The 144179-nt window shown below is 45.7% G+C and overlaps 1 protein-coding gene across 1 annotated transcript; it reads right to left on the bottom strand.

Annotated features, from left to right (window-relative positions):
* Positions 1–63279: 63279 nt before the first annotated feature.
* On the bottom strand, positions 63280–111514 carry mycn (MYCN proto-oncogene, bHLH transcription factor). Its single transcript, XM_078541402.1, has 5 exons — positions 111340–111514; positions 105547–105602; positions 97585–97829; positions 67608–68596; positions 63280–64606 (listed from the first exon to the last, which is right to left on the bottom strand). The coding sequence occupies exons 1-5, from the start codon at positions 111512–111514 to the stop codon at positions 63966–63968; spliced, it is 2106 nt and encodes a 701-aa protein (XP_078397528.1). The 3' UTR covers positions 63280–63965.
* Between the last annotated feature and the right edge of the window lie 32665 nt (positions 111515–144179).

A 144179-nucleotide genomic window follows, 5' to 3' on the forward strand; every position in this document is an offset into this window, starting at 1 on the left:
ACTCACAAACCCATCACACATCCACAGGGATCTCACACCTCAAGGGACAACACCACTAACTCCCACACACACCCTCACATCTTCCTCAGGCTCATATCCCCTGGAGTTTGCGCCCTCATCCTGTCCATGGCTCCGCTCACCACACAAACATTCCATGCAGTACCTTGTGTCCTGCTCACACCCTCTCCATCTGTTTTCATGCAGGAGAAACTGGCTCACATCAGCAGAGAGAGGTCCCAGACCGGGGGTGGAGTGGCCTAAATTAGGCCCTCATTCACTATGAGGAATGTGCCATCGCGCTAACTGCTTAGGATGTGGACCATGCTTGCAGTGACGGTGAGGTCGGTGGTGAACACCCTCGTGAAGATCCTGCACCATATTATCCCTCTCAAATGTGAGTGTTCTCTCTCCTGCTTTTGACTCTGCTGCCATGCACTAATTATCTCTACTTTAGTTCAAAGGGAGCTCTGCCAAGCGACCGACACCCTCAACCAGCCAGTCCCTCAGCTCCATCCATGTCCTCACCTCCAGCCAAGAGGACACCTCCTCCATTGAAGAGCTGGGAATAAGCAGCCTGGAAGACCCGTCACAGCGCTTACCCACACCCTCCACCAACGCAGAGACACACACCTTGGTGGGACATAGATCTAGAGCAGGCTCAGGTTCACAATCTGGCAGCCACTGCATGGACATGTATCCGCAGCAGAAGGAGGCAGGTTCAGCCGAGCTCCCCGGCACTTGGAGGGCTACTGGGGAAGAGGTATCTGTGAGGCCTGAGTCAGATGATGAGCCTCTGGATTTGGCCTTCCAACTCATCCTGAAGAATCAGCAAATGGCAGGAGGAGCCAGGCAGAGCTGTTGGAAGCCCTCAACAGACTGGCATGTAAGTCGGAGGCATGCATCCTCCTGTTCTCTGCTGAAGTGGTGCCCACATGTGCGCACATGGAGGTCTCCATGGGAAGGATGGCGGACGCCACAGAGCCCCTGGTCCAGTAGAACGTGGGGACGTGTGCAGACCTCACTCCATTGTGGCAACCATGGGTGAGTTCCTGCAGTAGCAATGCGAGAGGGAGATGGGACACCTCGACGTCACACCAGGTGCTCCATCCCCTCAAGGAGTCTGGCCAGGGCCCTTGGGCACCTTAAGGGAGGAGGAGCAGCAGCTGGACACCACTCAGTCATCTGGTCAGGAATCTCAGAGGCTGTCTGCTCCCTCTGAGTCCCCTTTGCCTGTGACCCCCTCAACCTCGTCCTCTGTCACCACAGAGGGAGCAGCTGGCCCACAGGAGGGCAGCCAAAGCAAACCGGGGCCCCCAAAGTCTCGGCTCTCCAGAGGACCCATGCCGAATTCATCAGAGGCAAGAGGGCCAACCATTGCACAGGCTGTCTCCACCCCTGCTGTGGATGTCGGGGCAGCACCTAGAAGTCTAAGGCGTTCAAAAGTTAAGAAGTTCTGATCACAGGCGAACACTTTACAATCTGGAAATAAATTCACTTTCACTGAATAATGTGTAATGTTGTCTTTCAGCTTCATTTACGGGCTTCGTGAGTCCTCCCACTGCAACCCCCCAACCCTCATTCACAGTTCAGCTGCACACAGCCGGCCCACGAATGATTCTGGAGGGAGAAGTGTGTGTGTGGCTGGGCCTTTCAGAACCTTGTGCAAGCACTCTCCCATGTAGGCAGATCCTTCCCATATCACACTCATCTCAATGTCCTGAGCATTTTCAGTGCTGCTTGCTGGGGTTCGCTTTCAGTTGTCCATCTGACCTGACCTGCATCTCCACCCACCCACTGATCACACTCCCATGCAGCACTTGATCTCGCCCACCATGGCTCTCGTTTCACTTCGATTTAGCCAGCATGGTAGTAATACAGTTTTCCTTTCACTCCCCCATCCTCTCCCCCACCCTAGTCACCCATTTCCTTTCCCCCATCAATGTCGACCTCCGCCGCCATCACCTTCCACATCCCCTCTGTGACCTACCAGCCACAGCCCTTTCCTTTCAGGGATGTCCAGGTGAACGTGCACATTCCCTTCCTTCCACAAGATCCCACCCCCAACCACAATAACCAGCTCCTCCTTCCCACCCCCAGGGTCCATATCTGCTTCTGAGCCCCCACCAACCACCCTCATCCTCCTGCCCTGCTGCCTCACTCTGCTCTTGGTCATTCTCACTATTCCCTCGTTCCACACCCACCCTCAGTTCACTCCCATGGACTCAACAGAGCTCTCCCTTGCACGTTGACCTGGACATCCCCCCCACCCCCAGACTCCTTCCCCACTTGGAACTCCTTCCTTCCCCCCCTCCACCTGTATTCCCCCCACTTAGTCCTTCCTCCTTCTTAACTCCTTCAGGCACCCTTACTGCTTCCTTACTCCCTTACTCCCTCCCCTCTCTGCTCTCCTCCCTCCTCCTGGACTCCCTCCACTCTCTGTACTCCTTCCTCCCCCCGACTCCTCCTCCCCCCCCCAGACTCCTTCCCCTTTCGGCATTCCATCCCCCCTTCTGATTCTTTCCCTTACACCTTTCACCCCCCCTTACCCCTCCCTCCTCATAGTCATCTTCTCGCCCGTTAGCCCCTCCTCTCCCTGTAGTCCCTCCACCCACTTCCAACCTTCCCCCCAACACCTTTGTTTGCCCCCTTCCCAGCCTCACCCCCAGACACCTCTTCCTCTCCCAGTCGATCCTAGGCTTTCCTGTCCCCCCACCCTGGTATATCTTCCTCTCCCAAACACAGCTGGACCTTTCTCTTGACCATCATCCATTGTGAGCAGACCCTCAACGGTGACTTTCTAACTTCTGTGAGCTGTTTCGTGACGGAGTCATGCCCATGAGAATCCACCTGGCATGCCAGGGGCATTATTCCAGGGTACTGTTCTTGTCGGGCTCTATCATCTTCTATTTCTCGGATATGAGCAAAGCCCCAATGGTAAGTCCCGACTTCTGCATGTCACACTTGTCAAGACGTGTTCTGCATTGGCGTGTTTTCTCCCTCAGACATGGGCAGACGATCCAGCATGGGGGGGATGATTTTGGCGGGTTGTCCTTATAATGACATGCGGATGTATTACAATGAGGTTCCTGACGTCTGACAGTGGGAAACATGGCCCACCATTGACGAGATGATTGCAAACTGGTTTCATAATGTCGTGAAACCGATTTTTGGCCTTCTAGCCATATTGTCCATTCACACCACCAAGCACAGCCGACCCCAGCGGGCATGGAAAATTCCGCCCACTGTGTTTGACCTCACCTGGAGTATTGTGTTCAGTTCTGAGCACCACACTTTAGGAAGAATGTGAAGGCATTAGAGAGAGTGCAGAAATGATTCATACAAATGGTTCCAGGGGTGAGGAACTTCAGTTACATAGGTAGTTTGAAGAAATTAGGACTGTTTTCCTTGGGGAAGGTTTAGAGGAGATTTGATAGAAATATTCAAAATTGTGAGTGGTCTGACCAGGTTAGGTAGGGGAAAACAGTTCCCATTTGTGGAAGGATCAAAAATAAGAGGGCACCGATTTAAGGTAATTGGTAAAATAAGCAATGCCGACATGAGGAAAAATTGTTCAGGCAGCAAGTGGTTAGGATGTGGAAAGCATTGCCTGTGAGTGTGGAGGAAGCAGATTCAATCAATGTATTCAAGAGGGGATTGGGTTATTATCTGAAAAGGAAGTATGTGCAGGGCTACGGGGAGGAGATGGGGGAATGACTCCAAGAGAGCCAGCACAGACATGACAGGCTGGATGGCTTCCTTCTGTGCTGATCTTTATCCTAAGGGACTGACTAATCTAACGAGAAAACTGTTTTGTATAATTTTTAAAGTAATTTTTAAGGTAATTTTCAGTACTTGAAAATTGGGTGATATATTGACGAATATGCTTGTTTTTTTTGTGATTAACCAATGTTCAGCTGTATTAATCAAACTTAACAAAGTTACCACACTTAAATATGTCAGGAAATTTTTTTAAGCAATTTTTTTTAAAAATTACATTTTAAAAGACTGTTACATTGATTCATGGAAGGTTTTGCATTCAATGATATGCAAATGCAGTTGAGCAGAAACTTGGAGAAGAAAAACACTTTGCAAAGCAGGCACAATTTTGGACACAACTTTCATTGGAATTGTCATTTGGGTATAAAAGACAGTTTTATGGCTATAAACGTTAATTTTCATATCATCAACAACATAAAGAGGAACTTAAAGATTGAAGGTGACATACACTCCACCCTTTCCTGGGTCCCACTTGTTTATACTCATTTTCATTTAAAAAAAAATTTCTAGCGTCTGCTCGTACGGATTCTCACGAAATTCGGGTGTAAGTCCCCGTCAGCGAGATCTCCACGGAAACCGGTGTAAATTTTGGAACAGCTTCCGTCTAAGAATGATCCAGGAAGTTCCAGGTCAATTCATCTAACAGTTGAGGTATATTTCATCTTGAAGACAATCAAGTTCTGAACATCAATTTTCAGCTTTGACAAATGCAATAGATTTTTTTTTCAAATATTATACTCAGATTGGCAAAACTCTTGTCATGCTGCCATTCCCTAAACCACCAGAACCACCACATTAAAGTCCCAGTTTTATCAAAGCTGCAAAATGGAGCGCTCATCTGCTAATCGAGCACAGCCTTGAACAGTCCAGGCTGTTGCCAGTGGCAACAGCATTCTTTTAGCATCACCCAGAGCAATCGTCTTTCTTTGATGTTTGGCTTATTGACATATGCACAAGACAAGGTGCTGTCACTGTCACTAGGCAAAGATGCTGTCACACCACCAAGTTTGTACACTGAAATTATTTGAAGTATATTTATTGATAGTGTTTTACTGGAATGATCTTGTTTACTAACTCTGGTCATAGTATAGCGTTATTACAAGCAGCATCCATAGCTAAATTCGTAAAGATTTAATCTCCCTGCTAATTTGGTTAATTAGATGCTGCGCAGCGTTGGTAATCCCAGGTGGACAAGGATTCCCGCCTTCAACTGGTAAATCCTAGGCTCGCTGCACTGAAATGCACAGGAAAATTCAGAATTTTAGTTCCATCTGTAACCGCTAATGAAATCTTTTTTACTTACTGGATGGTCACACATGCAATGTATGTGGCAGTTGTGTTTTATCAAATCATTCATCGGATTTGTGAAAATACTCACAGGTTTTTTTTTCATTTTTTCCAGTTTTCATTAGTAGCATTATTGAGTAATAGAAGAACATTGTTTACACATTACAGCTGATGGTGTTAAACCATTAATAAGCTGTATTTGTCCTTCCAATTCAGGAATGAGGATGCATACCACCGTAATCAATAAGTGTCCCCACGGACCCTTCATTCTCATTCCCAGTTGCTAGCCCACATTCTTTCGCTCTACCGACCATTTACCCAAAACACTCCCTGTCTCTTTCACAAAGACTTTCTCTAAGGGTTTTTCTCCCCCTTAAACAAAGCGAGCTACTTCAATGACTATTCAGCGCCTCTAGACTTAGACCTCTCCACGCTGCCTCGGTGAAAGCTGTGTGTGTATAAAGGCTGTTTAAGGGAAAGCCTATCCGCAGCTTCTGGAGCGGCACACACATCGCATGACCCTGCCATCTGTATGCAAATCTCTGCAGACTAAGTAAACTTTGATAAAATGTGCCGACCTCCTCTCTCTCTGTTTAGCAATCATTAGAGCACATTGGCTCTTTGTGCTATTTTATTACACTTTGTGCAAAGTTTAGATCCTCTGACACCTGCAATAGTTTGCAGCAGATGGCAAAACTTGGCTGCAGCATCCAACACTTTCCTTTTCCAAATTGCTCCTGCAATACAGCAAACTCTGATCTGCTTTCTTTTATTTCTTAATCTGTATATAGCACAGAAGAGATTATCACTAGATTATCGGTGGCTCGCCAAGAGAGACAAAAGCAATCTGCTGCTTGTTTACAAGAGCAGTGTTTGGTGACTATCTCAAACAGTTCACCCTGTTTATGAGCAGGAAATGAACTCTTACTAACACTGACTTTTTTTTTTAAATTATTACTTTCAGTTTTCTATTTTTGAAGTGAACTTTGAAACTGACAAATTCAGTTTGTGTTTGAATGGTTTGCTTTTACTTGGAAGCCTGTGCATATTTCAAAAATCTGTCATAAGCATTTGGCCATGGATGGCACTGCATATAAACTGTGCCACAAAATGTTAGGACAAAGGGGCTCTGTGCTAATGGTACCCTACCTGAACTGTTCCTACTTCCAAATCTCAGTCAAAAAAGAAAGACTTGCATTTATATGGCTTCTTTCATGATCATAGGGCATCTTAAAATCCTGTCAAACCAATGAAGTACTTTTGAAGTGTAGTCACTGTTGTAAAGTGGGGAACACAGCATTCAAAAAGCAAGATCCCACAAGCAACAAAGTGATAATCTATTTTTGTGATGTTGATTCTCGGGGATAGATATTGGCTAGATATTGAAATAAGCCCCTTGCTTCTTTTTCCAAAATGGGGTCTTTTACATCCTATTATAAAAGGAGCAGACAGGGCCTTGGCTTAATAAATACTTCATTCAAAAAATGGCATCTCCGACAGTGCAGTTCTTGCTCAGGACTGCACTGGAACGTTAGCTTTGATTATTTTGCTCAACTCCTGGGCCTGAATTATTCCCTTGGCAGGCGCGCATGCAATCGGCGAGCCCAAGACCAGCCGGGAAACAGACCCCCCAACCACGATCGGCCCACGACCGCGATTTCACACTGGCTGGCCAATTAAGGCCTGCCCAGTGTGAAACACGTCTTCCCAATGGTCGGGAAGGGCCGGGCGGGGCCTGTCAGATGCCGGGTCCAATGGCAACCCAGCAGGCAGCTTAAAAACGGCAGAGGCAATTCCCAGAGGGCTGCCAGGAGAGAATCATATTCTGCGGCCTGGAGACTGGAGCAATGGCCTCAACAGCGGCTGGAGACATCAAGCGGGAGGGCAGGTCGGGTGGGCACTTTAGAGCTGGAGAGACACCACCCACCTCGTTCAGAAAGGCAAGTGTTTCTGACAAAGGTAAGAGTGCAGTTCACAGAGGCGAGAGTTTTGCAAACAATCTTGTGTAGTCTCTTCATTGATGGGAGCCTCAAAACTGGATCCCCGATTGATCATTGAAAAACGATGGCACCACGATGCAGATCTCCATTGTGTCACCAGGGTGCCAGGCATGCACAGTGACAGTGTGAAAACTCAAACTAATGACATGTTATTGTTCTCCCTTACATTCACCAGCAGGCACTTGTTTGCAGGACTGGCCCAGAGCCACCCTTGATGCCAGAGGACCACCGGGCTTCAGATGCACCTGCGTCCCACCCGGTCTCTGAACCAGGCGCCAGCACAGATGCCAGCACCTCAGTGGGCATTAGATCGGTAGCCAGAATGTTGGTACACAGTGGTGAGGGCACTTCGCACTCGCTTGAAGAGCAAGCAGAGGCAGAGAATGCCCAGGGCGCCAGCAGTCAGAGGACAATGCTGAGTCAAAGGCAGGTGATGAGCCCCTGTAGTCATCCATTAGACGGCAGATGCTGGATGTCCAGCGGGATGTGTGGGAGGATCTGACAACGATCCATGAAGGTATGCATGCCAAGGTCTCTGTTGTCCATTCGGAGCATAAGCACAGCGTTGACCCTCACGGCTGAGTGCACTGTCCCCTCCGTTGAGAGAGTGGCGTCTTTCATGGAGAGGCAGCTCTAGGAACAGAATCAGGGGTTCCTGGCATTGCACTCTTTTATTTCTTGAGTCTATGAGTTCACTAGTCGAATAAACTTGAATTGCATGCCTTCATGTACACTTGTTAGTTGATGTTCACTATCAATAATGGAGAGAGACTGACATAAGAACAAACTGTGATTGTTTATTGCAACAGAGGGTAGAGCACTGAACCCTTGCGTGCTCCCACAACCATCTCCAGCTCTAGACTTACCGTTAACCAGTAGCCTGTGCTGTACAGTGATTTCTCAGTACTGTCATATGGTTAGTCCACTAATCCTCTTAAAGGTCCATGGTACTCCACTTTACCACATGCTCGGACCTGCAAGCCCTCACACAGGCAATGACCTCAGATGGTCAGTGCCAGTGTGGGAGATGGATGAGGCACCCAGTATCACAGCTAGGTGCCCGTCCATCAATGGCGAGCAGGGAGGTCCAAAGCGACCTCACATTGATGCACGACCTGCTTGTTGTCTCTGTGTTGGCATTAACACCAGATATGGTAATGTTCATTTGTTTTGAGCGTCAAAATTATATCAATTTTGCTTTTGTCTTAATGGCCTGAGTATGCATCACCTTTTTTGGTGCAGGGTATGCTAGTATCTAATGCTGGATGTGAGTGGCTTGGAACCTTTTGTACAGGCACTGAGTGGACTTTGGGTTCAAAGGAAAGGGTAATTTCAGACATGAGAGATGGAGGCGGCAGCCCTGGCATGAGGTGCAAGGAAATCTTTGGCAGCCTAGCTGAAGGAATGTTGGAAGGCATCCCTGGTGTCGCTGCCTCCATGAAGGACCCAGAGGTCTGCCTCCATGCCCTCACAGCATTCTCCTCACCGTGCTCCTCCTCTGACTCATTACTGGATTCATCCTCTGTGGCCTGTGGAGCTGCCTCAAGATCCTCTTCCTCCAGTGGGTCCCCCCCTTGCCAGTGCCAGATTGTGGAGAGCGCAGCATGCAAACACTATCAGTGACACCCGCTCTGGGGGGATTGTAGTGCTCCCCCTGAATGGTCCAGGCATCGGAAGCACATCTTCAGAAGACCTATGGTCTTCTCTACTTGTGGAGGCATGACGCCTATTGTTTCACTTCTCTGCCTCTGTTCTTGGGTGGCGGAGAGGCGCCATGAGCCACCTTTTCAATGGATAGCCCTTGTCACTCAGCAGCCATCCATCTAGTCGAGCTGGAGCACTGAAGAGCCCCAGCACCTGAGATCATCTGAGGATATAAGCGTCATGGGAGCTGCCAGGGTACCTTGCACAGACTTACAGAATCTGTGTCCTGTAGTCACACACTATCTGCACGTTCATCAAGTGGAATCCCTTCCTGTTGGCAAAGGCACCCGCTCACCCGCTCACCCGCTCACCTGCTCACCCGCTGGCACCTTGATGGCCACATGTGTGCAGTCAATTGTACCCTGGACGTGGGGGAACCCAGCAATCGCTGCAAAGCCTCTGGCTCGCTCTGCCTGACTGGCCTCATCCATACAGAAATAAATAAATGTCAATACCGCCCCCCAAACAGCTTCTGTCACCAGCTTGATGCGACTGTGGACAGCTATTTGGGACACTCCACACAGATTCCCCAATGACCCCTGGAAAGAGCCGGAGGCATTGAAGTTGAGGGCCACTGTGACCTTCATGGACACTGGCATGGATTGTCCACCCACACAGTTGAAGGTGATCTCAGGCCCAATCATATGACAAATGGAGGTCACAGTCACCCTGGAGAGGCAGAGTCTCCTTTGGCATTGGACCTCTGACATATTGAGGTAGCTGCATCACTGCCTGTAAACCCTGGCAGCAGGATAGTGGCATCTTCTGTGGTCCCTTACGCCTTGGACTACCTGCTGGCCCTGTGCCCCTTGTGCCTGCGCCCCTCCTCCCACAGGTCCCTCCCCTGGAACCTGCACTGGGACACCTGGCCTTCTCTCCCTTCTGCCCCTCTCTTCCTCCTCAGAGGAGGTGCCACCAGCGGAGATCACAATCCCCATTACCATGGTAACAGAAGGCTGTCTGATACCTGGAAGGGTCCACACGGTCTGAATCCTCCAGGGGACTTGGAGACGCTAATGAGTCCTGAAATGAAGAAATGCTAAGAATGAAGCCCAGAGCAGAAATGAATCGAGCTATCGAGCTGGCTGAAGAGGACATGGACCATGCACACAATCACAGGGAGAGGTCTCAGCTCCACATCAGATGTGGCAACACATCAGATGAGGAACCAGAGAAGACCACCATAGAAAACTGGTCACAGCACTCACCCACATCCTCTACCAGCGCAGAGACTCATACCTCGGTGGTACCTAGTTCTCGATCAGCCTTGAGGTCACAATCTGATGAGCACAGCACACAATCTGGTCCACAGCAGGTGGAGGCAGGGAGATCCGGGTGGACTGTTGGGGGCCAGGAATCTGAGGAGCTCCAGTCAGATGATGAGCATCCGGAATCAGCCCTCAGTCAGTTGGAGCTGCAGCGACAATCATGGGAACATCAGGAGGTGATCTCTGCTGCATTCCTCAAATTGCAACGGACAATGGAGGAGTCAGTCCGTGTTCAGTCTGTGTTGATATCACCAGCATGCCAACATATCAAGGCCAACACTGGTGGGATGGCAGTTGCCATGGACACCTTTGGCCCACGACATTGGTCCTGCACTAATGCAGGAGCATTGTCCATGGCAACTGCCATCCTACCAGTGTTGGCCTTGATATGTTGGCATGCTGGCGCTATCAACACAGACTGAACACGGATGGACTCCTCCATTGTCCGTTGCAATTTGAGGAATGCAGCAGAGATCCCTTCCTGATGTTCCCGTGATTGTCGCTGCAGCTCCAACTGACTGAGGGCTGATTCCGGATGCTCATCATCTGACTTGAGCTCCTCAGATTCCTGGCCTCCAACAGTCCATCCGGATCTCCCTGCCTCCACCTGCTGTGGACCAGATTGTGCGCTGTGCTCATCAGATTGTGACCCCGAGGCTGATCGAGAACTAGGTACCACCAAGGTATGAGTCTCTGCGCAGGCAGAGGATGTGGGTGAGTGCTGTGACCGGTTTTCTATGGTGCTTTCCTCTGGTTCCCTATTTGAGGTGTTGCCACAGCTGGAGCTGAGGCCTCTCCCTTCAATTGTGTGCATGGTCCATGTCCTCTTCAGCCAGCTCGATAGCTCGATCCATTTCTGCTCAATCACTGTAGCCATTGGTGTCATCAGTCAGTGGCTATGCGAGAGGGTCTGGGCACCTAGGTCTCACTCCAGCTGCCCCTTTTCCTCAAGGAGTCAGCCAGGGGCCCTCAGGCATCTATAGGGAAGAGGGGCAGCAGCTGGACACCCTGGGGCCATCCGCCCTGGTGACGCCGATCGCAATCCCCTCTTCCTGTGCCCCCTTCACCTCCAGCTCCATAGGCTGAGGAGGGTGCACCTGCCCCACAGCAGGACACTCAAAGAATGCCGGGGGCCTCCAGGTCTCAGCCCTCCACAGGACACCTGACAAAGTCATCACAGGGCGTTGCAGTCAGCGGGCTGACTCCACCTCTGCTGTGGGTGTCGAGGAAGCGCCAAGAAATGGCAGTAGGGTTAGGAAAGTTAAAAAGACTTAAGAGCACAATGGTGACACGGATGTTCAGAAGTCATAGAGTCATAGAGGTCTACAGCACAGAAAAAGGCCCTTTGGCCAATCGAGTCTGTGCTGGTCAAACAAGTACCTAACTATTTTAATCCCATTTTCCAGCACTAGGCCCATAGCCTGGTATGCCATGGCATCGCAAGTGCACATCCAAATACTTCTTAAATGTTATGAGGGTTTCTGCCTCTACCACCCTTTCAGGCAGTGAGTTCCAGATTCCCACCACCCTCTGGGTGAAAAAACTCTTCCTCACATTCCCTCTAAACCTCCTGCCCCTTACCTTAAATCTATGCCCCCTGGTTATTGATCCCCCCACCAAGGGGAAAAGTTCCTTCCTGTCTACCCTATCTATGCCCCTCATAATTTTATACACCGCAATCATGTCCCCCCTCAATCTCCTCTGCTCCAAGGAAAATAACCCCAGTCTATCCAATCTCTCCTCATAACTAAAACTCTCCAGCACATCTGGTACATCTCCTCTGCACTCTCTATAGTGCAATCACATCCTTCCTATAATGCAGATTCCAGAACTTCACACAATACTCTAGCTGTGGCCTAACCAGTGTTTTATACAGTTCCAGCATAACCTCCCTGCTCTTATATTCTATGCCTCGGCTAATAAAGGCAAGTGTCCTATATGCCTTCTTAACCACCTGATCTAACTGTCCCACTACCTTAAGGGACCAGTGGACATGCATACCAAGGTCCCTCTGATCCTTGGTACTTCCCAGGGTCCTACAATTCATCGTGTATTTCTGTGCCTTGTTTGTCCTGCCAAAGCGCATCACCTCACACTTATCCGGATTAAATTCCATTTGCCACTGATCAGTCCATCTATATCCCCCTGTAATCTAAGGCTATCCTCCTCACTATTTACCACCCCACCAATTTTCATGTCATCCACGAACTTACTGATGAACCCTCCTACATTTAAGCCTAAATCATTTATATATCGAATTCAAATTCCACCATCTGCCATAGTGGGATTCAAACCCAGGTCCCCAGAGCATTATCCTGGTTCTCTGGATTACTAGTCCAGAGTCAATACCACAACGCCATCACCTCCCCTTAAAGGGACGCAGTTGGCAGGATATTCAAAGCTCTGCGGGGAAACCTCAATAAATTTCATGCCCATCACCTTAACCACTCAGCCATGGCTACGTGACCCTTTATAAATTTTCACCTCCCTGGCGGGAATTGAACCCCGGTCTCCCGCATGACAGGCAGGGATACTAGCCACTATATTACCAAGGAATAGGCACTAATGTATATAATGTTCACAGATGTAAATAGAATCACACCCATTTCACATCCCCTCTTGTGTCTGCCTCCTTTTTATGATGAGCTGTGTTGCTGTCAATCAGGTGTGATATCATGGTCCTTCCCCCAACTTATCACAGATGTCGTTATCATGGGTCTCTTGTCTATGTAGTGTGCTTCCATATCAACACTGTTTGTGGCCCTTTTCCAGATCGTTCTCGACATGCCTCAACCTTAATGTTAAGTGTGCTTGTGGAATGAACCTTGTTCACATGCTTTGCAGGGTCATGTCATGTTTATTCTTGGCTGTGTAAAATTGAGGCAGAGGTGTTCCCCTGTCTTGTCTGCATTCTTAAAAGGTGAAGGTGTAGTGTACAAGGAGAGATGTGTTAACACACAGGGAAGGGTCATATATTGTGCAACTCCATGTGCTCTGTGTCTTCTGGTGGGTTTTCATGCAATGAGCTCATACTCAGAGCTCATGTGCGCTCCTGTCTGCCAACCGTGTTTCCAACTTTGAGTGTACATCTGCTAAGCTGAACAATAAGTGGGAGGACCTTACCACCTCAAGGTGCCGAAGCTCTGCCCCTCTCAGCCACGTCATTGCCCTGGCGCTCGAACCTACAACATTGAGCGTTTCTTAACCAGTAATTGTATTGTGGCCAAAGGCTCTTGTCACAATGTTGGGATGCAGCGCTCTGCATCCCATCACCTAAACACTTGCCAAGACGAGAGATGCAAATTGCAAATGGTGATATTTGATCAATAGAGCCTTTGAGCATGCTCTGGAAGCGTACACCGTAGCTTTAGACTATGTAGAGGGGTGCAATGGGATAGGAGTGAGGATGTATTGAAGCTGAAGTTTGCTCTTAATTCGCAATAACTTGTCACCTTGAGGGCTTCATGGTGTTTGAGAATTTTGGAGTTTACAAGGGCCAGGGCTGGCCATGAGGGTGTCATGTGTGTCTTAAAGAGGAGGCATTTTAATGTCTGGCATGCAAGTGATTGAACATTGTCATTCTCAGGTGGTCCACAAGCATAGTAAAGTGAGGATGAAAGCAGACCAGCATCTCTAACTGAGAGTGACGGATGTTAATGTGATAGAGAAGGAGGTGACACGGAGGATTGAGTCATCTCAGAATAGATACACACCTACAGAATGCCCTCGGCTGCCTTGGCCCAAATGTCACCTATCAATTTCACCATCCAGGTTACACAGAATGTGTTGTCCAGTTGCTGGAGATGGATCTCCTTAAGCAGCTTTGTCAGACTGAAGGCATACATCTACAAGCTCACTGAGGACATGAAAGAGCTAAAATAAGAGTAGACACTCTTATGACTGGAATGCTCGAGATCTGCTTGAAGAGGCAGCACCCTCTGACGTCTGATGCTGGGACTCCCTCCTCCAGTTAGCGCCTCTTCCCCTGCAGCCTTGGCATCCTTGAACTCAATGCCCTCATCCCCTTCGATGTCCTCCTCATTGGAGGAGATGTGCAGATCCTCCATGTCAGCGTCTGGCAAGTCCTCCCCATTTTGCAGCACCAGGTTGAACAGCTGGCAGCAAGCCACAATGATCCGTGAGACCCTCTGGGGAGTGTATTGGAGTGCTCTGCCAGATCTGTCCAGGCATTGGAATCATATCTTTAAGATGCCTATGATGTGCTCCGCCAATGTTCGGCTAGCGGCATGAGCCTCGTTGTACCTTCTCTCCGCAGGAGTCTGAAGCCGCTGCATGGGCATTATCAGCCACGTCCTTTGCAGGTAACCCTTTGCCACTGAGGAGCCAACCCTGGTTCCTGTGTGGTCCCTCGAAGATGTGCAGATTCTGCAATCTACTCAAGATATATGAGTCATGGATGCTTCCAGGGTATCTGGCACTAATCTGCAAGATAAGTTTGTTACAGTTGCAGACCAGCTGTACATTGAGCAAGTGGTAGCCTTTCCTGTTTATGTATCAGAGTGTCTGTTGCCAGGGAGCTTTTATAGCCACATGAGTGCAGTCAATGGCATCCTGCACCTGTGGGAATCCAAAAATCTCAGCAAAACGCAGTGCTCTGGCACTCTGGCTTGCTTGATCTCTGTTGACGTTGATGCAATTGTGGGCCTTGGCAAAACGGATATCTGTCACCTCATGTATGCGTTTGTGCGTGGACGCTTCAGAGATCCCACAGAAGTACCCACTGGAGCCCTGGAAGGAGCTACTGACGTTGAAGTTGAGTGTGGCCGTGACTTTCTGAGCCACTGGCAATGGATGCCCTCCCATAGTGCCAATTCCTGGTAAATGTGGCAAATCTAAGTCACCAGATCCCTGGATATGCGGCGGCATCAGCGACACTGGTTCTCACTCGTCTGCAGATAAGACATGCAAGTTCTGTACGCCCTGGGTCTAGCGAGCTGCCTACACACACTGTTTCTGTGAGCATCATCCTCTGCATTCAGAGGGGGCCTGTGCTGGCCCTTGGTCATGAGCAATTTGCTCCTCCCTTTGGCAAGCCAGACGCCTCCGTCGCAATCTTCTTCTTCTTCTCTCCTGCCTGTGTGAGATTGTGCAGCAGCAATGAATCCAGGCTCCATCTTCCTGATAGTCTCCTCTCTGCTGCATCAATGAGAATCATTAGCCTCCAAAGGTCCTCTTTTTGTCAATGACTCATCAGTGAATGTGGGTTCAAGGGCTTTGTTCCTGTGTTGGCAACCAGTCACCCCTGAAATGGTGGCCAGTGTGGGCTGCCTTTCAAAGTGCTACCCCCTCCCCTGATGAGCGACTGCTATGATATTGCTTTCACCAGGCACTTGGATGTGCTGCTTTCAGCCCAGACACTGGGACCCTCATTCACTGCACTCTAATACTACACTCTTTTGAATAAACATGAAGGCAATTATTTAGTCAGGAAATGAGATTATCGAGGGGTGCCTGAGGCTTCTCTTCTGTGAACTGTCTAACGTCACAATTCTAACAAGCTTCTGAAGCTTGTCCGGTTGCCCAATTGCTCTTGAGTGTGTTATTGCTCTGGTAATTTCCACGCGGCGAACAAGGGGTTAATGCAAGAAGATCGATTAGTGCCACTTTGCAGGATTAGACTGTCATGGACGCGCATCATTGCTTCACTTCCCTGATTCCCTGCGTTGTCATTTAAAGGTTCCAAACATGTCTCAGCTGTGCCTCTCTCCTCATTTGAGAATGCACAGTTCAGTTGGGTGCCCCTTTCAATGACCCCTCCCCCCACCACCCCCTCAGTGCATGCAGCTGCCTTCCAATCCACCCTCAGAGCCCTCACCAGCAGAGAATCTCCTTCATTTTAATTTTATACTGCGCCATTGCTGCAGGTTGGAAGATGGTGGTGCTGAGCTCTCACTGACAGACCAGCTTGCACCCTCCCTGTGTGAGTATGGAAACCCCTCCCATTGTCCCAGAGGAGCTTCATGTTCCCTCCTTCCCCTCCCAATCCTCCCTCTGTGTTCCTTGATGCCATTGTGATTGTGGTGAATACCCGTTTGTTAGCTCCTGAACATTTTGAGGTGGACGTGCCTATGCCCCGTGTGGACCTCACCCCTCCCCATCTTGAAGCCGCTTGCACAGTTAAACATATATCTCCGCTACACACCCCCGGATAACCCCACAATTCCTTTCCCCTATCTGTAGGCTGCAGGTGCCTCCCTTGACTGATGTGCCATCTGTGGCCCAGTATGAAGCCAGATACCCCACAGACCGAGGTGCGTGATGTTACGACAGCGCCCTGTGCACATGCTGGGCACAACTGAGACTGGGCTGACATGCCCTCCTCTTCCCTGGACTGGGACAAGGACAGCCTTTGCAAGCTCAACAATGTAAACTGAAGTGCTTCTTCACTCACGATCCTCCCATTCTGGCCCTAAGTGGTTTATGTCATTCTGTAACATAATCTCTCCCCATCCTGGAGGGGAGGATGCTAACCCCACCTCACCCTTCCCCCAGTCATGTGTCCGAGTGCAACCTTCCCCACTCGTACTCCCCCAGTACAGCCCTAGCCCTGCAGCCCCTTTCCATGCCTGAGGCTAGCTTTCCCCATTCACCAGTGCAGCCATTGCCCTGCAGCCCCTTCCCATGCCTCGGACCAGTTTCCCCCTTCCCCAGTACAGCCCTAGCCCTGCAGCCCCTTCTCAGGCCTCAGGCCAATTTCCCCACTCCCCCAGTGCAACCCTAACTCTGTCTATGAAAAACCACCCCCGCCTTACTGCTGGTCTGGTAGGTAGAGGCTTGTCTCTGACACCACCCTGAAAGTGATGTGGTGCTGCCTGCGAAGCCTGACACTGATTACAGCGCTGCACGATGCAAGGTAGGCGAATGAACCTCAAAGTAACAAGCAAAGTGCAGGTTGCCGGGCGCACATCACTTATATACCGTTGTGAAACACGTCGTTTTAATTGCACGCCGGAAATGCCCTGGTGATCCAGCGTGGGGGGGGAGGGCATTGATTCCGGCAAGGAGTCCTTATAATGAGATGCAAATATATTGAAATTACATTCCCAACGTGTTGCAGTGGGAAACGCAGCCCGCCATTGAAAGCTGTAGCGCAAAATCGTGAACTGGTTTTACGATGACGGGAAACTGATTTTTGGCCATCTCATGATATTTTGATAAAAACAAAAAACTACTGCGGATGCTGGAAATCCAAAACAAAAACAGAATTACCTGGAAAAACTCAGCAGGTCTGGCAGCATCGGCGGAGAAGAAAAGAGTTTCGAGTCCTCATGACCCTTCGAAGGTCAAAACGTCAACTCTTTTCTTCTCCGCCGATGCTGCCAGACCTGCTGAGTTTTTCCAGGTAATTCTGTTTTTGTTCATGATATTTTGCGTTGCCGTCCGCCATGACAGCCCATCGCAAGCGGAATGCCCTGCCTTAAACCCAGAACCTTCCGACAAAAAGACAAGACTGTTGCCAACTATGTCACAGCTGACCCAGATATCAAGCAGTGCACTGACACACTGAGGACAAGGACAAGTTCGAGCCACAATGGGTACTTCAGCATTTTTCGCAGTAGTCAGTTTAAGAGCGGAATTGATAATAACTCTGTAATACTTATCAGGTAACCTATTCATCTCAGAACCTACGAATGGGTTCAGCACACAGAGACTTGCAGAGAGCTGGGAAAATAAAATATAATGAAAAATAGGGGCACAAAAATAGATAACACATTGCTTCATAGCAATAATTTAACACTGAATTCTTCAAGCTGTAAATTGAGTGAACAAATTTACATTTCAGTAATTTAGTGACAGATTTAGTCAATGAAGGTCCTCTTGAACTTTAAGTAATTAAACATAAATATTTACATAAGAGCCTATTGTTTTCTAGACAGAACATATCACAGGGTGATGCCACTTATAAATGAGCTGTGGACCTTAGCAACGGGATGCATTAGTGACAAAATCATGAGTGTGTTATGTCCAGTCAAGTGACTTTCTTTGCATACAGAAACTTAGTTTTGAGGAAGGAATTAGCTTCTTTTGAAGAAAATTGTCCAATAAAGGAAATTTAAATGCATGCCACTTAATGGAAAGCTATCAGTTCTCTGCTGTTCTTAGGTAATTTATTGAAATTTATGTCTTTAGGGTAATAGGCAGCAGATTTGAAGAATGTGATGCTTAAAAGGAGATTTTTATAATGAACGTTGTTGTTTGAAAAAGACTTTTGAACACACATCTTTTTCTGGTTCCTCTTTAGCCAGGGCTTCACAAACTGTGGATTACAAAATGAGATTTTAGGGTCCCGGGCTCCGAGGGAGTTATAGCTGCCATGGAGTTCAGACCAACAGCTGCAAAGCCCCTTTAAATCCTCTTTTTCTTTTGTTGGTGAATGTGGCCTAATGGACTGCTCTCTCAGGCCTGATTGCTGTTGCAAAAAAACCCTGTAAAAAGGTAGGTGTTCTTTTCCTTCTGTAGAAAGCCTATTTCATCAGTAATCATAATGCATTAATAACCATGGATTCTATTACATTAATAATCAGAATCCTATTGCACCAATAATGAGGATGCTATTACATCAATGCTTAGAATTATTACATTAATACTCAGGTACCTATTACATCATAATCAGAGTCCTCTTACCTTAAGATTCAGAATACTACTATGTTAATCAGGATACAATTAAATTAATGTTATTATGCCTGTTACATCAACAATCAGGATTTTACTGCATAAATAATCACCAAATAATCACCAAATAATCATACCCCACAAATTTTCACTCTGGGGCACACCAAATTTGAGGCGTTAAAATGGGGTCACACCAGGAAAAGGTTGGGAAGGACTGCCTTAAGACCCCTCTGAGCTTGTCTTGCCCATGAGACCTATCTCCTGCTCTTTCACAAAACTGCTAACAATCTAACTTCCTTTCTAGTTCCTCCCAAGTGAGCCGACATTGTAATCAATTCCCTCTCTTTAGGTACTGCCGCATGTCCTTTAAAAACTGCCCTCTTCACCCCACTCCTCAAAAACTGCTCGACAGCTTTGTTCTTGCGTCTCCAACTTTCCTTTGCTTTGCTCTCAAAAGCCTGTGAACATGTTGTTGCCTCCCAAATCCCAAACCGTCCTTCGCACCACTTCATATTTGAATCTCTCCAATCACATATTCACCTCTGCACAGCACTGAAATGGCCCTAATCAAATTTACAAGTTACACTATCTGTCACTGTGACCATGGCATATCCCATCCTTGTCCTTTTCAAACTCTCTGCAGCCTTTAACATGGTGAATCGCACCATCCTCGTCTAATGGCTCTTCTCTATTGTCCAGCTGAGTGGGACTGCCCTTGCCTGATCCCATTCTTATCTAACCAATCACAGCTAAACAATCTCCAGCAATTGATTATTTTTACCACCCCTACATCTTTAACTCTGGAGTCTCCCAAGAGGTTTTACTTTGTCCTTCAACAACACATCCATAGATGTAATGGTAGGTTTGACACATAGGCCCATAACCTCCAACCCACGAGACGTCATACCAGGTTTGGGGGTAGGGGGGTGCGTGGGGTGTGTTGAGGGGGGTACCCCAAAGATGTGCTTGGGGAACCCTGACCCCTCCTCCTCCCCCTCCTCCTCCCCCTGCCCCACCTCACCCCCCGAAGTCCCCACGTAAGGTTTGCACAGCAATTGGCTGGGACATTCAAACTTCCGTTGGACAATTGCCCTGCAATGGGAACCATCTGAAACTCAGATTTAAATTGTAAACCTCTGAATGTGTCACATCAATAGTTAACCAGAAAAAGTTAGAAGAATTAAAACCACTTCTAGTTCCTGGGTAACTATAGTACTGACCCACCTTGACCCCATGGGACTCCCTGATTACCACATACCCCTCACTGACTACCCCACAACAACTCACAGGGCCTCCCCCTCCCAACTACTCTCTCCAACCACTCCACTGACCACCTGACCCCCCCCACGTCACAACCTCTCCTGACCATCTGACACCCCCCCACCCCCACTGACCAACCCCCCCCTCACTGACCACTCCCCCATTGACCACCTCACTGACCACCTGGCCCCTCCAACACTGACCACCCACTGACCACCCGACCCCTCCTACTGACCACCCCCTCATGACCAAGCCCATTGACCACCCGACCCCGCCCCCCGCCACTGACCATCACCCCACTGTCCCAACCCACTGACCATCCGATCCTCCACTGACCACCCTACCCTCTGACACCCCTGACCCACTCTATCACCTCCCATCCTACCCACTTCCCTTACACACTTACCTCTCCCTGGCTTCTCAAAGTGGCTGGACCTTTAAACTTACCTGCTATACAGCTGGTGATGCCGTAAAAAAAGGGGGCATGGCCTCCTTGCCTCAGTCTCAAATGCACTCGACACAAGACCTCAGGAACCCGCTTTCTCACCCAGCTTGCGTCGAAAGGTCGGGCAAGAAAGGCGCGGCTGCATTTCAGGGTAAGTAACTAGGAGCAGAGTGACAATACGACTGTGATTGCCACTCCATGGAAATTACAGCCCATAGCCAATGATGCCCAGCTCTACTTCTCCACTAGCTCACCTGACCCCTCCACTGCCTCTGTGATGTCAGTTTGCTTGTATTAACTTCCAGTCCCGGACGAGCTTCAATTTCCTCCAGTTCAACATTGCAAAGCCATTGGGCCTGCTTTTAAACCAATTCTGACCCATTCATTTGCACAGTTAAAATCAGGCCCAAAGTCTTTGCCTCCCTCAAACCCACCACTAATTCTGTTCCTTCAACAATAGTTGATTATAGGCTCAGCCTGAACCTCAGCGTTCTATTTGACCTTGATCTGAGCTTCTGACCCCACACACTCTCTTTACACTTACTATTACTTTCCTACCCATAGCTTTCCTGTCTCAACCATCTGCTGCTGAAATCCTCATCCATGCTTTTGCACGCACTTTCACAATCTGACCACATCGAATGAACAAAGGAGATTTTCCCACACATTGGATTTTTTTTTAAATCTGCCTGACAGTTTTTATTCTGACTCCTTTATCCCACCTGAGCAATATAAGATATTTTGATCAAACAGCTGAAATTTCCTTTTAGATTGAACATCTATTTTGTGGTTTCAGATGTTTGTGGATGTCATTGTACCTTTATACCTGTCCGAGGAATGTAGAACTTTGTTGGTGTAAGTACCACAATTAAATCAAACAATGCGGCATTCAGGCCAGACAATGAATGAACAGGTGCACATTTATCATAGGTTTTAGCACACTGGGGACCATTTTGGCACAAGGTAAAGCCGACTGTTAAAATAAAGGCTAAAGAGCCAAAATCCAGTTGAATACTTACCTTTGAGTTAATGATTACCATTAGATTGTGTACTTATTGTTGACTTGGATTAATAGATAGTATGTTTAGTATGTTTTGTGTGTTCTGATTGGCTGGCTAACAGGCAGCAGGTGCCAGACTTTAGTATGGTTTCATTTTCTAAGATGCAGATTCAATTTGAAATGCTTACTTCCTTATGTTCTCTATCTACTAATAGCTGCAGTTCAGTCTCCAGCAGTTTCTATTCTACAATGAGGAAAGAGCCAATTAAAGTACTTGGCTTTCGGCATGTGCTTTGATCAGCTCTGTGCCCTGTGTTCCAGCAGAGAACTTGCTGGAGAGAACACTACAACTTCATTAATATTCCTCCAATTCTGTTCTGTTAACCAGCTGTGAGTCTCTGACTTTATAAGCACCAACTCTTAGCACAACAGTGAAGGGTTTAAGAGGCAGAACAGCACCATAAACCTTTTGTGTGTCTTACCACTATTCTCAAAAACCTGACAAAACCTGTACTTAGATCCTCAGTATAAATCAGGTCAACAATCTAGTTTCAATTTTCTCTACTCCACTCCTGTACGCCCCCTACTTCTCTCTCTTCCTTACAGATGTTCTTTAAAACCCACCTCTTTGACCAAGCTTTTGGTCATCTGTCCTAATATCTATTCATGCACTTAGCGTTACATTTTGTCTTATGAGAGAACATAAGAAATAGGAGCAGGGGAGGACCAAACAGCCCATCGAGCCTGCTCCGCCATTCAATATGATCATGGCCGATCTTGCGCTTCAATTCCACTTTGCTGTCCGCTACCCATATCCCTTAATTCCCTGAGAAAAGAAAATAAGAAATCGGAGCAGGAGTAGATCATTTGGCCCCTTGAGCCTGCCCCGCCATTCAATAAAATCATGGCTGATTTTCTGCCTCAATGCCACTTTCCTGTCTGTTCCCTATATTCCATAGTTCCCTGAGAGATCAAAAATCTATTGATCTCAGTCTTGAACATAAGCAATGGTAGAACATCCATAACCCTCTTGGGTAGACAATTCCATAGATGTACAACCCTCTGAGTGAAGACATTTCTTCTCACCTTGGACCTAAATGATTGACCCCTTATTCTGAGATGGTACTCCCATATCCTAGATTCCCCAGCCAGGGGAAATAACATCTCAATGTCTACCCTGTCAAGCCTCTTCAGAATTGTGTATCTTTCAATAAGATCAGCTTTTATTCTTCCAAACTACAGAGTTCAGGCCCAGTTTACTCAGCCTATCATCATACAACCAGCCTCCCATCCTAGGAACCAATCTAGTGAACCTTTGCAGTAATATCACCATGGCATGTTTACCCTTGCTTAGATATGGAGATCAAACTTCACGCAGTACTCTGACCTTGGTTTCACCAAAGACCTATACAATTGTCGAAAGGCTTCCTCATTCTTGTATTCTAATCCCTTTGCAATAAAGGTCAACATGCTATTTGCCTTCCTAATTGCTTGCTATATAAAACTCTTTGGTCATCAACATGCAAAAGTTTCACGTCTTTGAAAAAAATATTCAGTTTTTCTCTTCTTACAATCAAAGTGAATAACCTCACATTGTCCCACATTATATGCCACCTGCTGCCTTGTTGCCCATTCAATAACCTATCTACACCTCTTTGCAGCCTCTTTGTGTCCTCCTCAAGCTTACATTCTCATCTAGCTTTGGATCATCAGCAAACTAAGATAATTTACTCTTGGCCTCTTCATCTGAGTAATTAATATAACACTTCTGTGAAGTGCCTTTTGAGGATGTTTTACGATGTTAAAGTCGCTTTATAAATGCAAGTTGTTGTTGCTGGAGTATAGTTCTTCAAGCACCAGCAGTCCTCTGATACTACACCCAAGTAATCATTCTTCCTATGTGTTAGCTAGACAATCAGCAGGCTTCCAATGGAATGTTTTCCTACATTAAAGGCACTGTATAAATGCAAGATGTTGTGGTGTTGTTCTTGTCACTATTGTTACTTTTGTCAATAATCATGGAGAGCATTGCAAGCAAGTCTGCTCCTTGAAGATGATTCCTTGGAATAGCACTCCTGCTCCTTCTGGCTACACCAGAAGATGTCTTTAAACAATTGGATCATTGCAGGGAAAAAATAGTTTGTGTAATATTATTATTATTATTGTCAGATTGCAGCTGTACTGGAATTGTGGCAGAGGAAGAGAACATTCGGCCCATTAGGCCTGTGCAGGTTCTAGCTCATCAACTGGACCTATCTATTCTAATCCTATTCCCCTGACCTTTCCTATATTTTTTTATGTTCTTCCTTTTCAATTTCTTATCCAATTCCATTTTACATAATCTTATCATGTTGGCTCAATAGTATCCAACAGTGCATCCCATATTCCAGCCACTTTTGTGAATATTTTTCTTTTAACTTCCCTTTATTCTTCTGGTGATAACTGAATTTATGCCCCATTGTTACCAATTTCCCAAACAGTGGAAATAAGTCTTCGCTATCTACCTTCTCAAAATCTTACATCGTTTTGAAAACCTGTATTCGATACCCCTTTGACATTCCGTCTTCCAGCTTTCATTTATAACTATAGCTCTAATTCATGGTATCATTCTATTAAATGCTCCAATCAGCCATAAGCCTCCATATATTCTGAGCCATGCAACTGTTAAAAACTGATGTAAAAAAGCAACTGGAAGTTATTCGACAAAGATTTTTCTTACATCAGAATGATCCTTCTATTTTTGATCATTAATTACAAAATTACTTTGTATGATGCTTGGACAGATCTGCTAGCAGACCATGAATATTAATCAAGAAATTGGAATAACAATAACTCCCATAAACATGCCTCCATTGACCGTTCCATATCTATGGTTATTCTGCAGCCATGAGAGCATGGACCATGCAGGATTAATTGCAGTTAAATGTTTACTGAGATGTAGGTGCATCCATGTAAGTGATAATGAGATGAGGAATGGTATTACTCTGAGGGAAAAGAAAAGATTCATGCATTCAGTTTTTGACAAGGCTACACTTTTACAATTCTATAATTTGTAACGCTGACAAGTTACTTTGCATCACTTCTAAATGTTGCTGGGTATATATGAACTCATGATCCTGAAAATAACATTTAAATAAAAAACATGACCCATCAAAGGGAACAAAACTTGGTTTAACGATGTTTTTAAACCATTAAACAGGCAGAAATGATCCTCGGACATCATAAGATAAAATAGATAAGGGAAGAGATAAAAGCAACTCATTAAAGCATCTTTAGAAAAAGTGATACAAGAAGGCAATGGAAGAGCTTCTCGATGGTAAATGGTATTCCGAGATCTGGGCCTTTGGATTGAGATGTAAAGGAGCCCAGGGCATGTTTCTGATCATTGACCAGTAACTTGCAATAGACATAAAGGTGCTTATAATTAGAGACAAAAGATGCAGAAAGCAGATTTAAAGCAAGAATAACATGCAAGGGACCAGAAGGTCCTAAGAGATGGCTGAAGGTCTGTAACTCTTTGCTATGGGCATGTGAAGCAGTGGTGTACTGTTGACAGCTGAGTCAGTGAGAGACAGTGCAAGGAAGACAACTTGAATGCATGTGGTGATCCAGAGGAGAGGAACATCAGAAGGTGAGTTCAAAACCCTGGTGGTGAACCCTTATGGAAAGCATTTGAGAGAAAGCTTCAGTTTGGGAGAAGAATCCAAAGTGAGTTCTTGGAGAGTGGAGATTGGAAACCCTTGTGCCAAAGAGAGAATTTGGTGAGATCAGTTGGCTCATGGTGTGACAAGCGTCTGGGGGAAGTTGATGAGCGATCCATAGCATCTGATTGAGGTGGCATCTGTCACTTGGTTTCAAAGTGTGGTTTGTCTGACCACAGGGTACATATTGGTACATATTGGTTTAGATGGACTGTGCATTTATTGTGAACATTAGGGCATAAGATAATTTTTGTAACTTGCATTATCCTTACAAACATGTTATATCTGTGAAAGGTATAGTTGTGGGTGAAGTGGATTGTAATATAGTTCATGTTTTCTTGTTAAATAAATGTTTTATTCTTTTGTTAAAAGTTCATCAACTTCATCAAATTCAGTGACTCTGTTCAGTAACCACTCTCCATATATCTAAACAAACAAATTAAAAGTTAGATCTATCAAGCTGGGTTCCACTCTGGGATCAGACTTGTCCAAGGGTAAACTCAGTTGGGATCATAATAAACTTCATAACTGATTTTTACATCAAATATTGTGATATCCTCTCCTTTTTGAAATATGTTTGCTTTCCAAAGGGTGCCATATTGATTTGAACCGTGGTTCGATATAGGATGTCCAACTACATGTATTTAGTTTGACCTTCAGTTTTTCTGGTACTTTGTTTTCGGTCCTCGCTCCAAACTCTGTTCCCTAGCTACTGACTCAATTCCTCTCCTTGCCAACTGTCTGAAACTAAACCAGACTGTTTGCAACCTTGCTGGCATATTTGACTGCGAGTTGAACTTCTGACATAATTGCGCCATCACTAAGACCACCTATCTTAACCTCCCTAACATTACTTGATTTTGCCCCTGTCTCTACTTATCCATTGCTGAAACCCTTATCCATGCCTTTGTTGCCTTTTGAATTGACTACTCCAATGCACACCTGGCTGCTCTCCTTCATCCTACTCTCCATAAACTTGAGGTCATCCAAAGCTCTGCGGCCCCTGTTCTAACTTGCAGCAAGCCCTGTTCACCTATCCCTGATGTGCTTACTGGCGTACAATGGCACCTGGTCAAGCAACACCTTGATTGTAAAATTCTCAACCTAGTTTTCAAATCCCTCCATGGCCTCACCCCTCCCTGTCTCTGGAATCTCCTCCAGCCCAGACCCCTCTGAGATACCACCTAGAAGTCAGAAGGCCCTTTTAATCTTGTTTGAGCAGATTGCTGTTTATTGTTGACAGCAAAAGGATCTTCAAGCTTATAAGTACATCTTTAGATGGGCTTACTCATTACTTCTCAATATTGGCTGGAATTTGCCAGATTCTGCTTCCAAATTGGTGAAGATCTTGAAGTGGCTGTGTTCATTACTACTTTTCTGCAGTTCACCAATCACATGGAGTCAGCATGGCATCTACAGAGCAACAGAAATTGACTATGTGACTGTTAATAGGGTAGCTCACCCTTTGCTGTCTGGAAAATTGCATTGTTTGTCATTAATGGGAACCTTGCAGTACTGCCTGATTCCTTTCTTCATTATCTGTCTTGAGCAGGATACTGGCCCCAAAACAGAGGATGACTGCCAAGTCAGAGATGCTGACAGCTTTTGTGATGTTAACGATCGCACCAAGACACTCTGACCATAAAGCCTGGGACAGGGTCTGTAATGACTGCCAACAGAACGCTCTCCAGAGCAGATAATAGAACCAAATGATTTCCTTGCCTGAGTAGCTGAGCAGTAATAAACAAACTGAAGCTAGAGAATGTGTTGGCCTTTCATCCACAAAGCAACAACCTTTTGAGGTGACTACAAGAAGGAAGAAGTGCTGTTAGACAAAATCAGAGGCTTTTAAAATGGTATTTGGAGCATGTAGCATGTTGTGAGGATAAGGATTATTAGAGAGGTGGAACAGGATCAGTGGATTGTTTCTATCCATAAGTGTGTACAATTACACAAAAACATGCTTTTTCTACTGATGAGGTTTGTTGTTGATCACAGTCAAAAGGGCTGTAGGCTAATGCCAATGATGATCAAGTCTGTCACTTTCTAGCAGACCCCAAGGTGATCTCCAGAGACAACATTATACTTATCCTTTATCCTAAAAGGCTGTAATAATATCCAAGCTGAATAGAGAGATAAGCCAATGGGATCTGCTTCATCGGCTGAAGGCTCTCATGAACTATCACAATGAAATAATATTTATTTCCCAGCTTTCATCTCCGTAGGTCTGATTTTCTGGTCCCAAAGTGGGGGTCAAAACATGTTGGATAGGCAAAAAAAGAGGCTGAGGGCCTCTCTCCTGGAATTCCCACACCCACTTCTGATGCTAGCCATTTTCGCCGACACATGAAATGATATGGGTCACGACCTAACACATTTTTATTATTCATTTACTGGACGTTGGCGTCGCTGGCTGGGCCAGTATTTACTGCCCATCTTAATTGCCCTTCAGAAGGTGGTGGTGAGCTGCCTTCTTGACCCGCTGCAGTCCATATGGCGTATGTAGACCCTCAGTGCTGTTAGGAAGGGAGTTCCTGGATTTTGACCCAGCTACAGTGAAGGAACGGCGATATATTTCCAAGTCAGGATGGTGAGTGGCTTGGAGGAGAACTTGCAGGGTTGGTGTTCCCATGTATCTGCTGCATTTGTCCTTCTTGATGGTAGCGGTGACAAGTTTGGAAGGTGCTTTCAAAGGAGCCTTGGTGAATTCCTGCAGTACATCTTGTAGATGGTACACACTGCTGCCACTGTTCATCAGTGGTGAAGGGAGTGAATGTTTGTGGAAGGGGTGCCAATCCATACAGCGAGGGATGTTGGGCACGACATATTAAAAACTGTTGAAGCAGTCATTTAGAAATTTTTATGGAGTGTGAACTTTGCATATCAATTTGGAGCCAGCAAATCAGGCCCATGGTTACTAGGAGACCAAGGCTGGGAAATAAATATTCTTTCATTGCGCTAGTTCATGAGGGCCTTCAGATCCCACTGGCTTATCTCTCCACGCAGCTTGGCCATTACTACTGCCTCTTAGGACAAAGGATGACTCAGTATAATGTTTTCTTTGGACCTTGAGTACCCCTTGGGGTCTGCTAGAAACCATGTCCAGCTCAGAACAGCCAGGAACACTGTGGGAGGAACCTCAGAAATACAGAAAAGCTTTGAAAACTTCACAAGTAAGAATACTTTTGCATAACAGAGAAGCCTTAGGGAAGGTCCTGAATCTGCACCAGGGAAGGGGGAAGGAGGAAGGAGGAAGGAGGCAGGGTGCGGTCCCTGAACACACAGAGTCTTGGCAAAAATCTGCCACTAATGGGGTATCAATCTATTCAGATAGGCTTGAGTAATCTGTCCTCCAAGAAAGTAACTCATTGGATATGGGTGCAGATGCCCCCCACCTGCAGGGCCATTCAGGTAGAGCAGCTGCAGCAGCAGCCTCACGTGCCATGAGAAAGGGTCGCCAGGCAACAAGAGGCACAAACTCGGCAGCCAGCACTGAGGAAGAAAAGGACCAGGAAATATCCTGAGCACTGTGTACACTACAACAGGCTAACCTTCCTGGAGATGTCGGAGCGCCAGTGCAGGAGGAGACTTCGACAGTTCAGGGAGGTAGTGATTGGCCCCTAGGACCACCCATCACAGGACCTGAAGGGGACTGTAGCACTCAACTTCTTCACCTCAGATTCCTTTCAAGGCTCTGTTGCAGGCCTTTCTGGGATACCCCAGTCGGCTGCTCACTGATGCGTCAATGCTGTTACAGATACCCTCTTCACCAGGGTGGCTGTCTCATCAGCTTCCCGACGGATGTGGCCTTACAAACGTAGAGGGCTACTGGTTTCGCTTCTATAGTCAAATTCCCACAGGTCCAGGGCGTCATTGGCTGCACTGATGTGGGCATGGAGAGACCTGACCTGGTTATCAACAGGAAGGCTGACCACTGCATAAATGTGCAGCTGCTGTGTGACCATTGGGAGAACTTCCTGTATATCTGTGCATGCTTTGCAGGGAGCTGCCCCCATGCATTTATATTCCACTCGTCAAGGCTGCCTCATTTCTTCCACCCAACCTTCCAGATATGTGGGTGGATTCTGAGTGACAAGGGTTACACGCTGAGGAGGTAGCTTCCATCAGACGGAGCTCAGTGCAGGAACAATGAGAGCACTTTCATACTCAAAAACTCATAGAACTGGCCAGAGGCCTGCAAACAATGAGATTTTGGTGTGTTGACTGCTCTAGTGGAGCACCCCAGTACTCGCCTGCTATGGTCTCCCAGATAGTTGCCGTGTGCTGCATGCTGCACAACATGGCGCAGCAGAAAGGTTTGGTGCTCAAGGAGGTAGAGGGTGAAGAAGGCCCCATATCCTCAGAGGAAGAAGAGGAGAAGAGTGGACGAGGGGACCAGGGGATTCAGATGCCAAGGAGGCTGAGCCACAGGGATGGAGCATGGAGGGTTGGCACAGGACAGGCCTGGAGATAAAGTGAGGATCCATGCAGGATGCCATTGTTGCAAGGGGCCACTGATCCAGCAACAGTTCAGCTGAGGGTACCCTGAGTAGCTGAGGATGGAACACATGCTTGGCACTGGATGATGCCTGAGCCTTCAAATGGACACCATCCATTCCAACATCCTTCCCAATACAGTCGGCACATATTGTTACGACCAGTCCCTGAGCGAGGTCCCCTCAGTTTGTTATGATCCTGAATGAGAAGGAATAAACTGTCTCCTTTTCTTTATTCGACCCACCTCGGTTGGTCACAACAAGGTTAATTTACAAAAGATCTCTTCCCTCGTGAATGCCTTTTCCCACTCCAAATTAATTTATATTTTAAAAGGAGCCAATTCAAAGAAAGAGTGAGTTTATTTGTTACTAGACACAAGAAAAAAATAATAAAAACGCAACACACATACACACAGATTAGAAATGAGAAATTGAGTCCGAAAATAAAAGTTAAAAAAGATATATGAATCAGTCCTTTGGCTTGTCCATGAGGAGTAGATGGTGAAACGTTGCGGCCGTTACGTTGGGGCGATTCCAGTAGCGTTGACTTGGGCAGTTGAGTAGTTAGATTGGAGATTCTTGGTTCTGCAGGTTAGCTGAAAGGAGTTGTCCTGTTTCCTTCTCGACTGTGGCTTTGCTGACTTGTGACTTGCTTCCAGCAGTCAGAGTGAACGAGTTTTTTTTCACCTGCAAGCTCAAGGATGTCCAGTTGGTGTTCTTCAGCTGTGACCTTCGCAGCACACACACGCCAGAGCAGAGCACCAGACTAGCACACAGAACTAGGGTTGCAGTTGACTTTTTTAAACCCTTTCTCTTGTGTATTCCTGGAAGGGAAAAACACACATGCCTTTCACCCAGACAAAAACAAAAATACCTGGAAAAACTCAGCAGGTCTGGCAGCATCTGCGAAGGGGTCTGTTTTCTTTTCAAATTCAAATTTCATGTTCACAGTCTGATATATATCTCAACAGGAGGTGGTTTCAGCTGAGATGGTAATCATTTTCCATTATTTCCATAACCACAGGAGATTACAGTTCAGTTTACATTATATCTTTTCCTTTGAAGTGCCTCTTTCTGAAGTAGGCCATGTCACACCTTTTAGGTGCATTATCCCATTCTCCCTGAACTAGTTGGTCAAGTAATTGACATAGAAATTTTCCAGCAAGTGATTACTTTGCAGTCCCAGCCAGCTTTTGCTTGTAGGTCTTTTTTTAAAAAAAACACATCTTACTTAAAAGTTCAATCTGTCCTTAAGTAACTCAGAGATAGGATCTGTGGTCATGACAATATAGAAGGTCTACTGGCTGCACTCTCCACTGGTGTTGGTGAGAATTTGATGACATATGTGTATATGGTAAGTAATCGTTGGAATGCAAACCATTGCATAAACCAGTTATGTCACTATGGAATTGTATCAGTCAGTTTTCTTATCTACATACACACACACTACACAGCACAGTGACCCACTCAATGTTCTAGGTGATGCAATGTTCTGTGAACACACACACTCCAATGCAGTGTCCCTTCTTGTTGCCTTGGAGGAGGTAGAGGCTGCCTGCTTACATCTTTGGTTATGCAGCTGTGAGGACTGTGGCAGCCAGCCTCGTCATGCAGAGACCTGCTGGGGCCCTTCTTGTGGTTGCATTGCCTGCATCTCTGCAGGGGCAGCCATAGACAATTAGCCCTGACTCACAGACGCTCCCCCTGACAGAGAGGCTGAGGAAGCTATGGATGGTGAGATTCCCTCCATCTGCATGGAACCCTCATCCTCTTCTTGATCATCATCAGATCTCAGTGTGCTCTCCAGCTGGCTTGAAGGGGTCTGCTGCTGAGGCACAGACATCCCTCCCTGTCACCATTGGGCCACCAGTGAAAGAATCCAGATCATGGTCCACGGCTCGCCACATACTCCACTGACATGAGCACGCAGGCTCTGAATTGACTGCTGCATGCTACAGAGAGAGACATGCACCATGCACAGGACAAGATGCTGCTCCTCCATGCACTCCAGGTGCTCGTGTATGTGTCTCTCAATGAGGCTGACCACTCTCTCATGAATGGAGCTCATGCATTTGAATCCCTGAGACATGGTCATGCTGTTCTGCTCCATTCCTCCATTTGCAGCGCATGAGCTCTCAAAACCCCAGGGAACTCTACCAGATCACCACAAACCTGCTGCTGAGGCCCAAATACTGAGTCCCAAACTATGACTCCTGAGGCCCTTGCTCACTGCCCCGCGGAGCATCACTGCGACAGTCTTCCCCATCCAAGGGGAACTGCTCAAAGTTGCCTCTGCCTCAAGCACGTCCTCCTGCACACTAGTGCTGTGCTCCTCACCCACTGCCACCAACTCTAAAACTGCGCATGGGCCCACCAAGGTACAAGTATGTGTGCTGGTGCCTGGTGAGCCTGCTTCCTCGGACAAGGTTTCCTCCTCCCGGTGTCCAAGGCGCTGCTCATCTCCTGGGTAGGATCACATCACTGGGACATTTGGGAGGAACAAGGGAAGCATATGCAAGGAAGGTATGTAGACTCTCATTCTTCATTGACGTGCCTGCACACTGTATCCAGTGCTCAGCATGCTTCAGACTAGGCTCTTCTGGTGGATTCGGTGTCATCCTTCCATTCTTCAACATCCCCCCGTCCCTCCTCATGACCATTCCCCAAGATCCACCACCATGACCACCACCGCCAGACCATTCCCAAGAATGTCACCTCTGCGGCCCTCTGCTCCAGGGGTGGAGGATTTGCCATCACCCACACATTCTCTGGGTGGTGCCCTAGCAATCACTGTGGCCCTCGCCTCCAAAACACATGTAACCCTCAGCATTGGAGTCCCACCCAGACCCTCTCCCTCTCAAGGGTGTCCCATGCCTTTCACCGGTGCCCATGTCGCCAGCAAGAATAATAGAGCAAGGGTGATGAGGCAGTATTGGGCTGCAAGGCAAAAGACTTCTCCTCCACCTTGTTTGAAACAGCATTGCGTCTTGGCAGCCTTACCATCAGGCATAGTCACTGCATCATTGATCTGGGCACATGGCCCTCTAACGTTGAAGAATATCATGTGCCCTGTGTCCAACAGATGCTTTGCATGTTTCATGCTGCAATCCAAGGATGGGAGTGGGTGGGGGGGTGGGTGCAGTGGGTGGTGGTAGTAGCAATGGGGGGCTGCTACTGAGTAGCTGGAACTCACGCTCATTTTGCCACAATGCAGCAGGTCACTGAACTGCTTGTAGCACTCCACCCATGTACTCCAGGGGCAGGGGTCTTCCCGTCAGCAAGCAGGTTGGTGGGGGGGGTCCACTCGCCGGCACGTAAAATGACACGCGGTGATGTTGGGCGGAACTCTCGAGGTCACCGCGCCCCATTTAAATTTTCAGGTAGGCGGGGGCGCAGCTGTGCGCCCGCCGACCTGTCAATGGCCAATTGAGGCCATTGACAGAGTCATTTAACTAATTAATGGACCTGCCCGTCCAACCTTAAGGTTAGCAGGCAGGCCGGGAGCCCTGGCGGGAACTAGAAAAAGCATCAAACCTCATCCACGGGTGGGATGAGGTTTCATGTAGGTTTTTTAAAATTTTATTAAAGTTCTTTTAAAAATTATGGACATGTCTCATCTTATGTGACAGTGTCATATGAACGGACATGTCCGGGAATTTTTTGTTTCCTATTTTTAATATTTGTGACAGTACAGCCGATCTCCCTGAGGCAGCACTTAGCCTCAGGGAGAGGAATGCGTTCTTTCGTGCGCATGCGTGAAAGAGCGCACTCTCGGGTTTAGGGGTTCCCCCCCGCCCACACAGGGCGTGCATAGCGCTTCCATGCAGACATCATGCTGGGCGGGCCTTATTTGGCCCGCCCACGTAAAATGGCACCGTGCCCCCAATTGGGGGCACTGATCGGAGACGCGCCTGTGTGCACCCACACTTCAACTTCGCCCCCGACTGGGGGAAAATCCTGTCCCAGTGCTGCCTTGAGGTGCTGCCCACCTGCGCAGTCTCGATCCTCTCCCTCTTGGTGATGACGGGGGACATCCTGTGGCTTGCTAGGAAGAGAATCCCCTCTTTTTGTTGACTGCCTGGACTAGGATGTCAATGTCAAGGCCAATGAAGCGTGGAGCTGACGTGTCCCAACCCCCCTCGCTGCTTCCATTTTCAACCATCCTGGCATTGGAGTAGATGAAGCGCTTGGGTCAGTATGTGTGTTGTCCTTGTTTGTGGTGCATCATTGGCTTGGCATGATGACATGATAGCCAGGGGATAGTGTTTTATGGTCTGACCTATCAGTGATGGGTTCACCATGTAGAGGCTTGTTAGCCCCATTGTTGCTGAACGAGTGGCAGGAAGTGTGTGACAATGTTGTAAGAGACCAGAGCTCATTGAGGGACATATATATGCCTCGGTGTGAAGTAAGGCTGGTAGTAGCCAGGGGATTGCTACATGTCTGACCTCCTCTGTTGAGGTTGCAGGCAGAGGGGAATTGTAAGGGGCTGTGTTGATGTCTGAGTGTGGGGAGCTGCTCCTGATTTGGGCTGCTGTGCTGTGATCTGCTGCACGTTCACTCAGCAGAATGCAGCCACTTGCAGGGAAGAGAAGAGAAAGGCTGTAGTGGCAGACTTCTCAGAGCTGGGTCTTTACAGACAGCAGATCAGGATAGCAATAGATGTGTCAGGAGTTTACTGAGGGTTTCTTCATACTGGGACAACTTTCACAGGGGCAACAATATGTTAACCAATAATGACATCAGCAATGACAGTGAGTACTCACAGGTCAAAATTCACCTAACAGTCACAATATTTCTGACAAACTCCTCAAACAATTTCCTCAACTTCTTGTGGGACCAAGATGGCGCCAGAGGCAGACCTTTTATTTGCCCCAGGATGGGGTGGAACCACCACCTGCTCCACACCATGTCCTCCACCGATTGCACCTCTGTGCTGGTGCAGGAGGTAGTGAGACCGACTCCAGCTCAGAGACATGAAGAAAGTGTGGCAGGCCTGGCCGGTCGGGAGGCAGGATCGCTGGACATTTGGGGAATTGCTCAACTCCTAATTCTTGCCTTAAAGATGAAAATCTTGACCTATGTCTCTGTAATAGATATTAGATCTAAGCCATTTATCTCTTTTTGTGCCACTAGTTACAATATTATTACAATATTAGTCTCCTTAATGAAGGATGCAAGTGTGTTGGAAGCAATTCAGAGAAGGTTTACTAGAGGGTTTACCTTGAATGGGAGGATTGTCTTATGAGGAAAGGTTGGAAAGACTAGGCTTGTATCCACTGGAGTTTAGAAGAGTAAGAGGAGACTCAATTGAAACGTATAAGATCCTGACGGATCTTGACAGGTTGGTTGTGGAAAAGATGTTTCCTCTTTTGGGAGAATATAGAGCTGGGGGTTGCTGTTTAAAAATAAGGGGTTGCCCATTCAGACAGATGAGGAGAATTTTTTTTCTCTCAGAGGGTTGTGAGTTTTTGGAACACTCTTCCTCAAAGGGTGGTGGAAGCAAAGTCTTTGAATATTTTTAAGGCAGAGCTAGATTGATTCTTGATAAGCAAGGGAGTGAAAGGTTATCAGAGGTAGGTGAGAATGTGGAGTTTATATTACAATCAGATCAGCCATGATTTTTTTAAATGGTGGAATAGGCATGAGCAGCCAAATGGCCTACTCCTGCTCCTAGTTCATATGTATGTTTGTACATTCATGTTATGGACTTGATTTTCCAGACAGGTTTCTCATTAGAAACATTGAACTTTATTTACAGGCTGCATTAGCAGTTACATGCTTCCATCAAGCTCCACAACTAGAAGAAGAACTTCCACTCTAAGGTTTCCCCACACATAGAGCTGATTCGTTCACACTGGCATGTGATACTACACAACACAATAAGTCAATCATAGAGTCATAGAGGTCTACAGACGGAAAAAGGCCCTTCGGCCCATCAAGTCTACACTGAAGTCTTAAAGCTACAGACACTACATTCCTTAAAGCTGCAATTACTACATTCCTCCTCCTTTAAATTTTTTGTGCAGTTTATATTTATAAGAACATCTACCTTCATGACATTACAAAGAAATATACGAGTCATGGAGTTATAAGTTCAGTCTGTCAGGTGGTTTCCTGATCCACGTGGAACATCGTGGCTCTACGACTTTCCAACCTCTCACAGGATCCACATTATATGGAACTGCAGCAACATCAGGTACCTCTTTAGGCACAAGCAGTTCAGTGTTACCTACTCCAACAGAGACATCTGGTATGCCTATCCTAGGTTGAACAATTCCAAAAGGAACCACGGGTTCTACAATGGTTACAAGTGGAACATCATTTTTTGGGGGGTTTCTCCCTTCTTCTTAAATGATCCACATGTTTGCAGGTGATCCAGCCCTCCACTTCTATGTAGTACGACAAGGATCCGGTTACAGAAACTATTACACCAGGTAGCCACTCACATCTTGGAAAGTTATATGACTTTTCCTTTGAAAACCTCTTTAGCTTTATTCAGCTGATTCTTCAGCTCTTTGCTTCACTGAGCTGGCACTGCCTTAGAGTTTCCCTGAACTCCTGTCTCCTGGCTGTATCCAGCTATATATGACTTTCAGGGCTTCCTCTGAGCCTTCTCTGATTACCAGGGCTTCCCCTGAGCCCTCTCCGATTACAGGGCTTCCCCTGAGCCCTCTTCAAGTTGCTTCTGCTGTGCTTCCATTCACTGTCTTCTTCACGTTGTTGAATGGCTACACATTCCTTTTGCATTTGATCTTGAAGGACTGTCATAAAGAGATTAATGTCTATAATGTTATTGGAAATTATATTTTTTAATAGAGTTTAGTGGTTTCTGTGTGTGTCTTAATTGGATTAAAGTCAGCTGGTCTAGGGACTTTGATGTATAGAAAGAAGTGGGTTTGAAATGGTAATTAGATAAACATGGGGAAGTTTAGAAACATAGGTGTCAAGTGGGTACATTTGCATTTGTTGAATAAAGCATTCAAAAGAATGGGTTAAATCTTGCACTTAACTAGAAGATGCCAAGCAATGTGCTTCTTTTTAGCTTACTAATAAAATTGGTGGAATCAAAGGGTGTAATTGTTAGAAGAGGTAAAATTAAACCCTAGTAATACAATGGGAAATTTACATTCAAAGTAAAAGCTAGGTATAAACAGAAAGGAGTGTGTGTGTAAGGCAGAGGCATTTAGGATCTAACCAACCTGTACGCCTGCAACTGTGGCTGCGAGGAACTTCATTTTGAATTTGTAAGGTCAAATATGCTTTGCCTGGAGTCTTTTTAAATCTTTGAGTTTTACTGTTGCCTTTACAGGGGTATAATTGAGAGTCAGATTAATTATGGGAATTTTGGAGTTATTATAGCAGTAATTTTGTAGACATATGTATGTGCTTACAATTTTTCTTGTATTAATAAATGTTTATTTTAGTTCTATAAAAAAAAGCCTCTTGAGACTCGGAGGTCTTATTACTACTGCATTCAAAGTCTGCATCTGAAACATACAAATTGCAAAAAATGGATTATGACAGTTATTTCAAGTTTCCCTCTGGGAATTGAGCAACTCAGCCCTTACCATCAGCTATGTCATGATAGGACAATCAACTGTTCTATCAACTGTTTATTTTCTAGTTGCCCTCCCTCTGGGGAACCTTGTTGCCCTTGGCATAGTTGCCCTCTTTCTGAGATCCCTTGTTCCCTTCAGCAGAGTTGTCCTCTCTATGGGGTCTCTCATTGCCTTCAGCAGAATTGCCCCCTCTCTGGGGTCTCTTGTTGCCAATGGACCAATATTGAGAGTTGCCCTCTCTCTGGGGTCTCTTCTAATTTAACATCCATAGCCATTTTCTTGTATTTATCACTTTAAACGTATTGCCGCTTTAAGAGCAGTCACTTTTTTTTTACTCGTGTTGTCTCTGGAGCTGTCGAATTTTCTGTGCTGTTTTTGAGTTTCCCGTGCTTTTTGTATTTTGGTGGGCTCACTGGCAAATGTAGCTGCTTTTTTTTACTTGGTAAAACTCCACCCCTCTTCGAAAAAACACAGCAGTGATTTCTTCGTCCTTTTCTGGGTGATTCTGCAGGATTTTTTCTTTTTTTTTGCACTAACTCCGCGGGTTCTTTTGATGTTAGATGTCCCGCACTTCGGGAGGTCCAGCAGCCTCATGGCCCAATCAGGCCATCTTTTTTCTCTTTCAATTAAAAACAGCAGCATTGCTTTCTGCTGTGATTGCCCTTTTTTAACTTGCAAGCTGTCAACACTGCAGCAAGATTGTTTTTTATTTTTAACTCTGCAGTGTTTTTTTTTACTGTGCACTGCAGGTTGTTTTTAAACCTTTCTTTACTTGCAGCTGTGTGCCAGGTTCTCTAACTCACTGAGCCTGTGGGGCTTCTGTCTATTTTATAAGTAAGTACAGATTCTCTTTTTGTATTATTTTTGCCTCTGCAGGTCCTGTTTTTTTTTTAAATGTTGAGAGTGCTCCGGGACATTTCTCAGCCATTTGGATCAGGGCCCTTTTTTTAAAACTTAAAATAACAGCGCTTCTGATTCTTATATTTGAGCTTTGCAGCATACCTAGTGAATATATTTTCCTTTTCTTCTGTTTAAACACAGTCACCGGGCAAGGGACAATGCCTGGACCAGATCCCATCCTCATCAACAGTTCATTATGGACTTGATTTTCCAGACAGGTTTCTCATTAGAAACATCGAATTTTATTTACAGGCTGCAGCAACAGTTACATGCTTCCATCAAGCTCCACAACGAGTAGAAGAACTTCCACTCAAAGGTTCTCCACACTTAGAGCTGATTCGTTCACATTGTCATGTGATATTATCCAACACCACAAGTCTTGAAGCTACAGTCACTACATTCCTTAAAAGCTACAATGAATACAGTTCATCTTCTATTGCAAAGTTTTGAGCATTCAGATAAAGTCTTTAATTTTTTTTTTAAGCACTATTATTTTGATGAATTTTATTCACAGATGCACTATTACTGTTAAACTCCCTGCCCCTTCCAGTCTCACTCTGCTTGTCTTTACCCAAATCGCTACACTGCTCTATTGCCTTGACATTTCTCTTTAGATTTCTAAATTTCCCTTCACCTGAACCTTCCCCCACCCTTTTTAGGTCAAAGCCCTATCTACAGCCCTAGTTATACAATTTGCCAGGACATTAATCCCAGCCCAGTTTAAGTGGAGCACATCCCAGTAGAACAGCTCTCTCTTTCCCAAGTACAAGTTCCAGTGCCACATGAATCAAACCATCTTCCTCCCACACCACTCTATGAGTCATGCATTTAATTTTAATTAATCCTGTTGACCCAATGCCAATTGCAATGGCTCAGTTAACAATCCAGAGATTATCAGCTTTGAGGTTCTGCATTTTCATTTGGACCATAACTCCTCAAACTCTCTCAGCAAAACATCATTCCTAGTTCTACCTATACCATTGGTGTCAACGTGGGCCACTACAAATGGATCCTCCCCCTCCGATTCCAAGTTCATCTCCAAGCACAAGAAGTTGCCCTTCACCCTGGCACCGGGTAGGCAACATAACCATCGGAGCTTAGGCTGCAGGGAACAGTATCTATCCCCTAACTATACGGTTCCCTATCACTACTGCATTCCTTTTCACCCCCCACTTCAATGCTATCCTGCATCATGGTCAGTTTGCTCATCCAGCCTCAGCTCTTGTTCTCATCCACCCAAGGAGCAAGTTTCTCATGCCTATTGATCAAAGTCAATGGCTGCGGCACATCCATCACTACATGCTGCTCACAGTCACACCTGCTCTGAGATGTGTCCTTGTATCTTGGACTCTAGGCCTGGGACTTGGTTAGTGGGAAAACTGTAGACTGGTATCTGCTTAACATGATTTTATTAGCACTACATCTAAACAGGTTACAGAGTAGGCCCATTGCTCCTAGGCATGACTCCAACCTTTCTCGAGAGACTAACACATGGCTGCCTGATGTCAGTAGTACATCATCATCCAGGTCATACATTAGCATATCCCATCTGTTAACCCTTTACACTACACCTCCCACAACTATACTCTCCAACGACGCCATGAAACTATATATTTAACTATTCACATTACATTTCTGTAACTCCCTTTTTACAACTAGAGATTCTACCCAACTCCAAATCCTATTCTTCCCCTCCCCAAATCACAGTCATGCGGGATTCAATCTCCCACAGTATTCTCGGCCCTTAGGGAAGATGTCTTCTTCTGCATCCGGTCAGACATCATTATCTTCAGAATAGGACAACACTTTAGCAGCAATTCTGTCTGCATTGCTGGAAAGCAGAAAGTAGGTTGCAGGATGACTGAGCTGCAAGGATAAAGGACGAAATCTTCCCATCCCACTTCCGGTGGGTTTCATGGTGGGCGGGAGTGGAGAATCCAGTGGCAGGCAAAAAGTCAGAAACCCTCCAGTGTAAAAATAGTTTGCGATTCTGCTGATGGCCGGTTAATGGCGGGTTGGGTATCCCACCAAATAGTGGCATGAATGCAATTTGCATTCATTACCATCTCATGAATGCCCATTAAATTTGCTTCTCGCCGGAATCACATGCCGCGTCCCAATCTTGCGTCACACCAGGGGGAAATCATGCTGGTCTGAATCTCATTTGAAAAGGGGTGGCGTGCACACGGTGGGCCTCATTTCACTCGCGACCTCAAGGTGAGTGCAACACAAATATCCTACCTTCCATAGCGCTGCGCCAGCCTCGTTGCGATGCCAGTGGAACGCCACACTGCTGGGGCTGTAGGGTTGGTCTGCTCCCGGTGCTTGCCTCCGCAGTCACAAGGACACCAATGTACAGTGGTGCTCAGGCAAAGCTCAACTTTCAGACACTGACCATTTTTGTGACAGGGGTCGTGGTTTAGAGATGGTCTGCACCCGGTGGATGCCACCATTGTCCAGAAAGACACCATTGTGCAGTGATACTGAGCATTCAGAAACCAGCATATCGACCGGGGAAGGGGTTGGGGTGGGGGAGGGGGAGGGGTGCGGGTGGGGAATAGGGAAGGGTGAATGCAAAGGGGACAATGGGGAAGGAAGACTATGCAAGGGGTTGAGGAGCAAGGGAGCAAGATGGAAGGCAGAGGGGTTGGAAGGTTTTGCAAGGTAAGCGGAAGAGGAAGGAGAACAATGGGAGGCAGAGAGCAGACTGAGGAGTGGAAATCTGGAGCCTGGCAAGGGTAATTGAGACGCTAACAAACATGGGGGTGAAATGGGAGGGAATGCACGCAGACTCTTGAATAGGAAAGTAGAGTGTGTGCCACAAAAGTGATGGTGGCATATGGGTTTGGGAAGGGAGACTATGTATTCTTCAGTCATCAGAGCAGTGCGCAACAATGTGAAAGTCAAAGTCCTTGGTCTGGGGTTTGCAGAGGATAGAGAGACTCCTGGGGCTCTGTGGAAAGCAGTCGAGAGTTGACACGCCCCTGGGGCTTTGTGAACCTCACAGTCAGACAGTGGAAACAGTCATGGGGTGCAGCGGGTGAGTAATCATTGGGAGCTCCAGGGTGGGGCAGTAGGAATAATGTGCTCAGTAGGAATAATGCACAGCTTGGTATGCAGGGCAGTCTCGCAGTTGCTGTCCATGGGCTTGTCTATCTCAGTATGAGGCTGCAGATGGTATGGTAATTGTAACGAGAGGCATCTGCAGCCTGTTTGTGGGAAACATATAATAAGGAGGGGGTGGTGGTGTGTGAAGCTTTCCTCGGGGGAGGGATGTTTACTTCGGTAGGTGCGGTGCACATAGCCTCCAGATGAGGAGGGTAGAGGCACACATGGATCATGGGCACTTCAGTAATGGTGGGCTTAGGGTGGGGGGGAGGAATGTCCACCACAACAACTATGGGATCCAGTATTATTGGGGGAGATTGGAGAATAACAGGAAGGAGTTCTACCTTCACATCGTGGGATTCCAGATATTGGGGACACGGACAGTCAGAGAGGGAGCATCGAAGCTCTTTTTGAAATAGTCGTGCAGAACCACCACCTGCTCTACTGCAGTTACTGCACAGTTTTAATTTGAAAGTAGAAATGATTCTGGACGGGAGGGGCCTGAGACTCTGTGGGAGGAGTGTATTGCTGCACTAAGGGGCCCCACTCTGGGGCGCCCTCTAACATGCTGGTGCTTCAAGAGTGAACTGCAGTCTTATTATGGGAAAGGGGGAAGACCTCCTAGCAAAAAAACCCATTGGAATCCAATGCATTTATCAGCAATGTAAGAGGGATACTCTTAACCCAATGGCTTCACATCACATTCACAACATATCAACATGAACACATCTAAACGTATCATTTGGGAATCCAGGCAATCGGGGACGGGGTACAGGTGCAGCATATATAGCTTTCCATTTATGGAAGCCAGTCAGGTGCTCTCCAGAATTGGCATTCCTAACAGGCCAAAGGACATCCAGTAATTAATCATCAACAATTTATTGTTAGTTGGAACACCAGTTCAGAGATTGGAGGCCTGAGCCAGGTTAGGTAGTGCTTGTCATTCAAACCTTCTCATACCAATCAGGGATTCAGATGTCACATTTCTGGGGTGGCATTTTGGCCACCTCGGTGTGGGTAGTGGCACCCCAAAGACAAGGCAGCATCAGCGACAATGCAAGTAAAGCAGAATCCACTGCAGACCATTACAGTTCCTATAGGTCACAGATTGTGAGTTTCACCATCTAGAACTATTTCTCATTAATGTCTTCAATGTTGCATTTCAGAGAGAAGTTAAAGCAGGAATGGCCCTCAAAGGCAGCATTGAGTCCTGGATCCCTAATGCAATGGAGGAGATGAAGGAGGGAGAGGTGACGCAGAGCGCAGCTCCACCAGGAGGTCCTCCCTGATGTCCAAGGTCAAGGGGAACCAGAGCAAGAACATGAAGTTAGGAGGAGAGACCTAGACAACGGAGGCGAATCGCCAGACCAAAGGTATACTGAAAAAGGCTCTCCTATTTACAAATGAGTAAGAGATAATGCTGGGCATGTCTGCACTTGTCCCGAGCTCTGGTACATCACATATGCCATATTCTTCATGAAGACCTGATGCCACGTGGAGTTGGAGGCTATCCCCTGCCAGTGGCTTTGAAGGTAATTGCTGCGCTCAATTTCTTTGCCTGTGGATCTTTCCAGGGATCAACAGTGGACCTCTGTGGCATCTTGCAGTCCGCAACGCATAGATGCATAAAAAAGGTCACAGCAAGTGATCAGTATGTGAGGTTTTCTATGGACAATGACAGCCAGGCTGTGAGATTCACCAGCTTCACCACCGTTACACATTTCTAATAAAGATTTCATGCATCTCCCCGATGTCACACAAGAGTGCGGAGACTATCTTCAGTGGGGTTGACATTACATGATTGTGAATCTCACAGAGGAAGGCTATCACTGAGTGGGAGGATGGATAAACCTCAAAATTTGAGGATTTAAATGTGCATCACAAATCCTTCAGTTGACCAAGCCATTCACATAAACAACAAATGTATGTACAGAAGTTCAATATTTTTATAGTGGCAAACACCCATGACCCAAAAGTGAATTCAAAATTTCTTAATCTTCCTAACTCTACCACTATGCCTGTGTGCAGCCCCGACATCTGAGCTTCACATTCGGGTAAGGTCAACTCCACTGAAGATAGTCACCGCACTCTTGTGTGACATCAGGGAGATGTGTGAAAATCTTTATTAGAAGTGTATGATGTATGCTCTTCTAACCCTTCTTCCTCATGGAAGACCATTGTGTGAGGACAGACCATCAGCTTTGAGTAAGTAGCAGCAGCTGTGTCTCCTCAGTGGTAGTGGCAAGAGACAAGACATGGACGGGAGGAGGAGATCCCTAGCCATGTCCTCATCTCACTGGCCACTGTAGTTTCATAATTATCTGGTGGCGGCTGCTTTAAGTCAGTTCTCGCATCACTCTTGTTGTTCAGTGGACTCTCACTTCCCAGAGTGAGCACTCACTGTTACGACCCACCCCCAGATGAGGTCTCCCAAAGTTGTTGATCCAAGCGAGACCCCTCAATTTGTCACCGTCTGACTGGGACACCCCCAAATTGTCCGACATCTGCAGCAGAGGTGGAGGCAGCCTGCTGACTGCTACGTCCTGATGCCTGTGAAGACCTTGGCAGGCGTTCTCTGGTGGCCCAAGGCCTGGTGGGTCCCGGCCTGATAAGGGTCTCCTGCTCAGGGGTAGTTGCACCCTTCTTGGCCTGAGCAGCTTGATTGGATGAAGTCACAGACGGAGCAGACTGTGAGTGGCTGGACACCCTTGGACTGTACCGAGAGGAGGCCCCCGGGGTGTTCGTTTAACACTCATCCTCCCTGTGGGTACCCAAGGGCCCTGCCCTGACTCCTTGAGGAAATGGTGCATCTGGAGGAAGGTCAAGGTGCCTCATCCCCATGTCGCCTACATCTTGATGGTGCCCACCAGGGTGCGTGGCCATGGAGTGCAGAGCTGAGCGCAAATCCAGCAAAACCTGCTGGACCAAGGTCTCCATCTTCCCATGGTGACCTCAAGGTGCTGGCATGTCAGAGCCATGACATTGGACAGAATGCAGGCAGCATCCTCCATCCTTCGCTCTAGTCTGCTGAGCGACTGCCGAATCTCTGCCTGATGTTCTGCCCGCCGCCTGTTGCGTCTCTAGCATTGAGCTGGCAGTCACTTGCAGAGGCTCATCATCTGACTCTGACTGAGCAAATGGCTGATCTACAGCAGCCCTCCGAACGCCAGAGACCTGGGATGTCCCTTCCTCCAACTGTTGCGGGAACGTGTCAGTGAGGTGTTCTTTAGTAGGTGAACCAGAACTTAATGTAGAACTGTGCCCCACCGAGATGTGTATCTTTGTGTTGGTGGAGGGTACGGGTGAGCACAGTGATGGTTCTTCCCGAGCTTCCTCTTTGGACGTGGTCTGGGGCCTGGGACTCATGGTGGACACCTGTTGGATCCAATGCCCTGGTTTATTGGGGCTAAAGGATCTGGGTTGCATGCTTATTTTGGGGTGACCGAGTTGGTACCAAGACAGAGAAGATCAGTGGACCGTTCTGTTTATTTACAAAAGGAACTTAGCAGCTACACGTGTGCTTACAACTCAAAACTCTGTCTTCACTCTTCAGACTCTAACTCAGTGTATGATGCGATGACGAGAGTTTGATATTGGAGGGAGCTGATGAATGACTTACCCTGCCGGAGGTCATTCATCCTCTTCCTGCACTGAGTGGCATTTCGGGCATGGTTGCCAGGGCCGCTGACGTCCTTTGCGATGGACTTCCAGGCCGGAGAGCTGTGGCTGGTATGCTTCCTGGAACCACCCCTGGGGTACAGGACACCCCTCTGCGCCTGCACTCCTCTGATCGAGTCCTCGAGGGCCTGGTGGGCGAAGCGGGGCACAGCCTTCTTCTTTTAATTCACAGACATCCCTGACAGTCTCCTGGAGACAGGTAGGCTGGAGAGAGTGAGATGTATGTGTTCGGGTGGTGTTTAAATATGGCGCCGGACCTTTGACCCCTCCAGGTAACGGCGGGTGGATGAATCAGCTTCCGACCTGCCAGGCGGTTTGGAGAGATACTCACCTGTGCATAACTAATGAGCTTCCAAACGGGAAACTGAGTGAAAGTTCCTGCCATTTCGAGCAGTGGGGACGGCACCACAAACCCACCTGTCACCGCACTTAGTCTCAAAAATCGAGAATTTCACCCAAAGACTTTTCAACGAAAGACTGATCCAAGAGAGAAGATGGAAGTAAATCAACTTTTGGACCCCCTGGGACTTGAAGAGAAGAAATCAAGACACTTTGAGGAACTTGTTGTTCCCTCGAAGCACCCAGGGAAAGAGCTTCAGAAGAGGGATGATCTTCAACTCCAGGGAAGACTGTCACAGCTGCATCACCCACAGCTGTATCGATGACCGAAAAGACATTAAAGATCGAAGACTTCAATGAACTTAGGAGGAAAAAATGACCAACTTCCTGTAAGACTGTCAGCAAAAGAAAAAGAGATGATTTCCCAATGATATTTCGAGAGGACCATCTATTTTCTGTCGGCAGTGGTAAGAGAGCCACACTCTGTGTGATGTTGCTCCACTGTGGGCAATGGGAAGAATTACTGAGAATACGGAGACAAGACAACCTCATCTTCTGTAATGAGATGAATTTCCTGTAGACAGTCAACTCTGGGACAAGATTACTGAACAGGATTCTGCAGCTTCAGAACTGCTAAAGATTCTGCTGCAGCTTCTGTGCTGACCTCCAGCTCTGGAGGGGAGGGCTTTCAGCTGGGACTGAAGTGTGGGTGCCAATTGACTTTCACCCTAGGAAGGTACCAGGTCTTTAACAGTATGACCCTCCATGGACTCTGACCTGGACTCAAGCAAAGCACTCTCTCTGGATGACTCTTCATGGGCAACATGAGATAAAGTAGGTAATCTATTGGTAGATTCAGCGGAACTAAGATCTGAATGCTGCTCAGCCACTAAAAACACAGCTGATTCCTCCAGAAAGACAACAGAAACTTCACATGGTGCGTCCAAGAAGTGGAAAGACAAATCATCCTCTAGGACCTCAACCTCCAAGAGATCAGTCAGCACTGTAAGGGATTCTTCCTCATCAACCTCTAGGGGGAGCCATTTCAGATCCAGCAGGTCTTCATGGGGATGGTCACCTTCTGCTGCAGTGCCTTCAGTATCCACTACCTCTGGCCTTACATTGTGAAGAACTGAGAGATTCATAACTTCCCTGGCTGCCCTAGGTCTAGTGGATAGTGTCTCTGTGAAAGAAAGGAACCTACTGCTGAGTGTATAAATTTCCTCAGCTTCTGAAGGCTGAATTTCCGCTGCTTCTAAATAAAAGATTGAAGATTGTTGCATGAAAGACAGTGAGTCTTTGAGCATCATCTGGTTTTTCTAGGATTCTTAGAAGCATGCCAACATCACCACTGAACATGGACCTGCGTTGATTGTGAAGAACATAAAGAGAATCAACAATCTTCTGCCACTTTTGGCGAAGAAGAGCAATGATCCTGCCTTTGATTGGAAGGTCTATGCTGCCTGTACCTTGTAACTTGATGGATAAACGGTCATCAGCTGTAGCCAGTCGAGTACTACTTGTACTCTAACTGACCAATAGCCTGGATTAAGACATCCATTTCCTCTAGAACTCTGTAATTTTGTCTTTTTCTTGACTTCCATTTCTTGGAAGGAATGTGTTTCATCAATACTCTCTGGTCCTCAACTTCAATTAAAATTGTTGGATTTTCGGAAGTGCTTGAAGCGTTCAGTTTTGTCACACCGGAACATTCCGTGCCCCCACTGGGCAGTCTCGGTCTCTATACTGTGTTTTCACGCCACAACACAAGCATCTCAAAATGGCTGCCAGCATGGAGTTTCCCGCCTATTTGTCTCATTTGGTGGACTTTCTTATAGGTGGGGGCCACTGCCTGTGGGCCTAGCTAATCTATGGAGTCATGTGAAGCCTCAGAGTCACCCCAAAGTATAGCGCAATGAAATGCCCTAAATTCGTCTGCCTTGGATGCTGGACCACTTTTTTAAAAATTCATTCATGGGATGTGGGCTTTGCTGGCTGGGCCAGCATTTATTGCCCACCCCTAATTGCCCTTGAGAAGGTGGTGGTGAGCTGCCTTCTTGAACCGGTGTAGTCCATGTGGTGTAGGTACACCCTCAGTGCTGTTAGGAAGGGAGTTCCAGGATTTTGACCCAGCGGTAGTAAAAGAATGGCGATATATTTCCAAGTCAGGGTGGTGAGTGACTTGGAGGGGAACCTCTAAATGGTGATGTTCGCATCTATCTGCTACCCTTGCCCCTCTAAATAGTAGTGGTCATGGGTTTGGAAGGTGCTGTTGAAGGAGCCTTGATGAATTCCTGGAGTGCATCTTGTAGATGGTACACACTGCTGCTACTGTGCGTCCCGCTTGACTGTGCATTGGTGGCGGAGGGAGTGAATGTTTGTGCATGTGGTGCCAATCATGCGGGCTGCTTTGTGTTGGATGGTGTCCAGCTTCTTGAGTGTTGTGGGAGTTGCACTTATTCAGGCAAGTGAGGAGTATTTCATCACACTCCTGACTTGTGCCTTGTAGATAGTGGACAGGCTTTGGGGAGTCAGGAGGTGGGTTACCCATCACACAATGCATAGCCTCTGACCAGCTCTTGTAGCCACAGTATTTAAATGGCTAGTCCAGCTCAGTTTCTGGTCAATGGTAACCCCCAGGATGTTGATAGTGGGGGATACAGTGATGGTAATGCTATTGAACATCAAGGGGTGATGGTTAGATCCTCTCTTGTTGGAGATGGTCATTGCCTGGCACTTGTATGGTGTGAATATTACTTGCCACTTGTCAGTCCAAGCCTGGATATTGTCCACGTCTTGCTGCATTTGGACATGGACTGTTTCAGTATCTGAGGAGTCACGAATGGTGCTGAAAATCTTGCCATCATCCGCAAACATCCCCACTTCTGACCTTATGATGGAAGGAAGGTCATTGATGAAGCAGCTGAAGATGGTTGGGCCGAGGACACTACCCTGAGGAACTCCTGCAGTGATGTCCTGGAGCTGAGATGACTGACCTCCAACAACCACGACCATTTTCCTTTGTGCTAGGTATGACTCCAACCAGTGGAGAGTTTTCCCCCTGATTCCCATTGACTCCAGTTTTGCGAGGGCTCCTTGATGCCACACTCTATCACATGCAGCCTTAATATCAAGGGCAGTCATTCTCGCCTCACCTTGGGGTTCAGCTCTTTTGTCCATGTTTGAACCAGGGTTTTAATGAGGTCAGGAGCTGAGTGGCCCTGTCAGAACTCAAACTGGGTGTCAGTGAGCAGGTTATTGGTAACAAGTGTCGCTTGATAGCACTGTTGATAAGGACATAAGAACATAAGAACTAGGAGCAGGAGTAGGCAATTCAACCCCTCGAGGTTGTCCGCCATTCAATACGATCACGGCTGATCTCATTTCGGCCTCAACTCCAATTTCCCACTCTCTCCCCATAACTTTTCAACCCGTTACTAATTAAAAATCTGTCTATCTCCCCCTTAAATTTATTCAGCATCCCGGCATCCACTGCACTCTGAGGTAGTGAATTCCACAGATTCACGATCCTTTGAGAAAAGTAATTCCTCCTCATCTCTGATTTAAACCTACCATCCCTTAGCCTCAAACTATGGCCTCTCATTCTAGAATGCCCCAGAAGGAGAAACATCCACTCCACATCTACTTTGTCTATCCCCTTTAGCATCTTATATACCTCAATTAGATCTCCTCTCATCCTTCTAAACTCTAGCGAGTATAGGCCTAAACTGTTCAATTTCTCCTCATAAGACAAGCCCCGCATCTCTGGAATCAATCTAGTGAACCTCCTCTGAACCGCCTCCAATGCAACTACATCCTTCCTCAAGTAAGGGGACCAAAACTGTGCACAGTACTCCAGGTGCGGTCTCACCAATGCCTTGTACAGCTGCAACAGCACATCCCTATTTTATACTCTATTCCTTTAGCAATAAATGCCAAAATTCCATTTGCCTTCCCTTTGACCTGCTGTACCTGCACACTAGCTTTCAGTGATTCATGCATGAGGACACCCAGATGACCCCTTCCATCACTTTACTGATGATCCAGAGTAGACTGATGGGACGGTAATTGGCCGGATTGGATTTGTCCTGCTCTTTGTATACAGGGCATACCTGGGCAATTTTCCACATAGCCGTCCTGGAGCAGAAGTCCTCAGTGTTATTGTCGGAATATTGTCAGTGCCCATAGCGTTTGCAGTATCCAGTGCCTTCAGCCGTTTCTTGATATCATGTGGAATGAATCGAATTGGCTGAAGCTGGCATCTGAGATGCTGGGGACCTCCGCAGGAGGCCAAGATGGATCATCTACTCAGCACTTCTTATTCTTATTCTTATGCACTGATGTTCTGGGCTCTGCCATGATCGAGGATGTGGATATTTGTGGAGTCTCTTCCTCCAGTGAGTTGTTTAATTGTCCACTACCATTCACGACCGCTGCTGATGGCCCACAGTGTCTCATGGATGCCCAGTTTTGAGTTGCTAGATCTGTTCAAAATCTATCCCATTTAGCATGGCGGTAGTGCCACACAACACGATGGAGGATGTCCTCAATGTGAGGGTGGGCCTTCATCTCCACAATGACTGTCCGCTGGTCACTCATACCGATACTGTAATGGACAGATGCATCTGTGGCAGGCAGGTTGGGGAGAGTGATGTCAAGTATGTTTTTCCCTCTTGTTGGTTCCCTCACCACCTGCCGCAGGCCCAGTCTAGCAGCTATGTCATTTAGGACTCGGCCAGCAGTGGCGCTACCAAGCCACCTTGGTGATGGACATTGAAGTAGTGACCCAGAGTACATTCTGCACCCTTGCCACCCTCTGTGCTTCCTTCAAGTGGTGTTCAACATGGAGGAGCACTGATTCATCAGCTGAGGGAGGGCAGTACGTGGTAACCAACAGGAGGTTTCCTTGCCGATGTTTGGCCTAATGCCATGAGACTTCATGGGGTCCAGAGTCGATGTTGAGGCCTCCCAGGGCAAATCCCTCCTGACTGTATACCAGTGTGCCACCACCTCTGCTGGGCCTGTCCTGCTAGTGGGACAGGATATACCCAGGGATGGTGATGGCGGCAACTGGGACATTATCTGCAAAGTATGATTCCATGAGGATGACTAGTCAGGCTGCTGCTGCTTGACTAGTCTGTGAGACAGCTCTCCCAATTTTGGCACTAGCATTGTTAGTGAGGAGGACTTTGCAGGGTCAACAGGGCTGAGATTGCCATTGTCGTTTTCGGTGCCTAGGTCAATATCAAGTGGTCCATCCCGTTTCATTCCAGATTTTATGACTTAGCGGTTTGATACAACTGAGTGGCTTGCTAAGCCATTATAAGAGTCAACCACATTGCTGTGGGTCTGGAGTCACATGTAGGCCAGACCAGGTAAGGATGACAGAATTCCTTCCCTAAAGGGCATTAGAGAACCAGATGGGTTTTTACAACAATTGACACTGGTTTCATGGTTATCATCAGAATGTTAATTCCAGATTTCTATTGAATTCAAATTCCACCATCTTCCCTGGCAGGATTCAAACTCAGGTCCCCAGAGCATTACCCTGGGTCGCTGGATCACTAGTCCTGCGACAATACCACTACGCCATCGTTTCCCTTGTAACTTCACCCAATGTAAGATCATCTTTGGTCTGCAGAACATCAGAGAGTTTTTCATCCCAGACACCCACAACTAGACAATCACGATCAGCTTGTCCTTCAGTGCTCTGTATCTGCAAAAACTAGCTAGACGATATTGGCCGATTAGAAATATTTCAATCAATTCCCAAGGCTGTTGTGACTGCTGGGTAAAACATGCTCGTTCAATTATTAACTTTTGCTTCAGGCTACAGTAGGTGTCAACGGCTTTAAGAATGGACTCAAAGTCCACGGTGGACTTCTGCACACCCTGTTTTAGGAGAACGTCATCTGCTACTGGGTCTACTGCATAAAGAAAGGGACTAACTTGAAACTTTTGCTCCTTTTCATGAAGACCTGATGCTGCTCGGCACTGGGGAAAATGGCGTTTCCTTAACTCCCACTGCTGGCCTGTCTATGGGCCCTCAATGTCCCACCACTGCCACCATGTTCTGAGATGTGTCCTTCTACCTTGGGCCCTAGACATGGGACTTGATTAGTAGACAGACTGTGGACGCACTCTGGTATCTGCTTAACACTTGTTTATTAGAACTACGTCTAAACAGGTTGCAGAATAGGCACAAAAATAAAAATAAAAATAGCTGGAAAAACTCAGCTGGTCTGACAGCATCTGCGGAGAGGAATACGGTTAATGTTTCAAGTCCATATGACTCTTCACCAGTTCTGATGATGAGTCATACGGACTCGAAACGTTAACTGTGTTCCTCCCCGCAGATGCTGTCAGACCTGCTGAGTTTTTCCAGCTATTTTTATTTTTGTTTCAGATTTCCAGCATCCGCAGTATTTTGCTTTTATTTTACAGAATAGGCACGTTGCTCCTAGACATGATTCCAACCTCTCTCAAGAGAGAGTCTGACACATGACTAACTGATGTCAGTCGTTCATCATCATCTACATCATAGATTAGCATATCCATCTGTTAACTCTTTATGCTACAACACTCTCCTGTCCCTGACCATTGACCAACTCTTAAGTTCTACTCAACCAAAAGGGTGTGACTACCTCCTGGAACAAAGCATCCAGGTAACTCTCCCGTCACTGATGCCCCGCAGTGTCTGCAGCTCAAACTCCAGCTTAGTAACTGTGAGAAAATACATAGGCCTGGATTTTTCCTATGTTGGGTGGACTGGGCAGGAGCGGGCGGGGGTAGGCGTGGAGCCGATTGCCACCCACGATTGGCTACATACCACCATTCTACCCGGGCGGGCCAATTAAGGCGGGGGGGGGGGAGGAGGGAGATCCGGGGCTGCGCTCTCTCACGCACATGTGCGAAAGAGCGCAGCAATCTCCCTGAGGCACGGAGCTGCTTCAGGAGGATTGAATGGTCTTGAAAATAATTAAAGAATCAATTGAAAAATTTATTGAAACATGTCCCCTCATATGACTGTAAATGTGGGAAAATGTATTTATTTATTTTTTAAAAGTTTCAGGAAACCTCATCCCACCCGTGGATGAAGTTTCCTGAAAAACGTGAAGACGGCTTGGGCTTTTTGCCTGCCTGCCAACCTTAAGGTTGGACGGGCAGCATTCTCAAGTACTTTAATTAATCCCTTACTGGCCGTAATAGGCACTTAACATTTCGGCGGACGCGCAGCCGATTCCACCACGCATCCGCTGAACGAAATATCACAATGACGCCAGATGACGTCAGGATGCATGCCCGATGACATTGCATGTCATTTTAAGCATCGGTGTGTCGGGCCCACACCCGTATGTTGACAGGAAGATTCTGTGCATAATCTATATTGGGAAAACTGTAACCCTTTAGATGGGTACATATTTCTCAGAAAGTTGATTTGAAGACAAGATACTCTGCAGGTGTTAAGAAGGATGGTTGAAGCTGGTTTTGAGGTTTTTCTAAGTAATTATGTATGTGCAGACCCTCCTGCAGTTTTTCATCTTAAAAGTAAGTGCCTGCTTGCTGTAGAATTAGAATTCTCTTGACTGTGTGGAAAAGTCTTTCCCTTTTTTGCATTTGAATGCAGCACTCGTTGCATCATATCGATGTCTCTGCTGAGTCCTTATCAACCACAAGAACATCATACCCTGCATTTTCTCAAATACCATCCATTCCTACTTTTTAACCTGTAACTACCATTGTCCACACATTCTGAAAGAAATTCTCCAGACAAAAGTCAAGGAAGGCGGAGTAAATGTATTTCCGTACTCTTTGTCACATGTACATCAATTTTGTGGTTTCTTTTCCCGATGTTTCCCTTTACTGTGTGACCCTTTCTAATGTTAACTTATGACTTTCTCCAGGTGACTGCTCTATGGAAGGAGTTAGTGTGGTGGCTGCCCCTTGGGTCTCAGTGCAAAATGCCTGGGACTGAAGTATTCCTGTACATCCTCATGCTAGGCCCTGAAATGGTCCCGCAACTTCTTATACAGTGATTGTGCTGCCTAAATGACATCTTCTAACATTTGTTCAGCACCAGAGAGAGTAGGAATGAAATTAGGATTCAGAGAAGAATCAAGTGGGGTGTGAAACAGGCTGCCAATTTACTATTATCAGCAACTTGCATTTATATATTGCTTTTAATGTAGGGGAACATCCCGAGGTGCTTCACAGGAGTGTGATCAAACAAAAATTGACACTAAACCAAAAAAGGAGACTTTAGTGTGGGTGACCAAAAGCTTTGCCAACGAGTGAGTTTTTACTGAGTGTCTTGAAGAAGGAAGAGAGAGATGGTAAGGTGGAGAGATTTAGAAGGGGATTCCAGAGCTTAGGGCCTAGGTGGCTGAACGCAGAATTACCAATGATGGAGCAAAGAAACTGCGGGATGCACAGAGACCAATGTTGCAGTAACACAGTTTTAGCAGTGCTTTGGGACTGTTGGAGGTTACAGAGATAGGGAAGGACAAGGCTATGGAGGGATTTGATCATGTGGAAAGTAAGGTTCTTCAGACAGCCATGAGATAAATGGCCAGATAGTCTGGATTTAGAGTTGTTGATTGAGGGATGAATGTTAGCTCGGACACTGGGAGAACTCCCCTGCACTTCTCCAAGTGCTGCCATGGGATTGTTTAATTAAGCTGTGATAGTAAAACAGAAGGCACAGATTCAAACTTAGGACAGGTGCCAGGAAGCTGTTCAAACAAAGAGACATTAACACATGGGATGGACTTCTTGATAGCGTGATGAAGGCAAAATCCCAACAATTTTTTAAAGAAACTACTGAATGTTGTGGCTAAACTTTGTTTGCGTGGAACTAAGATTGGCTGACTGACCTTCCTTATCAGTTTCTATCCTATGATGTTAGGATTCAGATAACTTTTTAAGCTTCTCAATAGGTTTAAAATGGATGGAGTTCCAGCTTTTATTCTCCTTACCTTGTGGATAACTTGCTGTTTACTGAATTAAAGTTGAAAAATGTCCTGGACATAACTAAGGTGGTGCTTAAAACTGTACATTCTCAGGGGCAATTAGGAATGGGCAATAAATGCTGGCTTTGCTATATCCCATGAATAAAAAAAATAAAAAGTTGCTTCTTTTTATTATATAATATAAAATATAGCATTATTAAATTATTTAATAGTATAATACTGAATTATATAGGATATAGCTGGAATTCCAAATAACAAGCAGCCTACTTAGTGAGGTGTGCAGAAGAAACTATACATCAGGAGGCAGTAAGTGGTGATGATCAAAGCTCAAGGCTATAGCACAAATGAACAATAGTTAGAAACAATATCACAGGTGCACAATATATTTTTCTTGATGTATTTAAATTAAAATGTCAGTAAATGGCATTACCTTACAGATTATTATGAACCCTTTAAGAACTAAAATTACTCAAACAACTAATTTTTAGTATCCATAATAAACAATAAATCTGCCATGTTACCTTAAAAAAGGTATCAAATGTTTCTTTTTGCAGGTGTGCTTTGAATAATACACTAAATTTGATTTGTGAAACAGGTTTAGTAAATGTTGCCAATACACGATCATTATGCTCAAAGGGTTAATCAGGAAAGTTTACATTTCGGCTCTGAGAAACCTATTTCAAAAGGCTCTGCTTCAGTGTAAGTAACTATTGCTATTTTAAAGAAGGTTATTTCAATCTACTCTTCAAGCCAAAAAAATAAGCTGAACATATATGCTTGTATGATCTGTATTCTGTATGTGAAAGAATGTAACTGAAAAGATTTTCACATAAGATGTAAAAAACATAATACCTTGTTATCCATATTTCTGGTTTAATTGTTGAATTTTCTCAGAATCCTCAGCAATGCCAGAGCAATGACTGTTCTCTGAGGCTTCAGACTGTGCCGGATGACCCTCCAGAATGGGCCGGGGCAAGTTACAGAAGGAGCCATGTGGCCGATGTTGGTAAACATTATCCTCGTGCTCCTTTTATTAACATGGTCTGGCGTGGCACCAGCTACAGCAGAGTGTGATTATCTTGCCGATCACGTGTATGAACACAAACAGACAGGCGACTGACTGAGGGAAGTGAGCCAATTCCTGTCCTGCAGCAGCAGCTGCCATTACCAAGGTGACGGAGCCTAACAATGTGCTAGCAAACTGCGGCGAGAGCAGCTCATTGTTTTCACAAACCCTTAGGTTATGTGTTTTTAACTTTAAAAAGAATAAATATGTGTTCCCTTCTTGTCATACTTCCAAGGCTTTATTTCTTCAATTTTAAAAATAAATTCCACACAACAATTTGGAATCTTTGTTGCAAACAAGATAAGGAAACAATGTTGTTTTGCATTTTCTTTTGATAAACGCCATTGTATTGTTCTGTTGGAAGATCTGATTAAAGCTGCTAAATTTAACCCATCTGCAGTTATATTTCTTAATTTATAATGGAATTCCGTCGGCAACATTTGCAAAATCAGGGGCTTAACAGCTAATTAGTTATACTGTTGATATTTCACAAATATCTGGCACAAAGTAAGGTGATCCCAGTAATTTAGAAAAGCAGAATAGATCACAGACCCACTACCAATTATGACTAAAGAAGATTAAAAAGGGGGCTGGCTATTTCGTAATTTTAAAAGAAAATGAAGAGAAATGCCACGTATCATGACAGCGTGACGTGAAAACAGTGTATTGTGATGCATCATGTCAAGTGTTTCCAAACAAACAAATAAAAGGTTTGCCAAACAGTTTTTCATTAAGTTGTTGCCTCTTTAAAAATGCAGTAACCTGCACTCATCAGATAATTAAACACCTGTCACACAGAGCGGTAGGAGTTGAAAGTATTTACAGCAGCAAACAGTGCAGTGTTTAAGTGTTGGTGCTAGCCTGATCTTGGCAGTGTTAACGTAAGTGAGACAGCCTCCAACAGGTCAGCTTACATTGGTTTTGCTTTGTACTGGCGACAGGTGGGAAGCCTATCTTTTTCTACTTCTTTAAACTTTGGTAGAACATCAAGCTACTATTACTGCTAATTCAAAAGAACTGGCTGTCTTATCAGCTCTTTTCACTGAATAGGAACCAGCAGTAGACTAGTAAATCCCACACTCTGCACGTTTTTCGGTGAGCAGGTAACATGGTGCGTGGGCAGCAGAGGTGGCAATTCCCCCTGCTGCTCAGATGATGCCAATGATGCACAGGCACCGGTAGTGAGCAGTAGTCTCTTTCCACGGAATGAGGCCAAGGATGGTGAGGCAAAGTGCTGAAGGTAGTGAAGGATAAACCTTATTACGTAAATCATTTTCCTGATCTGCCTCTCCTATTTTCATGCTGATAGGTTATAAGAAGCACATCCATAGAAAACATGTCTTTGTCCTTGGAACAGAGGATATTAGCATTGGGCTACCATTCACACAGCATCACTTCAAAACCTTTATGTTTTATTATTTAATGCCAAGGACAGCAAAAACAAACCCCCTTTTTATGCTCATTTCAGGGCATGGCTGTTTTTGGATAAAGACCCCCAGACCCAATCCTCTCCCTGTCCCCTGCAAAAGGAAGCTCTTGCCTTGTACTTGACTCCAGTATGGGTTATCATAGTGCATCTTAAATCCTCTGATCTAAGGAGCCTAGATACGAGATCTAAGGCCCACTTTTTCTGAAGGCTTCTTCAGCTGAATTCATGTCCAGCGGTCCAAGAAGAAAATGAGGCTTGGAGGTCTGCATATGCCCCTCCCCACTCACTTGCATGGGGTGAACCTGCTTATCCCTCATGTAATATTCTGCTATCTCAACTTTTTGTCACTATCAGCACCTTTTTGAATTAAATAAAAATCTACAATTAAAAGTCTGATGATGAAATGAAACCATTGCTGATTGTTGTAAAAACCCATCTGGTTCACTAATGCCCTTTAGGAAAGGAAATCTGCTGTCCTTACCTGGTCTGGCCTACATGTGACTCCAGGCCCACAGCAATGTGGTTGACTCTTAAATGCCCTCCGAACAAGGGCAATTAGGGATGGGCAATAAATGCTGGCCTAGCCAGTGATGCCCACATCCCATGAACAAAAAAATTAACACTCCTTGTCTTCTATCCATGACATCTTTGTCAAATCTCTCCTTAGCCCCCACCTACCCCTGACCTTCTATTTTGCTCCACCCTCTCTTAAACAGTATAAATTTCTATCTCTCTTTAGCCCTGAAGAAGAGTCATATTGGACTCAAAACATTAACTCTGTTTCTCTCTCCACAGATGCTGCCAGACCTGCTGGGTTTTTCCAGCATTTTCTGTTTTTATTTCAGATTTCCAGCATCCACAGCATTTTGCTTTTATTTATACTGCTTATCCCTACTGTGGATGCAACTATATCAGTCCCCACAGGAAATTTCAGGGCACAAGAAGGTATGGATACCTGGCATAACAAGCCTTTACCCCTTTCTCATTCTGTTTTCTGCTGGGATCTGAGACATTTTCAGGCATGCTGTAGCAATACATCAACCCTTAGTCAGAATTGCACTGAAGCTGGTTTTATACTGGAGCTGTTTTAGTTCAGATTCCAGGAGCCAGTTCGCAGGCTCCCTGGACTCATACTGCTAGCTTTTTTAATCTAGCAGTATGCTGTGGATCCAGTATTCCATAGGATAAGGAACCAGCCTCAACAGTGGAAATACCAGAACCAGGCTAACAGATGTAGGAATCCTAGGATCCAAACCAAAACAACACCAGCATACAAACAACTTAAGAGCAACAACTGCTTTGTGGGACCTTGTTGTTTCTTGCCTCAATATAAACAAAAGTTCTTTAAATTGTGGGCAAGGTCATTTGTGTCTTTAGCAACTTTCTGTCTCCGAACCATCTGCTGTTAAGGTACTTTAAACTCACGAACAGCATTCTTCCTTTAACACCATTTGTCCTGCCATCTGCTGTTATTGGGGCCCGTAAAAAAAAAGGAAGTTGCCCCGGGAGATAGTATCTCTGTGTTGCGTAAATGTCGTAATAGCTCAGACAGACAAAACTTCTCAAATTCTTTGCTAACAGTGACTCCTTGAAGTCAGTGGTGTTGTAGAAGGATGCTTGGATATCAGCATCTTGTAATATAATTCATCTGAAACCCTCAGATCAGTTATAGGACTGCTGTAGTTGTGCACGGTGACCAAGTACACCAGCTCCAAGTAAAACCCCAGAACTGACTCAAAACACATTCAAAACTAAACACAGGTGAATGGACAATGAGCAGGAATCCGAGCCTCTTTTTTTTTTCCCCTACGCCAAGCAATGTTGAGGCTAATTGTAGTCCCCCAACATATCGAGAGACATCAACGGGGACCATAGATGGACCTTCTTGATCTATACCAACTTGCCCCCGAGTTTGTGTGCATATTAGATGCACGACTTCACGTTAATGGCACTACAAAACCTTCAGAAGCAGTTCACCATAAGATGAACTTGAAGATGATTTTAAATAAATTTTCCTTACTAGCAGACAGGAGATATTTGAGAAGCAGTTATTTTGGATGGAATCTTCCCAGGTCTGGGAGAGGTAGCTTTGGGGGCAATGGGGAGGGGTGGTGTGGTGGGGGAGGAGAAGGAGGAGAGGTTACAAGGAAAACTACAAAAATTGCCATCAGGTCGCTAAACTGACCTGTTGCCACCACCTTCTGTCTTTCCCAGGGGCAAGTTGGTAGTGAAGTCCGAAAGCCTTGTGGCTGAGGTGGGAAGTACTTATGAAGGTAACTAAAAGCCATTTTGTGCATGGATTCCCCCTTTGCTAACAGCCCAGCGGTCTCAAGTTGTGGTCCTAACCAGTAGGCCGGAAAGGGATGTGCACAGTGGAAAGAACTTTCTCAATGAAACCGACAAGCTGGGAAGGTTATGCTCAGGTACACTGAAGAGCTCTAGCCATGGCCAGGTGAGGGGCCTGCTGTTCAAAGCACTTCTTCCCTCAGAATGCTTTTACTGGTTGACGGTTGATTGCCACCTTCTTGGAAGGTTCTTCACCTGTCCAGCACTTCACACCTTCAGCTGGGCTTCCCTGCTGCCAGCATTTCCCCACAGCATGGGAGCAGCTTATACAAATCCACCCTCCATCTCCACTTCGGGTCATGCAGAGGGACTTGCCAACATCAACACCCCCAAAGGCAGCAGCAACAATTTGTATTTATATAGCGCCTTAAATGCAATGAAATGTTCCAAGTTGCTTCACAGCAGCATTATAAAACAAAGTATGACACTGAGCCAGGTAATGTGATATTAGGTCAGATGACCAAATGTTTAGTCAAAGAGGTAACTTTTAAAGAGCGTCTTAATGGAGAAAAGTGAGGTAGAGAGGCAGAGAGATGTAGGAAGGGCATTCCAGAGCTTGGGGCAGAGGCAACTGGAGGCTCGACCACCAATAGTGCAGCAGTTAAAAATTGAGGGTGCACAAAGAGGCTAGAATTAGAGGACTGCAGACATCTTGGAGGGTTGTGGGGCTGGAGGGGATTACAGAGATCGGGAAGGCAAAACCATGGAGGGATTAGGAAACAAGGATCAGAATTTTAAAATAAAAACATTGCTTGACTTGGAGCCAGTGGGGATCAGCGTGCACAGGGGCGATAGGCGGACAGGACTTGCTGCGAATTAAGACACGGACAGCAGAGTTTTTGGATGATCTCAAGGTTACGGAGGGTAGAATGTGGGTGACCAGCCGGGAGGATATTTGAATAATATAGACTAGAGGTAACAAAGGCATGAATGAGGGTTTCAGCAGCAGATGAGCTGAGGCAGGGGCGAAGTCGAATGATGTTACAGAGGTGGAAATAAGCGGTTTTAGTGATGGCACTAATGAGGTCAGAAGCTCATCTTGGGGTCACGTGGCTTAACCTCAGGTTGTTACCAGGGAGGGGGATGAAATCAGTAGCTAGGGAGCAGAGCAGGAACCAAACCAGCAGTGGCACCTTCTGCCTTTTCCTCAACCGCATCCCCCTCCACAGGGCAGAGGGAATGGACACCAAGATCCAGCTGGAAGGAGACGAGACCCTGCATTGAGCAGGGTCTCCAGGCAGAGAATCAGCTCCGTATACCTGGCTGAGTACCATAGAAACATAGAAAGTTTGCATCACAGAAAGAGGCCTCTTGGCCCTTAGTGTCTGCACCGGCCGGGAAATGAGCTACCCAGCCTAATCCCACTTTCCAGCATTTGGTTTGTAGCCCTGGAGATGATGGCACTTCAGGTGCATGTCCAGACACCTTTTAAATGAGGGTTTCTGCCTCTACTACCCTTTCAAGGCAGTGAGTTCCAGACCCCAAATCCCGATTTTTCCTCGCCTTCCTCTAATCCTACTACCAATCACTTTAAATCTATGCTTCCTAGTTACTGACCTCTCTGCTAAATAGGTCTTTTCCACCCACTCTATCCAGGCCCCTCACAATTTTGTACATCTTAATCAAATATCCCCTCGGCCTCCTCTGTTCCAAGGAGAACAATCCCAGCCTATCCAATCTTTCCTCATAGCTGCAATTTTCCAGTCCTGGCAACATCCTCATATATCTCCTCTGTGCCCTCTCTAGTGCAATTACATCCTTCCCAGGTGCCAGCAGTGCCTCGGGAGGTTCAGACTCTCATGGCAGGTCACTGCTGACATCCGCCGCCTCCTGGAACAAGACCTCCTTCCCAGTGGACCAGGAGGGCACATATTGCCAATAATCAACAAGATGGTAATCACTGGAGGCCCACATCCCTCTTGGCCTCTTGCCAGTCTGTGTGCTCTCTTTTCTTGCAGAGAGAGAAAATCAGCAAGGTTTGAGTGCTCATTAATGGCTTGTGTGCAGAGGAGGGAGAACGCCATTTACGCAGGGTGACAGTGAAGCGTGGGTACAAGCGAGCAATAGGATGACAGTGAGTGTGAGTCCTGACTGTTCAGATAGGAATGTCAGGTGCCTGGATAGAGAATAATGAACGGAGCAGCAAGGTGCGTTGGCCTTATTAGTGCTATGCAGCAGAACGTTGGGCAAGTTGAAGTGTGTAGATTGGCACCTGAGATTGTTATGTCCTCCTAATGTCTTGGATCCTCTGCACTGTCTTCAGGGTTGGAGGGGCACACAGCTGCTGCTGACTTCCTCAGTCACTTCCGTCCATACCTGCTTGGTTGGAGGGGTTGTTCACCCTTCTCCTCCTTTGGAGCTCACCTCAATGCAGCCACCCAGCCGGAGATCCGCGTAAGAGTGGGCGATCCAGGTCTCCTCTCCAATTGTGTGGGCATTGCAGCATCAAAAATGCAAGTGCTGATGAGCTTTTCTGAAACATGTCATGGTCCTTTATAAAGAAATCCTTCCTCCGAAAAAATGGCTGTCATTCCACCTGTCCCCTGGTCAGGGTGCCCCAAGGCTGGCTCGTCATTGACTGGCTCTGGCAAAGATCAGCCAAGTTACCCACTGATCTGGAGGTCACATTTGGGATATGAAAACGGTCCCACGTTTCACCAAACGCATTAAGATTCTGCCCACAGGCTCAGTGCCCAGATGAGTGAGTTGAAGGTTTTTTATCATGTGTTCAAAACTTAAGTCATTTCACAGGCAACTGTGACTTCCTATAATATTTGGTCAATGAGGGAGACAAGTCAATATTGCATATTTTTGTGGCCAATTATGTAATCTTAACAGCAAACAGGAGGAAAGACCATCAACCTAATTGCTCCTGTTTGATTCGTTAAAGACTTCTAGCTACAGGTTTTCTCAAGAGCAAACGTTAGATGCTGATTTGCAGGTTTGTGTCAACTTTTCCTTTTGCTCCCCTTTCCACTTCTCCTAAGGTTGTTGTCTCAGGCTGGGTTCAAGCCCTCCAATACATTGTTCAGTCATCGTGTGTGAGCCTTGGCAGCAAGTGTCATATCTATTTGATTCTGGGAGGCATCACAGGCAAGCCCCATCCTATCTTTCCCTAAAATGCATATATGTGTATGTTTTCCACAATGATCGGGAGCAGGAAACCAGGCAGATTTTTCATGAGTTGTGGTATCATTCTGTCTTACACCAGCTAACTCGATGACTGTAGGAAATCATACTGAGGACACACATGGGCTGTATGGTTATTTAAAAGTTAATATCAGGTGATAAGCTGTAATACTATAGGGCATAATCTTACACAGGTTGTGTGAAATAAAGGGTACATTACGGTAGTTGTGCACAATCCTAATCTAAAGCAGCCTGATGAATGCTGTAGAGTTCCTCCTCATGCCAGTTCTAATTTGCTCTTGCGATTTGCATGTGTCTGCTTTTCAGGAAGTGCAAGATAGTTACTGAAAATGAGCGTTAGCATTAGTCCATTCAAAACTTGTGCAACTATTGATATAAAGCAGGAAATGCAATAAATTCAACTTCCTTAAAATGACTGTGGTCAAACAGAAAAACACTTTCACTATAAGTCATAAGCAATAGATTATAGGGATGTTTAAGAGCAGCCATTTAGCACCCTTCCCCCAATCCATTTATGCCAATGTACCATAATAATTGCTACTATTATACACATTTGTGATCAATAACAACTGCACTAATGACCTGAGCCCTGATAACAATGTTTTCACACAAATTGGCTGGCTGGTGCATGGTTCAGTGAGTACAAGTTGCTGTAAAAGATTTGCTTTTCTCCGAAATGCAAGCAGGTAATTTATAGCTCAATTTGGAGTCTCTTAAACATCTCTGATCTCGTACTCTGGCCAAGAGATAGGGAAATCAAATATGTTCACAACCATAATACATGCCTATCCAATTTTTTTTAAAACTTTGCTTCCTAAAGCACACTCTTCCTGACATAGTCTCATTCTGCCAAACAAGTAAAATTTTCAAGCACAGGCAGCATTCACAAATTAGGTGTGGCAGGCACTCTTCCCAGCTCTTGATTGCATTCTCACTCATTCCACCAATTTGGAGTAGATGCCAATGTCATTTTCAAATACTGCACATACCAGAGGTTGATCAATCACTTCCAGTAATGAAATCTTTCACACAACTAAACAGAAGAGCATTGACACAAAAGACTTGTTTTGGATGACAAATAGAATTGTACAATTAGTTTGTCAAAATCACCAAATGTATTTTGGAGGTACTTCAGCTTCAAACACCATCACAAGAGGTAGTTAGTTTCATAGGATTTATTTTCATAAACTTGAGGTATTTCAAAAGTGCTATAAGTTGCAGCACTATATGTACATCATGAAAAACACATAACTCAGCCAATTACCCAGTTCTATGAACCCAACAGCAACACAAACAGAGAGAGGCTAGGTAAAGGCATATATAGTAATTTCTGTACAAAAGAAATTTTAGTCAAAAAAGTGATAAAGTAATATCTACTCAAACCTTTCACAACTCATTTTCATACGAAAATATAGGTATCAAATTTAGTCATGTATCAGCATCACACTAAGGATACAGGCAGTGTAAGAATTAGTACAGTACATAACAAGGATTAACAAGAAGTCTTTATAGGAAAATTTCATGCTCCTCAAACGTTGAGGTATTATTCTGTATAAAATTCCAGTCCAAAAAACGGCAGCATAGGCTGTGGCTTATTTTTCTTAACCCAGACGATCACATGAAAAAGGCGATTGTTAAACTGGTATTTACATAGGTTTTGAAATAGGCAATCATTAAGCCCTCTCAAAAATGATCTCCATTCACACACATATGTACCTCTAAGGCTTTAGAGGTATTTTGTCCATGTTTAAATGCGGCTGGATTGAAAACCAGAAAAAAATTCCGAAACATTCTTGACGTCTAAAATGTGCAAAAGTGGCATTCAACCAGTTGGGGCAGCCTTAACCTAGCGAGTCCTTATTTCCTCCAGTCTCTTTACCAGCAGCTGTTGCTTGGCTTTCAATTTCTCCTTTTCCGACAACAGTTTCTGCTCTTCTGACTGGAGAGCCCGCACGTATTCAGTGGCCTTTTTCAGAATGATGACTTTTGCCGCCTTGTCGTTTTTCACAAGTTCTGGTATTTGGTCCCGTAAGGTAAGAAAGCTGGAGCGCAGGTCGTTCCGCCGCTGGCGCTCGAGAATGTTGTGAGTGCGCCGCCGCTCATTGTCTTCGGAGTCAGATCCACGGGGGCTCACGCTCTTGGATCTAGAAGGCGCCACTTGCTTGTTGGCGAGGCGCGCTGGCTCGCTTTTCACTTTCTTCAGAGGCGGCATCTCATCGCACTCTGTGTAGGGCGACGGTGCAGCATAGTTGTGCTGCTGGTGTATCGGGGCACACCTTTTCAGCAGAGAGGCATTGTGGTTCTTCGACGATCCGCAGCTCAAGTTGTGGGGGCGCACAGTCACAGTCAGGGTGGTCACGTGCTTGTTGGATGACGACCGCCGTTTCTCAACTGTCACCACATCAATTTCTTCCTCTTCCTCCTCCTCTTCTTCCTCTTCCTCATCTTCTTCCTCCTCCTCTTCTTCATCATCCTCCTCATCCTCCTCTGTAAACACATGAAAGCAGAAAAAGTCAGAAACAGAACAGTTCAGTGTCCCGACAACACTGCAGGAAAACAACACAGGTAAGATAACAAAGTGAAGCCTTAGGAAAACATATATAGAAGCTCAATATGATAAAAATGGCACAGAAGGGAAGCCCCTTTTAATCAAGAATATAGGGCCTGTCCATGTAATGAGGAAAAGGCAATCAACTATTGGCAGATTACAAATGCCACAATCAGAGCTTCTCTTTCCTATAACTGTCGGTGACCAATACTTTCTCCTCTGCATAACTGGTGGGATTCCATCACACACAGGAAGTGCACTACAACACAATCTCACACAGCTATAAAACTTGGGAGCATTTATCCAGTTAGAAAAATAGGATTTTTTTCGTTCAAATATTGAAAGACAGAAAATGTAATTTTTATGAGGGGAAGAAATTGACAGGAATGAAAGGAAAATAAAGAATATTTATTAATTACACCTATAACTCCAACTCTTCCCCAACTTCTGCTTTTGCTTTGGAAAGCTTCATAACATTTAGAAACTTTTAAAATCAATATATATATAAAAAACAATTTTATATACGCAATTAGATCTAGGAACTGTTGTTTCAGTTGTGTATTCTGTGAAAGAATTTCTGTCATTGCAGTCAAATAGTCTGCTATTTAAGATAGAAGGCCGTGACTGAACTGTCTGTAAAAACACAGCAACATGAAGGAGGAACATGGGGATCAACACAGATCAAAACCATTGTATTAACACATTAATCATCATTGCTGATTCACATTCCACATCCCGTACAGCAATAAAGAGATCTGCCTCGAACAATTACTGCAGGAACCAGAGGCTAATTCATGATCTTGCTCTGGATGACAGGACAAAGCACTTTCATTTCCTAGAGCCAAGTATTCAGTAGACAGCTGTTGGGAAGAAGCACTGGACAAGCCAGAGCTGTCAGAAAGCTGTAAGCAGAAGCATGTGTAGTTTTGCCCTAGTGCATCAGCAATACTCACCATAATCATTTTAATGGGCTATTTGTTAAAAAATAATAAACTCCACTAACAGTAGATCATGAAGTTCAAGGACATATAAAAGCAGGCCCATTTATTTTTTTTTATCATTCCATAATGTGAGCCAATTTTGCCGGCTGGCAAACCACTAATATAAACAACTATTACTAAACATAGAAAGCCTGCAATCATTCCTATCCTGCAACATAAATAGATTTGGGCTTTCTCTAATAAATAATTAATATAGATTAGGGATATCCAAACTGCATATACAGCCCTTGAGCCAGGACCATCTGGCCCTTGAAGTCCAAGCAGTTCAGCTTTATTTCTGCTTTTATTTCTTGATCGCTGATTTGAATTTGAATTGTGTGGGCCTTTAGGTTTGGAAATGCTAAGTGTTTTTGCTTCATTGCTGGATGAATCCTAAATCAGAACACGAAGATCAGTTAATATCAGCAACTTTTAAACAGATGCAAATTAATTAAACTTTTTCACACATGATGTCTGTGAGGCTACATGATACACACTTACTTAACCACAAAGGTTTCAGGACCACAAATACAGATTGTTAATTAATGATTAGAAGGTGGCATAGGAGAACATTCTCATTGTTCTTAGTGATGCACCAGTTTTCCGAGATAAGCTTCTAGGAAAAGGCAATGCCTGTGGACTTGCTATAGGGTGGCCCCCTCCTATCTACCCTTCACTTTTCTTTAAATCTGCTACTACTTTCAAATGCTAAATCCCCAGGTTAAGTAAAACTCTCAGGGGTTACGTTTGCTGATTGCATGTTTATGGAGCTTCAGAATTTCAAAGCCATGCTGTGGAATTCCAAGAACTCCATTCCTCATCGCCTTCTGAGATTACTCTTGATTAATGGGGCTATCTCAGTACAAAGGTGCCCAGGTTCTGCAACTATCACATCTGGCAGCTTTTCTCTGCAGCAATCAATAGCCAAGGGCACATTTATTCAAAGGACAATCTCCAGGAAGGAAATACTTTACATATTTATATTAAAAAAAAAACAAAAGCGTCTTTTCCCACCAACTCGGTGTTGAAATGAAATCATTAATCAAAAAAATTAACCTGAAGGAAAACGTTGCTGCATTTGCTCCCAGAAAAGGCGAACACATCGTTTTCATTTTGAACAGCAGTAATAAAAAAAAAATTGATGATTAAATGTGTCTTGGACCAAAGATAACTGAGGCATACTGCCGCCTGCTGGGCAGCTGTCAGGTCACTCTCTCAATTTTTAATTCCAAGTCTGGTCATCCAAAACTGATTCATGTGTCGACTCCACAGCACTTTGAGGTACCCCCCCCCACCCACCACCCCTAATTCAGACAGGCTGATGATGAAATTAACACAAGAAGGTGGCAGCTGAAACCAGTGGCACCACTTAATGGATCCGTATTCATTAACATTTCTGCCATTTAATTACACTGGTGGATTAAAGCCTTTGTCATCTGCAGTCCTGCTGGATTCCCTGTGCTCTCCCCTCCCTCCCTCCAAAAGAGAGAGAGAGAGAGAGAGTCACCAGCTGACAGGGTGGGCAGTATAGTATGTGTGTGGGGAGTAGCAGCGGTAATAACAAGACTAGTACCTTGTTTTGAGAACTGGGGTGGCGGGGCGAGGAGAAAGACGTTTATTTTTGTACTGCAGAGCCTGCCAGCGCTGGTGTCTCTGCATGAGATATTAGGTCAGGAATAGAACCCAAGTGGATTTTAAAAATTGCATTGGGTGTTTGTGCGGAAATACCGCAGTCTACAGTCCAGCTGCAGTTCGCAAACATTGCATTAGATAAGTTTCCGTTAAAAGCAAGTCAAACATTTTACACATCAAGTGGCACAGGGCAATGTTGCTCTTTCCCATTTGCCATGAAGATCTGGCACCAGGTTTAAGCCCCACAAGTGCAATGCAGAAAGAAGACGGGTGGGGTGGGCTTCCCGAGCCCGGGGGAGAGGGGAGGGGTGTGTTCATGGACACTTACCGGAGTCACTGGGGGTCTCGTTGCCGGAGCTGCCGAGCGACGCGGCGCTGTCGGCGGCCGCCCCGCCGCGGGAGGAAGCCGCATCTTGGTTCAGCGGGAAGGGGAAGACGACGGCCGGGTCCACGCACTGGGTGGCGGGGTGGCGGAGCTCGCTGTGGCCGGGGTGTCTGCTGCTGCTGCTGGAGCTGGAGCCCTCTGCACCCAGGGCGGTGCATCTGCTGCTGATGCCGGTCGGGGTGGCGGTGCTGCCGCCGCTGCTGCTGCTGGTGTCCCCTGCAGGGCAGCAGGAGCCCGGAGCAGCAGCAGCAGCAGCAACATGAGCCCCGGAGCCCGGGGCTGCAGCCTTGCCCTGCTGGACCTGAGCCTGAGCCGCGCTCAGCTTCTCGCTCACCACCTTCTCCAGCTTCTCCCGGGCCGAGAAGCCGCTCCACATGCAGTCCTGCAGGATGATGGCGTTCAGGTGACTCCGGCCGCCGATCCCCTCGCTGATCATCATCATCCCCCCGCCACCGCCACCACCACCGCCGCCAGAGGAGGAGCCGGAGCCACCACCACCACCGGCAGAGCCGCTACCACCGGAGGAGGAGGAGGAGGAGCAGCAGCAGCACAAACCCCCGCCGGGCTCATCCCCGACCCCGTCCCCGTCTAGCAGCAGCAGCTCAGACACCCAGTCCTCGCCCTCCCCGCCTCGGCACCTGCCCGCCCGGCTAGGGGACAGCGGTGGGGTGGGCAACAGCTCGAACTTCTTCCAGATGTCCTCGCTGGGTGGGTAGAAATCCGCCTCGGGGCCGTAGTCGTCCGGGTAGAAGTAGGGCTGGTAGGAGTCGTACTCCAGGTCGTAGTTCTTGCAGAGAGGGGGGCGGGTGGAGGAGGTGGAGGAGGAGCAGGCAGAGGAGGAGGAGGAGGTGGAGGGGGTAGAAGTGGAGCTGCAGCCGGCCGATGAGGAGCTGCAGGATGACATGATCCCAGGCATCTCCTTTTTTATTGTTCTTTTTGCCAGAAAAAAGTGTGAACAGGAAAAGATCTGGAATGGGGAGAGGGAGAGAGAGGGAGACAGAGAAAAATAAAACAATAAGTCAACAATGAGCCAAGGCAAAGCAAATCATAACAATCGCCCTAAGAAAAGTCAACATGGAAATCGCCCCCTCTTACATTAAGTGCTCCTCATCATCAACGCCAGACAATGTTTCCAAATCGCAGGGGGGGGGTGGGGAGGGTGGAAAGAAGCAAAATAAAAACAAAAACACTTCACCGGCAAGGAAAACGCCCCCCTCCCCCCTCGCCTTGGCTTTTGAAAACAATTAACAATTGCAAACCCCCAAATGCAACCAGAGATTTGAAAAAAAAAATAAAAGGAGTGGGTTTCTCATTTTGAATGTGGAAGGTGGAATTTCGCACCGTATGTACAAGGGCAGAGTGGTGCCGCAGGGGTCGGTCTGTCTGTGCCTTCTCTCTCTGTATTGATGAGCTCACCGAGCTGACTATGACTTGCAAGCCTTTTTAACAATAGGCGCTGCCGGTGCTGGGATTTTAACAAGCGCCGCTCCCGAGGTGGGATTAACGCCTCTTTTTTTTTTGTGTTTTGCGATAGCAACACCTACTTGACGGCCAGACTGTCCCCCCCCCTCCACCCACCCACCGACAGCAAAGGGGCAGTTGGAAGAAATCGAATCATCATTGTTAACATCGAAAAAAAATGCACGTATCCACCCACCCCCCCCAAAATCGAAAGATCGACTCGTTTAGGATTTAAAGCCCAATTCGGTGCAGGGTAAATCTGCAGATTCCTCCAAGGGGGGGGCGAGTTAGGATCGCTGCTGCAGGAAATGCTTTGACCTACATTTTCTTGCATTGCTCATGAATGCAAAGAGGAGTAATCCAGTTTCCATTCAAGTATGTGCATATAAACACACACACACACATTAAAATCTACTACACACAGCCTTTTATCATACCGAGAGCAGAAAGAAATCCTACCTTTCACCGCGTTTCCAGAAAAAAATCCAAACGCTCCACCGCGAATCTGAAATCTATTGGGGACGCTGCTAGAACAGATCCAGCTGTCAAGAGCCTTCGCATTAGACGCTGACCATTCCCTCGGAGCAGACAGAGAAGTCTGTCAATGTAACTTGGATGGCAGTGCTGGATATTATTATCCGGAAAAAAAAAACTGGAAGGACCCCCCGAAAAAAAAAAGCAACTGTGCCAACCCCTTCATTTACATAAGGGAGGAGCCGCGATTTGGCGCGAAAATAATTGGTATCGTTATTACCCAAATCTATGGACAATGCACACTGCAAGGCTGTGCAGTCCGGGGGGTTTCGTCGAACCCTGCGACGTTCATAAATTTGCATTAATGCAGTTAGTTCGGATCACCGAAAGGTACATTTTATCCCTCTCCCGTACGGTTTTGTTTGGCGGAGAGGCGGAATCGTGCGCTGTGGGTTCAAGGAAGGCTTGACTCTGTCAATCACTCTGATTTACAACAGGAACAGCTCCAAGGGAATACCGCACCGAGCTCAAAGGGAAGTTATTAATCACGCAGACAGAGAGTGGGATGGGTGGGTGGGTGGGGGGTTGTTGGAGGGGAGGAACTAATTACAGATGCAAAGTAGAAGGTTGCAACGTGAAATTGTTGCAAATAAGAAATACGATTGGTAAAACAGGAATCTGGAATCGAACCGTGCGCAGTCGAGGGTGTTTTAGCCCTTTGCGGGGAAAGCTGAGCCCAGACATAGCGCAGCGGCGCGACATCTAGTGGATACGTGCATTGGATACATTCGGCATAAAAGAACAGCATGTTCTATCCGCCCAGCCCTTCAATCGGCTTCGTAACAAAACCCACCTTGAAAAAGGGGGGAAAAGAGTTACATGTTACATTAACCAATATATATATAAAAAAAAAAATACCCCTGCAAAATTCTGCTTTTTAACCAGGCAGATAGAACCCACAAGACGTTTTAATAGTCTGTACGATCGCAGACAGTTTAAAAAAAAATAAGACTTGTTGGTTTATTTCATTAACACCGAGAATGAAATACAGTTGTTACATTTGGAGGAGAATCGTATCTTTGAGTGACAGCTGCTGAGAGACGTTTCAATGGAAATGACCGTATGAGGGGCGGGTGACCATCATTTAAGATGATTGTTTTAAGAGGAACGACTTTTCAATGCAGCCTTTCACGACCTCAGAGCTTTACTGTCTCTTTTTGTTTTTGACTGCTGTAAATGAGGGCACAGCGACCTCACAGCAAATTTCTCCAATGCATTTATTTGTACTGGGATACTTACTGCATTCTAAATTTCATAAGTACTGGTGATTTTTTTTCTTTTTGCGGGGGTGTGGTTACTTTCGCTTTCTTGAGCAAATTAGGCTGCTACAGCTTTTATATTGATGATTCTCATGCCAGTTTGGCACAAAAGCGAAATGCAGTTCAGGAGTTAAAATTGCCGACCTGGCTTCGGAATGCATTGAAGCTCAGGTGTGTGCGAACTGCAGGTTAACTTCAAGCCAGCCGGTATTCAGAGCAGAACAGTGGAAGCCATGATACGAGGTTATATCAGGTGCTCTGAAATCAGTGGCCAACACCTGAGAGGTGTTTTCCTAAGGGCATTCGCGCTATCACTATGTACTGGCACTGCTGTTATAGTGGAAAGGTGATCTGTAGTTTAGTGTGGGACTAACCTGACACCAGAGCAAACCGAAGCACCCTGCTTCACTTTGGAGCCAGTTCAGATTTTGACACCTGATTTACATTCCAACAGTTTGGTGTAAGTGCGAAGTTGAAACCACGTCCCATCAATGCACATCCCTCATTTTAATCGCCCTATCACTGTGTGGCCCTAGGCGCTCGACTCTGGAATTCCGCCCCCCAAGTCTATCCGCTTCGCTTCTCCTTAAGACCTACTTTCTTGACCAGGTTTTTGGTCGCCTGTCCCACTATCTCCTTATGTGACTTGGTGCCAAATTTTGTTTGTTAACAGTCCCGTGAAATACTTTCGCTATATTAAAGGCACTATGTGGATGCAAGTTGTTGTTGCACACTTCATTTACTGCTGGGACATGATTATGGTTATCTCCGCTTTTGCTGCAAAATTTTACCGCTTGGTATGGTATGTAATTTAGTTAGGGTATGTGCACCAACATTCGGGCATATAGCAACACATCAGCACAAATTCACAAAGGTGGGAATCGTTTTTAAATTGCCAAACCTAGTTGAGCAGAAGGACAGTATAATGGTCAATCCAGTGGTTTGGCACATGTTCATCTCAGGTGTGTTGTACATGTTGTATGACAGCTGCCTTACTGAAAACAATCAAGATGTCACCATGAAAAAAAAAGCTGGCAACATTTTGAATTTGTTTATGAATGTGTGAAACAATGAGGTAGGTTGAGGTAAAATGCATCATGGTGGGAAGTTATACTATTAAAACGATGCATTGTTCTCATTACTTTTCAATCTTCCCAAAAATGTTTGCTACCTTTCACAAAGATAAGGTCCTTTAAAATGGCTTGATTGTCCTTTACTTTGTTCTTGAATGTGTATTCTTATAAGAATTTTATTTTAGATAGGGCTAGGTTGAAAGAGCAGGGGAGTGGCACTAATTGGTTGCTCATTCAATGCACGGTGCAGCAAATGACCTCTTCTGTGCTGTAAGTTTCTTGGTCGGTATTAAAGTGGTATAACATCCAACAATTTTATTGCACAAATGACACAGTAAAACATGTAAACTGATTTTAGTCCTAAAATATGATCATGATTTGAAGAGGGGGATGTATTTTGGCAGTTCAATTCCCCCCCAGATCATCATTCAAACAGAACCCGACAAAAATTCGACTTTGGCCAAATTTTGACATACTTCCTTCCGGCAAGATGAATGAAATGCCACTTTTTCTTATCGCTAATATTCTTGTCAATTAGGCATATTGAGAACTGCATGTGCCAGAATGCCAGTCTGCCTAATCTACTGAAAACAAGAAAGATGCAGACATATATAAGTGTTTCAACTGGGCTGTAATGATAATCCAATTCTGATGAGAAGCATGCTTTGGCAACATTCATATTATCATAATCTAACCTCTATCAGTCTGGGTTCAAATCAGCTTGGAAGCTGTAAACTAAAAAGATTTCTGCAAATTCACTGTCTGTATCTGCCATTACTTAAAGAAATAAAGACTTGCATTTGTATAGCACCTTTCATGACCAATGAATGACCCGCACTTTACAACCAGTGTAGTGCTTTTGAAGTGTGGACTCTTGTAATATGTAGGAAATGCAGCAGCCAAAATGCGCATAGCAAGTTCCCACAAACAGCAATGTGATAATGACCAGAGTATCTGTTTTTGTGATGTTAATTGAGAGATGACTATTGGCCAGGATACTGGGGATAACACCTCTGCCCTTCTTTAAAATAGTGCCATGGGATCTTTGAATATCAAAAGTGTTTAAATGTCGTTTTATTTCAAATGTTGTATTTACTTTTTAGCCATTTTTAGGTTTCCTTGCAGTCTGCAATTTCTTACCTAGGAAGTCGAACAAGCTGCTCATGGTCTCTGCCAGTCCAGGTTTATAGCTGGATATTAGAAGGTGGCGTGAGGAAGACACATGCTGGTTCTTACTTTGATTTTGTCCTTTTTTCTCTAGAGAAACAGCATGTCTTCATTCAGCAGCTCCTCCTGATGGCCCAAAATAGTACATGTGAACCATTGTCCTACTGCTCCATGACTCACCAGTAGGCTGTTGTTTTTGTTTCTGTCTCACATATGTATTGTCTGAATTTTTCTCTGTACACCAGAAACTATATTTGCTGATATTCAGGACAGGATGTTTTGGTAATGTTTTGCAGTTGAAATACTTTGCAATACTAGTCATTAATCAGTTTCATTGCTTTATGCACTAAACATTACCAAATGCCAAAGTTTGTCTTTTGGCTATTTTATTCTGGCTTCCTGCTGTTTTCTGTTCAACAGTTCGGGCCACAGTTTGTCCATACCCATTATTAACACTGCTGCCTCGTCAGGCACCAGAGGACACAGTTCAACTGGATAGAACTACTCAATATCCATATCTTTATCTTCATTCTGATGGCAAAGCTTTTTCTAACCACCTGAGGTGTTTTGTTTGAATAACTTGTGCAATGTAAACATTTTAAACGTGCTGAATGTAGGATATCTGCAAACAATCAGATAAGGAGAATTTTCATTCTGGTATCTAGACAGCAAAAGGTGTATCTGATCCTTGGCTTCTCAAGTGAGAGATGATTAACCAGTAAATTATGAGAGGTGTATATTTGTTTAGGTAAGAGGTAGCTGCATAGAACACTTGTCACCCTTGTTGCTGGACATTTTCTCCTGAACCATATTATCTCCATCTCTGCCATCTCATCTTAAATCTTAAAGTTATAGAGTTGCCAATTTAAGCCTAGCAACAAAACCATTAGGTAGACACCGAAAATTAGAAAGAAAAACTACACTCAATGTTCCCCTTCATAGGAATGTCAGATTCTCCTATCAAGTCAATTTTTCACAGCAGGTGAAGTCACAGTGTATTATATTTCACAAACTATTCAGACCAGCATTAATAACATTTTTCGAAGTGCTTGTACTATTGTCTTTGGTAGCTGGAAGGGACATCTCCGGTGTAAGTGATACCTAACCACATGAACATAACCATACATCAATCTCTCACTTCTCAGTCACATGCACAGAATCGTCTACCTTCAGAAGGCAGTTAAGGTCACAATGCAAATAAAATAGAAGTGGCAAAGCATATATTGATTACTAATGCACTGGATGCAGTATCAACATGAGCCAAGGGCCTATGATATCACACTTCCATAATTAACCATTAAAAGTAATAGTGAAGCATGTTGTAAGTGATTGATTTTGTAAGACCCTTTAGGCTGAATATATAATTTTTCATATTTCTAACATCTAATATAAACATTGAGGTATTCAATGTGGGTCAATATTCTGTAATCTAATTTTCTTGTTAAATTTGTTTTTATAAGTGTAGAGGTAAAGATTCTGGCAAAGCCAGGTTTATCAACAGAGAAGGTCATGATGTGTCAGTAGAGAAATTGCATCATCATATTCAAAAGCCACATTGAAAATTCTGCGCAGCTGTTGTTACATTATATACTGCATCAGAAGTGCACCTTGACTTCTGACATGCTGGTGTAGCACCAGAGGTTCTTAACTTGGCTCTTCTTGGTTATTCCATGAATGAAGCCTTGCTTGTCCAAACATTTGTTAAATAATCCTCAGTGTACCAAGAATTATGCTGAAAACCAATTTAAGATTGCCAGTCGGACTCGCAGTGTGGTGCATTTGCATGTACTGGAAGCTACATATATTAATACACAGAGCCCTGTTCTTTGCAGACAGAAAGAACATGTACACACATTGTGCCTGTTTCAGCTAAACAAAATAAGTGACAGCCATTCGCTGGTTCATTCCTCAGGACAATGACTTGACCAATCAGAGTCAAGCTGCATGGTTTCAATTTCAAACAATGCTTGGGAGTTAACTGTCAGTCACCATTAGCTGGTGCATTCTCCATGGCAATGCCCCTACCAATCAGTCCACTTGCGAACCAATCAACACTCTCTTCTCATACAGTATAAATTGTTGTTCCATTTACATTTAATATTCCTGTGAATTGTCCTGATGAGTGCAAGATGAAAAGCTTCAACAAGAATGTCTCCTTTTTCAGCAATACTTAAGTTCTGTACTACCAAATAACTATTTGTATAGCTGAGACAGAGGTACAACAAAGACCAAATTTGGGACATCAGCAACATAGTTTGGCTTACAGGTAAGTTAAGAACAAGTGAGCTATCTATCCATTTTCTCCAAGTGTGTATTAAGCCTAAGGTTGTGCCAGTTTTCATTTCCAAACGTATCGATAATATTAAAGTGAGACACAGTCCCACGATCGAGCGAGATGAGATTGAACAGATTGATAATAGGGTTACTAATTTACGCCATGCCCTGTACTGCACTTGGTCTGAGGTGTACAAATTTCTTTTGTTTTTCACTGAGAATATTACTTATGTCAAAGGATCGCACAGCAGTTTTGAATTAATTATTTTTTGCTACAATGTGTTAATTATCCTTAATAGATACTATAAAAATATATTGGGGTGAAATTGGTTTTCAGTGGAAGTGCAAAATGGGTGATAGCAAATGAGCAGCCCATTTCACAGCACACCTGATTTCTTGCAACCCTGGTGTCCTATTTGACCTCAAGCTGAGAACCGACACAAAATTCTCTCCACCACAAAGACCATTTACTTCTGCCTCTGTAACATCACTCACCTCTCATTCTACCTTAGCTCAGCTGTTGCAAGTGTCCTTATTCAAGTCCTTTATTGTCACCTCCATACTTAACTATTTCAATGCTCCCCAGCTGCCCTCCCATCCTCCTCCTCCCTCCATAAAGTTCAGCTCATCTGACATTCCGCTGCCCTTGCCTGCCCATCCTCTGAATTTAAAATAAGCGGAAGAGAGTTGTTTGTTCAGTCACACAGAAAGTTTACCTAAATATGTGGACAAGTGAATCAATACTTTCTGGAACAAAGAAAGGTGAGGATGGTCAATGAAAACCATCTGAAACACAAAAGTCAAATAAAACTTTAGTAAAGTATTACGATAAAGGAAGATGAATCTATCTTCTGCATTTAGAACAGGTTTTTTATCTCTTAGCATAATGAACTCTAGCCTTTCTAGAGAGGCTTGGAAGCAAGCATCCAGAGCAGGATTGGAAGAGCATAAAGAAGTGCAATGATCACTACTTATAACATATTATCCAAGGGTCAACTTTCAATCCTCCAGAACTATCTTAGTAGCAATGCAAAGAATAACCAGGCAAGGCGTGTAATGGTCTAACAACACAATATCACCTGATTAATGCCCCAGCAAATTGGAAAGTTCTGGTTATCCGTCTCCCTGGGCAGAATTTTAGGCATGTGCCTGACCCGATCAGATGTAAAATAGCGTGAGAAGATGTCGGGCGGGCGTCCCAAAGTTATTCCGCACGCACGCAATCTTCAGGTCGGCGGGCAAGCGCAGGTGTCGGAGCCGTGCCTGCCATCAATTAAAAGGCCACGTAAGGCCATTAAAAACCAAATTGATCCCAATTTTACGTTGCCCGTGCGACTTTGCGCTCATCGCACGGGCAGGCAGGCAGCCCACATTTTGCAAAACCTCATCCAAGGGTCGGGATAAAAAGGGTCAGCAGCATTGCCAGTGTGAGTAGTGAGGAGATAGTTTGCTGCCGGTTGCTTATTTGAACTAGACAGCTTCATCTCTGTTCTAAGCTTCATTCTTAGCATTTCCAGGATCATTTCAGGACTCATTGGTGTCTTCAAGGCCCCTGGAGGATTCAGACCGTGTGGACCCTTCCAGGTATCAGACAGCCTTCTGTGACCCTGGCAATGGAGATTGTGGTCCCTGCTGGTGGCACCTTCTCTGAGGAGGAAGAGAGGGTCAGAAGGGAAACGAGGCCAGGTGTCCCAATGCCGCTTCCAGGGGAGCGACCTTTGGGAGGAGAGGTGCAGGCACAAGGGGCGCAGGGCCAGCAGATAGTCCAAGGCAGAAGGTGCCACAGAAGACACCACTATCCTGCTGCCAGGGTTTACGGGCAGCAATGCAGCTACCTCGATATGTCCGAAGTGCAATGCCGAAGGAGTCTCTGCCCACCAGGGAGATTGTGACCTTCATTTGTCAGATGATTGGGCCTGAGATCAGTTCCGGCTGTGTGGATGGACATCCCATGCCAGTGGCTCTGAAGGTCACAGTGGCCCTCAAATTCTATGCCTCCGGCTCTTTCCAGGGGTCAGTGGGGGATCTTTGTGGAGTGTCCCAATCAGATGTCCACAGTTGCGTTAAGCTGGTGACAGAAGCTCTGTTCAAGTGGGAAATGACATTTATTCATTCCTATACAGATTAGGCCAGCCAGGCTGAGCAAGCCAGAGGCTTTGCAGCGATTGCTGGGTTCCCCCGCATCCAGGCTGCAATCAACTGTGGCCATGTGGCCATCAAGGTGCCAGCAGGTCAGCCGGGTGCCTTCGTCAACAGGAAGAGATTCCACTCAATGAACGTCCAGATAGTGTGTGACCATTGTCATGGCCCACTGGGAATTAGTGCACCGTAATATCAAACCCCACTGTTCCCCGAGCCGCGACAAATGTGAAAAGTTTGACCAAACCACCAGATTGCCCCAATTCTACCAAACTGTATAATTTAGGTTAACAGAATACAAGCACCAGGTTTGTAAACTTAATAAGTAAATGACTGTTTATTGAACAAACTCATTAACCAGTGGCAAAAGAAAGAAATATGAGCTGCTAATTTCTAACACTATAACTTAAACCTCTACCCCTTCTTAAATCCCTACACACACACACACACACCAGGGATTTTAAGGGTGGGATAAAACAGTTCAATAGCACCAATTCCAGAGTACAAGATTTGATGGGTTGATCTTGATCGGTGTCTTCCAAGTTCCTTTCCGTTCTTGTTGATGACACGAGATGGTCTCCCAGCACTGTCAATATTTAGTTCACTGGTTGAGCACTTGCCTTTCAATGGCTCTAACAGTGATTTTTCCCCTTTGCCTCTCAACAGGGCTTTTCAGAGAGAGAGCAGGTTATAGAGGTCTGAGAAGAAAAGCCAGCTAGCTTATTGTAGAATTACTGGGATCTTCCACACACAGGAGAGAGAGGTTTTAGATCTTTAGATCTAAAGCTCCTCCTTTCAGGCAAGGAGCTATTTGCTGCACTGCTACCACACAAAACCCTAGTCACCTTGTCAGGAACCAATTAAATTGCTGTGTCAGGCAGCTCCCTTGGTCCAGGACTCCCTTCCGTCACCATCCTGTCTTTCATGGCACACTCTGTTCCAGGACTGCAACATTGTATATATCTCTCATCCTGTTCCAGTGGACATGTCTTTCAACCTGCAGCCATTGTAATTCTAATCCATAGTCCAACAGAAAATAAAGAGACACGTTCTTTACAACAGTCCAACAAAATAAAAAGATATGTTCCTTACACCATAGGACGCAGATTCTGCAAGTCTGTGTGTCGTACCCTGGCAGATGCCATGACGCTTATATCCTGAGACACTCAGGTGCCGAGGCTATTCAGTGCTCCAGCCCGACTGGATGGATGGCTGCTGGGTGACAAGGGCTATCCGTTGAAAAGGTGGCTCATGTTGCCTCTCAACCACCCAAGAACAGGCGGAGCAGCATTATAATAGGAGTCATGCCTCCACAAGGGCGGTGATAGAAAGGACCATAGGGCTTCTGAAGATGCGCTTCCGATGCCTGGATCATTCAGGGGGAGCGCTACAATACCCCCTAAAGCGGGTGTCACTGATGGTGGTTGCAAGCAGCGTTCTCCACAATCTGGCACTGGCAAGGAGGGACCCACTGGAGGAAGAGGATCTTGAGGCAGCTTCACAGGCCACAGAGGATGAATCCAGTAGTGAGTCAGAAGTGGAGCACGGTGAGGAGAACGCTGGGGGCATGGAGGCAGATCTCTGTATCCTTCAGGGAGGTAGGGACGCCTTGATCCAACGCTCCTTCAACTAGACTGCCAAAGGTCTGCTTCCACCTCAAGCCAGGGCTGCTGCCTCCATCCAGGAAGTTTCATTTGAACCCAAAGTCTGCTCAGTGCCTGTGCAATAAGGTTTAGAGACACTCACGTCCAGCATTTGATACTGGCATACCCTGCACCAAAAAAATAAAAAGGTGAAGCATACTCAGGACATTATGCCAAAACAAAATTTATGTAATTTTCACAATCCAAGCAAATTAACATAGCCTCCTCTGGTGTTCATTTCCACACCAGTAAACATAGGCAAAACATTATAGAACAGAAGACCACCCGTGAACGGTCCCTCTTGTGCTCATGATGCCTTAAACATACTTTTACAAGTCCTATGTCTTGGTGCCCTCCCTACTGGCAGCAGCATTGGAGGCTGCCTGCTGACTCTGGTGTCTTGTTGGCCTTGATGACCTTGGCGGTCGTGCTCTGGCCAGAGGAGCCTGTGCTGGCCCCACCTGTGAGGGAGCGGCCAGTGCCACGACTGGCATCTCCCCAGTCATTGCAGTCTCATCAAATGCAGCGGTTACTGGCAGAGGGGTGGAGGAGCTGCTGCCATCATCCAGAGCGCCCTGAGAGGAGCCCACAGAGACAACAAGCAGCTAGTGCGCCAACATGAGGTTGCTTTGGACCTCCCTGCTCGCCATTGATGGATGGGTACCTAGCTGGGATACTGGGTGCCTCGTCCATCTCCAACACTGGCACTGACCACCTGAGATCATTGCCTGTGTGAGGGCTTGCAGGTGCGAGCGCAACTTCAGGAACCCCTGATCCTATCCCTGGAACTTCCCCTCCATGAGAGTTGCCACTCTCTCAATGGAGAAGGCAGTGCGCTCAGCCATGAGGGTCAACACAGTGCTTAAGCTCCTCATGGACTCCTCCAAAACAGAGACCATGGCACGCAGACCCTCATGGATCTCTGCCAGATCCTCCCGCACATCCCGCTGGACATCCAGTATCTGCCACCTAATGGACGACTCCAGAGGCTCATCATCTGTCTTTAACTCAGCATTGTCCTGGTCTCCAGCAGTTCTCCGACTGCCGGTGCCCTGGGCACTCTTTGCCTCTGCCTGCACCTCAAGCGAGTGTGAAGTGCCCTCTCTAATGTGCACCGAGATACTAGCCAAGGTTCTAATGCCCACCGAGGTGCTGCTATCTGCGCTGGTGCCTGCTTCAGAAAGCAGGCGTGGCGCAGGTGCACCTGAAGCCTGGCGGTCCTCTGGCTTCAGGGGTGGCTCTTCAGGGCCCTGCGAACGAGTGTCTGCTGGTGAATCTAAAGGAGAACAATGACATGCCTTTAGTTTAAGTCATCGCATTATCACTGTGCATGCCAGGCACCCTGGTGAGACAATGGAGATCTTCATCATGGTGTTATCGTCTTTCAATGATCAATGGGGACTCCAGTTTTGAGGCTCCCATCAATGAAGAGACGACATAGAATGTTTGCACCATCCAAGACTCCCACCTCTGTGCACTGAACTCTTACCTTCATCTGACACTGCAGCCTTTCCACGAATGGCTGATCGAGGTGTGTGGTGCCTCTCCAGCTCCAAGGCGTCCTGCTCAAATCTGCTCAGTATTAGGATGTTTGGAGGGCCTCTGCCTGTCCGTGACCCCTCAATGTTGTTATGGCTCATCTTCTCCTGAAAGGACAGAGGAGCATTGATTAGTCCACTCTCTACCTGCAGCACCATTGCAGCCTGACCAACCCCATCTGAGGAACACCTTGCGGGGCACATCTGAGTTGTGGCCCTCGAGCTGCAAGGCCCTCAGTCCAAGCAGCCAGGCTCATCCCCTTGGCTAGCTCCGGCGTCATTGACAGTTGGCACTCAGACTCTAAAACCCTTGAGTTCCCCACAGGGTGGGGGTGGGGGGGTGGGGAGGTGGGGGGGGTGGGGGGGGGTGGGTGGGGACGGCCAGCCCTTAACACTTCACCACACTGATCCATGCCAACAAGATACTCACCCTTCCTGGGCACAGCAGGTCATTGAACCTTTTGCGGCGCTGTGCCCATGTGTGCAGCACAATGACATGGCTACTGACCTGGGCTGCCACCTCCTCTCAAGGCCTTTTTGTCTGGTGCGGTGGCCTCCTCCTTCCATCTCTGGGAATGAGGGTGTGCCTCCTGGCAGCCACCTCCTCCAGGAGGACCATGAGGCACTTGTCCGAAAACTTGGCCGAGTGCCCACCCGACCTGCTCTTCCGCCTGGTGTTTCCAGCTGCAGTTGAGGCCATAGCTTCGGTCTTCAGCAGGCAGAAGATATGTTCTTCCCTGGCAGCCTTCAAGGAGCTGACTTTGCCGTTTTTAACCGCCCGCCAAGCTGCCATTGGACCCGGTGCCCAACAGGCCCTTAATTGGCCAGCCAGTGTGAAGTCGCGGTCAGGGGCTGATCGCAGGCGTGGGCTCATTCCCTGACCGGTCCCCGGCCCACCAATTGCACATGCCCGCCAAGGGTAAAATTCAGGCCCCTCTGTATATATTGTTCTTTCCCTTTGCTCTATATCCAACCTGTATCTCTGCACTCCTTTCTAACTCTTAATGTACATCTTTTCTCTCTGCCAAATGTATATCTGTTTTCCTGTGACTACCACTGTGTGACTGAATGTCATGTCAGCTCTTTATTTCTCTTTACCTCCCCCTCTCTGTGTACTTGTGCTTTTCTGTAGCTTCTTCTCTCCATGTTTTGGGGTCCCTTTTTCTTTCTCCTGGACCTATTTTTTGTTTCTTTACTTGTCCCATTTCCATTTCCTTTTGCCCTGCACCACCATACGTTTTGTAATTTAAGCTCCATCCTCCACCTATCACAAAGCTTTGGTTTTGTTCTTTCCTCCCTTTGCCTCCTTTCTCTGCCTCTGTACGTGCTTACAGCCTGTTACGCACGCCTCTAAGTTTTTCCAATTCTGATGAAAGGCTATCAACTTGAAATATTAACTTTGTTTCTCTCTTCTCAAATGCTGTCTGACCTGTGGAGCATTTCCAGCATTTTCTGTCCCTAAATCAGCAATAGTTGGCACAAAGTTTGGTAACCTCACTTAGAGTGGACTTAAACATGGCAAATGTGAAAAGAGGATATTTTTACACTGGTGCTGTAGGTTGAGAAGTTGCGATGAAGATTCACTGTTGGAGCAAAATAGCTAACCCATGCTTTCCATCGCCTGAGATCTTAACAATTCCAATGCTGAAATGGTGATACAAGCAGTGAAAGTGCCCCATTTCCAGCACTGACATCCCTCATTTTAATTCATACCTTTTTATTCAACTAGCCTGTACTGTGATCAAATACTTTTAGTTCCACCAATTACACAGAAGCAGGTCATTCAGCACAACAGGTCTCTGTCGCTGCTTATACCCTACATGAGGCGATTTCACCTGAAGAGAACCCAATGGCTCCTAGCTGCTGGTTAACAGAAAGGATCCAACAAACGAAGATTCCCAGATGAATGCACACTGAAGGATCTTCCCCTTGCAGTGATCCAGTGGCAGCTTAGGATCAGACTATAATCCTTGGTCGAAAGCAATGAGTCCTCCCATCATACAGACCCAACCTTTCCCACAACCATTACAGACCTGATTGTAATCCCCACATTGACAAAGGATGAAGCTGGAGCTGTATCTGTGGAAAAGAAACGCAATTATCAGTTTTATCATTTCCTCTTCTAAAAGGCATTGATTCTGGAGTACGCTGTTGTGGGGACTGGTTCCAAGGATTTCTGGGAGTGAGTTACAGGCTATAATCTAATCAAGGAATTCAGGAGGTTTGTCTCTAGAATAGCAAATACCCAGGAGGGAGTTACATGCTGGATCCTAGTCAAGGAGTTCACCCATAAATTTCTTGAGACTTTGGCCCAAAGATTGTTGCGGTCAGACAGGGCAGGGAAGTTGTGATGGAATCTGATTCTGGCTGAATTTATCCTTGTTTTCTTGGTCCCCTCAGAGTCCAGGTGAAGTGTGCAGACATTTCTTCTGCACCCAGCCCCACCTCACCCCTCTTATGCCAAGGGCCTTGTCTGGAGAAATTTCTGCGCTTTCCAAGCAAAATTCCACCCTTCATGCCCTTTGCAGACCTCAGCAAAAATCAGGGCTGGTGTGAGTCCTGTTGAGGCTGGCAAAATTGTTATTACAGAAAGGTAATTGTTCATGGCAGCATAAGATTCGGAGGGAGGATTTTCTCTGGGGCCTTGCCAGGTCTCTTCTTTTCCATTGGAGGCAACATGGTGCTGTTCCAATATTCTGGCTGGTGGTTCTAGTTGTGTGCTGTTCACAAGCACCTGGCCTGGTCCTGCAAAATGCCCCACTCCCAAGATTTGAGGTGAGATCTCTGGTTTAGGCTGGGACAGTTAAGGGTTCTGCTCTTGTGCCATGATAGCAGATGCCCCAGGAATACCAGGGCCATTTTATTTCGCCGATAAGTACCGGCCCTCCTGCACCAATTACCTCTCAGTCAGGGGTTAAATTTGTTCTGCTAGCTGAAGGAAATGACACATAAGAAGAACCCAATTAATAAACAGCGGGGAGAAGATGCAAGCTTTCTGGGAATGTCACCAGCTCTGATCGGGACCACATTCCCTCATTTCTTCAGTTACTTTGTTAGTGATCCCACTGCTAAATTTCACGGCACATGGCTGTGTTTTATTTGCTCCAGGTTTTTTGGTGTGCCATCTTATCCCTTTAACGAATGGATAAAAAATGCATCTTCATGCCTTTCATCAGGTTCTTCATTGCAATGTTTGAGTTTGCTGGAAGTGTAGGTAGCATGTCAGTAGCTGTGTTTATTGATGGAAGCTTTATATATAAATTAACATCTTTGGTTAAAATTACTAATAGCTTAATTGCAGTTAATGTCACGTCTACCTTGGGAAGTAGGTGGAAGTAGTCATGGGAACCACATTACTGACAAAGGAATTCAGTGATTTTGGCCGGAATTTTATGGCCCTGTTGCAACAAGGTCAGGGTTGTAAAATGCGGCGAGCCATTCTAAACTCCATTGACTTCGGCGGGAACGTGAAACCCCACCCTTTACTTTTAAGGAAGCTTGTGAAGAGACAGACCTCAGACTTCATTTTAATTGTGTCACATTTGTTAGATATGGATAGGTCTCCACAAACTACTCAGGCTTGTAATAAAAGCAGAAGCTTGCTTTGGGGCTATTAGCAGGAAGGATTAATTTATCGTGACTTTATAATTTAAGAATATTTTGAGATATTCGTAGAAGCTTTTGCAGGTGCTTCAACAAATTCATCTGAACTGAATAATTCATAAATTCTATAGAAAGACTTGCCTTTATACAGCACCTTTCACAATCACTGGATAGCTCAAAATAGCTTCACCTCCAATGAAGCTCTTTTTCTGAAATGTAGCCACTGTTGTTATGTAGGATACACAGCAGCCATTTTAAACAGCAAGCTCCCAGGAACAACAATGTGTTGATGACCAGATAATCGGTTTTTGTGATGGTGATTGAGGGATCAGTATTGGCCAGGACAACTCCCTCATCTTCTTCGGGACAGTGCCATGGGGCTGGATTTTTAAATGGGTCAGGCTTGGGAATTGGCACGGCTGGATTCTGTGCCAGTTTGCCACCAAGATCCAGATCCTGAGCCATTTTCAATGAGGATGGATTGGCTTCCCAACGGGGAGTGGCAGGCAATCAACTGAGATCAATTATTGTAAATTATGGCTCCGTTCCCGCACTAACTGGAATTTCCAGAATGTGGACAGCCCATGTTGGCAATGTGGTTGGGGAGTATGAACGATCAAATGAGGGACACCCGTACCCGGACCCATAATGGTCATTGGGCCACAGCTGCAGCCGTTGCCTGTCCTTGGAGGGCTGCCTTTCCAGGATCATGGCCAGGTAACTGTGGCTTTTTAAAGAGTAAAAACAATTTACTTTCACTTGTCCCTCGCAGTCCCCACACTCAGCTAGTGGGGCTGCCGATCACCGAGTGTTGGAAAGCCTCCCATTGGCCCTCCAGCATCGGGAACTAACCCGACATCCCTGATTGGATGGCAAGCCCACTCCCTGACCTTTAATTGGTTGGAGTATTGAAGATTGCGGTGGTCATGCATAAAGCACACCATGGTGGGGTGTGGGAGGGATCGGGACCTGGAATTAGCCCCCATTTATGGTTCCTGATTGCTCATTGAAAATCCAGCCTGTGGGATCGTTTATGTCCACTTGAGAGGACAAGCAAGACTTCAGTTTAATGTGACAGTGCTGCACTCCCACCATACCACACTCAAGTATCAGCCTTGATTTTTACACTCAAATCCTGGATTGGGACTCGAACCTAAAACATTCTGATTCAGAGTCAAGAATGCTACCAATGGAGCAACGACTGACACAAGCTCTATAAGCAGTGGTGTAGTACTGCCAGAGTGCACCGGAGTGCCATTCTGGCACATCCAACCAGGGCCCAGGGAGCAGCGTGCCAGGGAGCAGGGCTCAGGGGGTGGACTTCTGGCATCCCAGGGAGGAGAGGCTGGCTGCGAGGCCTGGCAGTGAGACACTGCAGAGAGGAGCCCCAGGTTGGTGGGAGGTGGTGGGGGGGTCGGGCGGGGGTTGCAGTTGGGAGGGGGCCTGGGTAGGGGAGGAAGAGGGTGACTGCTATGTGTGTGTGTGAAACCCGTTTGTATCCAAGAAACGGGTCCGCTCCTTCAGGTGTGAGCCGATCCTGACAGCGGTATCCACCTATGGATGCACCACCTGGCATTTCGATGTAGTTGGCTACTGGAAGTGCTCAAGGGCTAGCTGCCATCGCAGTAGGATGTGGCATACAGGAGTGCACCACCAGCTCACTGGGAGAGAAAAGCGCATACTATAGGTGCATCCTTCACCCTGGCACAGAGGCTAGGCCAAGTCAGTCCAGTTCAAGCCTACATTCCCCCAACAAGAACAATGAACTCTGCTTTTTGATTAATGCCCTTTCTTCCTTTGTGTTATCATAAACAGGAGCGACTCAGGCAATGGCCTCTATTATAGAATCTCAGCACCAGGGCTGCGATTTCTTTAGGCTTCCCATCCTGATAAATATTTTATAAGGGTCAAGACTTGGGTCACGTAAAGCCAAATTCTCTCGGGATATAGGGGTTGCTTTAGACCCCAGGAGTTTTGTCAATCACTTCATTTATCCTATTTGAAGCACAACCACAACACCTAAAATGAAAAGGTTAAATTATGCTAATTGGTCAGAAATGAGGGTGAGTCATCTTATTCAATAGATAGGATGCCAGGGAAAAGATAGTTGTGGATGCTGCAAAAGAATTTCTTCCTTACTCAACATGTTAGGAAGTAATGGATTTAATCAGTAGCAAGTACTCCTGACATAGTATCCGGTTTCCATATGGGAACTGTAGAATTTCACAGCACAGAAGGAAGCCACTTGGCCCATCAATGTAACTGCACAGTTCCCGGGAACTGCACATCGTCCTATTCCTCATACTGCTCTGTTTTTTAATATCAGATATGAAACTTATGATGAGTTCTATTCCTGTTTCTGGTGGGAATATTCCATATCTAAACGGCGCCTCAATTCATACCAATAGTCATCGTAGCGTCAGATTTAATTGGTTCCGAAAATTCCTACTGCAGACAACTTGGTACCTGCTGTAGGAAAGGGCTCAATTTTCAGGTATGAGGAAAGGTTTCAGAAAAGGAGTCTGGGGTGTGCCGGTTGATGGAGATAAGTAATAGGGAAGAAAAATAAGGTAATTTAAATATATAGTCAAAAAATCTTATGTCCTTTTCATAAATAGGAGAGTATATGCTAAGCTGAAATCTAAATGACTTAGGGCAGAATTTTCTACCTGTCAGGCGGGCGGAGCGGGCATGGACCCGATTGCTGCCCGCGATCGGGTCCGCGCCGCCATTTTATTCAGACGGGCCAATTAAGGCCCGCCCGCCGTGAATCACAGCTCTCGAGGACAGCAGGAGTGGGCGGGCGGTGGTGGGACTGCAATCACCGCCGGGTCCAATGGTGACCCTGCCGGCCTGTTTTAAAAAGTTGCTGAAGCCTTTCAAAGGCTGCGAATCACGGCCAGTGGAAGGGCTCCCCAGAGCGCTGCTGGTGAGCAGGCCAGGCAGGAGGGTAGGGCAGGAGGGCACTGTGCCCCTTGTTTTTCTGACGATTGCCTTGCTCTCCTCCTCGAGGAGGTGGCAGCACGGTGGGAGGTCCTCGTACCCCCGGACAGAACTAGGAGGCCCCCCCCACATGAACAAACGTGCCTGGGAGGAGGTGGTGGAGGTGGTGAGCTCCTGTGACGTGGTGCAGTGCAACTGGATCCAGTGTCGCAAGCGCTTCAACAACCTGTTGTGCTCAGGGAGGGTGAGTACCGTGTTGGCATTGGTCACTTAACCCAGCAGGTAGGCTTTCCCCCACATGGTGCCACAAACCCCCCCACCCCCAACCCGCTCACCGAGTCTGAGTTTAGTGACTGCAGTGAATCATTGACGGCATGTGTCCTTCGTTGGGTGGGCCAGCAGATATTGCCCATGCCAATGTCACCCTGAGAGGTTGGTGAAGAGATGGGCCCTGCACCCACAGCATGTGGTACACTGAGACCCACATTACTGATTTGGGGGCAACCTGAAGGAGCTGCACCTAGGTGCAGTGCTGGAACTCCAGGACATGCTGGGAGGGGAGCTTCAAGATGGCGTTGCACCGATCGATCTGCTGTTCTCTGTGCTCCACGTGCTTGCGCCTCCTTGCAATGGAAGGTTAGACCGTGAGGTGCCTATAGTGATGTAGGCAGTATTTGGCCAAGGGGATGGGGGTGGTGCCGGTGGACAGGCCTAGCATCTTTGTATGTGTTCGGCAGCAGCGGGGTGAGGTGACACTGGAGCCTTGTAATGTCCCACTCTGGTTGGGGTGGGCCGTCCGCGAAGAGAGTCCAGGTACAAGTAGCACTAATCAATGTTCTTCTCTCCTTTTCAGGAGAAGAATGCACATAATGCCGCAGAGCGGGTGAGGACTGGCAGTGCCCCGGCACAGTTGGCGATTCTCAGCCACTTCGAGCAGGAGGCCTAGATTTGGAGAGGCGCCATGCGCACAGGTCCAGCAGTGTCAGTGAGGCTGGGGTGCCACAGGCAGGTATGTTTGCCCAGCACTGAGGTCACCATTGTTCTCCCAGCAGCCATTGCAGTGCTGAATGTTCAGTGATTGAAGGTTGCTACATAGCTTGACCATTGCTTATGGAAGGATGAGCGCATAATGATCCGGGGGACAGGGATGCACATTGACATTGTCTCCACGTTAACTGATCCAATGTCCTTGATCTTCCTTTCAGCATCAGCGGAGCAGGGCCGGGAGGAGAAGCAGCAGAGTCCTGCTCTCAAACCTGAGGGCCCTGAAAGTCTCACCAGCGTCACACCATCTCTGCCAGACAGTCACCAGCGCAGATACTAGCACCTCGGTGGGAATTAGAACATCGGCTAGTGTCCTGGGACACAGTGGTGAGGGCACTTCACAGTCACTGTAGGAGCTGGCAGAGACAGAGTATGCCCATGGCGCCAGCAGTCGGAGGACTGCAGGGGACCAGGCACATGCTCAGTCAGTGCCTGATGATGTGCCTCTGGAGTCGTCCGCGACACAGCAAGCACAGGAAATGCGACCGGGTATGCGGGAGCATCTGGTGGAGACACATGAAGCTATGCTTGGTGGAGGAGTCTGCATGGACTATTGCCAAAGCAATGAGCCTCATGGCCAAGTGCCATGCGTCCTTCCTAGAGAGACTGGCGATTCTCGTGGAGAGGCTCCTCCAGGAGACTAATCAGAGCTTCCTGGGGATGCGCTCAGACCAGCAAGCCCTCACGTCGGCATTGACCTCAGCTGGTCAGTGCCAATGTGGGAGATGGTCTGGGCACCAAATTTCCCAGTTCGGTGTCCATCCATCCACGGTGAGCAGGGATGTCCAAAGCGACCTCACGTCAGCGCAGCAGCTGCCTGTCGTCTCCGTGGGCTCCTCTCAGGGCGCTCCGGATGAGGGCGGCAGCTCCTCTGTCCCTCTGCCAATGACCGTTGCATCCGGTGAGGCTGCGACAACTGGGGAGATGCCAGCTGTGGAACTGGCAGCTCACTCCTAGGCGGGGGCAGCACAGGCTCCACGGGCCAGAGGACGACCGCCAAGGTCAATGAGGTCAACAGGACAGCAGAGTTAGCAGACTGTCTCAGATGCCACTCCCAGCGAGGGGGCAGCACCAAGACATAGCACCTGAAAACGTAAACATAAGGCACCTTAGGCACACCACAGGTTTATCATTGGTGTTTTTGTGTTGGCCCACATTGAGGCCTTTGAGAGTTGGTGTGATTTTTAACACCTTTGTAATTTTGTTTCCTTAAGTTTCTTTGGTTGTAATATTAAATTCAGACATGTCACCATGGCTGAGGGTGCCTTTTCTTCTGCAGGTGGATGGTTTCCAAAAGTGTTATGAGTGATTTGTGGGACATTCAGCTTTATTAACAAGGCCCTTAGTTAATGTTCCGTTCCAGGCAGATTTTGCACTTGGGTATCGAGTATGGAGCCTACAGCCCAGACTTGTCCTGGAGGTCCATATGTGGCATACTAGCTGAAGGTTCATTGGATAAAAGCCTCCTGGGTGTCCCTGCCTCCCTGGACTATACCCGGGTCAGCGTCTACCCCCTCAGCATTTCCCTATGCGTACTCATCCTCGGACTCACTGCTGGACTCATCGTGTGCAGCCACAGCCACTGTGTTGACATCTTCATCGTGCACAGCATCCCCCCTTTCCAGCGCAAGATTGTGGAGAGCGCAGCATGTAACCACTATCAGTGACACATGATCTGGGGGGTACTGGAGTGCACCCCCTGAGTGGTCCAGGCATCGGAAGTGTATCTTGAGAAGACCGATGGCTCTCTCCACCACAGCCCTTGTGGTACCGTGGCTCCTATTGTACTGCTGCTCAGCTTCTGTTCTTGGATGGCGGAGAGGCGTCATGAGCCACCTTCTGAGGGGATAACCCTTGTCACCCAGCAGCCATCCATCCAGCCGGGCTGGAGCGCTGAAGAGCCCCAGCACCTGGGAGTGTCTGAGGATGTAGGCGTCGTGGGAGCTGCCTGGGTACCTTGCACAGACTTGTAGAATCAGCATCCTGTGATCACACACTATCTGCACGTTCATGGAGTGGAAGCCCTTCCTGTTGACAAAGACACCGGACTCACCTGCTGGTGCCTTGATGGTCACATGTGTACAGTCTATTGCACCCTGGACGCAGGGGAAGCCAGCAATGGCCATGAAGCCTCTGGCTCGCTGTGTCTGGCTTGCCTGGTCTCAATGGTAGTGGATGAAGGTCAATGCACGTCTGAACGGAGCTTGACACAAGTGTGGACAGCTGATTGGGAGACACCGCAAAGGTCACCCACCGAGCCCTGGAAGGAGCCAGAGGCATAGAAGTTGAGGGCAGCTGTGACCTTAAGAGCCACTGGCATGGAGTGTCCACCCATACAGTTAGGAGAGATCTCAGGCCCAATCATCTGACAGATATAGTTGACTGTCTCCCTTGAGAGATGGATCCTCCTTCGGCACTGCACCTCAGACATATTGAGGTAGCTGCTTCGCTGCCTGTAAACCCTGACAGCAGGATAGTGGCGTCTTCTGTGGTCCCTTCCGCCTTGGACTATCTCTTGGCCCTGCGCCTCTTGCATCTGCGCCTGTCCTCCCAAAGGTGGCTCCCCTGAAGGCTGAATGTGCACCCCTGACTTCCTCCCCCTTCTAGCCCTCCCTTCCTCCTCAGAGGAGGTGCCTCCAGTGGACAGTTCAGCTCCCATTCCCAGGCTGAGGGAAGGTTTCCTGAAACCTACAGGCCCAAAAAAGATTCCTCACTGCAGAGTGCTGACCTGAAGGTTGAGAGTCCAGACCAAGACGTTGGTATGCGTTTTGAAGTATTGCAGATCACACAGGCAAGTATCAGTAATTTTGAAAAAACAATATTTGACAGAGCACACTCGCGACCCCACTGAGCCCTCTTATCCCGCCCGTGAATGAGGTTTATACAAGTGTGTCCTACCCACCTACACATTGCGCCTGTGCGCTGACCTGGAGATTGCACGGGCGCCGAAAAATCGCCGTCGATTGGCGCCTCCAGGGCCTTAAATGGCCGGTTAATAAATGGAGGGTGCGCATCGGAGATCATCGCGGGCCCGCCCAACGAAATATCGCGATGGCGCTCGCCCGACATCACCATGCGTCATTTTACGAGCAGGCGTGCGGGGCCAATCCCCGTGCGCCAACAGGAAACTTCTGTCTTTAATGAAGGTACACAGGGAAAGTGGTCTCGAAAGTAGATATTTCACAAAGTATAAAACAATGACAAGATTGCATGTATGGGTATCAGATACAGCCGAAGTTAACTAAAGCCACAATTGAATGCCAAAAATGCATTGGAAAAAAGCAACTGATCAGGTGGCATTCCCATGGTAAACTTCATAAGTTCTGTTAGAGGCCAGGAAGCCATACAGGCCCTTTGAAAGATGGGGCATGGTGGTTAGGATTGAGGAGCAGGATATGGCTGAAATGCCAAATATACATTTTGTCTTCATTTTCACTACTGAAGATGATTATACGGGGTAGGTACAAATGCTTTAGATATTGACTCCTTAAGTGTAAAGGCATAAATGGCCTTGCTTGGTTTCAGGCACTGAAGGTTGATCAGGTTGCTGGACCTGACAACATTTAACCTCAAATGCTGTACAAAATCGGAGAGATACTATGCGAGCCATTAATTTAGCTGACTAATAGTTCTTTGAGATCCGGACTAGTTTGAATTGACTAGAGAAAGGGCTTAAAAACAAAAAGCTACTGCGGATGCTGGAAATCCAAAACAAAAACAGAATTACCTGGAAAAACTCAGCAGGTCTGGCAGCATCAGTGGTGGAGAAAAGAGCTGACGTTTCGGGTCCACTTGACCCTTCAACAGAACTGATGCAGGGCTTGATGCATGAATGCTTGCACATGTGCCAATCCCCATTCATTGATATCTAGATAGGAGCACAGGAACAAGAGTAGGCCATTCAGCCCCTTGAGCTTGTTCTGTCATTCAATTAAATTATGGCTGATCTGTATCTTAACTCTATTTACCCAGTTTTGTTCCATATACTGTAAGTAAAGTTTTCTGTAATTCATGTTTTAATAGGCTTGAGTGAAATAATTAAACTGTAGCATAATTAAATTCTAGCTATGCTATAGACTCATGATTCAAAATACCACATGGTTCAAAATAAAATGCCTACCAGAACTGACATTTTTCACTTAAAAATGTCTTACTGACATTTGGGGACTCAAATCATTGATAAATAGGAAAACAACATAATAGTAGATTTAGAAATAATATGGCCAATACATTTTCTTAGAGCTCCTGCACCTCAAAATTTGCCACTAAACCACTATCTATAAGGGAAAACCCTGATGTATATGAACAAAAAGAAGATAGCTGTGCCAAATAAAAAAACGATTATTGTCTTTCTGATCATTGTTAAATGTTTTACTGGCATTTACTAATGGTACAATGATAAGGCATTATAAGGCATTACAATATGAGAATGCTTCTTCGAGCCTCAAACCCATTATTATAAAATCATAAAGGATGCCAACCGTTCAGCATACTTGTGGCTTGACGTGACAGTGCCCTTTAGTTGATCCATTGTAATTGTAAAACTATCAGCTGTAAAACATGCATTACTTTTTCTTCTTGTGTTGCCTTACATCTGTAAAACAGCAAGGACATAAAGGGATTGGCAAATGCTTGATCCCCCTCCGTAAAGCAGCTTTTTGCAAACAGATAACTGCAGCTTGCGTACAATAAATTTAACGATTGTTCATAACAATAAAATCTTCCCTGTTTGATTAAATCGCTCCAGGGAGACCAAATCTGAGGCTAATGTCTTTGTCACATGTTAAAGGGAAAGTACAAAAGGCCATCTTTAAGGAGTTGCATGATACAGCTGTTTGATAATTTCTTTCTAGGCTCACAGAAGTTAAAACATCTATGCATCCATTCAAGTGAAAGTATAATTTCCAGCAAATTATTTTCTGACTGATTAAATTATTCTTACAAGAAACCTGCCTTTGGATTTGTACTAATTGACCACTTATTTGGTGCATTGGGGGGGGCGGGTATGGGGTTATTCTTCCTGGCGCAGTCTGCCTTCCATCAGGAGAACTAGAATAATAGAACAGCACAGGATGTTTTCTTATGATACTTTTTCTTAATAAAGCCCATGAAAATGTATCAGGAAATTAGAAGCTGAACACCAAACAAACAAAATTCTAGGCATCATTTTCCGTGCTATTGAGTAAAATGATACATCAGCTTCTGGTGCGCAAATCCACCTCATTAATACACACAAGTTATTAGAGGTTAAATTAGGGATAATATTTTCTATGATACATTCTCAGGTTTAACATGTTTGGCTACGGACATACAAATTACATGTTATAGTTCTTGTTGTTTCGCAAATTTCTTGAGCTGCTGATGATTTTGTTGCAATGGCCAGCCTGTAACGAGGTAACCCAGCTCTTGGGAATACTGGGTTGTAATGGTGCTGGGAAACAATAATATCAGCCATCTTGTAAAGGGTGGCCAATCATGAGGTAACATGATGGAAAATTCTATTAAGTTCTGCAGTTGGCGTCAGCTATTTACTTGGGTCAGAGCTTTTCATCATTTTGGTCCAAGTTACCACCCACTATATGAACTGCCATTCTTCCTAACGCCTTCGTTTTCTGGGTGTTTACTGAAAGGCCCATTTTCTCATATGCTTCATAGAAGGAGCCAACAGTGACCTTGAGTTCAGTTTCTGAGTGAGCATGCACACAGGCATCATATTGCACACTTGAGTTCAATGACTGAAGTTGGATTGATTTTGGTTTTAGATTGAAGGCGGCGTAGGTTGAACAGTTAACCGTCTGTTCTGTAAATTATCTCCAAGTCTGTGGGTAATTTGCTGAAGGTAAGTTGCAGCATTGCAGCAAGAAAGATGAAGAGGGTTGGTGCCATGATACAACATTGTTTGACCCCAGTCTTCACTGAGTTAGGGTATGTGGTGATTCCTTTGGTGGTTCCTCACCAGTTAGTGGTAGGACTACATTGACAATGACATCCAAAGAATGCGGGAGGTGAGTTTCACTCTCTCCTCTACTCCCATTTTTCAGAGAGAGAAGAGGGCAGGTATAAGATGTAAACTCTTAATAAAACTTACCACTGTTTTTGCCAAGATGCACCCATTGCAATTTTTGGGTAAGTCTCAATTTAGGTAGCCAACGGTCCTAATGGGAAAGTGTAGGTGCCTCGGTCATTGATTTAAATCAAGATTTTATGACATATTTTAGGAACTTAATGCTATTTTTGGCTTTCACTGGATGGAGAAGGAGCTCCAAGTCTCATTCAGTGGAAGTGAATATCGAGAAGCCATACCAGCAGTTTGTCTGGAGGCTGCTTGGAGAACATGGAAGTAACTTTTGTTTTAATGATTTTTGTTGAGCATGAAAGCTTTTCTAGGCTGCATAAATATTGACTTGCTTTCTGCTGGCCCATTCATGAATTCTACCTTTAAAGTCTCAGCACCAACTTGGCTCCACAGAGGAGTTTTTGGTCCAATTAACGAGAACTGATATGTAGCCAGTGTTTCACAAGCACTGTAATGTTTCTGAGAGACATGCTTATCATGAGTTAAAGTGGATGCTTTTCACATGCAGCCCGAGAGTCAGAGTTTGCACAGTATAGGACACTAAGATATGAAGTGGAGCTAATCTTTTGTATAAACGAGCTTGGTTGATCTCAAGAATTCCAACATGTGAAGGAGAGAAAAGGGAGGGAAAACTACACACACTGGCCTGAATTTTTCCCTCGTTGGGGCACGCGCGATCGGTGGGCCCGGAAGCAGATGCTAAATGCGCTTCCGCCTGCGATCAGCCCCCGACCGCGATCTTACGCTGGCTGGTCAATTAATGGCCAGCCAGTGTGAAATGTGCCCGGAGCACTGCCGGTGGGGGGTGAGAAGAGGGTGGGCGCTGACGACACTGCGGGTGCTGGTGAGCGCTTCCACTGAGCTCCCTGAAGGCAGACAGATGCCTCAGGGAGCTGCCGACCTCCAAATAATAAAAGAAAGCCCAAAAATGCTGCAAAGAAATGTCCACACAACACAATCAAGCACCTGAAAGCAGACATCATTAAAAAAAAGTCCCCAGATATTTATTTTAATTTTAAATCCTAACGGAGATTTCAATGCACCCGTGGATGAGGTTTCATCAAAAATGTAAAGCCCACTTGGCCGATTAGCCCATCCGCCCACTGTAAGGTTAAACGGGCCATGAAAAATCACTGACAGTTGGGCCTTTACTAACTTGTAACAGGGCAACCCACCTTTTATGATTGGCAAGCTCCTTGTCAGCGCATGTTTCATTTTGGCAGCTCCTCAATGTTATTTAATTGAGTCCTGATCACCAAAATCGGGCTTTCTACCAGTGGCATTGGCAGATGGATAGCAAGCCCATCTCTTTTTAATATCCAACTTGCCTCCAAAGACTATGATGGACTAGCAGTGGAAAATGTCAGCCTCCATTCATACTGCTGATGACAAATATGGAATTAAGTAGAGCACCTATTCCAGAATTAATTTGGATCACGTGAGTCAATATTATTTACTAATTTGTATTACAATTCTTTTTACAACCTTAAATAGCATACAAGAACTAAAAGCTAGGAACAGCTGTGCTATATTATTGTCCAAACTCTTAACATGTCCAGCTTCTGACATTCTTCTTCCCACTGTTACCACAGAGCTGTTTACCTAATTGGCAATAAGCATTCTGCACTATTATTGCAAATAGTAATTTCTAGGCCTAAACTTCATGAGGTGGGACAAGAAAAACACAAATCCTGTACAACCTAGCTCAATGTACTTGCCAAAATAATTTCAGTGCTGCAATGTCCAGGGCACACTGCTGTCATTTTAAAAATTGCTCTGAATTGATTCTTGAGCTAGTTTGGCATGCTATGGTATTAAAACTGATAATCTGATTCATAGTTAATTAATGGGAATTTTTATTTTGTTACAAATCATTCCTACTTTATTCTGAATCCGATTCACTACAATTTATTCTTTACATTTATCTTCATTCATCTCAATCTGAAAATTATTAATTTGTCTGATCCTTTTACCCTTTATTCTTCAATCACAACAATTAGGTTTAACTCTTTAAATAATAAAGATGAGTGAGATTGAGATCAGTACACAAAATGTACAATTTGACATTAAACAATCAGTTTAGGAAGACTTGAACCTTTTAATCCTTAAAATATTTTATTACCATAACCAAACTCTCTTAAAGTCTTTTCAAATAGCAATGATAGACTCCACTTGTACCAGTGAATGGAAACTCAAATTAAAGCTATGGGGGTCAATTTGAATGCTTTGGTCTGTGTTTGTGGATTTGAATTGACTGGTTCACACTGAATCTCCCAGTACAGATAGCTGTTTGTGTTGTTTAATTATGCAGCCTTTGTTCTTCAGTATGAAAATTGCACACCTTATTTCATGCAAATTGTCTGTGGATTTACATCCTGTCTGTTAATTCCCTGGGCACTGCTACTGTGTGAGGTCTGCTAGGAAGTGCATTGTGTGGCAGTGCTGTAATCTGACTTCACTTTGCAATTCAGTGCTTGTCCTGTTATGATTTAAAAGGAAGATTCTATTTTGTCCTGGAATGTTTGAAGTACCAGCATGTTTGTTCACATATTCATCCCAGAGATATGGGTGCCAGTATCTTGAAGATTGGATTATGCACAGAAAATCTCACCGTAACTTCATGTCAGCATATCAAGGAAGTGTTTTGACATTGCGTTGACAAGAATCTAATTCTGTTTCTTTGACACACTTTAACCTTGAATTACTGGTACCCCTATGGTATCGTGACTGCCTGATTGTGAAGATGTCACAGTGGAGCTGGAGTAAGTGCTAACTGGATAAGTCCATGCAAGGTTCACAAAGCACATTATGCTATACTACTGCTGCGGAAAATAGGCTACCCGTCTGGATTTCTGGGCATAATTTCTTCCTTCCACAAGAACATGCACAGTTTCATCAGTTACAATGGAGTATCATTGGAGGCTTTCAAGATCAGCAGTGGAGTAAAGCAGCTCTGTGTCCTGATACCAACTCTCTTTCCTCCATGCTGTTATTGTATGCTTTGGTCACTCAAATGAGGGTGTCTGTCTACCTGCATGCCAGAGCCAACGGTAAGCTGTTCAACTTGGCAAGACTGCATGCCAAGACTAAAGTGCATAATGTCTAGTTTGTGAGTTGCTATTTGCTAATGATGCCGCACTGGCATCCCATACTGAAGTTCACTTGCATTGGCTTGTAGATCAGTTCTCCTGGGCCTGCAAGGTGTTTGGACTGACAATCAACATCAGGAAGACCAAAGATATGGGCCAGGATGTACAAACTCCATTGTCCATCAGCATTGACAACCCTGACTCTGGGGATCTTCGACAGCTTCACATTTCTTGGATCAGCAATTACCAGCAACCTGTCCCTTGATGCTGAAATCAGCACCAAGATTGCCAAGGCTGCAGCTGTAATGTCGAAGTTGAGAAGCTGAGTGTGGACCAACAGCAAAGTAACTGAAAATACAAAGCTTCATGTGTATCAAAGCTTCACTGTGTTGTCAGTACCCTCCTTTACAGGAGTGAGGCATAGACAATTTATATAAGCCAAGAAAAGGGGCTGAAAGCTTCCACCTCTGCTGCCTCAGATGAATACTGGGCATCTTCTGGCCAGACAGAGTGCCGAATATGGAAGTATACCATTGACTCCGTTGGCTGGGTCATATGAGCCGAATGGATGACGGGCACATTCCCAAAGGCATGTTCTATGGCGAACTTGCTATCAGCGCGAGACCAACAGGTCGCTCATGTCTGCGATAAGAAGATGTCTGCAAGCAAGAATTCAAGTTGACCGGGAGATCGGAGTCAATGAATGGGAAGTGCTTGCTGCTGACTGGAGTCTCCAACAAGCAGTCAGGAAGGGAATGGAAAAAGCAGAGGACAAAACAAATGACCAGATGGTGGAAAAGAGAGCTCAACGGAAGGGAAAAACATCAGTTGAACTCAAGGCCAATGCTATTCATCTGTGTCAGCTGTGGAAGGGCCTGCCAGTCATGAATCGGCCTCTACAGCCACAATGGCACAAAAAAAACCAGTGACACGGGAGCGGTGCACCAATGAAGAGAAGAACCCCAGGCAGGGGACAGGGAGAGGTCCCAAACAAAGAGCCCCGGGCAGGGGATAGGGACAGGAAGAGGTCTCAGTTAAGTCAAAAAGAGCGGAGCACGAAAACAGGGTCCAAACAAGAAAAAGGCCATGGTGAGCAGACTTTTAGTGAAGACCTGAAGGAGAAGTCCTGGCAATCAAGCCAAGAAGCAACAGAAGGTTGGTGACTCCGGGCCACTGGCCACTGGGGGCGAAGGTACCTCTTTAGAGAAGTAGTGTTCAGCTCAGCACAGCTGAAGAGCTGAAGCTGTGCTTGGGAGTTGGGGCTTGAGCACAGATTCGGGAATCCAGGGGAGTGGAATCTTAGGAGACAAGATTGAAACCCTGCGAGGTGGGCCAAGTTAGAGCGACTTGTGGAGAGAATTCCAAGGTCACACCTTCGAAAGTGAAAACTAGAATCCCTCATGACAGAAATAGAGTTTCAGTGAGATTGGTTGACCCACAGTGTTTACTTTTTTCTGGGTGGGCTGTTGAGAAATCTGTGGACTCTATCTTGATCGCATCTGCCATTTATTGTGCAGTGTGGTGTGTTCAACCACAGTTTGCCTGTTAATTCACATGTACCTCAAATTTACCCTGGGTGTTAGAGTATAAGATAGATATTAGGCCATAACTTCCATGGAGTGGCAATCACAGTTGGATTGCCATTTTGCCCCTATTTACTTACACTAAAATACAGCCGCACCTTTCTCGCCCGACATTACGATTCAGGCCGGGTAAGAAAAGTGCAGTACAGTCTCCAGAAATCCACTCAGTTGAGTGCAGGAGAGTTGGAAAAAAGGAAGCCACTCCCCCTTTTTTACAGCACGAGCTGCTGTAGAGCAGGTAAGTTTAAAGGTCCAGCCATTTTGAAAAGCCAGGGAGAATGTAAGTGTGTAAGGTAAGTGGGCAGGATTGGTTGGGGTGTGATGGGGTGCAACTAGGATGGCCAGGGTAAGGTAGGATGGTCGGGGGTGATTAGGATGGTTGGGGGTGTGTAGGATGGTTGGGGTGGCTAGGATGGTCAGGGGAGGTCGGGTGGTCAGTAGGAGAGGGTGGGTGGTCAGTGGTTGGGGGTGGGGGGGGGGGGTGGTAGGGGGGGGTCAGTTGGGGCTGGGTCATGTTGTCATTGGAAGGGGTGTATCGGGTGTTTAGTGAGGTAGGGTTAGTTGGTCAGTGGGCAGGGGTGGGTGGTCAGGGGGGTGGTTGGGTTGCCAGCAGGGGTGATCAGGCAGGAATTGGGTGGTCAGGGGGGTCGGATGGTTGAGGGGGTGTCAGGTGTTCGGGGTGGGGGGGTGGTCAAGTGGTCAGGGGGGTGGAGACCGGGAAGGGTGGAGGGGGGTGTCAAGTGGTTGAGTGTGGTGGTCGGGTGGTCGGGAGGTTAGGTGGTCGGCAGGATTCATTGGTCAGAGGGTGTGTTGGCTCTGCGTTAGTCATGGGGGGCGGGGTGGGGTAATTGAGGTGGGTGGGGAGGTAGTCAGAGGGGATGGGGGTTAGTTGGGTGGGTGGTGTGTAGTTGGGGGTAGTTGGGAGGTCAAAAAGGCAGTCAGGATTAGTGGTGGTACTCAGGATGTAGGGGGGGTAGGATGGTTGGGGGGTCCTGTGGGGAGGTCGGGGTGGGGGATGTCAATACTATAGTTACCTAGGAGTTAGAAGTGGTTTTCATTCCTCTATCCTTTCCTGGGTAATTATTCCTGTAAGACAACTATTCCTGCAATTTAAATCAGAGTGTCGGATGGTTCCCAGTGCAGGATAACTTCACAATGGAAGTTTGAACTCCCCAGTCAAATATTGTGCAATCCTTACATGGGAAATTCCAGGGGAGGCCTCCCCCAGCATTACCCGAGGTCCTGAAAGCAGATTTCAGGGAGTTAGGAAGGAAATTAAAAAGCAGGACCACAAGGGCAGTAATCTCAGGTACCCCCTAACCCCCTCACCCAGGTACGACGCCCGGAGATCAGAAGTTATGGGCCTTTGAAAATTGTTTTTATCTTTCTGACCTTGTATAGTAAAGTTTATTTTTGTTTGTTCAAAACCAATGGAATCTATGGTTTTTTTCTATTAGCATGTGTTTTAAATCTCAAACTTTGTTGACTTTAAACAACACGTTATTGGTCCCTAACTGGTACTTACCAAAAACTTGGAGGGCTGGTCAAGGATCATAAAAATATGCATATATATTTATTTATATATATACATATATGTGTAATATATATCAAGCTATAGGAAGCAAATGAGATTACAAGGTGTAACATTAACTTGCAGTGTTACAGCGTCTTTAATACAGTAGAGCACTCCATGTCACTTGTAGCTTGCTGCTACAAAACAGTAAAGAATGAATTGTCAAAAAAAAAAGTTCAAAAGGCAGAATGGAGAGTTCAGGTCTACAAATCCTTCCATGTGGCATTCCCAGTCTCGGACAAAATGACCAGAAGGAGTGTTACGACTGGTTGAGGAATGAGCTGCCTCCCCTTTTTTTTCCAACCCCCTTGGCTGGTTGCAACAAAGATTTGTTTAAAATTCTTTCCCCCGTGGATACCTTTCCAGTCCAAATGTATTTTCTTGAGTCAAAGAAAGATATGAGTTTATTAACCACCAAAGCTGAGAAAAAAAATAATAAAAGATGCAACACGCACGCACAGATCAGAGAAGAAAATTAAGAATCCAAATAAAAGTTAAAAAGAATATACGACTAAGTCCTTGGCTTGTCCGTGAGGTGTAGATGGTGGTATGTTGCGACCGATAGGTGATTTTGGTAGAACTCTGGAAAGCTGACTTTGACAATTTTGCAGTCTGTTGGAGATTCGGCCTGTTCCCAGAGGGAGTGATGACCTGCTTGTCTCTGCAGGGGTGACTAAGGAGGCTGTCCTGTTTCTTCCTGCTTGCTGTCCATCTCGGCTTGACAACTTGCCTCCAGCAATAGAGAGAGAGTCAGAGAGAGAGGTCCTGCTTGCTTCTTGTTGTTCTTATTGGTAAAGCACTCGTCTCTAGCAAGAGAGAGAGAGAGAGATTTTTTTTTTTTTTGCAAAAATATACTTTATTCATAAAATATCTTCAATCACATTCCAAACCATTTCAAAAGCAACATTACAAGGGTACAATCCAGGTTAAACTTTTACAAAATGTATCACCAGGTGCATCAGTACAAACAATATTACAATCATTTACAGCCTTTCATTTTGATCTGTACAGCCCGAGGGGCTCTAAACAGTTCCCAGTCTCTCGGTGCGCTGTGGTAGAAAGGTCTTAGACAGCGACCCTTCCCCATTGCGCCTTTGCGGCAGCTGCCCCAAGCTTTAGTGCGTCCCTCAGCACGTAGTCCTGGACTTTGGATTGTGCCAGTCCGCAACAATCGGTCGGGGACAACTCTTTGTGCTGGAAGACCAACAAGTTTCGGGCAGACCAAAGCGCGTCTTTCACCGAGTTGATGATCCTCCAGCTGCAGTTGATGTTTGTCTCGGTGTGTGTCCCTGGGAACAGCCCGTAGAGCACAGAGTCCTGTGTCACAGAACTGCTCGGGATGAACCTCGACAGCAACCACTGCATCTCTCTCCAGACTTTCTTTGCAAAGGCACAATCCACAAGGAGGTGAACAACGGTCTCTTCCCCACCACAGCCACCTCGAGGGCAACGTGCAGAGGGGGTGAGACTCCTGGCGTGTAGGAAGGATCTGACGGGGAGGGCCTTTCTCACCACCAGCCAAGCTACGTCTTGGTGCTTGTTGGAAAGTTCTGGCGATGAGGCATTCTGCCAAATGACTTTGACAGTCTGCTCGGGGAACCATCCCACAGGGTCCACCCTCTCCTTTTCCCTCAGGGCCTCTAGGACGTTACGTGCTGACCACTGCCTGATGGACTTGTGGTCAAAGGTGTTTTTCTGCATAAATTTTTCCACCAGGGACAGGTGGTACGGCACGGTCCAACTACTTGGAGCGTTCCGCGGCAGCGTGGCCAGACCCATCCTTCGCAACACCGGGGACAGGTAGAACCTCAGCACGTAGTGACACTTGGTGTTTGCGTACTGAGGGTCTACGCACCGCTTGATGCAGCCGCACACAAAGGTGGCCATCAGTATGAGGGCGATGTTGGGCACGTTTTTTCCCCCTTTATCTAGAGGCTTGTACATCGCGTCCCTGCGGACACGATCCATTTTCGACCTCCAGATAAAGCGGAAGATGGCTCGAGTGATCGCCGTTGCGCAGGAGTCTGGAATGGGCCAGACCTGCGCCACGTACAGCAACAGCGAGAGTACCTCACACCTGATGACCAGGTTCTTACCCGCAATGGAGAGGGAGCGTCGCTCCCACATGCCCAGTTTCCTTTTCACCATAGCCACTCGCTCCTTCCAGTTTCTAACGCATGCCCCGGTCCCTCCGAACCATATCCCCAGCACCTTCAGGCCGTCAGCCCTGACAGTGAATGGGACAAAGGATCGGTCAGCCCAGTTCCCAAAGAACATGGCCTCGCTCTTCCCACGATTTACCTTGGCTCCCGAGGCCAGTTCGAACTGGTCGCAGATGTGCATCAGTCTGCGCACCGACAGCGGATCCGAGCAGAAGACGGCGACGTCGTCCATGTACAGGGAGGCTTTTACCTGAGTGCCTCCACTGCCTGGGATCGTCACTCCTCTTATGCCCGGATCCTTCCTGATGGACTCGGCAAAGGGTTCTATGCAGCACACGAAAAGGACAGGCGAGAGAGGACAGCCCTGCCTGACTCCAGATTTAATCGGAAAGCTATCTGTTTCCCACCCATTGATTGAGACTGCGCTACTGATGTTAGTGTAGAGCAGTTGGATCCAATTTCGAATTCCCTCCCCAAACCCCATTTTGGAGAGCACATCCCCCATGTAGGTGTGCGATATTCTGTCAAAGGCCTTCTCCTGATCCAAGCTGATGAGGCAGGTATCCACACCCCTGTCCTGTACATAGGCAATCGTATCCCTGAGCAGCGCCAGGCTGTCAGAGATCTTCCTGCCTGGCACAGAGCAGGTCTGGTCAGGGTGAATCACCAATTCCAGAGCGGATTTGACCCGATTGGCGATGACCTTGGACAGAATCTTATAGTCCATATTCAACAGTGAAATGGGTCGCCAATTTCTAATTTCCTCCCTTTCCCCCTTGTGCTTGTAGATGAGGGTGATGATGCCTTTCCTCATGGATTCTGACATACTACCGGCCAGGAGCATACTCTCGTACACTTCTAGCAGGTCTGGGCCGATCAAGTCCCACAGAGCCGAATACAACTCCGCCGGCAAGCCGTCGCTTCCGGGGGTTTTACTCTTCTCGAAGGACTCGAGGGCCTTAGTCAGTTCGTCAGGAGTTAGCGGTTTGTCCAGGCTCTCCCGCGTACTGTGGTCTAAGACCTCCGTGATAGAGGACAGGAAGGACTGGGAGGCCGTGCTGTCCGTGGGCTTCACGTCATACAGTCCGGCATAAAAGGATTTGCTGATCCTCAGAATGTCGGACCGTGATGACTTTACTGAGCCGTCTTCTTCCTTCAGGCTGCTGATCACAGAGCGCTCTCTGTGTACCTTTTGGAAGAAGAAACGTGAGCACGTCTCATCCTGCTCCACGGAGCGGACTCTGGAACGGAAGATGATCTTGGAGGCCTCCGAGGCAAAGTGCGAGGCTTGCTGGCCCTTCACCTCTTGGAGCTCCTCCTTGACATCGACCCCCATCGACTGCAGCCGGAGCAGATTCTGCATCTTTTCCTGGAGTCGGGACATTTCCCTCTGTTCCTTTCTAGCTTTCTGGGTGCCTTTGCGGATGAAAAACCTCTTGATGCTTCCCTTGATCACTTCCCACCAGTGTGTCAGGGACTCAAAGAGGGGTTTCACGGTTCTCCAACCTTTGTAATCCCTCTTGAGCTCCTCAATGTTCTCTGGGGTCAGCAGTTGCACATTTAGCTTCCATGCCCCCCTGCCCACCCTCAGGTCTTCCTCCAAGTGGCAGTCCGCCAGTAGGAGGCAGTGGTCAGAGAAGAACACCGGCTTGACCTCGGTGGATCTGACTGTGAATGCACGGGACACAAACAGGAAGTCTATCCTGGAACGAATGGACCCGTCTGGCCGCGACCAGGTGTATCTACGCTGCGCTCCGTCTGCAGGGTTGCTGAAGCGATCCAGAGATAGCCTGCTTGACCCTGCAGGGGTAAATTAGAAGGCGGGTGTTTCTTCTTGCTTCTGTCACTGCCAAACAATGGTCAGAACCACTTTTAAGTTCATTTTTCAGTGTATTCCCGGGAGGGGAAATAGGCATGTCTTGCATCCAAAATCCATTTTGTTTTCATCCCAGAAACCTTTTGACGCATTCTGAGACATAAATCAACAGGGGATGAGTTTTTGGATGTCTGATGAGATGTAGCTGGCTGGGGGGTGTGGGGGGTGGCGGGGGTGCATATTCCATTGTCTTCACAAACTCAGAAGATTAAAGTCCAGTCTTTTGCATTTTCCATGCCTTCCTTTCAAGTGTCTCTGTTTGAAGTGGGCCTTGACACCTCTCCAGGTGTGAAATTCCATGTTTCCAGGATGGGTCTGTCAGTATAATCCACATCGGAATTTTCCAGAAAATGATCACTTTACAGTATCAGCCATCTTCTGATCAGAGTTTTTAGTTGCATTTTAAAAAAAAATATAGGTCTTCTTTAAAGAATTCAATATGCCCGTAGCTAGTTGGCGAAGTTGTAAGTGGCTCTCACTCCATCATCGTGTCCATTTTCGTGACAGGAGGTATTAAAGGGATATGAGGTATTTTCACAGCAGTCTGGCCAGTTAGCCATTTCAAGTCCCTCTACCTTCTTCTATTTCCTGCTGCCTGTCCTGTTCACTCTATAATACGCACCCAATACATATTGTGCATACGCACAAAAAACAAATCGCAATTACAACTGCAGAGTTGATAGGCATATATAGAAAATGGAGCTCCTCCAATCAATTGCCACTAAGGATCAGTATACCTGCACTGGAAGTATAACCTTCCGGGAGCAGAGAAAGCCGGATCAGTAAGGGACAGCTCTACTTGGGCAGCAGATAAATAGAGGGCGAGTCTCGGGGCCTTCACTCACCTTCCGGGAGCGGAGACAGCCAGGCCTGCGAGGGACACCTCTACTCAGGCAGCGGGCTGAGTTTGAAAGAAGAATCCAGGAGTGACTGGATCACAGGAAAACTGTAAGTTCATTGGTTGGTGAGAAGCTGCTGTTAGGGAGTGTGTTTAAATAGCTTAAAATTAGAAAAACATATAATTTACAAAGAAGTAGCTACTTGGATTTCAGTAAGGAACACTAGCAATAGGGAAGTAAAGTGAAATCAAGTCAAAGTGAAATAAAATAATAAAGTAAACCAAAGTAAGATAAAGTTAGCGTATGTGTAGTAAAGTTAAGTTACTAGCAATTTATTCTACTCATTCTATTTATTATAAGCGTAATAAATAGTTTTTAGAGTTATGGGATGGCAGGTCAGCTCGGCCAAGTGGAGTGTGCATCCTGCGGTATGTGTGAAGTCATGAACGCACCATGTGTCCCAGACAAACACATCTGTAGGAAGTGTCACCAGCTGCACAAGCTGAGCTCCGCGTTTTGGACTTTGAGCGGCGGCTGGAGTCACTGTTGCGCACCTGCGAGGCAGAGGACTACGTGGATAGCATGGTTAGGGAGGTGGTCACACCACAGGTCAGAAGCGTACAGCCAGAGAGGGAATGGGTGACCGCCAGACGGTCTAAGAGAACCAGGCAGGTAGCGCAGGAGTCCCCTGAGTCTATCCTGCTTGCTAATCAGTTTTCCATTTTGGATACTGATGAGAACGATGGTTCCTCAGGGGAGTGCAGCTAGACCCAAGCCTATGGTACCATGGGCGGCTCAGCTGTACAGGTGGGGAGGAAGAAGAATGGAAGGGAAATAGTGATAGGGGGTTCCATAGTCAGGGGATCAGACAGACATTTCTGCAACAGTAAATCAGTAAATGTGACTCAAGGATAGTGTGTTGCCTACCTGGTGCCAGGGTCAAGGATGTCACGGAGCAGCTACAGGATATCCTTCGGGGGGAGGGGGATCAGCCAGAAGTCGTGGTCCACATTAGTATCAACGACATAGATAAGGAGAGGGATGAGGTCCTGAAAGCAGATTTCACGGAGTTAGGAAGGGAATTAAAAAGCAGGACCACAAGAGCAGTAAGCTCAGGATTACTCCCAGTGCCACGTGCTAGTGAGCATAGGAATAGGAGGATTGATCGATTAAATATGTGGCTGGAGAATTGGTGTAGGACGGAGGACATAAGATTTCTGAGGCATTGGGACCGGTTCTGGGGCAGGCGGGACCTGTAGAAGCTGGACGGGTTACATTTTAACAGGACTGGGACTGATATACTCACAGGGAGATTTGCCAGTGCTGTTGGGGTGGGTTTAAACTAGCTTGTCAGAGGGATGGGAGCCTGAGGGGTGGCCCAAATTGGATGGAAGTAAAGTTGGTAACACGAAGCAGTAATGAGACTAGAAGGCAGGAGAGACAAAGCAGGGCATTGAGTATGCTTCGAATGCAAAATGATGTCAAAAAGACAAAGTTAAGGCACTCTACCTGAATGCGTGCAGCATTCACAATAAGGTAGATGATTTAAAGACACAAATAGAGGTAAATGGCTATAATATAACTGCCATTACGGAAACATGGCTGCATGGTGACCAAGACTGGGAACTGAATATTCAAGGATATTCGACCTTTAGGAAAGGCAGACAAGAAGGGAAAGGATAAATGCAAAATACTACGGATGTTGGAAATCTGAAACAAAAACAAAAATTGCTGGAAAAACTCAACAGGTCTGACAGCATCTGTGGAGAGAAAGACAGAGTTAACATTTTGAGTCCATATGACTCTTCTTCAGAGCTCTGATAAAGGGAAAGGAGGTGGAATTGTGCTGATAATAAGGGATGGGAACTGTGCATTAGTAAGGGAGCATCTCAGATCAGAAGAACCATGTGTGGAATCTGTTTGGGTGGAGCTAAGAAACAGCAAAGGGCAGCAGACATTGATTGGAGTTGCTTATAGGCCACCAAACAGTAATGGTAATGTGGGGCATGGTATTAATCAAGAGGTGAGAGAAGCATATAGCATGGGCAATACAGTAATCATGGGTGACTTGAATCTGCATCTCGACTGGGTAAACCAATTGAACACTAATGCTATGGAAGACGAGTTTCTGGAGCGTTTTAGGGATGGTTTTTTAGAGCAGTTATGTTGGGGAGCTGACTAGAGGAAGGCTATTTTAGATCTAGTATAATGTAATGAAAAAGGGCTAATTAATAATCTTGTTGTAAAAGAAACTTTAAGGATGAATGACCATAATACGGTAGAATTTTATATTATGTTTGAAAGTGAGGTAGTTCACTCTGAAGCAAGGGTGTTAAAGTTGAATAAAGGAAATTAGGAAGGCATGAGGGACAAATTGACTGAGGTGGATTGGGGGAAAATACATTAAAAGGTATGACTGCATATAGGCAATGGATAGTCTTCGAAGAACTATTATATAGCTTACAGCACTTATACATTCCTTCAAGGTGCAAAAACCCAAAAAAAGTCAGTCAACCATGACTGACAAAGGAAGTTAAGGATTGTATAAGATTAAAAGAAAAGGCTTATAAAGTTGCCAGAAGTAGTTGTAAACCTGAGGATTGGGAGGTTTTTAAAATACATCAAAGGAAGACCAAGAAACTGGTATAGAAAGGGAGAATAGAATATGAATGCAATTTAGCAAAAAACATAAAAACAGACTGTAAAAGCTTCTATAGGTATGTAAAAAGGAAATGTTTGGCTAAGACAAATGTGGGTCCATTGGAGGCAGAGTCAGGAGAATTCATAATGGGGAATAGAGAAATGCCAGAGAAGCTAAATTATTACTTTGTGTCTGTTTTCACTGAGGAAGATACAGGAAATCTCCCAGATTTAGAGGTCCAAGGGACTACAGAGAATGAGGGGTTGAAGGAAATTAGAATAAGTAAGAAGGTTGTATTGGAGAAATTAATGGGACTGAAAGTTGATAAGTCCCTGGGACCTGATATTCTGCATCCCAGAGTGTTGAAAGAGGTTGCTGTAGAGATAGTGGATGCATTTGTGATCATTTTCCAAAATTCTATAGATTCTGGAATGGTTCCTGGAGATTGGAAGATAGCAATTGTCACTCCACTATTTAAGAAGAGTGGGGAGAGAGAAAACAGGGAACTACAGACCTGTTAGCCTTACATTAGTAGTAAGGAAAATATTATAATCTATTATAAAGGATGTGATAAATGGATACCTGAATAATCATGATCTAATCGGGCATAGTCAGCTTGGATTTGTGAATGGGAAATCATGTTTGATGAACTTGTGGGAGTTTTTTGAGGATGTTATTAACAAAATTGATAAAGGAGAGCCGATGAACGTGGTATACTTGGATTTTCAGAAGGCTTTTGATAAAGTCCCCCACAGGAGGTTGATTAGCAAAATAAAAGCACATGGGAAAGGAGGCAATATACTGGCAAGGATTAAGGATTGGTTAACAGGCAGGGAATAGAGAGTAGGAATAAACAGCTCATTCTCGCATTGGCAGCTTGAGACGAGTGGGGTACCGCAAAGATCAGTACCTGGGCCCTAGCTGTTCACCATATGTATCAATGATTTGGATGTGGGGACCAAATGTAATATTTCTAAGTTCACGGATATTACAAAGCTAGGCGGGAATGTATGCTGTGAGGAAGATGTAAAGTGGCTACAGGAGGATTTGGACAGACTTAGTGAGTGGGCAAGAACAGGGCAGATGGAATATAATGTGGAAAAATGCGAGGTTATCCACTTTGTTGAAGGAACAGATGTGCAGAGTATTTCCTAAATGGTAAGCGATTACAAAGTGTAGATGTACAAAGGGTCTTTGTCCATAAGTCACTGAAGACTAACATGCAGATTCAGCAAGCTATTAGGAAGGCAAATGGAATGATAGCCTTTATCACAAGAGGATTTGAGTACAGGAGTAGTGAAGTCTTGCTTCAATTGTACAGATACCTGGTTAGACCGCACCTGGAGTACTGTGTGAAGTTTTGGTCTCTTTACCTCAAAAAGGATATTATTGCCATTGAGGGAGTGCAACAAAGGTTCACCAGACTTGTTCCAGGGATAGCGGGACTGTCTTATGAAGAGAGATTGGGCAAACTGGGCCTGTATTCTCTAGAGTTTTGAAGAATGAGAGGTGATCTCATTGAAACCTACAAAATACTTAAAGGAGTAGACAGGGTAGATGCAGGTAAGATGTTTCCCCTGGTTGGGGGGTGTAGAACCAGGGGACACAATTTCAAAATAAGGGGGAAGCCACTTAGGACCGAGATGAGGAGAAATTTCTTTACTCAGAGGGTTGTGAATCTTTGGAATTCTCTACACCAGAGGGCTGTGGAAGCTCAATCATTAAGTATGTTTAAGATAGAGATTGATAGATTACTGATTAACAATAACATAAAGGGTTATGGGGATAGTGTGAGTAAAAGGCATTGAAGTGTTCGGTCAGCCGTATTCAATCATATTGAATGGCGGAGCAGGCTCGATGGGCTGAACGGCCTTCTCCTGTTCCTATGTTCCTACAAATGAACATTCAATATCAAATTGTAAAAATGCATCAATAAATGGAAAACTGGATTTCTTCTTTGAGATTAGTAGAGTCTGGAGCAAAATCTATTTGATGTGAGTGTCCAATTCAGGTGCTGATTGGCCATCAGATATATGATAGTTGTTCAAATAAACGGTATAGTGCAATATTTTTTGTGCTTTATACCAGAAGTGATGACTGCAAATATTTTAACAGGACGGGAAATAAATGAGTTACAAAATGAATTCTTCAAACCAGTCTTCAGAAATGAGAAGCTATGCTGGTAGAGTGCAATCTAGTGAGCAGGATCTACTTGATTTTTCAGAAGGCATTCGATAAAGTGGCACAAATCAGCTTTGCAAGGAATATTGCGGGTCATGCGATTAATGACAACCTGGCCAGCTGAGCTGGAAACTGGCTTAGCTGTAGAAAGCAGAGGTTGATGTAACTGGGAGCTGCTCTACTGGGATGGGCTGGCTGTGATGATCAGTGGAAATTCACAAGGCTTGGCACCGTTCCCATTATGCTGAAATAACAATGAAGGCAAAGCTTCTTGAAATAATATATAATTTGCTGATGACCTCAAGCTATGACAGGCGAGAAGTGTAAGAGAGACTGGTAGCATTGAAAGAATTTTCTACCAATTTAATGGATGGCTGAACTGAGGAAGTTTCAATTTTTTTGTAGATAAATATATGATGGCAAAAAGAAAACATTAAGAAAGACTTGCATTTACATAACACCTTTCATGACTTCAGAATGTTCCAAAGTGCTTTAAAGCCAATGAAATACTTTTGAAACATAGTGGAGAGCCACATAGGGGTGGCTCCTGGATGCATTCCTGCTTGCGAGGAGTTTTACCAGGGAGACACTGCACCAAGGAGACAAACAGTCAATTAATGCAATTAAAGCCCCACTTAGGGGCCATTTTGTGCTGGCACCGATATTTAACCAATGTCGGAGTACCACCACACCGGCCCCCACCCACTGTGTGCAGAGGCTGGCAGCTCAATTGAGGCAGCCTCCCGGCGGCAGACCAGTGGACCATTGGAGCCATGTTCCATGCCCCAGTAATGGGGATGCAGGCCGGGATCAAAGGCTGCAACCTCCTCAGTCACTTTTAATCCTGAGGAGGGGTTTCCCCTCCACTCCAATGGCTCCACTGGGCCCCTTTGTTTGATGACTTCTGTACAGGTAACTGAGCGTGTCTCCTTGTTAATAAGCTCTCGCATTTATCTGCCTGTCTCGGCAGTGGTTACCTCTCCCAGTTGGGCTGCTGGTCTCACCTCGCTGGGACACTTTGAATGAGTCCGCAGCAAGACTCTCCCCGCTGTCCTTAAGAAGGCAAGTGTGGAGGCGGCCAATTGTGACGATGCCCCCAGGCTGTTGTAACGATGGGTGAACTGACAACATGGGCGGACTCAGGACTCTCATATAGGCCCAATGTTAGTGTCCTGATGCTAGCCAGAAAATCCAACCTATTGTCATTGTCACAATGTAGGGAAATGTGGCAGCCAATTCATGCACAGCAAGCTCCCACAAACAGCAATTGGATAAATAACTGGGTAACGTTCCTTTGTTTGAAGGATAAATATTGGCCTGAGCACCATGCAAAATCCTCTGCCCTTCTTCAAACCATGCCATGGGATTCCTTATGTCCACCTGTGAGGGAAGATGCGTCCTCAGGCTTATCTGGAGGCCAGCACATCTGAGTGTGCAGCAGTCTCACAGTCTAGATTATGTACTTTGATCTCTGGTGTGGACATGAATCCAAAACCTTCTGATTTGAAGGTGAGAATGCTACCATTAAACCAAGGTTACTAGATAGGAAGTTTATTTTCTAAGCTGGAAAAGGAAAATAATTTGAGTGTGATTTTTAACCTCTTACTAATTTGGAGCTGTCATCAATAAAGGATGGATCTCAATGTTATTTGATTTTAAGGTGAAACAACTTATTCCAAACTTGTATGTCTGCAGTTGGAATATTTGGGATAATTCAGTGATCTGTTTTCCCAAGGGAAAGCCTAGCTTGCAGGGATCATGGGACAGAGCATCAGGACTATAGTGTAGTAGCCCTCTCTCCAAATGAGCTCCTGATTCCTCTCTAGCAGAATCAGGGAAGTATTCCTATGTATCCAGTTTTGGCTACTTTGCTTTCAAAAGCATATTGGTTAGGGTACAGAATAATGTGACAAGATAATATGGAACTCTAAAGTTATGAAAAGAAATTCACAGAATTTAAATTGCTTTCCTTAAAGGAAAGGAGACTGAAAAGAACAAATTATCTAGGCTCCTAACTTTTTTTTTTAGCACCATGCAGTTTGAAACATCTTAAAGTGCTTTCTACCACAGCTTTTTCAACCTGAGTGACAGTTGCTATAGAAGCATTAAAATAATGAAAGGAATTGACCATGAGAATACAAAATGTACTACCTGAAAGGGTGGTGAAAGCACATTCAACAGTAACTTTCAAAAGGGGACTGGATAAATGCTTGGAAGGGGAAAATTGTACAGGGTTAGAGGGAAAGGGCAGAGGAACAGGACTAATTGGATTGGTCTTTCAAAGAGATGGCATAGGTACAATGGACCAAATGGCCTCCTTCTCTGCTGTATAATTCTGTGGGTGTAAGCTTCAAACAGTACTTAAGATCAAAAGGATCTTTTCCCCCCACTGGGAAGTTTGGACCCAGAACAAACATGTATAGACTAAATTCCTAGTTGAAGCAATTAATAGTAGGTCAATTAGTGCATTTGATAAGATCAAATGACTAAATTGAAACAGGAATGAGGGTCACTCAGATAAGGATGATAGAATGTTGTGTGGAACAGGGTATTTTCTGAAATACTGAATCAGCTGAACTGTTATATCAAAGAAGGATACTGGTCAAGGAAGCCAGTATAGAACGAAACATCGGATAATTGTTCTAGAATTTTCCTAGGTCTGTCTTTAAGAGGACAAAGAGAAGATTTCTTCACATTAAATGGGCTGGGCACAGTCACACAAACACATAGATGCCAGACAATAACCACTTCAAATAAGAGAGAGCCTATTCACCTCTCCATGATATGCAATGGTATTATCATCGCTGAATCCACAACATCAACACCTGGTGAGACAGGGGGTGGAGGGGAGGGGGATGGGGACACTATTAACTAGAAACTTAACTGCACCAGCCATGTAAATACTATGGCTACCAGAGCAGTTCAGAGGCTGGGAATTCTGTGGTAAATAACTCCCCTCATGACTCCTGAAAGCCTGTCCACCATCTATAAGGCACAAGTCAGGATTGTGATGGAATACTCTCCATTGCCTGGATAAGTGCAGCTCCAACAACAATCGAGAAGCTCGACACCATTCAGGTTAAAGCAGCCCATTTGATTTCCACTCCTTTGTGCCTTAAAACATTCATTGCCTCCACTAGCAGCACACAGTGGCTGCAGTGTATACCATCTACAAGAGACATTGCAGCAACTCGCCAAGGCACCTTTCAAAACCACGACCTCTACCAGGTAGAAGGTCAAGGGCAGCAGATGCATAAAAACACCACCACCTGCACATTTCCGTTAAGTCACATGACATCCTGACTTGGAAATATATCACCGTTCATTCATCATCGCTAGATCAAAATCCTGGAACTCCCTCCCTAACAGCACTGCGGGTGTACCTACACCACATGGACTGCAGCGGTTCAAGAAGGCAGCTTACCACCACCTTCTCAGGGGCAATTAGACGTGGACAGCAAATGCTGGCCTTTCCAGCAGTGCCCACATCCCATGAATGAATAAAAAGAAATGGCATAGTAGTTTATAATGTGTGCATAGTAGAAACAGGCTTTGTTAACTGATCAGACACTTCCATGTCTGTTAAAAAAAAACTTGCTTTTTTTGGTGGTGTCCTCCAGCAGTCTCTTTGAGCACAGTTGGTTCGCCAGCAGACGGAACCAAAAATCTGAGCGAAGCACCCGCTTCTCCTGCTCTGCTCGGCGCCGACCAATTTCTGAAGAGGTCCTTAAACACTAACATTTGCAAGGGGCCTAATGCCTGGTTTAGACATCTGCCAGAGATACCTGAATATTGCCGGATCCAATATGACATTGGTCATATTTCACCTATCCTTGGTGCGCAGGAGACAGCATTGAGAAATCAGTTCTTTTGCCCCAATTCATGTCAGAAAAACAGACAAAAGGGGTCCAATTTCTACCCCGTTCAGTTTAAACAGCAAATCTATATTGAAAAAAAGTTTGGAATGATTTTCATTTGGGAAATAAGTCTTGTGTTTGAGTAATTATCATTCACAAAGAGTTTCAAATGAATATGTTAAAATTTTCTTCAGCTCATACCCAATCAAAGCCACAGATACAAGCACATTTTGTTCCTGTCACAATCACAACTAATCTAACCAATCTTGTTCCTCTCATTTGGACATCTGGTTATAATTAGCTTTTCTGTCTGGTTTAATCTACTTTAAGGAATTCTCTGAAACCGTAGAAATTTCTTTAATGGTAATGAACTGTTTATCCTTCAGCATGTGACCATTAATTCATACTGGCTACTAGTTGACAATATAAAAATTTCAATTCAACTAAATGCCTTTGATAGATGATTTAGCGACTGTAAGGGACATGGGAGGGATTAGGTGCTTTGACTTTCCATGACAAAGCTAGCAGGTTCTAATGGATACTTAGCATTGCAGGATGAAAAAAAGCCTGGATTTTGTGACCTTTCCTTTTGTTGTGGTCTCCCTTTCTCTGTATCAACTTAGGATCAGGTGTATACATTTAAAAACAATAGGGTATAAATTCGCCAGCACATGTGAAGGCAATGATTCGGGCTGAAATGAAAAAAACTCCACAGGCAGCCCGCCCATGTTAACTAGATGAATATTGGTTTGCATCACCTCCTGGCTGTCCAAAGCCTGTCCACCATCTACAATGCCCAAGTCAGGAGTGTGATGAGATACACCCCTCTTGCCTGGATAAGTGCGGTTCCAACAACAATCAAGAAGCTCAGCACCGTCCAGGATAAAGCAACCCTTTTGAGTTCCACCCCTTAGTGTCTTAAAACATTCATTCCCTAAGTCTTGGTGGGAGGGCGTGGAATGAGTAGCAATGGGTGGGGGGAGGCGGAATAATCATAAGTACAACGGAGTCAGAGAGATAATTCCTGCTCCTCTTAACTCCATAGGAATGATTTATTTAAAGAAAGTATACCCTTTGGTATTGCTTAGCTGCAGCACGATCACTGGAGAATGCTGAAGCAAGCAGCTGGCCCAACCCTGTTCTGCTCAACTGTGCCTATGGGGTGGAACAAGATCCAATATCCACCCCCACCATTTTTTATTCACCATGCAGGTGATTGATTGAGTCAGTCACATTGAAATGTAATGGCAGGAGAAGTCAACTGTGCTATCAAGCAGCACTTACTCACCAATGACATGCTCGTTGATGCTCAGTTTGGTGGATGCAATACATCTAACCTGTGCTGACAACTCTGACAGTCACTCATTTTTACTCTGCCAAGTAACAATTTAGAAACCTGCAGGTTGGCATTTTGTAGACAACTCATTAATTTGATCTGGCAGCTGGCAAAAGTTGCTCCTCGTCATCCTTAATGATATGTGTATCTTCCCCTTCAGTAATCCTAATCCCCCCAGCAGCTCTTTCTATCACATCAAAGTTGTCAATTATGCTTCAGTGGTAGCACTCTTGCGTGAGTCAGAAGATTATGGGTTCAAATCCCACTCCAGAGACTTGGGCACATAATCCATGCTGAGTTTCCATACAACACGGAAGGAATGCTGTGCTGTTGGAGGTGTCATCCTTCAGGTGAGATATTAAATTGAAGTTCCATCTGTCCTCTCAGGTGGGTATAAAAGATCTCATGGCAGCATTTAATGCCCCACCACCAGAGGCAGGTTGGGATCCAGGAGGTATTTAATGGGGTGGGAAGGTGCAGGGTGGAGATCCACTTAAGGTCCACTTAAGGGCCTCATCCTGCCACCATGAATTCAACCAGGCAGGTGGGGACCACACCAGGTGGGCAAGCTGCCCGGTAGGCACACCGGCAGCCTGATGGGTGGGTCTCCCTTTCTCAGTCACCCTGTATCCAATGGAGAGACCCAGAGGTGGCAAGTGAGACACTCGTGGATATCTCCCCTGCCCTTCCAGTAACACCCTTCCCTCTACTTGCTGGAGCCTCCCTGACTGGCCCTGATGAACCTGCCTTATCTACCTTCATTCCAGGCTCCAACGGCAATCCTCAGCATCAGGCCTACTGCAGTACCAGCAGTGGCCACCACTTCCAGTGGCGCTTCCAGTGTTGCAGAGCTGCCTGCCTCTGACTGGCTGACAGCTCTCAGAGGTGGGTCATCCACCCTGCAGGAGAAATTCAGGTGGAAAATTCCCACTGCAGGAGCCAGGAATTTTGATGGCAGCCAGCAGACTCCTTGATTGGGATTTAATCCCAATTGGGCTCCTGGAAATGGCCACAACAGGGTTGTCACTGGCTCTCTAACTAGTAGATGTGACCACTAAATTCTGACTCATAACACTCTTTTGAAGACGACCATGTGAATCCTTCCTGGTGACGTACAATATTTATCCTTCGAGCATCATTATTAAAATAAACATTTTCTGGTTATTATCACATTGGGAGCTTGCTGTGTGTAAACTAGTTAACATGTTTCTGTGCTACAACAATGACTGTGTTTGAAGAGTACCAGTACTTCTTTGGCTGTATAGTGCTTTGGGGCTTTCTGAAAGGCAGTGTATAGTGCAAGCCTTTCTTTTCTTTTTAGCATGCAGCAAAGCATTATGATATTTGTCAATCTGGCTGGGTTCAAATCTGCAGAGCAACTGAGGCATCAGAATTGTTTTAAGGTTTTAATTGTGTGCTTGACAGCGTTTGTTGTAGAAGCATGGAACTGACTATCCTTCTGTTCAGCAGTTTTCTACAGATGTCACACAGGCCTACAGCAGATAACCTAAGCCTCCAAGGAGCCTCCTCCTCTTCTGTTAAGTAGACCAAATATAGTGGCAATCCCAGAGAGACCCCTATATACACAGATTGGCTGTCCATAAGAATGGACTTACGTAAATGATTGCTGCCAAACCTGGTCACACACAGGTGCCTATAATTATCAGCAAATCAACTTTCTGTGGTCAAAAAGCAATTTCCAACAATCCCTAGTTACAACTGCGGAGTCCTCTAAAAATATCCTATTTGAATTTACCACCTGAGTTGAACCAGCCCTTGTGGTTTGTGAATAGAACGCAGAAAGAGCACACTGGAGATGTGAATGATGCTAATTTGCATTGATGTCCGAATAACATAATTCTTCCTTACTTTAAAAATAAGTGTGGCAATTATGATTTTACTTAGTGTAATGTACCTTCAATAATAATACTTTTTATGCAAGATCACATGATCTGTCGTAACTGATAGGAGAGTAGCACGGGCTGCCTCAGGAATCAGTGTAGAGATAGAGTTGGAGTCGAAAGCACATGTGCAGTTGCTGCTGACTATATTGAAAATAAACTTAATGTTTCCACTCAAGAATTGTCTGCTGACCAACTCTATCATAAATAGCACGACTCGGCCACCCTACAACAAACTGGCGATGAGGACAAAACAGGATTGAACAGAAGAAATCAGGTTAAAAAGAAATCAGCACTGTACCTCGCCCAGTGACTGTAAGTAGCAAACTCCATTAGAATTGAACAGGTTATCCCCTCTCAAAATGCCACAATTTGGGAGAATTGATCTTATGAGCCAGCCAGATGATCAGTCTCAATACATAGAATGCCTCACGTTATTTTTTCAAGCGAACAATATTAGGGGGGAAGAGAAGAGGTGAGCGATCCTCTTAAGTACTTGTGGGAGCAAAACCTACAGTTTGATTCAAAGTTTGACGGCACCCAGTGCCCCAGATTCAAAGAGTTTCGATGAATTGGTGGACCTTATGAAGGGTCACTTTCAACCAAAGCCCTCAGTCATGATACAGAGGTTCAGATTTAATTCATGAAATAGAGCCCCGGGTGAGACAATTGCGTGCTATGTGGCAAATTTGGAGCAGCCAATGGAACATTGTGAATTCAATATGGCTCTGAACGACATGCTCAGAGATCGTTTAGTGTGTAGTGTGAAAGAGGACACTATTCAGAAAAGATTATTGTCCGAAGTGAATCTGGATTTGAAAAAGGCGCTAGAGATAGCACTGACTGTGGAAAGCACAGTAAGAGATTCGAAAGCAATACAGGTGTGCAAAATGGCACCGCCCTCCACATCAGGTGGGAAACCTCAGCCGAAAGAGGTGCAATAAAGTGAGACTCTGCCGAGAAGCCGGAAACAGCCCCTGATAGCTGAAGAATAAAGAAAAATAACTTAGCAGTGAAATCAAAGAATAATTTTAACAGAATTGGAAACAATCAGTCTTTTAGTGATCGGCAGTTTAAAAAAATCTAATGCTACTATTGTCACAGAAATGGACATATAATGAGGCAGTGCAAGGTCAGATTCAAGCAGGTTTGTAAACAAAAGAGGAAGCCCAATGAAATCTACAATGTAGAAGAGCCTGAAACAACAAATTCAGACAGTTACTCATTGTTTAATCTGAAAGTTGAAAAGACAGAACCAATTTTCGTCACAGTGAAAGTAAATGGCAAACCTGTTAAAGTGGAAGTGGACACGGGAGCTTCCACTACAGTAATTGGGGAACATACTTTGGGATATTTGAATAATGGTGAACATCAATTAAGTTTAGAAGGAACAGCTGCCAAGCTAAAACCATATACAGGTGAAGACATTCATGTAAAAGGCATAAGCAGAGTAATTGTCCATTATAGAAGCCAATCGGCAAAGCTACCAGTGTTGGTATTGAGAGGCAGAGGACCAAGCCTTCTAGGGTGAAATTGGCTAAGGAAAATCAACCTTGATTGGCCATGGAGATTCCAAAAGGAAGCTGGAAGCGTTCCTGTTTTGAGAACGGAGTGTGTAAGGACTCAACAACCTGAAGAAATGCAGGCTGTCTTAAGCCAAAACCTGGAAGAACAGCAGAAGAAACTTGAAGAGACCCTGCTAGATGACAGAGTTTGAGGTGAGGTGCACAACCTGCAAATGGAAAAAGAGAACCTGTTGAAAGGCCTTTGAACACAACCAGATTCCCTCAGGTCAAAATTTGTACCTCTGGAAAAGTGTGAAGAGAAACAGAAAGAATTCAGCAGTTCTCTGAAGAAACTGAAGAATGAGCTGGCAGAGAAGACACAACAATGCTCAGTTTTCTAGGAGGCAGCAAACAAATACAAAAAGAGATGGAAGAGCTGAAGAATCAGCTAAATGAAGCCAAAGAGGCTTTGGAAGCAAAAGTCGCAGAATTTTCCAAGAAGCAGACAGATAATGAAATTTTGGGAGACTCAGCCACTGAGCTCGGACAAGTTGAGCTGGCATCTGAGAGAAGTCTGGCCAATAGTGAAGTCAAAAAGAAGGCCGAGATTAAAGTCTGCGCTAGAAAGAAGAAGGCATGTAGAAAGAAGATACAGAAATACTAATAGGGCCTTAATTCTGGCAGCATACGAATACACTTTCGTACATAGGCCTGGCAATCATGTGAAAACTGCACCACACCAGCCTTCCTCAAACGGACTGGCCGAAAGGGCGGTTCAAACATTCAGGGCAGGTATGAGAAAGCTAACTGGTGATTCCTTGGCAACCAGGCTAGCACGCTTTCTTTTTCATTACTGGACTACCCCTCACACAACAACAACAGGTGTCACATCTACAGAGTTATTGTTGAAACATCGTCTCAGGGTGAGATTGAGCTTAATATTGCCAAATTTAGAGGGGAAGGTGGAAAGGAGTCAGGGAAGCCAAAAAACTAGACACAACTGGCATAGTTGCAAGAGGAAATTTACCGTGAGAGAGCCGGTATATGTGAAGAACTTCATGGGAGGACCAAAGTGATTACTGGGTGAAATAAACCCAGTGACTGGACTTCTATCTTACCACGTGGAGGTGAAAGGCCGGATCATCTGGAAACATGTGGACCATTTAAGGAAGAGAGAGACAAATCAGCAAGATTTTGTTCCACCAGTGATCATGACCGGGTCTACATTTCCTGTTGAGGATACTCAACCCAGGACTGACATGTCTGATGTTCCTGTAAGAGTTGAGGATACAGAACTGCAAGTGCCCACCAAATCACCTGATGTTCAGGCAACTCCAGGAAAGGAGGTGCCTGACAAACAATCTGGATTTGTGGAGCTGCGAAGTTCCACATGTACCAGGAAACCATCTGAAAGACGAAACTTGTAAGTTCCTTGCCCAGTGTAAGTATTATGTTGTCTTGAAAAATATGTATAGCTGAGTTAAAGAGGGAGGAATATAGTAATTATGGTTTTTTTTAGTGTGTAACGTGCCTTTAAGAACAATACTCGTTAAGGAAGATCACATGATCTGTAGTAACCACTAAGAGAATAGCGCGGGCTACCTCAGCAGTCAGTGTAGAGATAGAGTTGGAGTTGAAAGCACATGTGTAGTTGCTGCTCTGTATATTGCAAATAAACTTAATGTTTCCACCCAAGAAGTGTCTGCAGATCAACTCTAGCATTGATAGTACAATTCAGCTATCCTGCAACAATAAGCATGAAGTTCCTCCTGCTTCAGCCAGGAGGTCCCAAGACATGACAAGGAAAGTTAAGCGTGCATCATGGGTGGAAATCTGCACCTGAAATTGGGCCATAACAGACACTAAAATAGAAGACTGCAATTTCTATGTGGGGATGAGATCAGAGTGTGCGATCTCTGAGGATTCTGGAGATGAAGAGGCCTGGTCTATTTAACAACTAACTGGACCTCATTTGAATAAATTTTCCTGGAGCCCTGTGCAAATGCAGCTGGGTCCACTACTTGGCTGACAGCCACGGCTGGGAACATGTGGGAATGATCCCTGGCCATCATTTGAAAGGGAGGAGGGTCACTGTAAGCAACCTTAGAGGCTCAAAAGGAAATCTGAAATGTAACTTTTAAACTTACCTTCTCTTTCCCACAGCCTTCCTCCTGTCAGGCCTGGCCTGATTGTGAAGCTGTCACAGGCTCCCAGTTCAGGTCGCTGACTAATATTGCAGTCAGGTCCCAATGATGCCATCGGGCCCCTGATATTAAAAAAGGACCCCATCTCGTCAAAACAGCCAGTGTAAATCGGGACACAGCAGGACAGCATCGGGACCAGAGGTTGGTGGAGGGGGTTAATGATTGCCCTCATTTTAACTGCCCCATTTCCTTTTGGCACAGCCAGTTTCGATCAGGCAGAGGCAATTAAAAGCAGGCCAGCACCCATGAAAAAGCAAAACATCCAACGCCATACACGAAAGTGATTGCTTTCATAATCTACGATAATAAACAAATGTAAAGTTGCAAGCCCTAGTGCTTGAATATAACCACAGGTGCTAAATGAGATTTCCTACAAATCAAGCATGAACTGGCATTCAGTAACCAAACAGTAATTATATTCTGGCAACAGTGACTATACTTAGGAAAGTACTTCATTGCCTGTAAATTCCTTTGGGATGACCTGAGGTGCGAAAGGCGCTATATAAATTCTTATAAAGTTCTTTATAACATAGCCATGAATCCTTAAAAGACCCACTATTGCCGGGCCCACCAATGGTGTATTTGATAACTAATTTTCCCACATGATGGATCCACAGCTAAATTAAATCAACTCCAGAATTGCCTATATATAAAATAAGAGCCTTGGAGTCTGGAGTCAATGTGACTATCTGCCAGTTATCCTTTCTCCTTTGTTGTAAGTTTTTCTCACTATTCTCACTTTGTGTAATAGAAATGACTTGGCATTCTACAAATGAACTTTATACAAAACAGTTTCTGTTTTACTGCAATCACACAAAAAAAGGTTTATTTTACACCTGCCGTATTTTTCCCAATAAAATGTTTTTAAGAGTGGAGCTTGTTTTGGCCTAGATTTCTGATGTTGGCCAACACTAAGAGGGTTCCTTCAAAAACTCCCTCATGTACATGAGTCTGCCTTTTGGCTACAGTTCCTGAAGTTGATGTTGATGCTGCTGCCAATGGTGGAGTCTGAGGTCTGGAGAGAGACGACAGAATCTCAAGACCTCAGGCATTAACATCTAAAGATATGCTCATCTGTAAAAATTGAGACTGTATTTTCAGGATGAAAAAGCCAGTTGGCTTGTAGCAATCTATGTGGAGGACTGTCTCATGGTCTGCTGTGAAGTTGTGAGGTGCTCTGAAAACAGAGTTACACTCTATACCCAACTGTACATATGTTTATGTGAGGTTTTCCCTCTCAAAACCAGGAACTTTAATTAAAGCTGTACAACCTCTTGCCTGTGATCTCACTTCTGTTCAAATTGATTCAAAGATTCCCTAAGTTCAAACTGGGGCAAAACCTGACCCAAGATGTTCTTCAGTAATGATGGGACTTTGGCCTGCCACAAAAGCATTCCCCAGCCTTATGTCTCCCAGCCCTCTGACTATAACAGGCAGTTTCCCAGAATTGGTGTTTCTACCCCCCTAAGCTCTGCCACCAGCAGTCCAGCATATCAAGGATTGCAAATTCCTACCACAGTGCGTGCCCCCACAAGACTCTGTGATGTAACAGCTGCTAATAGAGAAGCCTGTGGTTCAGGAACATCAACAGCAGAAAGTCGTAACCAATTGGAGTGCAGTTGGGAGGGGGCTGGAGAGTGGAATTGTGGCTGATGGCAATCTCTGAAATTGAGGGAAGGTCTATGAAATTAGGGGGATATCTCTGAAATGGGGAGGTCCTCAGCTTCCCCATCATCGCTTTCCCTTCTTCCCCTGCTCTCAGTTAAGCTCCTGCTTCTCGGAACTTGTTATATAACAGCTGCTGATGTGCAACCATGAACAAACAAATTCAACTACAGGGGACCCAGCCTTTATAGGTAGCAGTTCAAGTTAAGGCAGAGAATCTAACCATCACCCTTTGATATTCAATGGCATTACCATCACTGAATTCCACACTATCAACATCCTGAGGGTTACCATTGACCAGAAACTGAACTGGCCTAGCCATGTAAATATTGTGGTTACAAGAGCAGGACAGATCACAATCCTGCGACGAGTAACATAAGAACATAAGAACCAGGAGCAGGAGTAGGCAATTCAGCCCCTCGAGCCTGCCCCGCCATTCATTACAATCATGGCTGATCTCATTTCGGCCTCAACTCCAATTTTCCGCCCTCTCCCCATAACCTTTCAACCCATTACTAATTAAAAATCTGTCTATCTCCTCCTTAAATTTATTCAGCGTCCCAGCATCCACTGCACTCTGAGGTAGTGAATTCTACAGATTCACGACCCTTTGAGAAAAGTAATTCCTCCTCATCTCTGATTTAAATCTACCACCCCTTAGCCTAAAACTATGGCCTCTCATTCTAGAATGCCCCAGAAGGGGAAACATCCGCTCCACGTCTACTTTGTCTATCCCATTTAGCATCTTATATACCTCAATTAGATCTCCTCTTAACCTTCTAAACTCTAGCGAGTATAGGCCTAAACTGCTCAATCTCTCCTCATAAGACAAGCCCCACATCTCTGGAATCAATCTAGTGAACCTCGTCTGAACCGCCTCCAATGCAACTATATCCTTCCTCAAGCAAGGGGACCAAAACTGTACACAGTACTCCAGGTGCGATCTCACCAATGCCTCGTACAGTTGCAACAACACTTCCCTATTTTTATACTCTATTCCTTTAGCAATAAATGCCAAAATTCCATTTGCCTTCCTTATTACCTGCTGTACCTGCATAGTAGCTTTCAGCGATTCAAGCATGAGGACACCCAGATCCCTCTGCACTGAAGCATTCTGAAGTTTCTCTCCAATTAAATAACAAGTCACCTTTTTGTTCTTCCGACCAAAATGAATAACCTGACACTTATCCATGTTAAACTCCGCCTGCCAAATTTTGGCCCATTCACCTAACCTGTCCATATCCATTTGTAAATTTCTTATTTCTTCATTGTAATTTACTTTCCCACCTATTTTGGTGTCATCTGCAAATTTAGCTACAGTACCTTCTATCCCTGAATCCAAGTCATTAATATAGATTGTAAATAGTTGGGGCCCAAAGACCGAACCCTGCGGCACCCCACTAGTTACAGCTTGCCATCCAGAAAAAGATCCATTTATCCCAACTCTCTGCTTTCTGTTGGTTAGCCAATCCTCTATCCAAGCTAATATATCACCCCTAACTCTGTGTGATCTTATCTTGTATATTAATCTTTTGTGCGGCACCTTATCAAAGGCTTTCTGGAAGTCCGGATATACTATGTCTACAGGATCCCCATTATCCACTTTGCTTGTCAAATCTTTCAAAGAACTCTAGCAAAATAGTCAAACACGATTTATGCTTCATAAAACCATGCTGACTCTGATGGATTGCATTTTGACTTTCCAAATGCCCCATTACCACTTCCTTAAAAATGGATTCCAACAATTTCCCAATGACAGACGTTAAACTAACTGGTCTATAGTTTCCTACTTTCTGCCTCCCTGCCTTTTTGAATAAGGGTGTTATATTAGCATTTTTCCAATCCACTGGAACCTTTCCAGAATCCAGGGAATTTTGGAATATTATAGCCAATGCATCCACTATGTCTGCTGCCACTTCCTTTAAGCCCCTGGGATGTAGGCCGTCAGGTCCTGGGGACTTGTCACCCTTTAATCCCAATAGTTTGCTCATTACTTTTTCTCTAGTGATGGTGATTGTTCTAAGTTCCTCCTTCTCTATACCCTCTGCACTACCTGTTACTATTGGGGTGGTACTACTGTCCTCCACTGTGAAAACTGAGGCAAAATATTGATTAAGCATCACAGCCATTTCTGTGTTCCCCACTATTAACTCCCCAGTCTCATCCTCCAAGGGACCAACATTCACTTTAGCTACTCTCTTTCCTTTTATATACTTGTAAAAGCTTTTGCTATCAGTTTTTACATTTTGAGCTAGTTTTCTTTCATAATTTACCTTTGCTCTTTTTACTATTTTTTAAATAACCCTTTGTTGATCTTTTAAAGTTTCCCAATCTTCCAGCCTGCCACTGACCTTTGCAATTTGGTATGCCTTAGTTTTTGCCTTTAAGTTATCTTTAACTTCCTTGCTTAGCCATGGATGCTTTTTCTCCCTTTTCCCATCTTTCTTCCTCATTGGGATATATTTAACTTGGGAGGAATTGAATATCTCCTTAAATATCTACCACTGTTCATCAAGTGTCCTACCTTGTAGACTTCCTGCCCAGTCCACTAGGGCCAAATCTGCCCTCATACCTATGCAGTTACCTTTGTTTAACTCCAGAACACTAGTATGAGACTCAAGTTTCTCACTCTCAAACTGAACTTGAAATTCTAGCATGCTATGATCACTCTTCCCTAGAGGATCCTTTACTATGAGATCATTAATTAATCCCATCTCATTACACAAAACCAAATCCAGAATAGCCTGCTCCCTGATTGGTTCCACAATATATTGCTCCAAGAAACAATCTCTAATACACTCTATGAACTCTCCCTCAAGGCTACCCTTGCCAATTTGATTAGTCCAGTTTATATGCATATTAAAATCACCCATGATTATTGCCATGCCTTTCTTACATGCTCCCAGTATTTCCTGGTTTATACTGTGCCCTACTGCTGAATTACTGTTTGGGGACCTTTGGATTAATCCCACCAGGGACTTCTTTCCCTTGCTATTTCTTATTTCTACCCAGGCTGACTCTACGTCTTGCTCTCCAGTGCCTGTATCATTCCTCACTATAGCACTGATCTCTTCCTTTACTAACAAAGCTCCACCACCTCCTTTTCTTTCCTGCCTATCCTTCCGAAACACTGAGTACCCTTGGATAGTCAACTCTCAAACCAGTTCTCCCTGTAACCATGTCTCAGTAATCACCACCAAATCATACCTATTTATCTCTATTTGCCCTGTTAACTCATTAGTTTTATTCTGAATGCTACGTGTACTCAGATACAAAGCCTTTAAGTTTGCCCTATTGTCAATTTTCCCAACTCTTATATGATTCTTTGGTGCAATATGGCGTTCACACACTCTGTCCCTTCCTTTCACTTTTTGATAGCAATCAACCCCGTCACTAATCTGCAATCTTACCCTCTGCTTAAACTTTGATTTTTTACATTTCCATGCAACTGAACCCTCTCCTCCTCACCCCCCCCCCCCCCCCCCTCCCCCCACACTATTTAGTTTAATGCCCTATCTATGACCCTAGTTATGCGATTCGCCAGGACACTGGTCCCAGCAAGATTCAAGTGGAGCCTGTCCGAACAGAATAGCTCCCTCTTTCCCCGGTACTGGTGCCAATGTCCCATGAATTCGAACCCATTTCTCCCACACCAATCTTTGAGCCACGCATTTACCTCTTTAATCTTATTGACCCTGTGCCAATTAGCTCGTGGCTCAGGTAGTAACCCGGAGAATATTACCTTTTTGGTTCTGCTTTTTAATTTAGCCCCTAGCTGCTCATATTCCCTCAGCAGAACCTCTTTCCTTCTTCTACCTATATCGTTGGTACCTAAGTGGACCACAACAACTGGATCTTTCCCCTCCAACTCCAAGTTCCTCTGCAGCCCAGATGAGATATCCTTAACCCTGGCACCAGATAGGCAACACATCCTTTGGGACTCTCGATCTTGGCTACAGAGAACAGTATCTATTCCCTTAACTGTACTATCCCCGATTACAGCTACATTTTTCTTTTCTCCCCCCACTTGAATGGCTCCCTGTACCACGGTGCTATGGTCAGTTTGCTCATCCTCCCTACAGTCCCCGCTCTCGTCCACACAGAGAACAAGAATCTCGGACCTGTTGGATAAGGTCAAGGGCTGAGGCTCCTGCTGTGCTACTTCCTGGATCCTCTTACCTGCCTCACTCATAGTCACACCCTCCTGTCCCTGATCACTGGCCGAATTTAAGGTAGTTAATCTAAGGGGTGTGACTATCTCCTGAAACACAGTGTCCAGGTTACTCTCCCTCTCCCTGATGTGTTGCAGTGTCCAAAGCTCAGACTCCAGCTCATCAACTCTGAGCCGGAGTTCCTCCAGCAACCAACATTTGCTACAGATGTGGTCACTAGGAACCACAATGGGGTCCACCAGCTCCCACATCATACAGCTACAACACATCGCCTGGCCCTGCATCTCTATTTTATTTAATTAGTTTTTAAATTTGTTTTAAAATTTCCTACTGGTCTTTAGTTTATCAATCTGTAAAATATTTCTCCTATTTACCTTTAACCTGAAAGCAAGTTAGAATAGAGATTCAAATTACACTTTTTAAAATCAACTGGAACTCGCGCTCTCTGCTGAGTTGAAGCTGAAGTATTAGGCCTCTGATCCTGGGCCCCAGTAGTCACCCTTAATCTGAAATCAACTTAGAATAGGTAGTTCAAACTAGCAGTTACTTACCAACCAATGAACTTACAGTTTTCCCGTGATGTCACTATTTTTTTCACTTGGCGACGGTGACTGCAGAGGACACTCCCCTTGCTCTCTCCTCTAGCTGCTGCTGACTGCCTGTCCCAGGGTCCTCCTCTCACACTCTCCTCTCGCCTCCTGACTCCCCAAAGCCTGTCCACCATCTACAAGGCACAAGTCAGGAGTGTGATGGAATACTTCCCACTTGCCTGGATGAGTGCAGCTCTAACAACACTCAAGAAGCTCAACAACATCCAGGACAAAGCAGCCCGCTTGATTGGCATCCCTTCCAAAAACATTCGCTCTCTCCACCACTGATGCACAGTGGCAGCAGTGTGTACCATCTACAAGATCTACTGCAGGAATTCACCAAGGCTCCTTAGACTGCACCTTCCAAACCCACAACCACTACCATCTAGAAGGACAAGGGCAGCAGATAGATGGGAACACCACCACCTGGAAGTTCCCCTCCAAGTCACTCACCATCCTGGCTTGGAAATATATTGCCGTTCCTTCACTGTCGCTGGGTCAAAATCCTGGAACTCCCTCCTTAATAGCACTGTGCCTGTACCTACACCACATAGACTCCAACAGTTCAAGAAGGCACTTCACCGCCACCTTCTCAAGGGCAATTAGGAATGGGCAATAAATGCTGGCCTAGCCAACAATGCCCACATCCCGTAAAAGAATAAAAGAAAAGTTCAGCGCTACGTTCTTGAGAGTAATTAGGGATGGACAATAAATGTTTGCCCTGCCAGCGACAGTCACATCTCAAAGAACAAATATTAAAAAATGCAGTAACATTTGTAGAAATCATGTTGCCTGATCACATGGTCAGGTAGCATGAAGCTGGAATGACACAACAATCAAATTTCCAGGAATCCCTCCAGCCAAAGTTGGCAACCCTACCCAGATATCAGCTGATCTTCCAAGCTCAAGGCCACTTAAGTATTTTTGGCAAGTCCATTGAAGGCTGGGGGTCTAGTGGCTTCCAAACTGCAAATGAAAGTTTAAATATTCCCCTCCCCCCCTTCCCCACCAATCTCTAGTAACCTCCGCTTTACTTGGTCATCTTTTTGCCACACTCATTCAAACGCTGTCTTGATGTCAAGGACAGTTATCTCACCTCACCTCTGGAATTCCACTGTAGGGGGCCTGGAGTTGAGTGGTCCTGGCAGAACTCAAACTGAGCACCAGTGATCAGGTTATTGGGAAGTAAGTGTCATTTGATAATACTGTACTGTTGTCATCAAACATGGCTGGTTCTTAGTGGGGTCAATGCAGGACATGTGTTCAGTCAATTATATCTTGCACCTGGTGAAATACAGTGGTGTGGACAAATCTAAGTGTTCTTTCCTCCTGATTAGTAGCCTACATTGGGAAAGTAATGTATTGCTCTCTCCTTATGAAGACTGCACTCATCATTTGCTTGATGGTTGTGTGTGGCTGAAATTCCTGATTAACAGGAGACACAGGCAGTGACTGGCTGCCCGCTGAAACACAATCACCACAGGCACTGTGCCTCTGCCTTGTTGAGGTAAGACGCCCCTGTTGCAAAACACTTGCATGCTGTCAGGCCCCTGTTGGCCTTGCCTTCCTCATCCACTCCTTTGAGTCTCCGTGGGTCAGTGCTGCCAGACTTGCTGCTGTTGCTGCATCTGATGCTGCTGTTGTCACTGCTGTGGCGGGTTCAATTGCAATTCCAATAACATCTTTTCCCGTATTCCCATTGCCAGAGAAGTACAGCTGCAGCCAAAAGTCAGCTCGCTGACAGCTGTGCACTCACAAAAACTGCCAAAACAGCCATAGCAGCAAAGAAATGTCTTCAAAAGTTCCCAACAGCCAAAAAATAAAAATCCAGAAATTCACCTTGGTGGAAATGGGGATCCATTTAAACTGCTTCAGACCACTCCCTGAATGTTTGTGTCACGTTTTTCTGGTGGGCATCAGGATGGGAAATTGAAAGCTCCCAAGCTTGAATTTTTCACAATGAACCCAATATAAGCACACAGACCTATCTAAGAATGTTAATGGGATATGAACTAATTTCACGTGGCTGACAGGAACGTACGAGGAGCGCCTTAACCAACACGGCGACAGTCACTTTTTGCATGCGCTTGTGCCAAGGGATGTGTTTCTCACTGTGAAATTGGTAAGTGGAATGTCAATGTCATGCCGGAACCTTGGCAAAATACAAATGAACTTCCGCACCCAAGGCTGGAATTTTATTGGAAGGCGAGTTGTCACGCTCCAGGACCGAAAATGGGATCCGGCCCAGCGCAGGCAGGTGGCGGCGGGAGGACCCAGGTCGGCACTTTATCGGTGATGGCCAATTAAGATGCTGCTGCCCGGACCACCGTTCTCATCCCGCCCCCTCTAGCTGCCCGTCCAATCAGACGTCTGGCTGTATGGCAGCCCCATCAGAAGAAGTGGCTGCTGCTGCTGAAGGAGAGGGCATCTCCATGCTGAGGTGTCTTAAAAGGCGAGGTCAGTTTTTTTTTAAAGTTTCATTGGTCACCAGTCTCTGCTGTCACTATTCCCTGGCGGTGGGATGATGTCGGACTTGACTCCCGACGTCTTTCGCCGCCATTTTACGAGGGCCTCCTGTCTCCCGGCTCATCTCCAGAGGGCTGGTAAAACCCAGTCCCAAGTGTTTCGCAATTCTGTCGTGGTTGAACGATGGTGGGTGTCCATTCCTGTTAGTTTGATGATATTGTTCTACTGACCCCTTTCGCAGTTGCCAAATACCTGGTAATATTAAATGCAAGTCTAAATAATTCATTCTCGGATTCAGAATGTCCTACTTTCAGATTTTTTGAATCCCAAATCAGAATCTCCAAGTTCTCATCCTGGTTCTAACCACAGGGCAAATTAAAATTTTATTGGTTTCATTTTAGACATAGACGAGAAGCCCAAAAATCGGTTTCACGCCATCATGAAACCAGTTTGTGATTGTCCGCTCCACCCGTCAATGGCGTTTCCCACTGCCACATGTTGGGAACCTGGTTTCAATGCTTTAGCATCTCATCCAGGCACATTGGTGTGAATGCACGCCGATGTGTTTCACAATTATACATAAGCGGCGTGCACTTGGCAAGCTTCATTTCACTTGGGGCTTCAAGGTTTGTTTGCCTACCATACTTCGGGTAGCACTTGCAGTCATCAGTGCCAGGCTTCGCAGGCACCACCACTTCACTTTTAGGGGGGCTCATGGGCAGATCTCTGCCTACCAGACCAGCCGTAAGGTGGGGGTGGTTTTTCAATGGCTGCAGGGCTAGGGCTTGCTTGGGGAAGGGGGATAAGGGGCCTCAGGCAAGGGAGGAGGCTGCAGGGTGAGGGCTGTACTGGGGAAGGGGGAATTCCATGATGTGTGTGGGGGCACATGTTGATCTGTGTAAGTGGCCTCAAGATGGTGAGGGCCTGAGGAGGCAGTGTCCAGAGGTGATGTCCCTTGAGCTGGCAGTGAGTGAGATGCCAGTGAATGTGTGATGGCCTTGTGAGTGTTTGAGTTCAAAGTGATAAGATGGCTGCCTTACCCTGGCGGCAGTCATGGGATCATTCATCCGTTTTCTGCACTAGATGGCCGATCTCTTGTGTGCAGAGTTGGCACTGATCACCACTGCCATCGCCCATCAAGACAGAGTGGTGACACTGATGGGCCTCCTGTGGCCAGAGTGGGGAGTAGAGGACATCGCAGCGGGCCTCCATGGCGCCCAGAAGGTGTCCCCGGGATGTGTCCCTGAATCAGGGGGTCTGCACCCTGCTTAGCTTTTGGGGCCATGTCTTCGCTGGAGCAGCCCTGGGCTACAAGCATTGAGAAGTGTGCAGGCAGCTGCAGTTTAAATATGGTGCCCTGCATGAGGAAACAGTGAGGTAACACGTGGCAGGCAAATCGGAGGTCGCCGCGTCTTACCTGTGGCTGCATAATTAATGAGGCGGGAATGTGACAATATGGCGTGAAAACCTGTCATTGCAGCGGGTGGGTAAAACGACCTTTTCCTGCCTGCTACCGTGCTTAGTGCAAATCTGGGACAATTCCGCCCATAGTAGTAATCATAAAGTTTATTGAGTTCAACTGTGAGCTTTTCAACTCTGTGCCGTTCACTTCCCAACCTGCTAATTTAGACCTTATCGCAGTGTGAGCTGGTGGGATGGGTGGGGAGCTGAGATCGGAACAAATGTAGCTCACGCATTCTACAGTGTGTCTGTGGCCAGGGGCTGGACCTTACGGTTTCCGGCGGGCGAGAGGGTCTGAACGGGAAGTGAACTGCCCCCTTCTGCCCCCGCCATCTGAACATAGCCAATCAAGCATCAGGCGGCCAACTGGTGGCCCGCTGGTGGGAAGACAGCCAAATTGGGAAGGGGGCCTGCGCAACCGATTGGGCACCTAGGGCAGGAACGGGGTTAGGCTGTGAACTGGAAGTTGGTCATGGCCACCAATTTAAAGGCCCCCTACCCTCTTACTCTCTCTTCATATATTATGGCAGCCTAAAAACAGTGAATAAATCAAATCTAATAACATCCAAATGCTACCACCTTCACCAGTGCACTCTGCTGCTACATGCAGCCATGATGCCACTTGCATGCCCTTTTATCTGCCCCAGTGCTCATATCTGGAGTAAATCACTCCCAATATTTTTCCCATGTGCATACCGAAAAATGGAGTAGCAACGTAAAATTGCAATCATTGGTATTTGCTTCTTTTACAGGCTCAATAGCTTGTTAATTATTTTTCCAAAACGGCAGGCAGGCATTCAATTTCGGCACTTGCTCTTCTTCGGTAATATCGGAGAGCAGCATGATGACATCGGTTTGCCAATCCAACATCATCACGCATGATTTTAAGTAAGCGCGGGGCGAAGGGGAGAGGGCTGGGTGGGGCAGCATGCCTGATTTGCGGCTGTAAAATCCAGCCCCATGGCTAAATAACTCTTGAAGAGTTTAGAAGAAAATATTGCGGTACGTACAGCAGACAATCCTTAAAAGCTAAGTCTTCTTTAAGTGGCACAGCTTTCATGAAAATGTCTTTGTTCTGAGAGGGAGCTGATCCAGTGGTGCCATACATCATTTTCATCCTGATAATAGTGCTTCTATAATAACAGCTCTCCTCAAAATTTAATAGGAATCCAAAATGACTGTACACTTTGTCTGGTGCAGGTGAAGAGTGAGGTTAAAATATCTCTCAGCATGATCAGTCAGTAATTAAAACGAGCTTTTAAAACAAAGGGGAAAAAAATAAATTGGGAATAGTGCAGAGACGTAATGCCAAGGTTATTATCCACCAGCACAGCATTAGATTCTTCACACTTGCTCAGACTGACTTAAATAATTATTGTTTTCAGCATGATGTGGTAAACGACTTAACTTCACACTTTACATTGAGCAACTGGGATCTTTGAATAATTTACGTGGCTTAGGTGGGCAACAGTAGTTAGGTGAATGGGACAGTGCAAATCCCCGGCGATACAGGTCAGAAGTAGGGCACAGGGAAATTGGAGCATGGCCTGCAAAAGCCATTAGCACGCTTGCTTTAATCAGTCAGACTGTCAGTTAGGTTGAATTCCACAGTGGCGCATTTCCTCAACAAATTAGGTTGAAAGCTCCTGGCTCAACTCGAGCTTCTTCGAAAGAAATCATAGGTTTTAGCAGCCCAGTAAGGCATGAAGCTGCCAAGGCACAGTGCAACCCAGACACAACTTTGGAGATATTATCAAATTCATAACCACACAATTCTTTTGTATGAGGATAATCCTGCTTTTAAAAAAAAAATCATGGGTGATAACCTTCCCTTTGAGTTTGTGCATTTTGCAATTGCTTCAGGAGTTTTTCTTTCAACAAGCTTTTCTTTACTCTTACTATTTTTATTAAACTCTCAGATTAATAATTAAATGAAAAATGCGTTCTTGGGTTCATGGGAGTCCCACCAGTAGGAGTGGGACTTTTAAAAAAAAAATCTGCCAGTTATAGTGCAATCATCAGGTGTTCCGTTCTCTCTTATTTTCAGGCATTGGCAGGTCCGGGGCTATCAGTGGAACATCAGAAAGGGATGGAGATCAATGTAATGGACAAAGAGGTTGGCCAAGGGTACAACTGACTTTCTTAATTATATTTCCCCTTCATTTTGTTTGATTCTACAACCAGTGCAGATGTGTGATAAAAGCATTACTGACTGCTGCCCAAAGCACTGCTCCGTGGGGCCTAGCTTATTAAAGGGATCCTCAGCAGAATAAGGCCAAGGCTAAGTTCAAAAAGATACCAAAGATAAAATTATCACCGCTGCTATTAGGATCATTTCAGTAACAAACACTTTTGTTAGTGTTGCCATGGACAGAACAACAGATTTCTGAGGGATTACACTACTGGCGAAACTGGTTTTTAACTTGTTAACATGTACTGTGTGTGTTATTTGGTAACCATTATGATCAGAAAATCGTGAACAATTCTGATGTGTCTCATTGGGCACAAAGTCAGAATTATAATAATTGTAGTATCTCCAACGTTAAATGGACAAATTATTAAAACCCAGTACTTCTCATATCATACGTACTGTAAAACTGTCTGAATCAATCAAATCAGATCGTTAGCCCATAAACCTCGAGGCCGTGACTACACAAGGCAATGAATGATGGCTGTGTGCTGGATAAACATCGAGCCTGCAGGCTGAGGATTTTAACCAATTCACATGGGAGCCCAGTTTTTGGCCACATAGCCTTGTGGCCTCCAACATGTATTGATGTAACTATTTTGCTTTTAAAAACTTAAAGAAAACACAGGACAATTTTGTGCTGAATTTAAAGCCCCATGCGTTATTTAAGCTAAAATAGCATGCGAAAAATAATTTGACTGTTCTGTGATCAGGCATCACATTAAGCACCTTCATGTTCTTTCCACACTACCACACTGTCCAGTGTCCTCCCAACCCCAACCCCCCCAACACCCATAACCTTCCACACCTCCTATATTGTAAGGTAACATCAGCAACGACAAGTCAATCCTTTTATTTCAAAGCTGTCAGCTCAAGTTGAGTTAGGGTTCATACCAATAATGTTTGAACTTCAGGTATAGCTACAATGAAACTTCCATAAGAAGTAGTATTATACTGCCAAGTTCATGTGAACACATTTATTGTGATGAGGTTTCACTGTACTTTTTAACATAATCAGTTTCTTGTGACAATTAGAATTGTTACCTTGGATTCAACTTAACTATTGAAATATAACTTAAGTCACTGAGGATTGACTTATTGGTATACAGATAATGAGGGGAAACTCAATGAGTCAAATGTTCAACAGAGCTGCTTCTATTCTGTCAACATTGCTTTCTAGAGGGTGACCCAGAATTCCCATTTACAAGTGTGAATGGGTTTCCCGCCACACATCCGGTGATCTAACATTCATGGATTGGGAGCAGCCATGGGAAATGTCTCAGCCAATGACTCAGCTCTTACTCTTAGTTTATTCAGCCCTCCATTTCAGCATAGCTATATTGGAACTTAAGCATTCAAGGCTCAGTGAACCAACATTTTGCACCAAATATCTAATTAATATGTACTACAAAGTAATACACACAAAGGGTGGTACAACTCAAAAACAGATTTACATAGTAAAGTGCTAAATAATATTTGTAATTAAAATATTTCACAAGCATGGAAAATGAAAAAGATCTAGTGACCCTTATTGATAATAAATTGAAGCTATTACAACAACGCTCAGTGGAAAATAAGATATTGAGCTATAATAAAAGGCCAATATTGAACCAAAACAGTGTGGGAATTCTGGCACTTAATAAATCATTGGTATGACTGCATTTAGAACCTGCTGTCAAAGCTTTTCACCTTGCACTCATCAGGACAGATATAAGAATGCTAAATTTCAAAGGGAGTAACAATTTATACTGCATGAAAAAAGGGGCGTTGATTGGTTAGCAAGTCGACTCTAATTGGTCGAGACGTTGCCATGACAAATGCATCAGGGACCTATTGCCCCCATGGTTTTTATTCAATAAGGGTGCAATGTCTGCAGAGGACAGGTCCCTGAATATGAATATATGTAGCTTCTAGCAAACGTTAAGTGAGCCCCATTGAGAGCCTGGCTGATAATCTTAAATTGGCTGTCCGTGTAATTCTTAGCACACTCGGCATTGTTCAGAAAATGTTGGCCAATTGCAGAATCACATCTAACATTAGCCATTATGTTCTGAATTTTGCAAGCATGCAAGGTTGAGGACAGTCAGTGCTCTGTCTATTGTGAACAACTGTAGGGACGTGCTCTTTGATTTGATTTGCCAGCTGTTGGGACATATGGCCTATATACCTGACATCGCACCGGCACTGAAGTTCACATACAACATTACTCATTTGTGTGGTAGGCAGAATGTTTTTTTCCGGCTTGACCGCAGCATCCTATCAGTGGAAAATGCCACTCGTGTTGCCACTGTGCAGTGAAACAGCTAGCTTTACCTCTTGTTCACATTTTTGAGAAACTTTATCCTCCAGGGTAAATTGAGGTACACTGGCCACTTTTCAAGCCTGAAAGTGGTGACCTTGGGCCCGTTCGTGAGTATGCACAATATAGCAAGCAATGATCTGATTGGGTTAGCATTCAGAACACCGCGTACAGTCCTGGTTACCACAGTGGAAGAAGGAATTTTGCAGCTATAGAAAGGATGCAGAAGAGGGAAGAAAATTGATTGAGGGGATTATTGGATTATCAGGAGAGATTCTGAAAATAGGACATGTCGTCATTGAAGAAGAGAAAGTTGAGAGAGGATGCAATCGTTGTTCTTAGGATGCTAAAAAGGACTAAATAACTTATGCTATGGCAAGCTGGTTCACCTTGTCCAGAATAGAGCCAGGGAACACAGCCTGTGCTGAAAAGGAAGGCCAACTCAGAAGTCAATCTGTGGAAACAGCAGACTTGATATTACTCTCCACAGATGGGTTGAGTCAAATTTACAAAACACAACCCTAACAACCTACAAATGCACCTGTTTCAGTTTGCATCATGGTGAATTTCCACACTTCCAAGTAACCCTCTCTGGAGAGATAGGTCTGTCATTGTGATATGTTAATGAGGCTCCTTTCATGCAATTTTGCCAGCAGTTTGAATTTAACACCTCTTTCATGGGTTTCTTGGGGTTTGGAAACTCATCGATGGAACGGAGGCAAGTTAGAGAGGTATTTTAGTTGGATGATTAAAGGTGAGGAATCCTAATATGAATAAAGGCACAGTGCTCACAGCTGCTTTCTTAGGGCCCTCTGAGAAATAGTTTTGAGAGACCAATTGTTGTGAGAGACTTAGGCCGGGATTTTCCACGCCTGCCGGCATCAGGCATGTTCGGTGACATGAGCGGACAATATGGCGTGATTGGTTTCACAACATCATGAAACCAATTTGCAATAGTCTGCTCAGCCCGCCCATGGCAAGCTGTGTTTTCTGCCATCAGACATAGGGAACCCCATTGTCATACATCAGCTTATTATTATAAGGCCGGCCTGTCGGACTCATCCCCCCACCACTGGATCATCTGCTCACATCGGTGGGAAGATACGACGAAGTATTTCACAACAGTACATAAGCGACGTGCCCCTGGCAGGCTGCACTTCACTCTGGACTTCAAGGTTTATTTTCCTACCTTGCTTCAGTCAGCAGTCATCAGCGCCAGGCTTCACAGGCAGCACCGCATCTCTTTTAGGGGGGCTCACGGCAGGTCCACACCCACCAGATCAGCCACATGTGGGTGGATTTCCAATGGCTGCAGGGCAAGGTCTTGCTTGGGGAAGGGGGAGAAGTGGCCTCAGGCAAGGGAAGAGGCTGCAGGATGAGGGCTGTACTGGGGAAGGAGGGGTATCCCAGGGTGTGTGTGGGGACACATGTTGATCTGTGCAAGTGGCCTCAAGATGGTGAGGGCTGAGGAGGCAGTCTCCAGAGGAGATGAGCCCAGGTGGGCATGTGAGGGTGTGTGAGAGAGAATGGGTGGTGATGCCCTTTGAGATGCCAGTGAATTTGTGATGGGCTTGAGTGTGAGAGTTTAGAGTGATGAGATGGTTGCCATATCCTGGCTGCACAGCTGAGTTCATTCATCTGCTACCTGCATTTGATGCCCAACCTCTTCCACTGACCACCAGTGCCATTTGCCTACCAAGCCAGAGTGGTAATGTAGCTGCCCCTCCTGCGGCCAGAGTGGGGGTAGAGGACATCACAGAGGGCCTCCACGGCATCCAAAAGGCGCTCAAGGGCTGCAGTCTTCTTGTCTTTCAGGGCCATGTCTTCTTTGCTGCAGTCCTGGGCTGGAAGCACTGAGCACAGCTGTACTTTAAACGTTCCTGGCATGATGAAGTGGCGAGGTGATGGTGTGGCAGGCAAATCGGAGCCTGCCTGCTATGGAAAAGGCATGTTTCCCGGGTATGCATAAGCAATGCGGGATTTGGGATGATACAGCGTGAAAACGCGTCATCGCCGCCAGCATGTAAAATGTTGTTTTACCCACCCACTACCGCAGTTAGTGCAAATCTGGGATGATTCCACCCTTAATTCTATAGTTTAGAGATGTTCACACAGGGAACATCAGGATGACTCCTGTCATGTCTGTTTTAGTTTAGAATTTGGAGGAGGAAGGCAATCAGCATCCACAGCAGTAAAAGCATACTGTGGCGGGAGCTGTAGGTGGACAACAGAGAGAGGAACAACAATGGGGTCGAGTTCACAGGAAGCACCACCCGCTTAGCAGGGGATACAGACAGATGCTCAGCTCCCTTAACCTGGCTGCATAAAACGTGCTTCCAAAGGCTAAAGCTGTCATGTTTGGTGCTCATAGACATGTGCAGCCTCCAGACGGGGAACTGCGCCCTGCTGCACACAACATGTTGGGTACTGATTGAGGGGTAGGGGTGGGGCACCAAGTGTGATAAGCAGACTCTTGAGTCCCCCCTTATCGCCATCACCCCTCTCCTGGGTCAGCACCACATCACTTCTGTCTCTCTTCAGGACAGAAGCTTGTGGCAACTCAATCTTTCCTTGTAACCCCCAATGCCACACGAGCCGAACTGTTTGGGATACCACTCCTGAAACATAAATTAACACAAGCCATCCTGTAACTAACCATCCATCAGTTACATATGCATCAATTAATCTCAGTCAATTCCTACCTTCATATAATCACCTACAAGCTAGTACTTGCCATGCAAGAATGAGGAATGTGGGAAAATGTTGCAACTTAATATATTTTATGTGCTGTACATACATACTTTGAAGATAACTGCAAAGCACTTTTATAAACACCCCCCAAGTGCAACCTCCGTGAGCCACAATGCTTTTCTCATTCTTTCCTACGTGATGCTGTCACCATGACTTCAGCAGAGGTACAGGCAGGTTGCTCAGATCGCTACTTGGCGTTGTAGCATGTGAGAACCCCGCCAATGTACCTGAGTGGGGGGCAGACTGGGCCAGCAGGAGAGGAAGCACTATGTCAGGTAATGTTTATGAGACAGTTGGAGCGCTGGGTGAGATTGGCAAGCGTTTTGAGACAAATTCCCTCTTCCACCTCTTTATTGCCAATGCCACACCACTTCTGCCTGTCTACAGAGGGACAGCTTAGAGCAAAGTGACGCCCTGTAAGACTATGCCTAATGCAACTGCTACCCTGTTTAAGAGAGCAGAAATGTTGCGATTCGTTGTTTCTAAGACCATCGGCAGGGCTGGCGGGAATTGATTATTGTCCCGTGATTCAGCTTCCACAGAGGAGGCCACTCTGTCCCTGGAAGACATCATCGCAATGGATGCGACATCAATCAACAAATGTTTGACTAGACTCCTTCATTTTCTGACAAGTGTGCCAGGCAGGACTGCCAGTACATTGCTCATTTTCTGCCCACCCTCTATCACTATCCTTTTCATTGCTGCAATGCCCGCTGCTTGACATTTGTGAACTCCACGGTCTGTGGTGGTCCGCCTCTGAAACTCACCTCTCCCTTGTATTTTGCACTCTTTTCTCCTGCAAGAGGCACAACAGACGTATGAATCTCTGTAAGATATGCATGCTTCCGATGGATGCAGTGCTTATGGTGAGGATGAGAATCAGGATCATGTATTATGAGTGGCAATGGCATGTATTTGACAAACACGTTGACAGTGCCTTATGAGGTTGTGTGCCAAAAATCGTGAGAGCTGAAAGGTGTGGTATCACATTACATAAAGATTGGGGTGAATGGCAGTGGTACATGGAGGAAGTGGGAGGCAAGGAAGTGCATTGAAATGGAACAGTGGATACTGCTGAAACTTAAGAGAATGTGAGGAGTGATGTGAATGGAGTTTGCTTGTCAAGATAGACTGAGTGCACTAAAGGATTTAAGGGAATCTGCAACTTTGCTCACCGTTGCTAATTTGGTTAGGTTATTGAACCACTTCCTACATTGGATCCATGCCCTCAAGACAACGCCTCTGTTTTTCATCTCTTGGGTCACTTCCAGCCACATCTGTTAAGGATGAGTATCTCCTTCCTAGCCCTTACAGGACCACGGACTAATTCAAGGGATGCCTCATTATAACAGACCACATTTCATGTATTGCACCAAACTCCTTCAAGTGGCCTTCATGCAGTGGACCTTAAAATAATCAAGGTGGAATCATGCCAGCTTATATGAGTTGGAGAAATAAGACCTGGAAGTAAAATTGTGATGAAGCATCCCTGTTGACATTGGACATTCCCATGCATCCCATGATCTTCTGTGTTTATAGTCCATCCCCACTCAGATCCCTTCTCTACTTTAATATTGTGGCCAATTTTTCAGTGGGTGAGTCATCATTCAATGGAAGAGGTTCCCGAGGATTAATAAAAATTAGGTAGATTTGTTAGAGAAATAACATTTTTCAACATGGTATTAGAGTAATTTGCGATATTACATGGTAAGTGTAACGTACCTAGGAAGAAACAGTGACTTTAGATTTATGCTTCTCAAAGCTCCCTACTACTGAAGTTTCCTTTATGTTATGTCTGGCTGTAAGATTGTCGAGATTGATGTGATGATTAGTCCATGTACCATGTGGTTATCAGGATGGTTGAAGTGAAATTAGATGATTCATCTAACAATTCCTATATTCCTAAAGTGCTCAAAAATTTGGAACAAGTATAAGCTTAATTATGATAATCAGTGAATAGATAATAAGCAGACATTGTTAAATGATGCTCAGCATGGCATAATCCATATTAAATGACTAAATCAACAAACTAACTAGTCATTTATCTCACTGCTGTTGGATGGAATCTCACGCCATGCGCAATGGCTGCCACATTCACTCAATAACAGTCTAAGCACTTCAAGTAATTCATTGTAGGTGAAACACTCTGAGACCTGTCTGGGAGATGTGGTAAGGTGTTAAATAAATGCAAGTTCCTTTGCCAGACAGCATGATCAACTAATTCATCGTTATTACAAGGAGCAAAAGTTTGGTTGATTTTGAGAAATTTCAGCCCTTCTGTTGCTGAAACACTTATCCATAGTTTTGATAATTTCAGTGAGCTTCTTTATGACCTCCCATCCTTCACCATCTGCAAACTCCATCTTGTTTAAAACTGATATTCAGATCCTATTCTATTGCTCGGTCCTTGACAACCTGCATTGACCCTCTGCCCGATGTATCAAATTTAAACTCCTTTTCCTTATCTTCAAATATCTCCATGGCCTTTCCCCTTTTAATCTTTGCAAACCTACCCCACACTTATATTCTGTCCACCCCTTGCCTCACTCAGTTTTATAGCAAACATAGGAAGAGGAATAAGCTATTCATCCCTTTGAGTCTGCTCTGCCATTCAATTAAACCATGACTGACCTGTACCTCAACTTCGCTTACCTGCCTTAGCTAACAAAAAAGATTCTGGTCTTTTTGTGTGACCCCATTCCCTTTGTCCCATCATTGGTGGCAGAGCATTCAGGCAGGTTGGAGTTTCTCTGGACACTCTCAGGGAACATGTCTCCCTCATCACTTCTCCTTCCCCCTTTAAAGGTCTTCTCAAAATCCATCTTTTCCACCAATCTTTCAGTGCCCTTCCTGCCATCCCCACCCTTCTAATCTCTTTCTCCATAGCTTGGTAGACATGTCCTCATATCTCCCAATTTCCTTAATATGCAAAAATCTAGCAATCTCAGTCTTGAATGTACTCAACAACTGAGCATCCACAGTCCTCTGAGGTAGAGAATTCCAAAGATCCATAACCATTTGAGTGAAGAAAATGCTCCTCATCTCAGTCCAAAATGGTTGACTCCTTATTATGACACTGTGACCCCTAGTTCTAGACTCAGCAGCAAGGGGAAATATCCACCCAGCATCTAATCTGTCAAGCCCTTTTACATGTTTCAATTAGATCACCTCTCATTTTTCAACTCTAGGAAATATAGGTCCAGTCTACTCAATGTCTTCTCATAGGGCAATGCCCTATTGACAGGAATTAGTCTAGTGAGCCCTTGTTGCACTCCCTCTAAAGCAAGTGCATCCTTCTTTAGGTAAGGAGACCAAAATTGTACATAGTGTTCCAGGTGCAGTCTCACCAAGGTCTTATACAACTGCAGTAAGTCTTAATTCTTAGGGTAGGATTTTCAGCCTGGCATGCGGGTGCGCACTTGACAAGCACGAGCGTGAAATAGCACATGATGACATCATCACGCACTCGCACGATCTGTCAGTCGGCAGGTGCGCACAAGAGTCGACAGTGCGATGGTGACAATTAAGAGGGCTATTAAGCCCATTGATCAATTAATTAAATTGAATTTTTCGCTGCCCGTCCAACCTTACAATTGGTGGGCAGGGGAATAGGCCAGAGACGGCCTTTGCATTTTTTTGCAAAACCTCATCCATGGGCGGGATGAGGTTTCCAACAATGACTGACTGAAAAAACAATAAAGAATGTTTTAACACATTTTTCGTATGTACCTGTTCATGTGACAGAGTCACACGTGGGGGACATGTTTTCCTTATTTTTCAAATCTTAGTTTTTCATTTTAAAAATCTTCAGCTCCCTGAGGCAGCTCTGCGCCTTCAGGGAGCTTTCAGTGAGTGCATCCCTGCGCATGCGCAAACTTCAACGCTCGCCCTCCTCCCGCCCCCACCCCAGTAGCGCTGAGCCTTCCAGCGCATGTTTCATGCTGGCTGGCTGTTGATTGGCCGGCCAGCATGAAATCACAGTCGGGGCCTGATCGCTGGCGGCAGATCATTTCATGGCTGCTCCCGGGCCCACCCGCTGCGCCCGCCCGACAAGGGGATAATCCTCACCTTATAATCCTAATATATAGCTAATATACAGTTGGCTTTCCTAATCGATTGCTGTATCTACATGTTAGCTTTTTGTGATACCAAGACCTGACTTTCCAAAAATGGGATTTTAATTTTAATTTAGATGCTTTTTGTTTTGCAAAGCAGAAAATCCACAGACGATAATTCTAACAGACTTCTTTGCTTCAAGTAAGAAAGTAAAAAATCCACTGAGCAAAAGTTACATCATTACAAATATCCTTAACCATTGAAAATGGGAAGAGGGACACATAATGGACAAAGAATTCCCCTGGCTTAGTCATTATTGAAATCATTGATTATGGGGATCTTCTCCATCATAAGCTCCAGTACCAGTTGGCATCTTGGTTACCAAAGTCAAACAGACGTAACAGACAGAAGAGGTCCCAAATAAAGCATCATTAGGGTTAAAGTACTGCCAGTGCATTCATCTTGACATTCTACCCACATTCAGTGCTCCTCATCTAGTATAACCACTTCTTCGTCAAGACAATGGAACAATGAGCGCTACAAAATAAGATGATCTTCAAAATATCCCACCACAGTTCACAAGCTGTTTTATGAAAATAAGCTCGACTTGGATGACTGAGAATGTGCAGAACTTCTCCCAGGGTCAGGTGACAAACCAAACCTCGACTACATCAGCACAACAGTATTCCCAAATTTAGGTTGTGCCTTCTGGAGGGGGCAGCAGCCACTGTTATCAGTAGGGCACGATGAGGACAAGCTGACCAAAAACAAACCTGAGGGGCTGCAGTATAGGGCAGTCTCTGCATGGCACCCTTGACCCTGCTGATTCTTAGAAAGTAACATCGGACCTGTCAGAGTTGCTTCTGAATATAACCTTCTCTGGCTATGTGATGCTGTATCAGTTGAAGTGAAATATCTTTCTCTGGCATCTCGATTGCTGCAGCAAGTATAAGGCTTGGATTTTCATGGAGTCATGGAAGCTCTGCGGTGTATCCAAAATGGCTTGCAGATCCTGGATCTGGAAGTCCGCCCGCAAAAGCGCCTTAACCTGTAGTGTGGGAGTCATGAATCTTTTAGAGAAGTCGTAAATGCCTATGAAGGGTGGATAAGAACTGTCAAACTGTCCCATTATTTAAATGGACAGCCCTTTAAAATGGAGAAAAAAAAACTGTTTGCCTGCATCTGAGAGAGTTGAAAAAAGATATGTTCCAGCAGTTTTAATAGCTGTCTATTGGCATAATGTTCAGTGCTACCATTATAGCCTTACTATTGTTTGACTGCTTTCCACAAGTTATCATTATCCCAATGGGGACTGTAAGTTCACAATTTGATTGACGGCTCAAAGAGATTATTAAAAGATTAGCTG

The sequence above is a fragment of the Cetorhinus maximus genome, chromosome 5, assembly GCF_964194155.1.
Source record: "Cetorhinus maximus chromosome 5, sCetMax3.hap1.1, whole genome shotgun sequence".
NCBI lineage: Eukaryota > Metazoa > Chordata > Chondrichthyes > Lamniformes > Cetorhinidae > Cetorhinus > Cetorhinus maximus.

What these genes read in the sequence shown, in the direction of transcription:
- mycn (XM_078541402.1), bottom strand. Translation starts at nt 111,514, where the DNA reads ATGAGAGTCCTGAGTCCGCCCATGTTGTCAGTTCACCCATCGTTACAA. An exon ending in GCTGTCTCCGCTCCCGGAAG is followed by an intron (nt 97,830 to 105,546) that starts GTGAGTGAAGGC and finishes GTCCACACTCAG; the next exon opens with CTTCTCAACTTCGACATTAC. An exon ending in GAACTGATCTACAAGCCAAT is followed by an intron (nt 68,597 to 97,584) that starts GCAAGTGAACTT and finishes TCTGGCAAAAAG; the next exon opens with AACAATAAAAAAGGAGATGC.